Here is a 144179-nt window from a genome sequence, read left to right as displayed (position 1 = left end):
TGTGTGTCAGAACAAAGATGATTTGGACTAGTCCAACCTGAGACTACCACATCAGGTATTCCTCTTCTGTGCCCATGCTGGAGGACAGGGCTTGATTACAAGCTGTTATAATGATGCCAGAAAATGTTGGCTGATCTTTCAGCTTGGGAGCGGGTGAATGTGTCAAAGACCTGACAGGGCCCAGCACCGCGCGGTATGGCTAGTTTTTGTTGTGTGCGTGTTTGTGTACTGAGGAACATGTAACTTGTTTCCAGAAGAAAGTCACTTTCAATTTATTTAGGTTGGGGGCTTTCATCAAGCTAAGTGTTTCTTGGTGTAACAACGTCCCCAGGCTATTGCACACACAGCACATATAAGCCTGGGATATCAACCATTCAAAGCTGGCCTTAGTGGGAGTGACCATATAATTCTATAGGAGTGACCTTACTGAGCAAAGTATTTGTCATCGTCACTACTTAACAGTCATAAAGTCCAAATTATAGCTAAACCCTGCTAATTTCTACAATTTATTTTCTTAAAATTTGATTTTAAACCAAACCCTAACTAATGACGGCCAAGTTTGATGCGTTGGTCCACCAGAACCTTCCGCTCATTTGGGGCGGAAGTGTCTTGGAACGAGATTAGGTGTAATGTGACTACAGCATGCCACCCTTTATAAAGCACATGTTTATATCATATTCGACATAGCGGGTTATGTCACATTTGACATTGGTGATTATGTCACACAGTTATGCCACATTTATGAACCCTTTATAAAGCATGACATACGGTTATAGGGGCTTTGTAACACATTAATGTAGTTCTTTACGAAGGCATTATGAAGCCTTTATAAGCTGAATGTCATTTAAAGCCGGACCAAAAATACAGTACATTCTCAGTGAACCAGAAAGAGGCGGTTCCCACTAGACAGTATGTAGCACAACGTTACCCAGAGGATTCCATACTACCCCAGACACATGTACTGTATGATAAAATACATGACCCACTTCTGATTCTCACATTTCCACACTACCCTCTCGGTGCACTTTAAACTCTGTACAGTGTTTTGCTTTACATTTTAGTCATTTAGCAGACGCTCTTATCCAGAGCGACTTACATCAGCAATTTGGGTTAAGTGCCTTGCTTAAGGGCACATCGACAGATTTTTCACCTAGTCGGCTCGGGGTTTAGAACCAGCGACCTTTCGGTTACTGGCACAACGCTCTTACCCACTAAACTACCTGCAGCTTGACACATGGAAGCTGGAATTCATCCTCCTGTAAGCTCAATAGATACTGGACAGCCTCCAACACAGCCTCCAGTCGTTGTGATGTCTTAAGCTGTGAACAATTGCACTTGGTCTTTAATGCATGTCACAAGCTATCATCATTGTGTGAAGGGGTTCATTTTGGATAAGGGGGGCATGGGGGACAACATATTTGTATGGCTCTCTGCCCACCTTGACTGGGATTAGTTCTTAGCTCTTTACCATATGGAAGTATCTCAGTTGTAAAGCAAGCAATCTGACTGTTTTACTTGAAGTCTACAGTTTCAGTGATGTGCACATCTTTAAGATATCAGATTCAGAGAAACATGAATAAAATCACCACACATAGAGGAACCATCTGTTTATTCCAGGAAGGTTTCAGTGTATAAACCAAAGAAAGCATTTTGTCCCCCTGTGGCTTTGGTCTTAGCTTGTTTTTTGGACCTTGTGATGTACAGACTTGTTTGTAGAAATCTTTAGGGGGTATCAGAGTGAGCAAACAGCTGTACACAGAACGGATTGACTTCACAGAACACCAGCCAGCGAAATGGAAAGTGCATCAAAACCCACAAAGGGAAAACATAAATTTCTTCCTTATTTCAACACTCTAATGTCTTCCTTCCCTAGGCATTTGTCATTTGAAATTAATTTTAGTTATGAAATGTTTTCAATTTCATGGTGATGTTTGATTCCTCTAAATGTCTCAGATCATTATACAAAGTACTTCATTTTAGTTGATGCACTCGGCACGTGTTCCGTTATAAGTCAATCATTATTTATAGTAATGTAATCCTAATTGTATTGACAGTGTTGGAATACAACTATTTTGGGAGAAACATATTTGCAAAAAATTGCTTTCCAAAACACTTCAGCTTTTGGCAGTTTGAGTCTATAAAGAAACAACGATAGCAAGCATTTCCTCTCTGTGAATCAGACTTGGGTTCAAAAACGATTTGAAATATTTTCTACAACTTTAGCTGTGCTTGATTGAGCGTTACCTGTTGTAATTGAACCAATAGAAAAGTCACAAAATTGCAAACACAGCCCGCATGGCACTCCATGCAGGCTCAAGCAAATCTTCAAAGTATTTGAAAGATTACAAATAGTATTTGAACCCAGGTCGGCTCTGAAGTGATTTGAGGCGCCGTGTTTTACGGCAACCATCAACCTTTGACTGGCCGTATTGCGTGCTCCTCTCTGTCTATGCCAGAGCCTAGCATTAAACAGGAAACAGCATGACGAGGGTTCAGCTAGCACATGTTGAAAGGTCAACACACGGCTTCATAGCTTCACTCAGAGGCAGGACCTCTCACGGTGTCGTCATGGCGATTTAGACCACACATCCATTTTCATTTTTAGTAAACGGTTAGTTGGTGTAAAACAGGTAATAATCACTTGTTCTGTTGACATGAATTGTGACCGTTTGCCCACGATCTGACAGTGTTGCTTCATTGTTGCTTCACTGCCGTGCAGAAACTATGGATTGGACAGCTATGCTCATGTACTACATTCTGCCTCATCTGTTGCTCATATGTTGCACCCCATTGACAATGAACTGCCCCCCCCCCCCTTGTTTGAAATGAGGAACACATTAGAATTGGGAACATGTCAAAGACAGGAAAGATTACTGGGATATGAAAAAGCTGGAAGCGCTCTCTAACAAGCACAGTAACCCATTAAAACACCACTGGAGAATAGAGCTACCAGGAGGAGGCATATGATGAGATATGTGTGACAATGACAGCATTATCACGAAGGTTGAGTGGGGCAAATGAACTAGAGTCATTTCCTGGAAATCTTGAATGGTGATAAAGTCCATAAGCCTCACTCTGATTGCAGAGCTTCTACAGCGCAATTGCATGCATATTTTTTAGTGCAGGCAGTGAAAGAGAGACGTATAATAGTGCTTTCTCCATGGTGATTTAGGGATGTCAGAGGAGTGAAGCCCAGTGGGATGTGTATCCTTCGGCTTCACTACAGATCAGAGCTCCAGTCACCTTTAACTCTCCTTAGCAAACTAAGATTCTATCACCACAGCTAACAATGCCTTCCTTTATACTCTGTTGTATTGTATTGTGTTTTCTTGTTGTCAGAACATTTTGTATTTCTTCATGAGAATATCAAGACGTCTGGCAAAGATATTCATATTTTAGTTGTCGGGTCTGATGATCACATTAAACCAGAGATATGTTTTTCTTGTCACAAAGGACATCATTGTAACAAGTTTTGAGGGTATGAAATGGTTGCACTCCTATATTACCTTAAACTATTCCAACCTTTTATACAGAGGGGGAGGGGAGACAGAGGGGGTGGAGAGAGGGGGGAGACGGGGGGGAGAGAGGGGTGAGATGGGGGGAAGGCAGAGGGGGGAGGGGGAGAGAGAGGGGGGAACAGGGGGTGAGACGGGGCAGGGGGGAATCTAAGTCGGCAAGTAGCAAAGTTGATCTCATACTAATTATTCTAATAATATAGTACACACAGGGTATAATTTTAACTTGAGATCTGCACGCGTAATGACTGACTTTGGGAGATGTCAAGGCCATACAAAGTAATTTCATTGTTACTGTCAGAGTTAGAGTTCTCTTTGTATTTGTATTTATTATGGATCCCAATTAGCTGCTGCCAAGGCAGCATATTACGTGTGTGCCCTCAGGCCCCTATTCCACTACCACATATCTACAACACAAAATCCATGTGTACGTGTGTGTATAGTGAGTATGTTATCATGTATGTGTATGCATGTGTCTGCGCCTATGTTTGTGTTGCTTCACAGTCCCCGCTGTTCCATAAGGGGTATTTTTATCCGTTTTTTAAATCTGATTCTACTGCTTTCATCAGTTACCTGATGTGGAATAGAGTTCCATGTAGTCATGGTTCTATGTTGTACTGTGCGCCTCCCATAGTCTGTTCCGGACTTGGGGACTGTGAAGAGACCTCTGGTGGCATGTCTTGTGGGGTATGCATGGGTGTCTGAGCTGCATGCTAGTCGTTTAAACAGACAGATTGGTGCTTTCAACAGGTCAATACCTCTCACAGATACAAGTAGTGATGAAGGCAATCTCTCCTCCACTTTGAGCCAGGAGAGATTGACATGCATATTATTAATGTTTGCTCTCTGTGTACATCCAAGGGCCAGCCGTGCTGCCCTGTTTTGAGCCAATTGCAATTTTCCTAAGTCCCTCTTTGTGGCACCTGACCACATGACTGAACAGTAGTCCAGGTGCAACAAAACTAGAGCCTGTAGGACCTGCCTTGTTGATAGTGCTGTTAAGAAGGTAGAGCAGCTCTTTATTATGGACAGACTTCTCCCTATCTTAGCTACTGTTGTATCAATATGTTTTGATCATGACAGTTTACAATCCAGGGTTACTCCAAGCAGTTCAGTCACCTCAACTTGCTCAATTTCCACATTATTTATTACAATATTTAGTTGAGGTTTAGGCTTTGGTGAATGATTTGTCCCAAATACAATGCTTTTAGTTTTTGAAATATTTAGGACTAACTTATTCCTTGCCACCCATTCTGAAACTAACTGCAGCTCTTTGTTAAGTGTTGCAGTCATTTCAGTCACTGTAGTAGCTGACGTGTATAGTGTTGAGTCATCCACATACAGTGGATTTTTGTTGTTGTTATTCTGTCTCTCACTGTTCAAATAAACCTACCATTAAAATTATAGACTGAACATGTCTTTGTCAGTGGGCAAACATACAAATACTTTTTTCCCTCGCTGTACATAGACACACTGGCTTTACTCAAAGCCAGTGGCATGTTGTTAGTAACGATTGGAAAAAGTAAAGGGCCTAGACAGCTGCCCTGGGGAATTCCTGATTCTACCTGGATTATGTTGGAGAGGCATCCATAAAAAAACTCTGTGTTCTGTTAGACAGGTAACTCTTTATCCACAATATAGTACAATATAGTAGGGGGTGTAAAGCCATAACACATTCGTTTTTCCAGCAGCAGACTATGATCGATAATGTCAGAAGCCGCACTGAATTCTAACAAAACAGCCCATCTAATCTTTTATCATCAATTTCTCTCAGCCAATCATCAGTCCTTTGTGTAAGTGCTGTGCTTGTTGAATGTCCTTCCCTATAAGTGCGCTGAAAGTCTGTTGTCAATTTGTTTACTGTAAAATAGCATTGTAAAAGGTCAAACACCATTTTTTCCAAAACTTTACTAACAGTTGGTAACAGGTTGATTGGTCGGCTATTTGAGCAAGTAAAGCGGGCTTTACAATTCTTTGGTAGCGGAATGACTTATGCTTCCCTCCAGGCTTGAGGGCACACACTTTCTAGCAGGCTTAAATTGAAGTTATGGCAAATAGGAGTGGAAACATCATCCGCTATTACCCTCAGTCATTTTCCATCCAACTTGTCCCAGGTGGCTTGTCATGGTTGATAGACAACAATACATTTTTCACCTCTTCAACACTTCCTTTACGTAATACAAAATTACGATTCTTGTCTTTCATAATTTGGTCAGATATACATCGGTGTGTAGTACACTACCGGTCAAAAGCTTTAGAACGCCTACTCATTCAAGGGTTTTTCTTTATTTTAACTATTTTCTACATTGTAGAATAATAGTGAAGACATCAAAACTATGAAATAACACATATGGAATCGTGTAGTAACCCAAAAAAGTTTTAGCCTCTCAAGGATTGGACCCTTTTTTTCAATTTTTGCCGAAAATGACATAACCAAATATGACTGCCTGTAGCTCAGGACCTGAAGCAAGGATTTGCATATTCTTGATACCATTTGAAAGAAAACACTTTGAAGTTTGTGGAAATGTGAAATGAATGTAGGAGAATATAACACATTAGATCTGGTAAAAGATAATACAAACAAAAAAACATGGGTTTTCTATTTATTTTTTAGTTCCACCATCTTTGAAATGCAAGAAAAGCCACAATATACAGTGCCTTGCTATTTCGTTGCATTACAACCTGTAATTTAAACAGATTTTGATTTCATGTAATGGACATTCACAAAATAGTCATAATTGGTGAAGTGTAATGAAAAAAATACATTCTTTCAAACAATTCTAAAAAAAATAATAATGGAAAAGTGGTACGTGCATATGTATTCACCCCCTATGTTATAAACCCGAGCAATTTCCAAACGCCTGAAGGTACCATTTTATTTTATTTATTGAATACCTTTATTTAACTACGCAAGTCAGTTAAGAACAAATTCTTATTTACAATGACGGCTAAACCCGGACGACGCTGTGCCAATTGTGCGCCACCCTTTGGGACTCCCAATCACGTCCGGTTGTGATACAGCCTGGAATTGAACCAGGAGGTCTGTAGTGACGCCTCAAGCACTGCCTTAGAATGCAATTCAGGAGCTCATGTTCATCTGTACAAACAATATTACGCAAGTATAAACACCATGGGACCACGCAGCCGTCATACTGCTCAGGAAGGAGATGCATTCTGTCTCCTAGAGATGAACGTACTTTGGTGCGAAAAGTGCAAATCAATCCCAGAACAACAGCAAAGGACCTTGTGAAGATGCTGGAGGACACGGGTACAAAAGTATCTATACATGTATCCACAGTAAAACGAGTCCTATATCGACATAACCTGAAAGGCCACTCAGCAAGGAAGAAGCCACTGCTCCAAACCCGCCATAAAAAAGCCAGACTACGGTTTGCAACTGCACATGGGGACAAATATCGTACTTTTTTTAGAAATGTCCTCTGGTCTGATGAAAAAAAAGTAGAACTGTTTGGCTATAATGACCATCGTTATGTTCGGAGGAAAAAGGTGGTGGCTTGCAAGCCAAAGAACACCATCCCAACCGTGAAGCACGGGAGTGGCAGTATCATGCTGTGGGGGTGCTTTGCTGCAGGAGGGACTGGTGCACTTCACAAAATAGATGGCATCATGAGGAAGGAAAATTATGTGGATATATTGAAGCAACATCTCAAGACAAGTTAAAGCTTGGTCGCAAATGGATCTTCCAAATGGACAATGACCCCAAGCATACTTCCAAAGTTGTGGCAAAATGGCTTAAGGACAACAAAGTCAAGGTATTGGAGTGGCCATCACAAAGCCCTGACATCAATCCTATAGAAAATGTGTGGGCAGAACTGAAAAAGTATGTGCGAGCAAGGAGGCCTACGAACCTGACTCAGTTACACCAGCTCTGTCAGGGGGAATGGGCCAAAATTCATCCAACGTATTGTAGGTAGCTTGTGGAATGCTACCCAAAACGTTTGACACAAGTTAAACAATTTAAAGGCAATGCTACCAAATACTAATTGAGTGTATGTAAACTTCTGACCCACTGAGAACGTGATGAAAGAACTAAAAGGTGAAATAAATCATTCTCTCTACTATTATTCTGACATTACACGTTCTTAAAATAAAGTGGTGATCCTAACTGACCTAAGACAGGACATTTTTACTAGGATTAAATGTCAGGAATTGTGAAAAACGGAGTTTTAATGTATTTGGCTAAGGTGTATGTAAACTTCCGACTTCAACTGTACCTTCAGAGGTTAATGTACCAAACCAGTTGCAGTGACACGTTTTTTGTTGTTGTGCACTCTTCTCAAACAATAGCATGGTATTTTTTTCATTGTAATAGCTACTGTAAATTGGACAGTGCAGTTAGATTAAAAATAATTTAAGCTTTCTTCCCATATAAGACATGTCTATGTACTTACAACAGTCATGCTAATCACATTAGCACACATTAACTCAACCGTCCCGTATATGGGACATCGATCCCATAGAGGTTAAACAAATCAAAATATAGTTTATATTTGAGATTCTTCAAATAGCCGCCCTTTGTCTTGATGACAGCTTTGCACACTCTTGGCATTCTCTCAACCAGCTCATGAGGTAGTCATCTGGAATGCCTTTCAATTAACAGGTGTGTCTTCTTAAAAGTTAATTTGTGTAATTTCTTTCCTTCTTCATGCGTTTGAGCCAATCAGTTGTGTTGTGACAAGGTAGGGGGGGTATACAAAAGATAGCCCTATTTGGTGAAAGACCAAGTCCATATTACGGCAAGAACAGCTCAAATAAGCAAAGAGAAACGACAGTCCATCATTACTTTAAGACATGAAGGTCAGTCAATACGGAAAATCTCAAGAACTTTAGTTTCTTCAAGTGCATTTCCAAAAACCATCAAGCTCTATGATGAAACTGGCTCTCATGAGGACCGCCACAGGAATGGAAGACCCAGAGTTACCGCTGCTGCAGAGGATAAGTTCATTAGAGTTACCGGCCTCAGAAATTGCAGCCCAAATAAATGCTTCACAGAGTTCAAGTAACAGACAAAACTCAAACATCAGCTGTTCAGAGGAGACTGTGTGAATCAGGGCTTCATGGTCGAATTGCTGCAAAGAAACCACTACTAAAGGACACCTATAAGAAGAAAATACCTGCTTGGGCCAAGAAACACGAGCAATGGACATTAGACCTGTGGATATTTGTCCTTTGGTCTGGAGTCCAAATTGGAGATTTTTGGTTCCAACCGCCGTGTCTTTGTGAGACGCCGTGTGGGTGAACGGATGATCTCCACATGTGTAGTTCCCACCGTAAAGCATGGAGGAGGAGGTGTTATGGTGTGGTGGTGCTTTGCTGGTGACATTGTCTGTGATATATTTAGAATTCAAGGCACACTTAACCATCATGGCTACCACAGCATTCTGCAGCAATACGCCATCCCATCTGGTTTGGGTTAGTGGGGCTATCATTTGTTTTTCAACAGGACAATTACCCAACACACATCCAGGCTGTGTAAGGGCTATTTTACCAAGAAGGAGAGTGATGGAGTGCTGCATCAGATGACCTGGCCTCCACAATCCCCCGACCTCAACCAAATTGAGATGGTGTGGGATGAGTCGGACCGCAGAGTGAAGGAAAAGCAGCTAACAAGTGCTCAGCATATGTGGGAACTCCTTCAAGACTGTTGGAAAAGCATTACAGGTTAAGCTGGTTGAGAGAATGTCAAGAGTGTGCAAAGCGTGGCTATTTGAAGAAATATATTTTGATTTGTTTAACACTTTTTGGTTACTACATTATTCTATTTGTGTTATTTCATAGTTTTGATGTCTTCACTATTATTCTACAATGTAGAACACAGTAAAAATAAAGAAAAACCCTTTGAATGAGTAGGTGTTCTAAAACTTTTGACTGCTAGTGTAGTTGGCAAAATCTGTCAGTTTTGTTATGAATGAGCCATCTGATTCAAAGAATGATGGAGCTGAGTTTGCCTTTTTTCCCAAGATTTAATTGAAGGTGCTTCAAAGCTTTTTATTATCATTAATTATGTCATTGATCTTTGTTTCATAGTGTAGTTTCTTCTTCTTTTTATTCAGTTTAGTCACATGATTTTTTACTTTGGAGTACATTTGCCAATTGGTTGTGCAGCCAGACTTATTTGCCATCTCCTTTGCCTCATCCCTCTCAACCATACACTTTTTCAATTCCTCATCAATCCACAGGGATTTAACAGTTTTTACAATCATTTTCTTATTAGGTGCATGCTTATTAGTAACTGGGATAAGCAATTTCATAAATGTGTCAAGTGCAGCGTCTGGTTGCTCCTCATTACACACCACGGACCAACAAATATTCTATACATCAACAACATAGGAATCACTATAAAACGTATTGTATGACCTCTTATACACTATATTAGGCCCAGCCTTTGGAACTTTGGTTTTCCTAGATATGCTACTATATTGTGATCACTACGATGGATCTGGATACTCCTTTCAAGCTTAATTTCTGCAGCATTAGTAAAGATGTGATCAATACATCAAGACTCCAGACACCCGTCATAGACTGTTCTCTCTGCTACCGCACAGCAATCGGTACCGGAGCACCAAGTCTGGGACCAAAAGGCTCCTTAACAGCTTTTTTCCCCCAAGCCACTGCTGAACAGTTAATCAAATGGCTACCCAGAGTATTTGCACACACATGCACACACATACAAACACACACACACAAATAACACACACATGCATATTGACGCCGCACGCACACACACACACACACACACACAAACACACAGACACACACACAAAACACACACACACATACATATTGACGCCACACACTCGCACACACGCACACACACACACACACACACAAAACACACACACACATACACCCACACATTCACATTCCTTCACACTCTTCACATACGCTTCTGCTATGTTCTGTTTATTATCTATGCATAGTCACTATACCCCTACCTACATGTACAGTGAGGGAAAAAAGTATTTGATCCCCTGCTGATTTTGTAAGTTTGCCCACTGACAAAGACATGATCAGTCTATAATTTTAATGGTAGGTTTATTTGAACAGTGAGAGACAGAATAACAACAACAAAATCCAGAAAAATGCATGTAAAAAATATTATAAATTGATTTGCATTTTAATGAGGGAAATAAGTATTTGACCCCCTCTCAATCAGAAAGATTTCTGGCTCCCAGGTGTCTTTTATACAGGTAACGAGCTGAGATTAGGAGCACACTCTTAAGTGCTCCTAATCTCAGCTTGTTACCTGTATAAAAGACACCTGTCCACAGAAGCAATCAATCAATCAGATTCCAAACTCTCCACCATGGCCAAGACCAAAGAGCTCTCCAAGGATGTCAGGGACAAGATTGTAGACCTACACAAGGCTGGAATGGGCTACAAGACCATCGCCAAGCAGCTTGGTGAGAAGGTGACAACAGTTGGTGCGATTATTCGCAAATGGAAGAAACATAAAATAACTGTCAATCTCCCTCGGCCTGGGGCTCCATGCAAGATCTCACCTCGTGGAGTTGCAATGATCATGAGAACGGTGAGGAATCAGCCCAGAACTACACGGGAGGATCTTGTCAATGCTCTCAAGGCAGCTGGGACCATAGTCACCAAGAAAACTATTGGTAACACACTACGCCGTGAAGGACTGAAATCCTGCAGCGCCCGCAAGGTCCCCCTGCTCAAGAAAGCACATATACAGGCCCGTCTGAAGTTTGCCAATGAACATCTGAATGATTCAGAGGAGAACTGGGTGAAAGTGTTGTGGTCATATGAGACCAAAATCGAGCTCTTTGGCATCAACTCAACTCGCCGTGTTTGGATGAGGAGGAATGCTGCCTATGACCCCAAGAACACCATCCCCACCATCAAACATGGAGGTAGAAACATTATGCTTTGGGGGTGTTTTTCTGCTAAGGGGACAGGACAACTTCACTGCATCAAAGGGATGATGACGGGGCCATGTACCGTCAAATCTTGGGTGAGAACCTCCTTCCCTCAGCCAGGGCATTGAAAATGGGTCATGGATGGGTATTCCAGCATGACAATGACCCAAAACACACGGCCAAGGCAACAAAGGAGTGGCTCAAGAAGAAGCACATTAAGGTCCTGGAGTGGCCTAGCTTGTCTCCAGACCTTAATCCCATAGAAAATCTGTGGAGGGAGCTGAAGGTTTGAGTTGCCAAACGTCTGACTTGGAGAAGATCTGCAAAGAGGAGTGGGACAAAATCCCTCCTGAGATGTGTGCAAACCTGGTGGCCAACTACAAGAAACATCTGACCTCTGTTATTGCCAACAAGGGTTTTGCCACCAAGTACTAAGTCAAGTTTTGCAGAGGGGTCAAATACTTATTTCCCTCATTACAATGCAAATACATTTATAACATTTTTGACATGCATTTTTATGGATTTTTTTGTTGTTATTCTGTCTCTCACTGTTCAAATAAACCTACCATTAAAATTATAGACTGATCATGTCTTTGTCAGTGGGCAAACGTACAAAATCAGCAGGGGATCAAATACTTTTTTCCCTCACTGTACATATTCCCTCCATTACCTCGACTAACCCGTAACCCTGCACATTGACTCAGTACCGGCACCCCTTGTATATAGCCTCATTATTGTTATTTTATTGTTACTATTTCTCCACATTTTTCTTAGTTACTTTTTAAAACTCTGCATTGTTGGTTAAGGGCTCGTAAGTAAGCATTTCACTGTTGTATTCGGCTCATGTGACATTTTTAATTTTAATTTTATTTGATACTGTGGGAAGAAATAACTTTACAAGCCAGCAACACAAGGACCTCCTTCCTGTGTTGTTCTCCTTGCTCTTTTTTGGGTGGTTGTATTGCGATTGGCAGCGTTAGCGAATCTCCCATTAAGAATGCTATTTGTTAACCCGTCTTCAAAGTTGAAAACGCTTGAGTTGGTGACAGATGTTGTTTTTGTTTTCGCCCCCCCAACAAAAAAAAGCTTGAGTCAGTTTCCTGAGTTTTTCAAAAATGCTGGAAGGATGCATCCCCCTACCCATTTCCCCTCTGGCAGACCTTTTCTCTATCTACTACAGAGAATCACTTCCATACTATTCTTCTCTTCTCTTTCTATTTTTCTCTCTTTGGTCGTTGGGGCACAAGTCTGCTAGTCCATGATACTGCTTTCACTAAGGGGTTTGTTGACATAACAGACACAGCAAAGGCATTTAACAATTTTTGCTTGCAGAATTCAGTCTGTCCTCAGAGTTTAGGTGTCCTTGCATTTTTAAGTTCATTGCATTGCTAAAGCAATGTATCCTTTTTAGTTATAAAGGCCTTTGGGCACAGACAGGCTGCTCATCTGCCGTTGGGTGGAGTTAGCCTGGTTTGAGACGCATGCAGACTCAGACCGAGAGTGACCCCTCGGGCGCTACTTGCTCTCTGATGTTTTCTCACAGTTTTGTTTTCAGACCACTCCTGACTCATGAAAGAAGTAAGACTCCCATTCACAATAATTTGCATACAGGATGTGGCTATAGTTATTTTTTATTTTTTATTTTTTTTAGTTAACAAAAAATAATGCTTTGCAACAGAGTTAATACAGTTAATTTGAGAATGTTTTGAGCAACAACATTGAGAAACTAGAGTTCTACATCCCAACAATGGGAAATAAAGAAGGTTACATTTTCTAGGTAAAATGTAGTGTCTATGGAATTGTGATAACATTAAAAATAATTAATGTAAGAGCTTTTTGGCCTAAGACGCCATTAAATAATGTAATCAGGTGTGCTCCGTTTGACTCCATCGTGTGTGTAAAGGTTATATTTGCCAACTGTTCCAATTTATTTTCCTAAAATATCCCATCCGTGTCAGTGTTTCCAATGTGACTGGAAGCACCTGTAATGTCCTCCACAGCTTCCGAGGAAGCCACGTGAGACAGAGTGAGGAGATATTAATGACAAAGGACAGTAAAGACAACGGCCTCCTTCATATTTTGGAGATAGACGCTTCCTTTGGGAAATTTTCCAATACATTGAACATGCTGGGTCCAACTTCCTCCTGGAAAGTACTCGTTCTATTTTAGAACTATTTTAAATCATCAAAACAATGATATCATAGCTGTCAGGGAGGCCAAATTGTATTTTTGCTTGGATTAATTAGAAACGATTGTTATACATTGTAAGGACCACAAATCTACAACTTATGGTGAAAAAAATCTTTGCCCCACTGTTGACCTCCAAAGACAGTTTAATAATGGTCTGTCATCATCCTTATCCTTTAATATCTGAAATCAGTACTATGCAGTGCATTTGGAAAGTATTCAGACCCTTTGACGTTTTCCGCATTGTGTTATGTTACAGCCTTGTTCTAAAATTGATTAAATTGTTGTTTTTTTCTCACATCAATCTACACACAATACCCAATAACGACAAAGCAAAAACTGGATTTAGAAATGTTTTTAAAAAACTTCACAAAAATGAAATATCACATTTGCATAAGTATTCTGACCCCTTACTCAGTACTTTGTTGAAGCACCTTTGGCAGTGATTCTTGTGTATGACGAGCTTGGCACACCTGTATTTGGGGAGTTTCTCCCATTCTTCTCTGCAGATCCTCTCAAGCACTCTGGAGCAGGTTTTCATCAAGGATCTCCCTGTACTTTGCTCCGTTCATCTTTCCCTCAATCCTGAATAGTCTTCCTGTTCCTGCCACTGAAAAACACCCCCACAGCATGATGCTGCCACCACCATGCTTCACCGTAGGGATGGTGCCAGGTTTCCTCCAGATGTGACGCTTGCCATTCAGGTCAAAGAGTTCAATCTTGGTTTCATCAGACCACATAATCTTGTTTCTCATGGTCTGAGAGTCCTTTAGATGCCTTTTGTAAATACTTCTGTAAATAAGGTATTTCTGTTTTTCATTTTTAATACGATTCCCAGATGTCTGAACTGTCAAATCAAGAAGCAGTGATGCAGTAAAAGGTCATGAATATCACTGACTTTCAATAAATTCCCTGGAGGAAATAAGCAGGAAATAAGCAGGAAATTCGTAAGCCTCCAACCAGGATTTCTGGAAAACCAGGGAATTTATTGAATGTTCCCAGAATGTTTTAACTAGGATAACATCTGTGAGAAGTGAGCCCATGTATTAGTCATTCATAATAACAGAACATTCAGAGAACTTAGCTAAAATCATGGAGAACATTCAGAGAACATTCAGAAAACATAGCCAACTATCATGGACAACATTCTGAGAACATAGTCAAAGGTAACAAGTAACGTTCAGAAAATGTAGTAAAAAATCACAGATAACATTCAAAGAACATAGCCAAAGATCAGGAAGAACATTCCGAGAAATATTGAAGAACATTGGAGTGAATGTTGGAGAACAATGTTGGAGAACAATGTTGGAGAACAGAAATCATGGAGAACATTCAGAGAACCTATCAAAAGATAATGGAAAAACATTCTGAGAATGTAGCCAAAAATATCACAGAGAACATTCAGGGAACGTAGCCCGTGGGCAGAGAAGTGAAGGGCCTCTCTTGGTCAGCAGCCATCTTCTCTGGAGACTATTACAGAGGGCAATTTACATCTGTTTACACTCCCTCTAAAGCTGTATGGAAATCCCATTAAATGAACTGTGACTAGTTGAAATGTTGGACTCCCACACAATAAGTACTGTAGCGATTATGAGGAACAACGACAATGTAACTCCCCTGTGGGTTTCTAACCCAGTTCTCCTGTATGTGGACCTGATAACCACTGCTCTAATAAGGGTATTAATATCTTTGTATTATTATCTATAATTACCAAAGAAAACATAAAAAATTGGCCATGATATAGAAAACTCAGCCTTCAATCAAAATCGAATCAAATCAAAGTTTATTGGTCATGTACACAGATTTGACAGGTGTTATAGCAGGTGTAGCAAAGTGCTTATATTCTTAATAAGTAAATTAATCCCAATTCCTCAAGGTTTTCATTTCATTAATGCTATTGATATTGAATTGGCACTAGTTCAGTCCCCTGTCTCATTACATCAAATAACATTCTAATTATGAGAAGTGCGATCCTGCTGCTCTGTGGAATTATTATCCCCGCTCTGACAATATTTGCCGCCCTTCTCCTCCAACTTTATTCATCTAGAAATAGCTCTGGCCTACTAATGAGGCTCTTTCTGTCTCAGGCTTCATTTGGCACAGCACAAAGCCTCGGCTGACTATCCCCCGCAGGTTCACTAGACTGGACACGGAGCTTGATTCCAGATTCCAACCTCCTCTGTGTCATCCTCTTTAAGTGATTTCCGACACAAAATGCAAGAAGGCGTTCCATGCAAATCACAGATAACGAATTAAAAAAGGCAATCGCACATCTGAGCTATCTTGATGCAGGTGAATGACATAACTTAAAAGAACTGCTCTTGCTAGTATCACAGTTTTTTTTGTGACGCTTAAGTGTCGGCCCCAGATAAAGGAAATGAGACAAGGGGGCAAGATAAGGAAAGGAGACAATATAAGGAAAGGAGACAAAATAAGGAAAGGAGGCAATATAAGGAAAGGAGGCAATATAAGGAAAGGAGGCAATATAAGGAAAGGAGACAAGAGAAGGAAAGGAGGCAAGATAAGGAAAGGAGTCAATATAAGGGAAGGAGACGAGATAAGGAAAGGAGGTAAGATAAGGACAGGAGACAAGAGAAGGAGAGGAGGAAAGAGAAGGAAAGGAGACAAGAGAAGGAAAGGAGACAATATAAGGAAAGGAGGCAAGATAAGGAAAGAAGGAAAGCCTCTTCAAGACTTGCAATGCCCTGTCATGGACAATAACATCATTGAGGATAACATCATGGATGATAACATAATGGGTGGTGGTCATGGTGGAAAACATAATGGAGGATAACATCATGGGTGGTGGTCATGAAGGAAAACATAATGGAGGATAACATCATGCAAGATAACATCATGGGTGGTGGTCATGGTTGGAAAACATCATGGAGGAAAACATCATGAAAGATAACATCATGGGTGGTGGTCATGGAGGAAAACATTGTGGAGGATAACACCTTGGGTGGTGGTCATGGAGGAAAACATTATGGAGGATAACATCATGGGTGGTGGTCATGGAGGAAAACATTATGGAGGATAACATCATGGGTGGTGGTCATGGAGGAAAACATTATGGAGGATAACATCATGCAAGATAACATCATGGGTGGTGGTCATGGTTGGAAAACATCATGGAGGAAAACATCATGAAAGATAACATCATGGGTGGTGGTCATGGAGGAAAACATTGTGGAGGATAACACCTTGGGTGGTGGTCATGGAGGAAAACATTATGGAGGATAACATCATGGGTGGTGGTCATGGAGGAAAACATTGTGGAGGATAACACCTTGGGTGGTGGTCATGGAGGAAAACATTATGGAGGATAACATCATGGGTGGTGGTCATGGAGGAAAACATTATGGAGGATAACACCATGGAAGATAACACCATGAAGGATAACATCATTTGATGGTGGTGGTGGGGGTGTGGGGAGGTTCACTGAGGTCTTCCTCATAAGTCACCGAATCTGGACACATTGGCAGGCACGTTCACTCTCGCTGTGAAGAGGAAAAAAATGTGAAAACACAGACACTGACAGCGCAAGTGACACTGAACCCATCGTTGTTCTAAGGAAAGAAGGACAAATGGGAGCAGTGGTCGTTCCGTTCCAAATGGTCACAGACAGATTCATCTGGCCACATGCAGGAAGTTTCCATGGGCCTTCCCTCCACACACCACTGGGACGGCTAATTCCGGTTCACACAAATCCCCCCCCCCATCCCTCTTCCTTCCCCTCCATCAGTTGATGTGATTCTACAACAGGGAGGGAGTACACAGCAATTTCTTACTCCACAGGTCACTCTTCACTCAAACCCCTGTTGCGCTGTAGGATACTGTAAATATCTAACCCTTGGGGCAGATGTTGTGCAAATCCCTGAAACCTCCGGTCGCTCTCTGTTATGCACATTACCTTAGGGATGGCTTGGCAGCAATACTGAACTCCTGCTAAGGGAAAGGGGTTGTATGGTCCCCCTTTTAGGACAACCTCGGCTTCACGCGAGGCGAGGCTGATGGTATCCTAAAATGTACGCCGTAAACGAGAGACTGGAGTAAGCTCAGAATGACTCCCCACTCTGTAAACTTCGTATTTCCCCCCCTCTGCTCCTCCTTATCCTTCCTGCCCATCCCTTGTAAGTGTTAACTCCTTGAGGACACTGGGCAGTCTTCTTCACCCAGCCACCACACCCCTTGGTGTAAAGGATTCAGGAACACATTCACAGACAATGTTTGTCTAGTGAAAGCAATCTGGCCTCTCCACCTCGCCCTACCTTGCCTTTGTAGTCCTCAACTCATGTGTCCATTGCATTCACTGATAATAGCCCACAAAATGTAATCAGTGGTCGTGGTTTTCTGCTATCCAAGTGTTAGTTGGTGCATGTCACTCTAGGCATAGTTCAATTTAACATTTCAGATAAAGCTATGAGATATCTATTTTTTTTACTTTGGATTTCCACATACAGTCAATTGCAAATGTAATAATGGTAATAAAATGTTTTAGAAGACTACTGTGTTGCCTGCCTCTGGTTGGACCAGGCCTGAGAAATAACATGGCATCCAAAACTGCTCTTAAGGTTTGAGAGGTCAAGGTTCATCCTTGGGCCCACCACTGCCCCTTTATGAGGTTTGGCAGGCTCTCCACAACCATACAGGAAACAGTGTGCTCCCACATTCCACCCTTTCCCAGAGCCTAGGGCAGGGGTAGAACAATGGCAGGAAATAGAGAAAGATTACATTTTGTCCCTAGAGGTGGAACCTTCTTCGGAGGAACACCTCACTTTAACGGGCTGCCACTCAAATCAACCCCAGAATGGGAGGCAAATTAGAATGACCCAAAGCCAACATTGGATCAAATAGAGGAGCCTGTACTAAACACTTCCAGTGTGCTCCTTTTCTCCACTCCTTCATTGACGCAGATTTAAAAAGATGGAAAGCAATAAGGAGGATGCCTTCCAGGAATATGTTTTCACCTGTCCAAGGGCTAGATGAATCCATATACAGAATATGCAGTGTGTACCGTGAATGAAGTCTCTGCGAACGGGGGAACATTGCCTTTAAATTTAAATTGTGCTATAGCGAGGATCATTAAAATGCTAATCAATTTATAACATTTTTGACATGCGTTTTTCTGGATTTTTTTGTTGTTTATCTGTCTCTCACTGTTCAAATAAACCTACCATTAAAATTATAGACTGATCATTTCTTTGTCAGCGGGCAAACGTACAAAATCAGCAGGGGATCAAATACTTTTTTTCCTCACTGTATATGGGGGATTGGAAATTTAGCAGACAATTATATTGATGGAAGCCACAATAATCCCCCCGCCCCCATCTAAAAATAAATACAGAAGGGGAACGGATTTGAAGGCAACTTTGACCACTTCTCCATTCATCTGATAAAGCTTTAGTGTCAGAACAACACCCAGGACCATGGCCTGCCTACTACAGACGTAGGATCTTAATTTGATCAATCTTTTGTTGCTGAGCAAAGTTTGTAATTTCCTCTGTCAAAATGTTAGACTTAATTTAATTAATTAATTTAATTAATTAATTTTAATTTTAGTCATTTAGCAGACACTCTTATCCAGAGCGACTTACAGTTGCCCTAAAACAAAACAAAATCTATCAACCCCTACAAAAATGTCCATTAATTATAATCCACATAATAATTCACATTTCCTGTTACTGCAGGATTATTTTCCTGCTGTAACGAACTGGCTCAAATTAATTGTATTAATTGACGTGTTTTCTGACTTTATTGTAAAATGGAAAAATGTCTGCTGACTCAGATCAAGTTTATTTCAGTGTCAGCATATTGCACCCGGAAAAGACATACAATGTGTACTGGGTAGATTAGGTCCATTGTTATAAGAAATATGATTATTATTGTCTTCTCTTTCAACCAAAGTTTAGACAAACATGCAGTGGTGGAAAAAGTACCCAATTGTCATACTTGAGTAAAAGTAAAGATACTTTAATAGAAAATGAAAGTCACCCAGTACAATACTACTTGAGTAAAAGTCTAAAAGTATTTGGTTTTAAAATATACTTAAGTATCAAAAGTAAATGTAATTGATAAAATGTACTTAAGTATCAAAAGTAAAAGTAAAAGTATAAATCATTTCAAATTCCTTATATTAAGCAAACCAGATGGCACCATTTTCTTGTCTTTTAAATTTACGGACAGCCAGGTGCACACTCCAACACTCAGACATAATTTACAAATGAAGCATTTGTGTTTAGTGAGTCCACCAGATCCGAGGCAGTAGGGATCACCAGGGATGCTCTCTTGATAAGTGTGTGAATTTGACGATTTTCCTGTCCTGCTAAGCATTCAAGTACTTTTGGGGGTCAGGGAAAATGTATTTAGGAAAAAGTACATAATTTTTTTTAGGAATGTAGTGAAGTAAAAGTAAAAGTTGTCAAAAATATAAATAGTGAAGGAAAGTACAGATACCCCAAAAAACGACTTAAGTAGTACTTTAAAGTATTTTTACTTAAGTACTTTAGACTACTGCAAACATGTATCCAATGGAGCTGCCAAGGAGAGGGTTGATGTCATCACATGCTGTAATTGGATGAGTGTGAATTTATTGCCCCGTGAATCCTTGCGGCATGATGATTCCGACACTTCCTGCAGAGCCACCCAAAGCAGGTCGCCACAGCAACCAGAATTCCTAGTTCTTGACTCACCGTGTCACTTTTCAACACCCCTTCCTATCGCCAAGATCTCAATCCATTTGTTCCCTAGAGTCCTAGGACTTCAATTGTGGTTAACTGGCTTATTAGCACCAGTTTCAAGAAATATTTTTTAAGAAAAGCGGCAGACGCTACTTACTATAACTTATTATAATTTATTATATGCGGTCTGGTGAGGATTGCAGAGATAGTGGCTGAGGTTTTTGCAACTGCACAACATTTGGCAGCCGTACAAGGGCTGGGTTCATCTTTCATATGGATGCTCTAGTCAGTAGAGGAACCAGAGGTCACAAACTTGATGTACATTGAATGCCTTGGGAGCTTCAAATCAAATCAATAGTTTCTGTTTGCTGAACTAGATGTCACTGTTGATAGTAGTTTGTTGGCATGCCACTGCTTTGCAGCATGGAACTTTGACACTGAGTGGGCGTCGCTACAATGAAAACTGAGTGGTAAATATATTGCATTTAATGGGTTCGACAGATGTTTTATCAGTCCTTTGACAGTGCAAACCAATCTCGTTTGGACAGTGCTATAGAGATGCTATGACAAAAGGTCAAATAATATATTACTGTTTTTAGCTGCTTTCTATGTTCTTTTACAACGGTACTTACGTCAAATATGATCAATGTTATGTTTATGGATACATTTAATAAGTTACCCTTTTCCACCAAGCGTATTGGGAATATAGCACTAGGATGGCCCTGGGACTCAAGTGAATTGCTGAGCCACACACAAATTCTACTCTCCATTAGCAGGAGTCTTGGTAACGGTAACCAAAGAAACCCTGTCAGTTGGCACCATTTAAAAAGCTTGGCAGGGGACTGTGCTTCACGGAATGTGTAATTCAACTCTTGGGATATATCCTCCGTTGTGATGATGCACATCCCACAGGCTGCTGGATTGGATCTTCGTCGCTTTCTTCCCCCCTCGTGCATTCTGTTGACCTTGCATGTCAGTGATGTGTGGTTTTTGGCAGCCTTCACAGTGAGTTCCAGCGAAGTAAGGGATCTAGCTCTCTCAGTGGATGCTGACACCAATGTAGGATCGGTGTCATATTCAACGCTCATCATCATACTAAAGCATGATTGTAATTTTCAACAAATTGAAAAGTTTAATTAAAGACTCAAACTTTTTATTTAAAACTGACAGTTTTATAATGCAGTAATAAAAATGATGATAGGTATATATTGACAATATGACATAATAAACATAATTTTATGTATTTTTAACATCCTTTTATAATGTGTTAATATTACTATAATCTGATGCATCCATAATCTGATGCATCCATCAATCATATCTTTATATAAATAGAGCTGTAACTATGCAGGAGCTATATTCAGTTTTATAAATAACCTCCAGTATATCCTCTATCTTTGGCAATGGCCAGGGTTTAGCCAACACACAGACACAGATCCACAAAAGGTAAATTATACAAAATACTTGTGCTCTAAAAATACACCAAATGTTTCAGTGATTTAGTTTCAGTTAAAAGGCCAGAAAAAAAAACAAAAAAGTGTTTGAACCTTTCTCCAGATACGTACGCATTCAATTTCACAGGAGGCTGCTGAGGGGAGAACGGCTCATAATAATGGCCGGAACGGAGCAAATGGAATGGCATCAATCACCTGGAAACCATGTGTTTGGTGTATTTGATACCATTCCACTGATTCCACTCCAGTCATCACCACAAGCCCGTCCTCCCCAATTAAGGAGCCACCAGCCTCCTGTGTTCAACTTGCATAAGGGTAGGTGGGGGTGAGCTATTTCTGAAACACACTTCTAAATGTGGGCGACATGACCAGTCAATTTGATCCAACCGCATTAGTTTAAACATTATTCTACGCTACTTGTGCAGTTTGAAGTGGATTGGTAGGCCAGGTTAGTCATTGTTACCTTGACTCATTCCCATGTGTAATGCAGTCAGTATCACACTGGTGAATAAAGTACACAGAACCATTAGGCATTTCTAGAGAAGCTCTTCAATAAATAACACTGCTTCCCAAAAATATAGTATTGTCAATTATACCGACCATTCTTTGTAGAAATACTATTTATGCTGTACTAGGAAATTATTGATGTTTTCATTGTACGAGTGACTGCTTTAATTTAGACATATTCATAAAATGTGTGAATAGCAGCAAGGTTAACAATGATCTGTTGAAATCTGTTGAGAGATGCTTATACAATATTTCTAGTATTTATTTCCTTAACAATAGGGCACCAGCTGGGGAGCCAGTCAACAAACCAACAACACTGACCCAACATTAGAACCTGGAAACAACGTCACAACATGACTAGACTGCAACATTCTCATATCTTTAAAGACTTGGAACCTGGAAACAACGTCACATCATGACTAGACTGCAACATTCTCATAGCCTTGAGGATCCAACAAATCCAGAATCATTCCTTGAAATCCACAGCTGAGGCACTACCATTTTATGTTCATCTCTATCTCTCTGGAATTTTCAAGGAAGTGTTTCACAATCACATGTAATACTAGTTAATGAGAGCCATACAAATGTTCCTACTGGGAAGACGATTCGATGAGCACCATCTGACCTTTGGAATATCCTGTGGGACAGTTAAAAGGGGAACTGACATTTAATTTAATAAATGTTCCTTGTTTAAGCTTGGTAAGTACCTGTTGGAATATCCTGTGGGACAGTTAAAAGAAGGTGAAACATAAACATTTTCCTAGTGGAGAAGATGATTCGATGCGCACCACCATCTGACCTTTGGAATATCCTGTGGGACAGTTAAAAGGTGAACTGACATTTAATTTACTACATTTTCATTGTTTAAGACTGGTAGGTCTCTCCTCAAGCTTGGTATGTCTATCCTCAAGCTTGGTAAGTCTGTCCACAAGTCTTGGAAGGTCTCTCCTCAAGCTTGGTAGGTCTGTCCACAAGCTTGGTAGGTCTCTCCTCAAGCTTGGTAGGTCTCTCCTCAAGCTTGGTATGTCTCTCCACAAGCTTGGTAAGTATGTCCTCAAGCTTGGTATGTCTGTCCACAGGCTTGGTAGGTCTGTCCCCAAGCTTGCTAGGTCTCTCCTCAAGCTTGGTAGGTCTCTCCTCAAGCTTGGTAGGTCTGTCCACAAGCTTGGTAGGTCTGTCCACAAGCTTGGTAGGTCTCTCCTCAAACTTAGTAGATCTGTCCTCAAACTTGGTAGGTTCTCCTCAAGCTTGGTAAGTATGTCCTCAAGCTTGGTATGTCTGTCCACAGGCTTGGTAGGTCTGTTCCCAAGCTTGCTAGGTCTCTCCTCAAGCTTGGTAGGTCTCTCCTCAAGCTTGGTAGGTCTGTCCACAAGCTTGGTAGGTCTGTCCACAAGCTTGGTAGGTCTCTCCTCAAACTTGGTAGATCTGTCCTCAAACTTGGTAGGTTCTCCTCAAGCTTGGTAGGTCTCTTATCAAGCTTGCTAGGTCTCTCCTCAAGCTTGGTAGGTCTCTCCTCAAGCTTGGTAGGTCTGTCCACAAGCTTGGTAGGTCTGTCCACAAGCTTGGTAGGTCTCTCCTCAAACTTGGTAGATCTGTCCTCAAACTTGGTAGGTTCTCCTCAAGCTTGGTAGGTCTCTTATCAAGCTTGGTAGGTCTCTCCTCAAGCTTGGTAAGTATGTCCTCAAGCTTGGTAAGTATGTCCTCAAGCACGGTAAGTCTGTCTTCAAGCTTGGTAAGTCTGTCTTCAGGCATGGTAGGTCTCTCCTCAAGCTTGGTAGGTCTCTCCTCAAGCTTGGTAGGTCACTCCCCATGCTTGGTAGGTCTGTCATCAAGCTTGGTGGGTCTTTCCACAAGCTTAGTAAGTCTATGAGGACAAACAGCTGCAGTCTCAATTTGCTCCGTGATCCCCATTAATTTGATGTTTGCATCTTAATGGCCTTCATTGCCAAGCTAAGGGCAGAAGAGCAAGGAAACATTTGTAAATAATTCCTGCCTTGTTTAAGGAGCGCTCTTATCTAAACACATGCAGGAGATTGAATATTAGACCCATTTATTTTTGTTGGCGTGTCCATGGGAACATACAGCACCCTTAGTTGAATAAATGTCAACTCAAGGATCTCCTTGTTGGTTTATAAACAGAATTCAAACCAACTTTATCCAAGCAATGATTTGATTAATGAAGGATTTTTTAATTTGCATTGTCATGCCAAGTTTAAACTACAGTTCTTCAAAGCACTGCGCTAGTTTCTCTTCACAGTAGAATAGAGAAGGAAGTGTCATTTAAACCACTTCTGATTGATTTGGGATTGACATTCAAGTTTGAATTGGTTTTCTTAGAGTAATCGGTGCAAACGGTGCCACTATACATTCCAAGGGGGTCAGACGATGACAGATTTAACTTAAGCAAATCTTTACTTGTCTTTGTGAAACTTGACAAATAAACAATGCTCTCTGACTCTTCGTGAGATACTATACCTTGTCCTGATACAGTAAGGACCTGATGGCACTCCCATACAGGCACAAACGTCTGTGCAGGTGAGCTTTGAAAGACCTAACATACCCAGGGAGAAGAAGTCACACATTGATGTATGATTCGCTGACAGATGCGAAGTGGGATTATCCAGATATTCCGATAGATTCCTGACACAGAAGCGCGGACATGCAAATTATTGTTTGGAAAAGACTGACGCAAAAAATGGAACAAGACCCGTTGGTGTCAAGCTCAATGAGCTCTTTGATTTCCTCAGGGAGTTATATACTACTGAGTCAGTAACTCTGTACCGTGAAGTAGGATGACCTAGTTGATAGTTGATGGGGATTTCAATATTTGTATCATCTCTGTTGCTTAACACGAAAGCGTTCACAGTAGTTTTTTCTCACACTGAAATGTGCTTGGTCAATTTAAACTCTACCAGGAGTTAGTCCTTGCTTTTGGCTTAAGATCATCTTTCACTTCAGCTCATGTCTAAGTCAACAACTTACATTCATTGGCTGTCTCAATGATCCTTTCCTTTCAGAGGATAAATAAATAAATAAAATATGGACATACACAAAATAGCCCAAATTGGTGAAGTGAAATGAAAGAAATACCTTCTTTCAAACAATTCTAAAAAATAAATAATGGAAAAGTGGTACGTGCATATATATTCACCCCCTTTGCTATGAAGCCCCTAAATGAGATCTGCTGCAACCAATTACCTTCAGAAGTCACATAATTAGTTAAATAAAGTCCACCTGTGTGCAATCTAAGTGTGATCTCAGTATATATACACCTGTTCTGAAAGGCCCCAGAGTCTGCAACACCACTAAGCAAGGGGCACCACCAAGCAAGCAGCACCATGAAGACCAAGGAGCTCTCCAAACAGGTCAGGGACAAAGTTTTGGAGAAGTACAGATCAGGGTTGGGTTACAAAAAAAATATCTGCGCACTATTAAATCCATTATTAAAAAATTGAAAGAATATGGCACCACAACAAACCTGCAACGAGAGGTCTGCCCACCAAAACTCACGGACAACGCAAGGAGGGCATTCATCAGAGAGGCAACAAAGACACCAAAGATAGCCCTGAAGGAGCTGCAAAGCTCCACAGCGGAGATTGGAGTATCTGTCCATAGGACCACTTTAAGCCGTGCACGCCACAGAGCTGAGCTTTATGGAAGAGTGTCCCGAAAAAAGTCATTGCTTAAAGACAAAAATAAGCAAACATGTTTGGTGTTCGCCAAAAGGCATGTGGGAGACTCCCCAAACATATGGAAGAAGGTATTCTGGTCAGATAAGATTAAAATTGAGCTTTTTGGCCATCAAGGAAAATGTCTGGCGCAAACCCAACACCTCTTATCACACTCATCGGCAGGGACTGGGAAACTGGTCAGAATTGAAGGAATGATGGATGGCCCTAAATACAGGGAGATTCTTGAGGGAAACCTGTTTCAGTCTTTCAGAGATTTGAGACTGGGTTCACCTTCTAGCAGGACAATTACCCTAAGCATACTGCTAAAGCAACACTCGAGTGGTTTAAGGAGAAACATTTAAATGTCTTGGAATGGCCTAGTCAAACAGACCTCAATCCAATTGAGAATCTGTGGTATGACTTAAAGATTGCTGTACACCAGCGGAACCCATCCAACTTGAAGGAGCTGGAGCAGTTTTGCCTTGAAGAATGGGCAAAAACCCCAGTGGCTAGATGTGCCAAACTTATTGAGACATACCCCAAGAGACTTGCAGCTGTAATTGCTTCAAAAGGTGGCTCTACAAAGTATTGACTTTGGGGGGGTGAATAGTTATACACGCTCAAGTTTTCAGTTTTTTTGTCTTATTTCTTTTTGTTTCACAATAAAAAAGATTTTGCATCTTCAAAGTGGTAGGCATGTTGTGTAAATCAAATTATACAAACCCCACAAAAATCCATTTTAATTCCAGGTTGTAAGGCAACAAAATAGGAAAAATGCCAAGGGGGGGTGAATACTTTTGCAAGGCACTGTACAGCTCTGGTTACCCACACACGAGAGCTATGTCCTGACTTCTATTCTCACCTTCCGTTAACGGGGCCTCCGTTACGATACACCTGTCTTCACTCACCAGGCTCTAAAGACCATTCAGGCTGACGCAAGTTGGCCGCTGCTTCGGGAACTTCTCTTCATTGGATCTCTGTGGTTTAACTGTGTAGCTCAGTTGGTAGAGCATGGCGCTTGCAACGCCAGCGTTGAGGGTTTGATTCCCACGGTGGGCCAGTATGAAAAAATGTAAAATGTGTGCAGGTCAAACACACTGGTTGTGGGACACAGAACTACTGTGATTGTTGGGCTTCCACGTCTAATCCTCAGATATTTAATCTCCATTCTCTTTCTTTTGAGAGGACAAACTTGCAGCGTGTTGTTTGTCTGCCAAAGCCATTAGAGAAGAAATACTGTTGATTGCTCAGTCTAACTAGGCTCCGTCCTCCAGAGCATGCTCACAAAGATAATGCTCACAAAGATAATGCTCACAAAGGTAATGCTCACAAAGGTAATGCTCACAAAGATAATGCTCACAAAGGTAATGCTCACAAAGGTAATGCTCACAAAGGTAATGCTCACAAAGGTAATGCTCTTATTTGTGTTTTTATTTATTCATGCTGCTGTTTAGACCTCTGGGGATGAGGGAAGAGCATCCAGGGCTGACCTTGTCATTACAATGTTTACACTTATGCCAGGGGATGAATCCGACACTGTTCAATTTAGTGAACTGTGTCTGGGTGAATATGGCGTTATAGTGTTTCAGGCAGATTACACACTAAAGCACAACACTTGTGATATGACAACACTCGTGCATTGTTAATGTAATGAATTTATGTCAGGTAGATAAGTGTACATGTTCAGTAAGTTCTATAATACTGCATGATTTACTGTCCAGAGAAGGCTAGCAATACAATATGTGTCCTGAACACTGATTCAGATAACATACAGGGTTAGCATAGCTGCTCTGTGAAATGACAAACAAGCAGCCCATTGCCTTGGTCACATTACACCAAGGCCCCCTTGGGTGTTTCCCAAGGCACGGAAAAACAGATCTGACCAATCCAATCCTTCCTCGCAGCTGTGACCCCTACAAAGGAACAGACGGGGGTGACGACTGAACACCCTCTCAAATATCAGCACCTGTCCCTGTTGTGTTTCTAGGGGGGAGTAACGAGAGAGAGAGAGAGGAGAGTCCTACTCTTCTCAGAAAACCGAGGTCAACCAACTCCACGTGACGGCCCCCCTCATATTCAGACCTCGTTACCCCTCTAACCTCAATTACAAATTACACCTCGGTTCCTTCCAGTTCCTCTGCTGCCAATGACTGGAACGAACTGCAAAAATCTCTGAAGCTGGAGACTCTTATCTCCCTCACTAACTTTAAGCATCAGTTGTCAGAGCACCTTACCGATCACTGCACCTGTACACAGCCCATCTGTAATTAGCCCACCCAACTACCTCATCCCCATATTGTTATTTATTTTGCTAATTTTCACCCCAGTATCTCTATTTGCACATCATCTCTTGCACATCTATCATTCCAGTGTTAATAATAAATTGTAATTATTTTGCACTATGGCCTATTTATTGCCTTACCTCCATAACTTACTACATTTGCACACACTGTATATAGATTTTCTGTTGTGTTATTGACTGTACGTTTTGTTTATTCCATATGTAACTCTGTGTTGTTGTTGTTTTTATCGCACTGCTTTGCTTTATCTTGGCCAGGTCGCAGTTGTAAATGAGAACTTGTTCTCAACTGGTTTACCTGGTTAAATAAAGGTTAAATAAAAAGGTTGAGCAGGGGTTTGTTTCAGTGTAAATCCTACTGCTATGTTATCTCCAGTAACAGTCTAAAGATTCAGTGGAATGAAGCAGGAAGAAGAAGTGACCAGTATTCCTAAGTGGAAACTCTGTTCTTCAAATCCCCCATGTACCCTTTAACCTCTCTGACGTTCCAAAATGCATATTAGTACTGTATGTCCTTTCCCACTTTCTTCCAAACTATTTGAAGTATCATGTAGTTACTAAGAGTTTATGTCCAAATTAGTCAACTCCCAAAAAAACAACACATCCTAAGAAACTGTGAATTATCTCAAAATCTTACAAAACTTTAATGTGAACTTCCAAAAGTTGGTACGCTAATCTTAACATCTCAACCGTGCTTCCATAATGGCTAGATCAGCAATCAAAATAGTCCAATCATTAGTCTAACCGTCCCTAAAGTCCAGCTGCACTCAAGCCACCTCTTGTTGTTCTTGATCAAAAAACTATGTGTGTACTTTGCAGATAACCATTTCCAAATTCCGCAAATAAACAGACGTTTATCTCCAGAAAAAAGTTGGCTCAGTTCCTAAGGATACTTTGGAGCTATCAGCACGAGCCTCTGTAATTGTTTTTATTGAACAGAGACCCTTCCTTTGCCCCATTTCCTCTGCTATCATAGGGAGGGGGGTGATTAGATAGGAAATACACACAAGTTGGCGCCTTCCCATCCTGCCTTGGAGCTCGCAAGAGCCTGAGCGGGTCAGGATCTTCGTAAATCGCAGCATGAAAACAAACCCAAGGTTTGTCCTTTGTGTTCAACTGTCCATGCAAGGACTTCAGAACAATAGATATTCACATATTTGACAAAGCACAATAAGGAAAAGATCCACTTCTGGGGTTTTAAAGCCGTCCTGCTTATGGAGAGTGTCAAAAGTGATTGATGGCACTTTTCTGGACTATTTTCGCCACTCTTCAATAGATGATGTCATCCTGAGGCTCAGGAGGGTTAGAACGCTCTCTGCTATCCTCACTTAGGTGGTGGCCAGACTATAAACACTGGGTTTTCCTGGCACCACTGTGATGGTTTTGCCCGATTGTTGATGGAGGACACCGGCGGTTGGTTTTCTCATGAAGTCACGTGTTTGGTTTGGCCAATCGTCAACAGGTTAAAGTCTGTCAGGCCAAAGTATATAGGAAAGTCAGTCTATCATTAACTACTAATCAAACCCCCTACACATAAACAGGTTATACCTAGTTAGATCATATCCCACCTGACTTGTAACCAGCCATCCTGTTTCCTGTATGGAGTTTTCATTTCTAAATCTTTACAAATCCATTATGAGTAATAAAAGAAACTGACCTTTCACTTTTTTCAGCAAGGTCTCTAAAGTGTGCAATCATCATGTCAAGCCTCCCATGCCCTACAGACATGGTGGCAGGTTGCCTAGCGGTTAAAAGCGTTGGGCCAGTAACCAAAAGGTCGCTGGTTTGAATCCCTAAGCCGACTAGGTGAAAAATCTGTCCTTGAGCAAGGCACTTAACCCTAATTGCTCCTGTTAGTCACTATGATTAATCACTAAAATGTACTCTGAACAAAAATATAAACGCAACGTGAAGGTGTCATGAGCTGAGGTAAAAGATCCTAGAAATATTCCATACGCACAAAAAGCTTATTTCTCTCTAATTTTGTGCACACATTTGTTTACATCCCTGTTAGTGAGCATTTCACCTTTACCAAGATAATACATCCACCTGACAGGTGTGTCATATCAAGAAGCTGATTAAACAGCATGATCATTACACAGGTGCACCTTGTGCTGGGGACAATAAAAGGCACTCAACACAATGCCACTGATGTCTCAAGTTTTGATTGAGCGTGCAATTGGCCTGCTGATTGTAGGAATGTCCACCAGAGCTATTGCCAGAGAATGTAATGTTAATTTATCTACCATAAACTGCCTCCAACATCATTTTAGAAAATTTGGCAGTTCCTCCAACTGGCCTCACAACCGCAGACCACGTGTGGGCGAGTGGTTTGCTGATGTCAACATTGTGAACAGAGTGCCCCATGGTGGCGGTGGGGTTATGGTTTGGGGAGGCATAAGCTACGGACAAAAAACACAATTGCATTTTAAATGCACAATAGAAATTTAAATGCACAAAGATACCGTGACGAGATCCTGAGACCCATTGTCGTGCCATTCATCTGCCGCCATCACCTCATGTTTCAGCATGATAATAAACGGCACCATGTCGCAAGGATCTGTACACAATTCCTGGAAGCTGAAAATGTCCCAGTTCTTCCAAGCCCTGCAAATCACCAGACATGTCACCCATTGAGCATGTTTGGGATGCTCTGGATCGACGTGTACGACAGCGTGTTCCAGTTCCCGCCAATATCCAGCAACTTCACACAGCCATTAAAGAAGAGTGGTACAACATTCCACAGGCCACAATCAACAGCCTGACCAACTCTATGTGAAGGAGATCTGTCGCGTTGCATGAGGCAAATGATGGTCACACAAGATACTGACTGGTTTTCTGATCCACGCCCCTACCTTTTTTTTAAAGGTATCTGTGACCAACAGATGCATATATGTCTTCCCAGTCATGTGAAATCCATAGATTAGGGCCTAATGAATTTATTTCAATTTACTGATTTCCTTATATGAACTGTAACTCAGTAAAATCTTTGAAATTGTTGCATGTTGAGTTTATATATATTTTTTGTCTACATGGATTCCCCATTGACTACTGTGGATGTATGTATATTCAAGAATAAACCAAACAATCTGTCAACACCATTCCCTCTTGTCCCGTGGTCTCCCAAGACCCCAAATATACTCTTAATCCTGGGAGATATTTAGCAGACATGTCAGTTGTACCAGAAAGGCCAGAGAAAGCTCCACAGACATTTCTTTCTTGGCACTCTGCCACTCCTCTGGATGTCCCTTTTTTCCCCTTTCTCCCTCCCACACCAGCCTTCAATGCTCGTTAGGAAGCCATGGTAGAATCAGAGCGCTGATCCGTGAGGGGAGAACCGGCGTTCTCTGACACATTTCACTAGCACTCATAGCGGGATGAGAACAGCCTTCTGGAGCCCACTGAGAACAATGGGAAGTCGGACGGAAGGAGAGGCGGCATTTTGTCATTTGGGTGCATTGGGTGTACAGTGGGGGAAAAAAGTATTTAGTCAGCCACCAATTGTGCAACGTCTCCCACTTAAAAAGATGAGAGAGGCCTGTAATTTTCATCATAGGTACACGTCAACTATGACAGACAAAATGAGAGAAAAAAATCCAGAAAATCACATTGTAGGATTTTTAATGAATTTATTTGCAAATTATGGTGGAAAATAAGTATTTGGTCAATAACAAAAGTTTCTCAATACTTTGTTATATATCCTTTGTTGGCAATGACACAGGTCAAACGTTTTCTTTAAGTCTTCACAAGGTTTTCACACACTGTTGCTGGTATTCTGGCCCATTCCTCCATGCAGATCTCCTCTAGAGCAATGATGTTTTGGGGCTGTCGCTGGGCAATACAGACTTTCAACTCCCTCCAAAGATTTTCTATGGGGTTGAGATCTGGAGACTGGCTAGGCCACTCCAGGACCTTGAAATGCTTCTTACGAAGCCACTCCTTCGTTGCCCGGGCGGTGTGTTTGGGATCATTGTCATGCTGAAAGACCTAGCCACGTTTCATCTTCAATGCCCTTGCTGATGGAAGGAGGTTTTCACTCAAAATTTCACGATACATGGCCCCATTCATTCTTTCCTTTACACGGATCAGTCGTCCTGGTCCCTTTGCAGAAAAACTGCCCCAAAGCATGATGTTTCCACCCCCATGCTTCACAGTAGGTATGGTGTTCTTTGGATGCAACTCAGCATTCTTTGTCCTCCAAACACGACGAGTTGAGTTTTACCAAAAAGTTCTATTTTGGTTTCATCTGACCATATGACATTCTCCCAATCCTCTTCTGGATAATCCAAATGCACTCTAGCAAACTTCAGACGGGCCTGGACATGTACTGGCTTAAGCAGGGGGACACGTCTGGCACTGCAGGATTTGAGTCCCTGGCGGCGTAGTGTGTTACTGATGGTAGGCTTTGTTACTTTGGTCCCAGCTCTCTGCAGGTCATTCACTAGGTCCCCCCCCGTGTGGTTCTGGGATTTTTGCTCACCGTTCTTGTGATCATTTTGACCCCACGGGGTGAGATCTTGCGTGGAGCCCCAGATCTAGGGAGATTATCAGTGGTCTTGTATGTCTTCCATTTCCTAATAATTGCTCCCACAGTTGATTTCTTCAAACCAAGCTGCTTACCTATTGCAGATTCAGTCTTCCCAGCCTGGTGCAGGTCTACAATTTTGTTTCTGGTGTCCTTTGACAGCTATTTGGTCTTGGCCATAGTGGAGTTTGGAGTGTGACTGTTTGAGGTTGTGGACAGGTGTCTTTTATACTGATAACAAGTTCAAACAGGTGCCATTAATACAGGTAACGAGTGGAGGACAGAGGAGCCTCTTAAAGAAGAAGTTACAGGTCTGTGAGAGCCAGAAATCTTGCTTGTTTGTAGGTGACCAAATACTTATTTTCCACCATGATTTGCAAATAAATTCATTAAAAATCCTACAATGTGATTTTCTGGATTTTTTCTCTCTCAATTTGTCTGTCATAGTTGACGTATACCTATGATGAAAATTACAGGCCTCTCTCATCTTTTTAAGTGGGAGAACTTGCACAATTGGTGGCTGACTAAATACTTTTTTTCCCCACTGTATGTGCTTTGTTGCCTGTTTTACAGCATTTCGGTTATTAGTGACAATAACGTAAAAGGTTAATATCTTTCCCTTTAACGCATTTTGAACATGTGTCAATCAAAAGCTACTTCGTGCATTACGTGACAGCGTTCCCCAGGATGTTGATAAAGACCTGACGATGGGTCTCAACTCATTTCTTGAGGTTGCTGCTAAAGATTGGGCTGTTGTAGGACACACATCATTTTGTTCTTAATGAATTCTGTCTTGTAAGAGAACAATTCTTGACATTTCATGACACAGAAAAGTGGGAACCTCTCATGTACGTAGGTAGAGCAAACATGAAGCAAATGTAACTTCTATTTTCATCCCACTGAATTCAGAGTTAAACAAAAAATACTGGCAATTATTTAACTGTAAAATGATTTGTAGGTACCTATGAGGTTTTGAAGGGCAGGGACTCATCTAGGCTGAGTCTGCAGTTATGGTTTGTGTAATGCGTGTTACCTTCACATTTTGAAGCTAAGTGCAGGTGACAGTGGTCCAAAGCAACCTCGTCCTGTTTTATCCAACCATCGGTGTGGCAGGCCATGGTATATTCAGGTCATTCTGCAGGAAGACAAGTTGGCATCAGCAGCATTAGACCGGCATGAAAGCGTTCTCTCACAGGCAATATACTGTAGAACTGGACTCAAAAGAGATGGGTTTCTTTTCTCTTTATGCAGACTTTTAAAATAAAAGGTCGAAAAACCTACATTTGTGGACTGGTGTGAGCGCATTACGTAGTGTTGCATAATGCCTGAATATCCCCTCCCACGCGAAAACCTCGCAAAGGGTCATTTGAAATTCGAGACGTCAACTGCAGCTAGTCGTGGCCAATCATGCATCAGTAACCTAGCTGTACAGTGTACAGAGTTATAATTGGATAACGTGTGATATTGAAAGGGATTATTTAGCCATTTTTGTAGAATAACTCTGAGGTACAGCAGTAGCATATCTGGGTTAAAATACTATTTAAATCCTTTGAAATAGTTTTAGCGATTGCTTTAGCCTGCCCATCCGGGTAGCCAGAGGGTTTGCAGTTTTGTGACTATTCTATTTCTTCCATTGTGCCTGTCATGCTCAATCCAGCCCAGCTGGATTCTGCTCTTTTTTTCTCAACACTTTTTTGTTGTTTTATTCTACTTTTTTATTAAAAATAAATGCACTGTTGGTTAAGGGCTGTAAGTAAGCATTTCACTGTACTGTCTGCACCTGTTGTATTCGGCGCATGTGGCCAATAAAATTTGATTTGATTTGATTTGATTTGATTTGATTTGTAGTATTTGAAATTATTTCAAATAGTATTTGAACCCAGATCTGGGTAGGAGAGTGTTGAACTGTTGAACCCCTTAGAGAACTATTATGTAACGAAGAGAGCAGTACATATTCTAGCAGAGTGACCTGGCATTAGATGTCCACTCTGATCAAAGCTGAGTTCCGTTTTTATTCGTCTTGGGTGAATTCACCATAATTCCATGTGACTGTATGTTCCATACTACTTGAATGGAAGAGCTATTCTTCTTGCCACCTGTGTTGTAGATTCTCTCTCACCCCCTTCAAAGGGCTTTGTAAAGTGAATCTCACAACCTCTCTCTCACACACACACAGACACACTCACACAGACACACACACACATACACTCACACACACATACACACATACACTCACAGACACACACACACACACACACACACACACACAGCTTCATTGTGGTGAATTTTCAGGACTTTTTGGGGAGTAAACATGTATTCCCATTCAAAATCCTATTTTCTCTAAACCTAAACCTAACCCTTAACCAAACATTAACCCTAACCTTAACCTCAAACCCCTAACCCTAAATTTAAACATAAACCTAACTCCTAACCATAACCCTAGACTTAACCCTAACCTTAACCATAACCTTAACCTTAACTCCAAACCTAATCCTTAACCCCAAACCTTAACCCCAAACCTAATCCTTAACCTCAAACCTAATCCTTAAACCTAAAATAGCATGTTTTCTTACCTAAAGTAGTCAAGAGATTCTGGTTCTGATGAGGTACACACACACACACACACAGTGAAGTGTAATTGAACATAACATTGATTATCATTCAGGTTTTGTATTGCCAGTGCTTTGCTTTAAACTTCTGTACTATGAACAAGAGAGTAAAATGGATGCCATCATTGATGCCTGCTCAGTCATTCTTAAAAATTCCAATTATTTCTGGATGCATGACATGACTTATATTTTCTGCTTTGTCTTTCCTGGCCACTCTTGATTGTTTACACCTGAGGCGTGGAAAGAGGGATCACAAACAAGGAAACGGCTTGGCTGGAACTTACATTGATGACACTCAGAGGTGTAAAGTCCTTAAGTAAAAATATTTGAAAGTACTACTTATGTCGTTTTTTGGGGTATCTGGGCTTTAATTTACTAAGACGTACCTTGGCACACCCGATTAGACTACAATCACCCCATTAAAAGGTAGGCTGGACACAACATTTTTAACAATGTTTTTTTCTGAAATAACTTGTTCATTGCATCCACAATGGAGCCCAATTTCATAATATTACCATATGTCCCAGCTGCTTGCCGTAGTTTTGAAGTAATTGTGAAAAAACAGGCCTTGTTTTAGGGCATTTTTCAACCTGCCAGCTCCTATTAGTTCTATTGAGCACCGTGCACCAACTCGCCTTCCGAACGTTCCTTTACAATTGTGTACTTTTTCCACCAGTGATGACACTGTTTCCGAAAAACAAATAAGTAAAAGATGTGACCCAGAAATAAGGTCATGGGAACCATTTAGTTACTCATAGGTTTTATTGTCATGGTATGTTACGATGATTATATGCCTTTTGTCCCTAGGGAGTTGCAAGAGTGTTCCGATGTGGTTCATTTCTTGAGGAAGTGGAGTAGTGAATCCATTTAGCTTAACTAATAGTCTTAATGGCCACCCACAGGATGAGAATACTACATGGACTGTTTGAATTCACTAGACTTCCATTTGGGATTGTATTCAGATCACAAAATGTAAATACCAGGACATACCAGGCCAATTTCAGTTTTATAAAGTACTGTATTGGATTGGTTACTGTGATGCGTAAATGCTTTAAATCTACCTATTGTCTTTGGCACAATCCAATACTGAGAAAGTGCAGTGTAACAAGTATAACTCATAAAACAGTCAATTACACATATGGAGGCAATTTACAACATCAGTTTATTAATCAAAACAGTCCTCTACAGGTTTACTAAGCGCTTCATTTGATTCCCTATCCTTCACCTATGCTGCGTTGGAGAGTTAGACAAGTCCCTTTTTACAGTAACTATAAAGAAGAGTTCTGATTGAGAGAATGACGCATGCCCATGTCGTTGAAGCCCCCACAACGCCTCTAGTTACAATAAAACATATGGTGAAACAATAGCATGTGGGCAGTTGGCAAGGCACATGTCCTCCATTTCTCAAGTGCTCTCAGTTTGTGACATAACCCCCCTTAAAAAATGGCTAACCACTAACTGTTGATGGAGAGAGTGGGATGCTATTATGCTACTATACATCTCCATTGCTTAAAGAAAAAAAATAAGCAAACACATTTGGTGTTCGCCAAAAGGCATGTGGGAGACTCCCCAAACATTTGGAAGAAGGTACTCTGGTCAGATGAGACTAAAATTGAGCTTTTTGGCCATCAAGGAAAACGTTATGTCTGGCGCAAACCCAACACCTCTCCTTACCCCGAGAACACAATCCCCACAGTGAAGCATGGTGGTGGCAGCATCGTGCTATGGGGATGTTTTTCATTGGCAGGGACTGGGAAACTGGTCAGAATTGAAGGAATGATTGATGGCGCTAAATACAGGGAAATTCTTGAGGGAAACCTGTTTCAGTCTTCCAGAGATTTGAGACTGGGACGAAGGTTCACCTTCCAGCAGGACAATGACTCTAATCATACTGCTAAAGCAACACTCGAGTGGTTTAAGGGGAAACATTTAAATGTCTTGGAATGGCCTAGTCAAAGCCCAGACCTCAATCCAATTGAGAATCTGCGGTATGACTTAAAGATTGTTGTACACCAGCGGAACCCATCCAATTTGAGGGAGCTGGAGCAGTTTTGCCTTGAAGAATGGGCAAAAATCCCAGTGGCTAGATGTGCCAAGCTTATAGAGACATACCCCAAGAGACTTGCAGCTGTAATTGCTGCAAAAGGTGGCTCTACAAAGTATTGACTTTGGGAGAGTGAATAGTTATGCACGATCAAGTTTTCTGTTTTTTTGTCTTATTTCTTGTTTGTTTCACAATAAAACATATTTTGCATCTTCAAAGTGGTAGGCATTTTGTGTAAATGAAATGATACAAACCCCCCCAAAAATCAATTTTAATTCCAGGTTGTAAGGCAACAAAATAGGAAAAATGCCAAGGGGGTGAATACTTTCGCAAGCCACTGTATTAATGAAACACAAACAATTTTTGTGAAAAATGTGGCTAGTTGTGCAGTCATTGTACACCTTTTTCAATATCTAACTGTTGCTGTAGCAAACTGAAGTGATCAAAACAGGGAATAGCTATTCCTTATGAGAAAAAAAAAACCTCTCTCTTCTCAAACAAAATGACATTATGTGACTTTCCTATCAAAATGAGACAATTCATTTATATATTATATATTGTGTGTTGAAATAAAGAATATCAAAAAGTGATTTGCTAGTAATGTATGATTGTCTGATATACATGCAGAAAAAAATCTGAGAGAAAAATTGATTTTACACAAATATATATTTTCACATCCAAAGAATAAAACACATACAAATGAAATTCATACAGTAGAGTGGAGTCAGGGTGTGTAGACTTCCAAAGAATATATATATATATATATATATATATATATATATATATATATATATATATATATATATATATATATAGTACAGTTGTAACATACAATACAGACATTGTACTTGAAAATACTTTGTAGCAAGTGCTACTTCAAATATCAAAGTCGTCCAATATGAAAACAGCTTTGAATACAGTTTTAAGATCAGATTTAAGTCCTTTAGTGAGAAACTGTCCTGCAGTCCGTGTCACATTCTGACAAATGTTACGAAACAGGATGCATTGAATTCACTGCCATAAGTACAGCTAGCTAATACGCAAATGTATCTGAGAGTTGGTACCGACGTGTCTTCTGGTCCCCATGTCACACTATACACATGCTTCTGCAGTGTCATGGTGTTCATTTAGTTACCAATGGTCACTGTATGATTATGAATTAATAATGTTCCAGTGGTAGATGCTTGTTCCTCTTCCTACAAACTCAAAACGGATGGCAAAAACAACTCCAAAGAAATTACAGATGCAATTCAGGCATCATTCACTCTCCATCGGAGTGCACAGGCAAAATGGAGGAGTGGCTTTGGTTGTACCCTTGTGCAAAGCTAACAGAAAGGGCCCAGAGACCATTCGTTTAAATGACCGACCGATGGGTAAGGCCCATATGCTAATGATCATGCTTCCTCTAAAATCAACAAAAGCATCATAATGGTACAAACAAAAAACAAACCCCCTGACAACCTTCCACACACTGCTACATAAGACAGCTGCTTCATATTTCAATGCCTCGCATACACTCATAAATACTGTGTTAATATACACTGTATATACACTAAGCATTCACATCCCCCCCCCCACAAGATTTACAACATATTTACATCAACTGATTGTGATTCGGTTCTAGCATTTGGATGAAAACATTATTTTAAAAAGTTGTGAAATCCAAATGAATGATCCCAGGAGGAAGTTATGTGGAATATATGAACATACTGAATAAAGTGTTGTATAAGTATCACTGAGGGGAATGTAAGGTTAATCCTATATATCATTATTCCATAGATTTAAAACAGTGCCAGAACCAAACTTCATCATTGAAGTAACATTCAGTTGTACAGGACATATATTGGCATGAATTATAATAATTGATCATTGTAAAGCATGTAACTTTTCACAAGTTATTAACCACCAAAAAGTGACTGTACTGTATCTTTGTGTCAGGGTTTCAGTTAGCCAGTAATAGCCGGCTTTTGGCCATTAAAAAAATTGAAAAGCCAATAAATAAAATTGGCACCTGCCACTTGCCCAGGCTTTATCTGAACTGATAATATCATCATTTGGATTGTCAAACCTCCTTTTGACTTGTACAGTCATGTTGAAAGGACTGCCTAATATTTAAATGCGTTAAGACAAATGATCAGAATATATACATTTGGCTTCCTCTGAAAAGTGGAAAAGCAGCTTAGAACATGGATCCTTGAAAAATAGTGATTCTCACGAGGCAGATAAAACGATTAAGTGCCCATTTAAACATGTTAATCGAAGGTAGCAAGATTAGTTTTTTTCAGTGTGTATAATTATTCTATTGTTTATCCCTTCTTTGGGGGGGTGCTTATGCAGCAAATATTGGGAGGACAGTTCAGTTCTCCAACCTCGCCCTGTGACAGTAACCCAGTAACCATAGTAACAAACTGCAGCCCCCCCCCCTTCCCTCCCCTCCATTCCCAAACACGCTGCAGCCCCCCCCACTCCTCCCCTCATTCCCAAACACGCTGCAGCGCCCCCCCACCACTCCTCCCCTCATTCCCAAACACGATGCAGCCCCCCCCACTCCTCCCCTCATTCCCGAACATGATGCAGCCCCCCCTCCATTGCCAAACACGCTGCATCACCCCCCACACTCCTCCCCTCATTCCCAAACATGATGCAGCCCCCCCTCCATTCCCAAACACGCTGCAGCCCCCCTCCATTGCCAAACACGCTGTAGTCCCCCACCCCCCCTTCCCCCTCCTTTCCCAAATACACAGCAGAGTTATCCTTTCCTCAGGCGAACGGGTTCTCCGACTTTAAGACAGAGGTCTCGATGTCAAGGCAGCCCCCCTTGCCATTCAAGTGTTCTGTGTTGCTGTCGATGCTGTAGCAACCCTGGACTTCGGAGATGGACGAGGCTGTGTATGAGGCGGACCGCATGGCATCCGAGTGGGTGAAGGTGCTCCCGAACTGGATACGGTACTGGTTCCAATGTCTCCTCAGAACCCCTTGCACCTGCCAAGACACAATGTGGACCATAAAATTCAGTATACAGAAAATAAATGAATAGCATTAGCAATGAACTACTTTCATGAATGACTAACAATGAATGAACCCTAATTGCAAGACCATCCATGTATCTTCATACAGTATTTGCCTGGCCATCTTCCAGTCATTCACAAAATGACCATATTGACCCTTGACCTCTCCATGTGTTCTGTGAAGCATGGCTGTGAAAGGAGGTAAAGGGCAAATCAAACCCAATCCAAACCCAACTAACTACGTTGGTAGAAAACCCTCTCCAGCACTGCTGATACCACTCTGTGGACTGTCCCTTGACTGTCTCTGGATGCCTGCCAATGCTTTCATGATCTTTAGTCTGGGAGAATCCTCTCCAGAGGCTCCCATGCTCCCATGCAATGCTCTGGAAGGTCAACTTCCCCAGATACATCCCCAGGTCAACTCCCCGGGAGGGTTTGCAAATAGGAGGTGTCCTAACCTCGACTTATACACACAGGGTGCAGATGACAAGGAGGTACAGGGGAGGAGATGGTTACAAAATTCCTGAAACAGTCCCAAAATGCCCACTGAATAAGCTGGCAAGGGAATCATCCAACCTAGAATTCTTTATCTGGGATTTCAGAAAACCTGATGGACATGATTGTGGGTCAGAAACATACCTCTCCGTTGAAGAAGCAGAAGATGGTGGCCACCAGCAGCCCCTGAGAATAAACGAAACAAAGTAGCCCAGTCAGGTGATAAACACATCATCACTTCCCGAGGAGAATGTCTCAAGCTCTCAAACACCCAAAACTGTTGATGCATTCGGCAGAATGCTGATTTTGCCACTTTCATGCTTTTTGGCAGAGACAGAGACAGAGACAGAGACAGAGACAGAGAGAGAGAGAGAGAGAGAGAGAGAGAGAGACACAGAGACAGAAACAGAGAGAGAGAGTGTCGTTGTGTTGTATGATTTATTGAGCTGATTCAGCCTGGCCCCAGAATGCTCCGACTGCACCTCCCCATCATGAGCTGCAGCATTCAATCCTCCCCTCACAGACAATGACTTATGTTTTCCTTCCAGCCAGTCTTCCACAGGCCATGGGATAAAGATGCAGGAGCTGAAGGGCATCGACCTGGTCTTCATAAATACTCACAAGCCAATAATAGGGAACACAGTGAGAGACGGCGGCTTCAGACGACTGCGTTTGATGCACTTATAGACAGTCACTCTGGACGAGAACATCTGTCAAATGACTATGTACAACACACATATACAGTGCCTTCAGAAAGTATTCATACCCCTTTACTTTTTCCACATTTTGTTGTGTTACATCATGAATGAAAGTGAAATGTCTTGAGTTAATAAGTATTCAACCCCTTTGTTTTGGCAAGCCTAAATAAATTCAGGAGTAAAAATGTGCTTAACAAGTCACATAATAAGTTGCATGGACTCTGTGTGCAAAAATAGTGTTTAACATGATTTTTGAGTGAGTATCTCATATCTGTACTTCACACATACAGATAATTGTAAGTTCCCTCAATCGAGCAGTGCATTTCAAACACAGATTCTACCACAAAGACCAGGGAGGTTTTCCAATGCCTCGCAAAGGGCACCTACTGGTAGATGAGTCAAAATAAAAAAAGCAGACATTGAATATCCCTTTGAGCATGGTGAAGTTATTAAATACACTTTGGAGGGTGTATCAATACACCAGTCACTACAAAGATACAGGCGTCCTTCTTAACTTAGTTGCCGGAGAGGAATGAAACAGCTCAGGGATTTCACCATGAGGCCAATGATGACTTTAAAACAGTTACAGCATTTAACGTCTGTGAGAAAACTGAGGATGGATCGACAACATTGTAGGTACTCCACAATACTGACAGAGTGAAAAGAAGGAAGCCTGTACATAATAAAACTATTACAAAACATGCATCCTGTTTGCAATAAGGCACTAAAGTAAAACTGCAAAAAATGTGGCAAAGAAATTAACTTGATGTTCTGAATACAAAGCGTTATGTTTGGGGCAAATGCAACACAACACATCACTGAGTACCACTTTTCATATGTTCAAGCATGGTGGTGGCTGCATCATGTTATGGTTATGCTCGTCATCGACAAGGACTAGGGAGTTTGCTTAGGATAAAAATAAATGGAATAGAGCTAAGCACAGGCAAAATCCTAGTGGAAGACCTGGTTCAGTCTGCTTTCCAACAGACACTGGGAGACAAATTCACCTTTCCAAATATACACTGGAGTTGCTTACCAAAATGACATTGAATGTTCCTGAGTGGCCGAGTTACAGTTTTGACTTAAATCGGCTTGAAGATCAATTTCAAGACTTGAAAAATGCTGTCTAGCAATGACCAACAACCAACTTGACAGAGCTTGAAGAATTCTAAAAAGTAATGTGCAAATATTATACAATCCAGGTTTGCAAAGCTCTTAAAGACTTACCCAGAAAGACTCACAGTTGTAATCGCTGCCAATGGTGATTCTAACATGTATTGACTCAGGGGAGTAAATACTTATGTAAATTAGATATTTCTGTATTTTATTTTCAATAAATGTACAACAATTTCAAAAACAAATATCACTTTGTCATTATGGGGTATTGATGTGTAGATGGGTAAAAAAATATATACACTACATGACCAAAAGTATGTGGGCACCTGGTCGTCGAACATCTAATTTCAAAATCATGGGCATTAATATGCCCCCCTTTGCTGCTATAACAGCCTCCAGGATTCTGGGAAGGCTTTCCACTTGATGTTGGAACATTGCTGCGGGGACTTGCTTCCATTCAGCCACAAGCGCATTAGTGAGGTCGGGCACTGATGTTGGACGACTAGACCTGGCTTGCGGTCGGCATTCCAATTCATCCCACAGATGTTTGATGGGGTTGAGGTCAGGGCTCTGTGCAGGCCATTCAAGTTCTTCCACACCGATCTCGACAAACCATTTCTGTATAGACCTCGCTTTGTGCACGGGGACATTGTCATGCTGAAACAGGAAAGGGCCTTCCCCAAATTGTTGCCACAAAGTTGGAAGAACAGAATTGTCTAGTATGTCATTGTACGCTGTAGCGTTAAGATTTCCCTTCACTGGAACTAAGGGGCCTGAACCATGAAAAACAGCCCCAGACCATTATTACCCCTCCACCAAACTTTACAGTTGGCACTATGCATTGGGGCAGGCAGTGGACATTTGACGAACTGACTTGTTGGAAAGGTGGCATCCTATGACGGTGCCACAATGAAAGTCACTGAGCCAATGTTTGTCTATGGAGAATGCATGGCTGTGTGCTCGATTTTATACACCTGTCAGCAACGGGTGTGGCTGAAATAGCCAAATCCACAAATTTGAAGGGGTGTCCACATACGTTTGTATATATAGTGTATATATTTAATAAATGTTTAAATCAGGCTGAAACACAACAAAATGTGGAATAAGTCAAGGGGTATGAATACTTTCTGAAGGCACTGTACACGGAAACTCATCCTAACCTCAGTTGGAAACATGGAAGATATATTACTGTCAGCCTAGAAATGTATCATTTCATAGTCGTAACTGAGCAGAGAATTGACAGTATTACCTGGTAATGCATTAAGATGTGCATGATGTAGTCGTAGATCTCAGAGGAGACCCGGCCCTCTGGTTTGTAGGGCAACAGGACGTACTGGATGCCCAGGAGAGGTACCAGAATCAGGGTGGCGCGCACCGCCTTCATGTAGAGGCTGGATTCAGCCTGGTGGGTCACCTTCAGCTTGGTGATCAGGACACGCACAATGTTCAACAGGAAGAACAGGTTCACCTTGAAGGAGAAAGAGAGAGAAAAAAGGACAGATTAGTCGGAATAATATCAGCAGTCTAGAGGACATGCTTATCCAAAGGACCTGCAATCACCATACAGGAACAATATAAGAAATACTGTTCACGACTGTTAGCAACAGTGTGTTCACTTCTTGATGTTGGAAAATTGTGCATTATGGGTCATTCTTAAGTTTCGGAAGAAAGAAAAAACAATGTCGAGAGCGGATTCACATAATCACCATTACAATTCTCGTATTGACCAAACAAGGAGAAAACATCAAGTCGAATCAAATGTATTTATAAAGCACTTTTTTACATCAGCAGATGTGCTTTTACAGATGTGCTTTTACAGAAATCCATCCTAAAACCCCAAACAGCAAGCAATGCAGATGTAGAAGCACGGTGGCTAGGAAAAACTCCCTAGAATGGCTGGAACCTAGGAAGAAAGCTAGAGAGGAACCAGACTCTGAGGGGTGGCCAGTCTTCTTTTGGCTGTGCAAGAGATTATAGGAGTACATGGCAATTATTAAGGCCAGATTGTTCTTCAAGATGTTCAAACGTTCATAGATGACCAGCAGGGTCAAATAATAATCACAGTGGTTGTAGAGGGTGCAACAGGTCAGCACCTCAGGAGTAAATGTCAGTTGGCTTTTCATAGCTGAGTGTTCAGAGGTTGAGACAGCGGGTGCGGTAGAGAGAGAGAGAGAGAGAGAGAGAGAGAGAGAGGGAGGGAGGGAGGGAGGGAGGGAGGGAGAGAGAGAGGGTCGAAAACAGCAAGTCCGGGACAAGGTAGCACGTCCGGGGAACAGGTCAGGGTTCCATAGCCGCAGGCAGAACAGTTGAAACTGGGGCAGCAGCACGACGAGGTAGCATATCGTGCAGAATTCCTCAAAATAAAGAAACATCAGCACATCTGATAAGACGATGCAGCCGTGTACCAGATCCTCGGATAATAATTGCAAACCACAAGAGGATGCTTGATTGGCCGGTTTCCACAAGAGGATGCTTGATTGGCCGGTTTCCTTTGAAGGGCGACCAGTGGTTTTTTATCAGATTATTCCTAAAATGCCACAGACATGCTGTTCTGCCAAATGACTCATGGGCGGGTCAGTCCACAGAGGGACCAATAATTGAGGCCAAACTGCAGGTTAATTAAAGCGATAGTTCTGTGAAATTACTTACGTAGATATTACTTGGCCAATTGAACAAAACTAAAGTGTGAATTTCAGTCTCTCCTTGTCCATAGGCTGCTTTCAAGGTAAGGAAACTAAATATGTAATTTCACTGAACTATCCCTTTAAAATCAAAACAACATTCTTGTACACTGCACCAACTTTTTATCCAAGTTTGCACTCAAGAGTCACCAGAATATAGCTTTAATTTGCATGAACCTAACTGTATTACAGACTTACCAACAGAGCAGCGCAGATTGGCCCATGGATGATGTAGAGGAGTGAAGTGTTGGAGCTTATCCAACAGCTGTAGGAGGGGGAGAGACACATTAGCATTCAGGGTCTGCCACCTTCTTTTATGGTTGAAATTCGATTTAAAAGGAGCTGCTTACAGGAAAAAGATTCATAAAAAATTCAATTGAAAGCGCTAAGACTGTGCCGGCAGCATTTTAATAGGCAATCGATACAGGGTAGGGAACACGGTTAGCTGTAATAGAAACTAATGACAAGAAACAGGCATTATGCTGTATGAATAGCCTGTAGTTTACGGAATGATCAATTCAATGAAAACAATTAAGGGAAAAAGCGTTGAAAGTAACTCACTTGTCATTGTAGTAGTAACTGCGAGCGATCGCATGTATAGATGCTGGAATCAGAGGAAAGCCTGAAAAACAACAACAGACATCCATTGTTAGTGACAAACAATGCTACTTCCATGAAATAACGTTAAACTTCACTTCAAAATATGATGTTAATCCCAAAACCTACCCCAGCCGAGAAGATAGTACCACATCCCCCAATACCTACCCCAGCCGGGAAGATAGTACCACATCCCCCAATACCTACCCCAGCCGGGAAGATAGTACCACATCCCCCAATACCTACCCCAGCCGAGAAGATAGTACCACATCAAGTGCTGTTTCTCAGCAAACACAGCAACAACGATGAGGGTGTGCAGGTATATCCCTTCACAGAGCATCCAGAAGTAGTTGCAGCCAAACAGATAAAGATGGATGAACTGGGAGACTTTACAGCTTGTCTGGAAAAGAGAACATAGGGCGAAAATTAGGGCTTGAAATTGCAAGGGACCTCACGATATACGATATTATCACCATACTTATCTATTATACCGATACGATATCTATTGCGATTCGATACTGTGATTTTATTGCGATTTGATGTTCCAAACATATTACTCATAAAGTCTGCTGCAGAGAGACAAGAGAGAGCATGAGAAAATGAGTTTTGATCAGTCATGGAAATAAAAGTGCTGAAAACATGCTGGCTTACGATCTAAAAAGAAGATGAGAACAAGCTATAGTATGAAAAATAGCGGAGTTTTGACGCAGGTACAGCTGACTAGCGCTAGCTAATGCTAACTACTGTAGCAACAACAAAAAAAGCGAAAATAAGTACTATCATCTGACTATTTTTGTATTTGTATATATTATGGATCCTGGGGTCCAGCAAAATTAAGGCAGTTTATACAATTTTAAAAACATTACAATACATTCATAGATTTCACAACACACTGTGTGCCCTCAGGCCCCTACTCCACCACTACCACATATCTACAGTACGAAATCCATGTGTACGTGTGTGTATAGTGCGTATGTTATCGTGTTTGTGTATGCATGTGTCTGTGCCTATGTTTGTGTTGCTTCACAGTCCCCGCTGTTCCATAAGGTGTTTTTGTATCTGTTTTTTTAAATCTAATTTTACTGCTTGCATCAGTTACTTGATGTGGAATAGAGTTCCATGTAGTGCTGAAGTCAATCTCTCCTCCACTTTGAGCCAGGAGAGATTCACATGCATATTATTAATATTAGTTCTCTGTGTACATCGAAGGGCCAGCTGTGCTGCCCTGTTCTGAGCCAATTGCAATTTTCCTAAATCCTTTTTTGTGGCACCTGACCACACGACTGAACAGTAGTCCAGGTGCGACAAACTAGGGCCTGTAAGACCTGCCTTGCTGATAGTGCTGTTAAGAAGGTAGAGCAGCGCTTTATTATGGACATACTTCTCCCCATCTTAGCTACTGTTGTATCAATATGTTTTGACCATGACAGTTTATCCAGGGTTACTCCAAGCAGTTTAGTCACTTCAACTTGCTCAATTTCCACATTATTTATTTAGTTGAGGTTTAGGGTTTAGTGAATGATTTGTCCCATATGCAATGCTTTTAGTTTTAGAAATATTTAGGACTAACTTATTCCTTGCCACCCACTCTGAAATTAACTGCAACTCTTTGTTAAGTGTTGCAGTCATTTCAGTCGCTGTAGTAGCTGACATGTATTCTGTTGAGTCATCCACATACATAGACACTCTGGCTTTATTCAAAGCCAGTGGCATGTCATTAGTAAAAAAAAAAATTACGGATGGGCCTAGACAGCTGCCCTGGGGAATTCCTGATTTTACCTGGATTATGTTGGAGAGAAATCCATTAAAGAACACCCTCTGAGTTCTGTTAGAAAGGTAACTCTTTATCCACAATATAGCAGGGGGTGTAAAGCCATAACACATACACTACCAGTCAAAAGTTTGGACACACCTATTCATTCAAGGGTTCTTCTTTATTTGTAGTATTTTTTACATTGTAGAATAATAGTGAAGACATCAAAACTATGAAATAACACATATGGAATCATGTAGTAACCAAAAAAGTGTTAAATAAATCAAAATATATTTTAAATATGAGATTCTTCAAGATGGACTGTTGTTTCGCTTTGCTTATTTGAGCTGTTCTTGCTATCGTCTGTATAACCCCCCTACCTTGTCACAACACAACTGATTGGCTCGAACACATTAAGAAGGAAAGAAATTCCACAAATTAACTTTTAAGAAGGCACACCTGTTAATTGAAATGCATTCCAGGAGACTACTTCATGAAGCTGGTTGCCAAGAGTTTGCAAAGCTGTCATCAAGGCAAAGGGTGACTATTTGAATCTCAAATGTAAAATATATTTTGATTTGTTGAACATTTTTTTGGTTACTACATGATTCCATATGTGTTATTTCATAGTTTCGATGTCTTCACTATTATTCTACAATGTAGAAAATAGTAAAAATAAAGAAAAACCCTAGAATGAGTAGGTGTGTCCAATCTTTTGACTGGTACTGTAAGTTTTTCCAGCAGCAGACTATGATCGATAATGTCAAAAGCCAGTAAAGGGGGCTTTACTATTCTTAGGTAGCGGAATGACTTTTGCTTCCCTCCAAACCTGGGGGCACGTACATTCCAGTAGGCTTAAATTGAAAATAAGGCAAATAGATGTGGCAATATCGTCCGCTATTATCCTCAGTAATTTTCCATCCAAGTTGTCGGACCCTGGTGGCTTATCATTGTTGATAGACAACAATAATGTGTTCACCTCTTCCACACTCACTTTACAGAATTCAAAATTACAATGCTTGTCTTTCATAATTTGGTCAGTTATAATTGGATGTGTAGTGTCAGCGTTTCTTGCTGGCATGTCAAACCTAAGTTTGCTAATCTTGCCAATGAAAAAACATTAAAGTAGTTGGCAATATCAGTTGGTTTTGTGATGAATGTGCCATCTAATTCAATGAATGATGGAGCTGAGTTTGCCTAATTTCCCAACATTTAATAATTTGGATCCACAGCATGCAGTGTTTCTGGGCTAACTCTTTGAATATCTATAAATGCAGCAGCAAATTAGCAGTGTGTGTCCTGCCATTACATTGGTGTGTGGCTGTATAATATATATTACATAGTATAATACAGATATACTATTATTTATATACAAACACATGTTATCTATCCGTCCACCCATCCACCCATCCACCCATCCATCCACCCACCCACCCACCCATCCATCCATCCATCCATCCATTCATCCACCCATCCACCCATCCATCCATCCATCCATAAACGTACAGGGTTTCTTTGTACCAGCTCCTGGTTATTCGCCACAGCGGTCAGCCAGATGATGGTGATGACCGAGTTCAAAACAAAGGAGAAGAAGAGGTTTTTGTGGAGAGTGATCCTTTGGCAACTTAAACTCCTACACGAAAGGGGAAAAGGAGTAGAAGTTGTCATTGTGGAGTTAAAAACAGAAACACAAGGGGAAAAGGAGTAGACGTTGTCATTGTGGAGTTAAAAACAGAAACACAAGGGGAAAAGTCATTTGTATCAACTATCTGTGAATAAAAACAGACCGAGGAACAAAGCCTTTGAGTATTTAATTATTTATATAGTTTGGTTAATTTACACTCACTTGAAATTGAAAAATATTCCCAGGGAAATGAATAGGGCTATCAGTGACAATCCGTGGCCAATGAGGGCCAAGTAGAATAAATTCATGGCAGTCTGGAAGAGAGTAGACATGATAAGCCTCATATTAACCTAGCATATTATGTGTTCTGAATTCACTAACACCCCTATTTCACTACATAACGCATTGAATAATCAATATATAAACTGCCCTTGTTAGTTATAGTCAAACAGCCCTGAAAATCACAGAGCAGAGAGCTCACAGCCTTAGTCAAATACTATCTCCACATGTTTTTTCAATTGCTTAATGTCCATTCAATCGAATTAGCAATCTGGAAGTTTCTCTAGAAGGGCAAAATAATATGCAGCAAGCAATTATTTTTGAATTACTAGAACATCCATTTGATATTCTTTTGACATTGCACTGTAAATATTGTTTAATTGAGAAGATGAATAGAAATACATATGTTTCGGACAGTGACATACCATTATGCCTTCGTTTGTGTGCTCGTTGCATCGTGTGTAGTTAGTCCACGTTCGGTTGCTGTCGGGATGCAGAAACCAGTGTGCGTTCTCACTGCAGATTTTTGTCACCATTTCTGTAGAGCATTACATCAAAAATGTAAGAGATGTAACTCTAACCACATCAGATACAGGCTTCAAAATGCAGAGATCTGAAGTTCATCTTCAAAACAGCTCCCTTTTCTGTTTTTTTTTTAATCGACAGAGGCAACAAGTAATCTTTCCTCGCAGTAATATAATTTGCAAGCGCCTTTAAAGCAGTATAGTTTCTGAAGCCTCTGGGATAACTGAATAAACTGAAAAGTTTAATATAAAAATAAAAAATAAAGGCATTTGATACAAAATTAGGGGATTCAAAATGACCAAACCAGCCCAGAAGGAGGAAGGATTGCTGTGTTTGACTCAAACCCAGTGTTTCTCAATGTTGATCCTGGATGACCCACTGTATGTTGGATTTCACTACCAATGATGTCACTCCATTTGACTAGGGGTGTAGAACTCCAGTCCTGGAGAGCTACATGGCGTGCAGGCTTTTATTCCAGCCCAGCACTAATACACCAGATGAAACTGGTCGTGATCCCGACTGATGAACATCAAATCAAATCAAATGTTATTTGTCCACAGTCCTTGGTAGCGGGCCGCGTCGGTTTAGCTTGTCCGGAAGCAAGACCTCGGTGTCCGAGACGTGGCTGGTTTTCCGTTTGTAGTCCGTGATTGTCTGTAGACCCTGCCACATCCGTCTCGTGTCTGAGCCGTTGAATTGCGACTCCACTTTGTCTCTATACTGACGTTTTGCCTGTTTGATTGCATTGCGGAGTGAATAACTACACTGTTTGTATTCGGCCATATTCCCAGTCACCTTCAAGGGAACCAATGAACTGGAACACCTTGAATCTGCTATTTTAGAATGATTCCAAGACAGAACATAACACATGTGAAATAGCTGGAACAATTTAAAGTTACATTTTTTTTACATTTAATTCAGCAGTTTTTAAATTGGAGTTATAGGTTGAAATGAAAACCTGCATACAAGGTGGGTCCCCACTCCCCAGGAACTCTAGCCCATGTCGGTGGCCACATGGTGGGCGTTCGGGGGGCTCACCTGAGGGGTCAAAGTCCTGGAAGTAGTCAGGGCAGTGCTGTTCTGAAGTGAAGCCTGCCTCTGTGTCGTCCCAGCACAGCCACCCATCCCAGGTCCGGTTACACACTGGCCCTGCAGCATAGAAACCATCAGAGTTCAAATAAAGCAACTGTTCAAATAAAGCAGGAGCACTGAGAGGTCACTGACACTGTCTGCAACAAGAATCAACACTGTGGTTAATTGAAGCAGGTCACGTCAATCAATACACAGTTGAAATCAATATGTGATGTAAGTAAATATGTTGTTTGTTGACATCACACTCAGTAGTTATTGGAGACACCTGCTGATATATCATGTTGCTAATGCTAACGTCTTTATTTATTTTCGCCTCCATATCAATTTTTGTACATTACTAACGAATGAACAACTGTTGATTCTGCCAATGCTCCTAATTGTATGGTGGCAATGAGACATTACTGTGGAGAACCCAGATATTGAAACATCCCACATCCATATCAGACTGAATTCTAAATATAGAACTGCTTCCTGACTCTGTCTTCCATCCACCATAAAAGTCCAGTTGACTAAAATCTATTTGAGGAAAAAACATTGAATCAGAAAGGAATATAAATTCCCTTTCTTGGGTTTAAATTTTGAATATCAGCCAGGATGTGTTTTTACCCATGCCTGTCTCACTTTGTACTTTGCTTCTCTTTCCTCTAGTAGTCGGGTGTTTCAGACTTTGATTTGACAACAGGGGTGGGATGTGTGTTTTAAAGCTTTGGATTTAAATTGACAATCCTCTGGCATGTGTTGACAATAATGCACTTCCCCAAATATCTCCAAATATTTTGGTTCGATAAATCAGCTCAGTGAAGATTATGTTTAGTCTTTAAAACGTTTTGGTATTACACCTCTAGGGCTCCCCTAAAAATAAGAGTGACTGAACACAGCTAACACTTTAAGTCTGTTCTGTCAGATGCTCCCTCTCTCTCCTGAAGCCCCTGCTGCTCTCCCCTCCTCACCCCTCCTCACCCCTCCTCACCCCCTCACCACCACACACACTCTCAGACAGACACCCTAGAGCCCCATCTTCCTGTGTGATAGGATTGCTAATTAGCCAAGACGCCAAAGGCGAACATCCCCTAGCTGATTGCCGGTGTGACTGCAATGCTAATCCGACACAACGCTAGTGGACTCCCATCCAAATGAGAGGTTTACAGCAACTTGCGTAAATTACACCAAATGACTGCAGCACTGATATATTGGCATTCCTCTCAGTCCCTCAGTCCCTCAGGCTTGCTTAAGATGAATTGTCTCCTCACCTGTCGACTGGCTAACGTTAATGGTCTGGATACAAATAGACTGGTGAGATGATCACACCTTGTTAGCCATTGACTACACAAAACAGAAGCTTTTCTTTCTTCTCTCTATCAAAGAGCTCCTCGTTGGACATCAGGTGGTCAACTCGAGGGCTTGTGTTACATGAATCGATCCCACTTAGGATTCAAACTCATGCATGAGCACAAGCACTCACTAATCAAGTCATCCTACCTAATGGGCTGAAGATAAAGCCAATAACCATCTTTTTTTTACCGTTAGGCAAATACATATTTTTATGTCAATGTAGTGCCTTGCAAAAGTATTCATCCCCCTTGGCATATTTCCTATTTTGTTGCATTACAACCTGTAATTTAAATGGATTTATTTTTGGATTTCATGTAATGGACCTACACAAAATAGTCCAAATTGGTGAAGTGGAATTAAATAAATAACTTGTTTAAAAAAATTATAATAAATAAATAAAATAAAAGTGGTGCGTGCATATGTATTCACACCCTTTGCTATGAAGCCCCTAAATAAGATCTGGTGCAACCAATTACCTTCAGAAGTCACATAATTAGTTAAATAAAGTCCACCTGTGTGAAATCTAAGTGTCACATGATCTGTCATATGATCTCAGTATATATACACCTGTTCTGAAAGGACCCAGAGACTGCAACACCACTAAGCAAGGGACACCGCCAAGCAAGTGGCACCATGAAGACCAAGGAGCTCTCCAAACAGGTCAGGGACAAAGTTGTGGAGAAGTACAGATCAGGGTTGGGTTATAAAAAAAATATCAGAAACTTTGAACATCCCACGGAGCACCATTAAATCCATTATTAAAAAATTGAAAGAATATGGCACCACAACAAACCTGCCAAGAGAGGGCCGCCCACCAAAACTCACGGACCAGGCAAGGAGGGCATTAATCAGAGAAGCAACAAAGACACCAAAGATAACCCTGAAGGAGCTGCAAAGCTCCACAGCGGAGATTGGAGTATCTGTCCATAGGACCACTTTAAGCCGTACACTCCACAGAGCTGAGCTTTACAGAAGAGTGGCCAGAAAAAAGCCATTGCTTAAAGAAAAAAATAAGCAAACACATTTGGTGTTCGCCAAAAGGCATGTGGGAGATTCCCCAAACATATGGAAGAAGGTACTCTGGTCAGATGGGACTAAAATTTAGCTTTGGCCATCAAGGAAAACGCTATGTCTGGCGCAAACCCAACACCTCTCATCACCCCGAGAACACCATCCCCACAGTGAAGCATGGTGGTGGCAGCATCATGCTGTGGGGATGTTTTTCATTGGCAGGGACTGGGAAACTGGTCAGAATTGAAGGAATGATGGATGGCGCTAAATACAGGGAAATTCTTGAGGGAAACATGTTTTGAGAGATTTGAGACTGGGACGGAGGTTCACCTTCCAGCAGGACAATGACTCTAATCATACTGCTAAAGCAACACTCGAGTGGTTTAAGGGGAAACGTAAATGTCTTGGAATGGCCTAGTCAAAGCCCAGACCTCAATCCAATTGAGAATCTGTGGTATGGCTTAAAGATTGCTGTACACCAGCAGAACCCATCTAACTTGAAGGAGCTGGAGCAGTTTTGCCTTGAAGAATGGGCAAAAATCCTAGTGGCTAGATGTGCCAAGCTTATGGAGACATACCCCAAGAGACTTGCAGCTGTAATTGCTGCAAAAGGTGGCTCTATAAAGTATTGACTTTGGGGGGGTGAACAGTTATGCATGCTGAAGTTCTGTTTTTCTGTCTTATTTCTTGTTTGTTTCACAAGAAAATATATTTTGCATTTTCAAAGTGGTAGGCATGTTGTGTAAATCAAATGAAACAAACCCCCCAAAAAATCCATTTTAATTCCAGGTTGTAAGGCAACAAAATAGGAAAAATGCCAAGGGGGGTAAATACTTTCGCAAGCCACTGTAGCATCCCAATTTTGCTACAAGACAACTTTGCCCTTTATGGGATTCTGAGGCTCACTCCCCCCCACACACACATAATAATTCACCATGACCCACTTTGCCAATGACATGGGTGCCTGAAAACATGTCATCCATTTCTGTTTTTATTAACCTATTTTGTTGTGGTCGTTATCCTTCATGATTTTCTGGTAGCACTCGAACTGGGCTGTCACAATCTTGTTCCTGGTGACTCCTATGTCGTGGTAGACATTGAGCTGTAGGTGATTCTGGGTACTGTTCACCTCTGGGCTAGCCGCAACTAAGATCTGCAAGGAAGAGAACCCATTTCATCACATACCATACCATGACACATAGCATCACAAACCATACCATACCATACCATACCATACCATACCATACCATTACGCATAGCATCACATACCATACCATACCATAACATAGCATAACACATAGCATCACATGACATAATTAATACAGAATAATCAAGGGAGCAGTATCAAGTTAAGCGCAACAAATCATATAAAGCTTAAGTGAAATTCATCAACATTCCTTTAGAACTCTAGCTGATTACTTTAGAACTCTCGCTGCAGTCTTTTGCTAAACATAACACAGGAATGACCTTATTCATATTTTATAGCAGTCATCTAAAGCTAAATTAACGGGAGGGTTTATAGTTTGTCATCTCCATCATTAGTTTGTTGAGTCTTTTGGCTGTAAACAAATAGCTACACAACACAGTACATTTAGGATATGTGTCTGCAGCCAGGTTTGTCCCTGCTGCATTCTATATTTGAACTCCACAGGGACTGATTCAAACGGGACGCTCAGTCACCATATTCTTATTTAGGAAACAGGAAGGGACTATAATGTAGAGCGAAGCGACTCCCTTCAAATCCATAGAAAATTTAAGTTAATGGTGTACATAGAAATGTCAAACCCCCCAATGTGAACCCAAAGACTATGGGGCAACTTTAAATTGCAAAATCTTCTCACAAAGGCCTTTACAAAATGTCATGCCAAAATACTGAAATTGTCGGGACTGGGTGGGCAGAAAATCAACTTCTTCCATATTGCGGAATCATTAGGTGCACCATCAATGAATGCCAAACTAAAAAGCCAAAGCAAGGATACACTGCTTTGTATTCAATGGCTGTTTTCCTGATATTTCTGTTCTTTTTACATTGTAGAATAATAGTGAAGACATCAAAACTATGAAATAACACATATGGAATCATGTAGTAACCAAAAAAGTGTTAAACAAATCAAAATATATTTTATTTTTGAGATTCTTCAAATAGCCACACTTTGCCTTGATGACAGCTTTGCACACTCTTGGCTTTCCCTCAACCAGCTTCATGAGGTAGCCCCTTGGAATACATTTCAATTAACTGATGATTTGGACCGCACAGTGAAGGAAAGCAGCCAACTCCTTCAAGACTGTTAGAAAAGCATTCCACATGAAGCTGGTTGAGAGAATGCCAAGAGTGTGAAAAGCTGTCATCAAGGCAAAGGGTGGTTACTTTGAAGAATCTTAAATATAAAACATATTTTCATTTGTTTAACACTTTTTTGGTTACCACATGATTCCATATTTTGACTGGTACTGTATATTCTATTATATTGACCACTTGCCAATCTTACATGCACCTTATTGATTATTCATCAATATAAACGGTCATTCACCAAAGTTATTTAGATTTTCTGCATAAAGAAATCACTAGAGTGAAAAAGGATATATACACCAATTAATGCACCCAACAAACTGTGGTGTTCTATTACTGAGCAGAGTATTAAAATGGCACATATGTTATACAGTGTATGAACCCCACCAGTGACACAGTAGACATGAAAATAGCATTTCCCTGCACAATATGGTCCTGCACTTATGGGTGTGTGTGTGTGTGTGTGTGTGTGTGTGCGCGCGCGTGCGTGCGTGCGTGCACGTGTGCGTGTGTGTGTGACAGAGAGAGCGGCAGATAGAGATATACAGTAAAGAGAGAAAAAGAGAGGGTAAGGGAAGTTAATTCTTGCCTTAGTGGGAGTACCCAGTAGGAGACAGATGACCATCCAACAGCACCCAAAACAATCCATCTTCTTTTTTGCCATTTCAAACGATCCACTCTTTAATGACTATCGATCTGTTGGAAGGAAAACATAGCCATTGAAACAGAAACACAGACACACAGTAAATGTAAATGTCATTACACCATTAACTGTTCTTAGTAAGAAGAGGGTTGGACAGGGTTTCTCTGTTTTTTTCAGGTTTTCGCTCTGAAAATAACAACTCTTTAATAGAAAAACAACACAATTGGATGTTCTAAGTCCACAACAATGCTTAAACCACATCACGAGACCAATTTTGAGGTCTGGAACAAAATCGTAGAAATGTTGAATTCTGGGTGTAGTCACAGTTTAATGCAAATGCGCACCACCCAGAGACCGTTGTTTGTTTAGCTGCGTTTCTGTAGCGTTCATTTGATTGCAGAGTTTGCAAAACAAATAGCCACTGGATTGATGTAAATAATCATGATATCATTCTACCAGGTAGGCATAGGCCTACCTTTGTAGTTAACATTTAATTGAGAAGGTTTTTGGCAAAGCCTTTCCATCTACCAGCAGACGTTATCATTAGCATTATCACTAACGGCTACAAAGTGACATACAGCACACAGACAAGGGCGGCAGGTAGCCTAACTGTTAAGAGCGTTGGGCCAGTAATCAAAAGGTCACTGGTTCAAATCCCCGAGCCAGCAAGGTGGAAAGAATCTGCCTTTCGGCCCTCGAGTAAGGCAGTTAACCTCCAACAACTGATCCCTGGGTGCAGATGTTGATTAAGGCAGCTCACTGATTCAGAGAGGTTGGGTTAAATGTGGAAGATACATTTCAGTTGAATGCATTCAGTTGTGCAACTGACTAGGTATCCCCCTGTGCTGTTTCAGGAAAACATGATTTCCTACTAAGTTGAATTCTATCCTAGTTCTCTCCCTCAGCCCATAATTATATCCTGTTTCTCTATCTGGTTATCTCAGCCCATAACTCTTGTGCGCTCTTAAAGGGGCATGCATCCATTTAACATGAACATCACAGCAATCATCTCCATCACTCGTTCCCTCCAATATAAACACATACACCCATTTGCTCTCTACTTTAAATCCAACGGAACTCTCAAAGGAAGTGAGCGCTCTTGTCCGCCCCCTCCTCAGATTATTTCCAACCACGGACATCACATGGGCTCCGTAGTGCAGCTGTGGGCAGTGCTGTGCCATCACCATTACTTAAGGCAACAGAGCATGCACATGCACTCCAGTTCAGTTCTTATTGGCCTGGAGGATGAGCAGAGGGCACTGGGGAGAGTGAAGAAACACCTGATCTCTAATATGTTCAAACTTTATTGACTTGGAGGCATATTTCTTGTACAACTGCCATTTTCTCATCTTGGTGTAGTCCTGATGTATTGAAAACATATACAGTAAAAAGCGTTTGCTAGTCCACACAATCTTTGAGAAAAGTATTTATATTGCTCTGTTCGTATTTTGAAATTCTCATAGAGAATTTGCATAAAAATTACATTTTGATATTCCCAATGCATAGTGGACACAACTCTTTGTCAGGTGGATCAGAACAGTCTCTTGGACGTTATTGTATACGAATCACGATTTAGAAGCATCGCCCTGACACTTTGGACAGGAAAGCTTACAGATTGTCCCTTTAATGTGAGTGTTGTGGAACTTGTCAGGAAAGAGCCACAAAAGACTATGCATTTAAAACAGTGTGGTAACAGTTTGAGGTTGCAGCATGGCTGGTGCATAGTTTATCAGACAAAATTCAAATGTGCACATGCCCCTCAGGTCGAACAAATTTGCTTTTCAAAATCGAGGGAAGATGAGGGAATTTCATTGTTAAACAAATGTGGTTGCCGTATTGGCCTAGACAAGACTAAATTTCTGCACAAACGTCATTTAGCAGACGCTCTTATCCAGAGCGACTTACAGTAGTGAGTGCAATACATTTTCATATTTGTTCATACTGGTCTAGCACTTACAAGCAATAATCCAGCTGATAAACGAGACATGCAGGCATGTTTGCAGAGTCAGAGTTCAATGCGATGTATCGGCTGAACATTGACATCATTGCAGTAATGTTGCTATTTGGATAGCTGTTAGCCGGAACAGACACAACTTTTGAGACAGCAGTGAAGAGCATTCCTGACACACAAGCCTCCACTGTGTATTCAACTGTTATAACATACTATGTTAGCTAAATATGTCTGTTTATGGGAGGGGAGCTGTGCTACTTGAGTGGTAGGGTTAAGCTGTGCTACTTGAGTGGTAGGGTTAAGCTGTGCTACTTGAGTGGTAGGGTTAAGCTGTGCTACTTGAGTGGTTAAGAACTACCCTTATTGGCCTAAAGGAGTAGGACATTTTTATCCTTCAAGTTGCTAATTCAATTAAACTGGAATGCAATTGAGCCAGGAGAATAAGAAATACAACTGAGAGAAAAACATTGCTGTTTGTATTCAAGAACATCCAGCCTGGATATCACAAAAATGGGGTAAAAAATTACAACAACAAAATAAAGATTAAAAAAAGAACATCCAGCCAACAATTCAATGTCATTTTTCACAACACGGTTAGTAACCCCTACCTTTCTAAATAGACTCGGTGTGCACAGAAAGAATAATAACTTTTTAGAGAATGCACAACACACTAATATATCAAGGCCTACAGATGTGGTATCTTAATTTGATTACCCTATTGCAGGAAAACTTTCGCAGGTTGACCTTTATTGTCATGCGTCTTGTCGTTGAGGCAGAACCGAGCGATTAGCCCCTTAGATAGGCCAGCCGCAAAGTCAAAAATTGGCCATAGGGCCTATTGTAAAAATGTATGAAAACAAAGATGAGCTTTTTGGTCTTATTTTAACGTTAGGGTTAGGCATTCATTTTGCAGTCTGGTTAAGGTTAGGGTTAAGCATTGTGTAAAATCAGATTGTATGACTTTGTGGCTGTGCCAGATAGTGACCACTCCGCAGAGCTGCTTCCAGAACAAGATTCATGACGAAAAATGCTAACCTGCAGAACTTTCCTGCTATGTAGGAAATGTAAAATGTATAGTGTATTTGAGCTTTAAAAAGGATTCTGAAGTTTCTCATTTCCACTTTGAAATTTAATGAAAAAATGTATCAACCCCTACAAAAATGTCCAATAATTATAATCCACCTAATTATTCAGATTTCCAGTTGCTGCAGTATTATTTTCCTGCTGTAGCAAACTGGCTCAAATTAAGATCCTCCATCATACCTCTGCCTCAGAGCCCAACAAACATGAACATGGGTAACTTCACGTTGTCCTGCGCTATGCTATCTATTCTAGAGACCCTAGATCCAGGCCAGGGGTATGAATGCCTGCATCCCAAATGTGCTTGGAATTAAAAAGCCATTACACCAGGGAAATACTGGGACTGGGTTTGTAAAACATTATGGCAACGTACAAATTGGAAACAGACAGGAAACTATCAGCTGCACTGTCACACACTAATGGTCCTCGTTGCCAAATACCCCAGCTGTATTGGAGTGGCTGACTCCAGCCTTTTACAAAACTGAGACTACAGTCAAGGATGGATCTGTCCAATGACAACATAGGCTTAAAATATATTACAGAATTCATCCATGGTTTATTTGCATAGGATTTAGATATGCAGTGCTACTTCATGATACACATCCCAGTGGGTAAAACTTGGCTAAACTGATTTTAAAATGACGTAAACTAGTTTTGCCCACCGGGGTATCGACTGAGAAGTTTGTAGAAATGTGTTATCTAATCAGCACACCGGCTTAAGATACCAAGAGAGAAAAACTTAGACAATATCTGCAAAAGCCATTTCCATTTCATTGTTGTTGTAATGTTGGAAAAACATGTTTTCACTTTGTCATTATGGGGTATAGTGTGTAGATGGGTGAGAACATATATATATGTAATCCATTTTGAATTCAGGCTGTAACACAACACAATGTAGCTCTGTAGCTCTGATATTTGGGTAAGACAAGAGAAGAACCAAGGGCTCATTAAATAGGGTGAAATGTTCATTGCAGATACAATTCTATTGTAATATAACGAAACAATAAAATATAATTTCATGGTGTGGAGTAGCCAACCATGTCCTCTTCATCCACTACATCTTTACCTACAGCAGGGATGTTTTCTCCGTCTGAAACGCGGCCCACAGTGAAGGGCCTCGGCTTGGTTATTTATCTATTTATTTATGTATGGCTTCTACAGTACGTACATCAGAGTAGTAGGCCAGGGAAGAGGTTAGTCACAGGGCCTTTGTCATGAAACAACCGTATTTCTTCAGAGAGTTCCCTGGGAAATATGCAGAACAGCTGTGCGTTCTCGCCCGTCGCTGCAAGCGAACAAACCAACGAGCCAGCGAGCAAGTAGCCTTCGCATTTATCAACTCCATTGTCCGTCAATATGGTTGTGTGTTGTAAACATCCTACAGGATGTTTGCTCCCCATCCTTTCCAAGTTCCTCTGAATGGCATTTAGAAAAGCCATTTATTTGACTATTTAGAGAACGCTCAAACATTGCGCTCTTTTTCTCACAATCTGAGCCGCTGCCATTACATTTATCAGTCAATAGCACACCAAACGTAGAACAATCGCAAGGAAACATACATAAAGATTGGCCAGATAGAATGCTTACATAATTTCCATCACTGTTTAAGAAATTAAAATAGTAAAATGGCAACTGGAGCGCCTAGATAAGAGCTGTGTGTGTACCTAAGAACAAAAACAGTCTGCTGGCAAAATATTGTTCGTTGTTTATCTTTCTTTGTAAAGGCAGTATTCAGCAAAGGTGGGTGTATTTTCTGCTTTACATATTTCTAAATGACTTCACGATTCACACGTTTGAACATTGAGTTCAACAAGTGTGTAGGAACGATCCTTGGGGAGAGAGGGAGGAGGTTTGTCCCATTTCTTAAAGGTCAGTGCTGCAGTCAACATGCAGCTTTAAAACATTAAACTAGTGGCAGATGTCACATGGTAACTAGGGGAGGACTGACGGGCTTCTGGCTGCTTTTAGGTCTGGAATAACCCAGAGTAGCCCAGAGTAAACCTACTCCTGGGCATTGTATTTATAAAGTGCCTCAGAGAAGGAGTGCAGATTTAGGATCAGGCCATCCCAGTTCATTCATTACAATCTAAAAGGCAAAACTGAACCGAGAACAGCACTGCTACTCTGAAATACATTATGAATACGGGGCCAGGACAACAACAAACAACATACTCATTGGAGAAGCTCAATGGAGAGTCAGGTTATCAGTTATCGGCTATCAGGTTTCCCTTCACTGTAGTACAAAGAGAAGTGGCACCGCATGGACTTTGATGAAAAGTTCTCTTCATTTTCTCTTATAGTGTGCAGGTGAATGACGTACGGCACTCTTTCCTACACGAGATTCAAGGCAACAGGTGGTTGAGTGCACAGGCACTATCAGCTGTGACCATGAAACACTTTTGTAGGGACCCGACATAAGGATTGCATGTGGTGGATGATGTGTTTGAATGAATTTGAATCCAGCTTTATGGAGAGCATTTAATATTATCCAGCTGGGCTGTCTTTATTTGCATATGCATATGCTGCTTTCAAGACCTGCTAAGAAGCCCTGTGTTAATGTCAAGGGAATGTATTCGGCGAAACACCGTTCAAAGCAAATGGTTTATTAGACCCATCTGTATGTCGTAATTCAATATATTGAACTCTCTGTCTAGCACATATGGGGAACTTGGGTTGCAAAAGGATAGCAAATTAGCAATCGTTGGTTCCTAGAATGTCTCTTGATGGGTAACGACCTTTGGTTTCTAGTGACCAAAGATCAGTACCCTACAAGTAAACATTTATTAATTGGTCCTGTTTTCTGCATTGTCACATTTCAGGAACCTACCAGAGGGGATTGGAACCTATTTGTGTATGTTGAAATATGACTAAATGAGAGCCTGGTGAGTAATATATAATAATTTATAAAAAATATAATATAGTATAATGATATTATATATATATATATATATATATATATATATATATATATATATATATATATATATATATATATATATATATATATATACTACCAGTCAAAGGTTTGGACACACCTAACCATTCAAGGGATTTCTTTATTTTTACTATTTAAATACATTTAAATTGTAGAATAATAGTGAATAAATCACAACTATGAAATAACACCCAAAAAGTGTTAAACAAATCAAAATATATTTTATATTTGAGAATCTTCAACTAGCCACCCTTTGCCTTGATGACAGCTTTGCACACTCTTGGCATTCTCTCAACCAGCTTCACCTGGAATGCTTTTCCAACAGTTTTGAAGGAGTTCCCACATATGCTGAGCTCTTGTTGGCTGCTTTTCCTTCACTCTGCGGTCTGACTCATCCCAAACCATCTCAATTGTGTTGAGGTCGGGTGATTGTGGAGGCCAGGTCATCTGATGCAGCCCTCCATCACTCTCCTTCTTGGTAAAATAGCCCTTACACAGCCTGGATGTGTGTTGGGTCATTGTCCTGTTGAAAAACAAATGATAGTCCCACTAAGCCCAAACCAGATAGGATGGCGTATCACTGTAGAATGCTGTGGCAGCCATGCTGGTTAAGTGTGCCTTGAATTCTAAATAAATCACAGACAGTCACACCATAACACCTCCTCCTCAATGCTTTACGTTGGGAACTAGACATGCGGAGATCATCCGTTCACCCACACCGACACAAAGACACAGCGGTTGGAACCAAAAATCTCCAATTGGTTTCCTTTAGTAGTGGTTTCTTTGCAGCAATTCGACCATGAAGGCCTGATTCACGCAGTCTCCTCTGAACAGTTGATGTTGAGATGTGTCTGTTACTTGAACTCTGTGAAGCATTTATTTGGGCTGCAATTTCTGAGGCTGGTAACTAATGAACTTATCATCTGCAGCAGAGTTAACTCTGGGTCTTCCATTCCTGTCGCGGTCCTCATGAGAGCCAGTCTCCTCATAGCGCTTTATATAGCGCTTATATATATATATATATATATATATATATATATATATGTAACAACCAACCCAGAAGCAGAAGACCAAACAAGAAAATGTTCTGTCATGTTCTCAGAACCTTCTAGGAACATTATTGGAACGTCTTCTGGGCTGTGCACTAACTCTGTGGCATCAGACTCTCTGGGTCCCTACCATATGATCATGGACGTTCCTGACCTCACATCTCAGGCGGCATCCATGTTAGCAGGACAGAACGGACGTAGCTCGTCATGTTGGCTCCCAGTTCGCCTTGGGCACTACCGGATGTCAGGGAAAACAACAAGAAACCAGACAGGAAGGAGCCGCTTTACAAGTGGACATGCAAGGACCCAAACGTGTTAGACATGAGTGTTATGTTTAAACAACCATCATATAGGAAGGACATCGCCTAAACTAGCTCATCTGACCCACTTGTGGAAAACAGCAGATAAACACAGGGGCATGCAGTATAAAGCAGACACTCGTGTTGGGGCAAGAGAAGAGGCTTCATATTGGCACTGCAAGCGGGAATAAAGGAGCTTATGCCCGCTTTCCTCCTCACCCAGATGCCAAGCCTTTGTCTCTTCCCACACCGGCCTGCAGATGGTTTGCCAACCCTCCCAAAGCTTTGCATGCACACTCAAGAATCTACCCACCATTGTGTTACTCACTAGGGGCTAACTAAGACAAGGCCAGCGAAGGCATTCCGAACATTTGTTGAGAAGGAGGAAGTCTCAAGGAGGTATCCCTGGTGCTAAATGACTATTGGACACACAATGGTAGAGCATGCGGTTAGTAAGGGGCAGCAGGTAGCTTAGTGGGTAAGAGCGTTGTGCCAGTAACCGGAAGGTCGCTGGTTCTAATCCCAGAGCCGACTAGGTGAAAAATCTGTTGATGTGCCCTTAAGCAAGGCACTTAACCCTAATTGCTCTGGATAAGAGTGTCTGCTAAATGACTAAAATGTAAGGTAGCATTACAAAACATAGCAAAACATTATTTTTGCCTTCATTAAATATACTTGCCAAATCACAAGTGACCTTCGAAGGTTATAACTAGAGAGATGTTTTAAATTTTGATGAGATTAAAGTGCAAACGTATCAAGTGCCATGTAATGTACCTTGCTGAAGTATCAGGAAGGTGCCAAGAGCAAAATGAGGCACAGGACAGTCAGGACAGTAAGGACAGTAAAGACAGTTAGGACAGTTAGGACAGTCAGGACAGTAAGGACAGTCAGGACAGTTAGGACAGTCAGGACAGTCAGGACAGTTAGGACAGTCAGGACAGTAAGGACAGTTAGGACAGTTAGGACAGTCAGGACAGTAAGGACAGTTAGGACAGTTAGGACAGTCAGGACAGTCAGGACAGTCAGGACAGTCAGGACAGTCAGGACAGTTAGGACAGTTAGGACAGTCAGGACAGTTAGGACAGTTAGGAGAGTCAGGACAGTAAGGACAGTTAGGACAGTTAGGACAGTCAGGACAGTCAGGACAGTCAGGACAGTCAGGACAGTTAGGACAGTTAGGACAGTCAGGACAGTCAGGACAGTAAGGACAGTCAGGACAGTCAGGACAGTAAGGACAGTTAGGACAGTTAGGACAGTCAGGACAGTAAAGACAGTTAGGACAGTCAGGATGGTTAGGACAGTCAAGACAGTAATAACAGTCAGGACAATAAAGACAGTCAGGAAGGTTAGGACATTCGGGACAGTAAGGACAGCCTTAGATTTAAAACAACGTAATATGACAGAGCCTGACATCCTGTATTTCAACCATATAGACAAAGTTGACATGTTGCCCTTGTGTCTTGGTAGACTAAACTAAGTTAAATTTTCTGCCAACCTACACATGTACTGCCTTGGAGAAGACAATCTTAAATTGCTCAAGCAACAACAGTAACTCTCTTTCTTAATGAATGAATAATACATTTATAAAAATACAGAAATGTCTGCCTGAAAACAAGATACAACCCTTATTTGTACCACTTTGGTTTGCTGCCTACAATGTCATGTCATCCTTGAACAAAGCAATGTGTAATCATCTTATTTGTTTACAAGGCAAATAGGAAAAACAAGGTGAAAATCCAAAACAAGGGGAAAAACCAAAGAAAAAAAAACACATACACACACATGCATGACACTTGCACTACATAAAACCCACACACACACACACACACACACACACACACACACACACACAGAGGACACTCATGGGAAAGAATACAGTTTCAAAGGTTTGCTATGTTGCACAGAGGAGAAAAAACATTTTAGTCATTTAGCAGACGCTCTTATCCAGAGCAACTTACAGTTAGTGAGTGCATACATTTTCATACTGGCCCCCCGTGGAAACGAACCCACAAACCTGGCGTTGCAAGCGCCATGCTCTACCAACTGAGCTACAGGGGACAGCTGTAAAAATACAGGGGTATACATACAACAAGGACGAGCAGCACCTGTAGAGTTAATAACAGGGGTATGATTTCAATGTCGTCTTGAGTTACGGTATATGCTAGTTTAAATAGCCTAACCTGCATAGCATTAGCCTACCTCTTTTTAAAGTTAAAGAAACCTGAAGCAGAAGCCTGTAGGAAACTATAGCTATAGCTATACTTGGACCACATTTGAACAGGTCGTTTGATGCTCACATGTAGTCAAGTGCAGTGGGTAAATATGCCGTGCAGTGTTGTATCTAGTGATTACACTGACATTCATCCCCTAGGGGGTTTCAGGATATACGCCACTGTGGAAAAGTTGTTTGTTTACCTTTATGATCTGAACTCTATCTTCTTATCTGTGGTTTGCTTACTTCCACAAGACATAAATTACATACTGGGCCTTTAGTCCTTTATCAGAGCTCCTAATGGGATACCATTACATAATTGGCATTTAGTCCTTTATCAGAGCTCCTAATGGGATACCATTACATACTGGGAATGTAGTCCTTTATCAGAGCTCCTAATGGGATACCATTACATACTGGGCCTTTAGTCCTTTATCAGAGCTCCTAATGGGATACCATTACATACTGGGCATTTAGTTATTTATCAGAGCTTCTAATGGGATACCATTACATACTGGGCATTTAGTCCTTTATCAGAGCTCCTAATGGGATACCATTACATACTGGGCATTTAGTTCTTTATCAGAGCTCCTAATGGGATACCATTACATACTGGGCATTTAGTCCTTTATCAGAGCTCCTAATGGGATACCATTACATACTGGGCCTTTAGTCCTTTATCAGAGCTCCTAATGGGATACCATTACATACTGGGCATTTAGCCCTTTATCAGAGCTTATAATGGGATACCATTACATACTGGGCATTTAGTCCTTTATCAGAGCTCATAATGGGATACCATTACATACTGGGCATTTAGCCCTTTATCAGAGCTTATAATGGGATAGCATTACATACTGGGCATTTAGTCCTTTATCAGAGCTCATAATGGGATACCATTACATACTGGGAATTTAGTCCTTAATCAGAGCTCATAATGGGATACCATTACATACTGGGCATTTAGTCCTTTATCAGAGGTTCTAATGGGATACCATTACATACTGGGCCTTTAGTCCTTTATCAGAGCTTCTAATGTGATATCATTACATACTGGGCATTTAGTCCTTTATCAGAGCTCCTAATGGGATACCATTACATACTGGGCATTTAGCCCTTTATCAGAGCTTATAATGGGATCCCATTACATACTGGGCATTTAGTCCTTTATCAGAGCTCCTAATGGGATACCATTACATACTGGGCATTTAGTCCTTTATCAGAGCTCCTAATGGGATACCATTACATACTGGGCATTTAGTCCTTTATCAGAGCTCCTAATGGGATACCATTACATACTGGGCATTTAGTCCTTTATCAGAGCTCCTAATGGGATACCATTACATACTGGGCATTTAGTCCTTTTTTCAGAGCTTCTAATGGGATACCATTACATACTGGGCATTTAGTCCTTCATCAGAGCTTATAATGGGATACCATTACATACTGGGCATTTAGTCCTTTATCAGAGCTTCTAATGGGATACCATTACATAATGGGCATTTAGTCCTTTATCAGAGCTTATAATGGGATACCATTACATACTGGACATTTAGTCCTTTATCAGAGCTTCTAATGGGATACCATTACATACTGGGCATTTAGTCCTTTATCAGAGCTTATATGGGATACCATTACATACTGGGCATTTAGTTCTTTATCAGAGCTTCTAATGGGATACCATTACATACTGGGCCTTTAGTCCTTTATCAGAGCTTATAATGGGATACCATTACATACTGGGCATTTAGTCCTTTATCAGAGCTCATAATGGGATACCATTACATACTGGGCATTTAGTTCTTCATCAGAGCTCCTAATGGGATACCATTACATACTGGGCATTTAGTCCTTTATCAGAGCTCCTAATGGGATACCATTACATACTGGGCATTTAGTCCTTTATCAGAGCTTCTAATGGGATACCATTACATACTGGGCATTTAGTTCTTTATCAGAGCTTATAATGGGATACCATTACATACTGGGCCTTTAGTCCTTTATCAGAGCTTATAATGGGACACCATTACATACTGGGCATTTAGTCCTTTATCAGAGCTCATAATGGGATACCATTACATACTGGGCATTTAGTTCTTTATCAGAGCTCCTAATGGGATACCATTACATACTGGGCCTTTAGTCCTTTATCAGAGCTCCTAATGGGATACCATTACATACTGGGCATTTAGTCCTTTATCAGAGCTTATACGGGATACCATTCCCCGAAGTTGGTATCCCTCTGGGAAATATAATCCATCTTGGAAATATACAGTTATTATATTATTCTATTATAAACAAATAAAGAAAAGGCCAGTGGGGATTGGACCGTTCAACCCACTGGGCCTTTAGTCCATCTAAATTTAACCATGTCACTCCATCCATCCATCCCACTTCCTGAGACCAGTCTACAAACAACCATCCACAGGCTCACATCTCTATTCTACGCCAAGAAAAGGGGATTTCAAGACTACCAAAGGAACACAGAAGGGTATGAGGGCTCAGAGTAGAAGTTGGCCTGGTTGAGGACCTACCGATCTAGGATGAGGTTACCCTTCCCAAATCTTCCCATAATCATTATAGACTGAGAGTAAAACGGTTTAACTGCAACTATAATGGATAAAGGGCAACTGGTGGGTCTTTTTTAGTAGCCCATCTATTGCCTTATTCACACTGTAGGGCAGACCCGAACCGTACTGTCCAGCCCAGAACCGCTCCTCCTGTCCAGCCCAGTTTAGCTCCTCCTGTCCAGCCCAGTACCGCTCCACCTGTCCAGCCCAGTTTAGCTCCTCCTGTCTAGCCCAGTACCGCTCCTCCTGTCCAGCCCAGTACCGCTCCTCTTGTCCAGCTCAGTACCGCTCCTCCTGTCCAGCCCAGTTTAGCTCCTCCTGTTCAGCACAGTACCGCTCCTCCTGTCCAGCCCAGTACCGCTCCTCCTGTCCAGCTCAGTACAGCTCCTCCTGTCCAGCCCAGTTTGGCTCCTCCTGTCCAGCCCTGTACCGCTCCTCCTGTCCAGCTCATTACCGCTCCTCCTGTCCAGCTCAGTTTGGCTCATCCTGTCCAGCTCAGTACCACTCCTCCTGTCCAGGTCACTGTGGCTCCTCCTGTCCAGCCCAGTACCGCTCCTCCTGTCCAGCTCAGTACCGCTCCTCCTGTCCAGATCAGTACTGCTCCTCCTGTCCAGCCCAGTACCGCTCCTCCTGTCCAGCTCAGTACCGCTCCTCCTGTCCAGATCAGTACTGCTCCTCTTGTCCAGCCCAGTACCACTCCTCCTGTCCAGCTCAGTACCGTTCCTCCTGTCCAGATCAGTACCGCTCCTCCTGTCCAGCCCAGTACCACTCCTCCTGTCCAGCTCAGTACCACTCCTCCTGTCCAGCTCAGTACCGCTCCTCCTGTCCAGATCAGTACCGCTCCTCCTGTCCAGCCCAGTATTGTGAAAGCGATATTAGTCTCTCACTAATCTTAGTCTTTCTGACAGATCCAGCCCTGATCTCTATGGAAGATAGTTTCCAGTGAACTCGGCCTGGATGTGAAAGGTTCCCAACAGGCCTGACAGTGACCAAAATAACCCTGGGTGCTGGATCAACTTCAACTCTGTTTTAAGACGACCCAGAGGCCAAATAATCCGCCCCCATGCGCACGCCATAGGCCCTAAACCTGAGCTCTAGAACCACTCCCCTCACAGGTGATACACCCATGTAGGCTATTGTTACTGTACCATCAGTATGTTACCACGTCAACATGGAAAGAACAACAGGTATGTTACCGTGTCAACGTGGAAAGAACAACACATGGAAAGTATGTAAATACAGCCATGGAAATGGGATACATATACAGGCAGGTACCCTAGCGGTTAAGAGTGTTGGGCAAGGAACCGAAAGGTTTCTGGTTCAAATCCCCGAGCCGACTAGGTAAAAATCTGTTGATGTGCCATTGAGCAAGGCACTTAAACCTAATTGCTCCTGTAAATGTCTATGTACAAAGGATAATAGTATTGCGTAAGCAAGGTTAAAATCAACTTATTGTGACGCACAAATATTAAAACCACAGCATTGACATATGAGTTGGAGGAGAGCTATTGGAGATCATAAAAAACAAGATCACGTTATTTTAAATACAGTATGTACTATGCAGACACAATCTATCTCTCTTAATGCACAGGATTTAATGGAAATGATAGGGCATACTAACTCCACTGGATGGAGAAGATACGCATACTAACTCCACTGGATGGAGAAGATACGCATACTAACTCCCAGGGATCCTTTCTCACTCTCCGTGCCCTATCAGAAGCCACCTCCTCTATATTCATGGAGAATTAGTCCCAGCCTCTAAATCAGGAGGGTCGTGTCAGCCTCTGACAGTTTATTTAGCACGTATCAACACAGAATGCCCCTGGAAATGGCCACTGTCCTCATCCTTCACAAGGCACTTAATCTCAGATAGACATTAGCCTAGCAGTCACACGCAAGCATAGAACACGCTGTCTAAAGGGCTTGACTGCTGCAATAACACGCGCTACGTCCAGTCAACATGACTGGGCTGTCAGTGAAACATACATAGTTATAATCAACAACATAATGACAATAATTTGGTGGTTGCTTATATTTGTCTTATTCCACACATGTACAAGTGTGTATTAATACGCATGTGTGAGTTGGAAATATGTTTTTTTGCATTTCGCAACTCCCCGAGACACCCTCGGAGAGTGGGGTCACGGCCCTGCCATTATCAACAGCGACCCTGGAGCAATTAGGGTTAAGGGCCTTGCTCAAGTCATTAACTAAAAGAATCCTCTGTAATATGTGTGTGTGTGTGTGTGTGTGTGTGTGTGCGTGCGTGTGTGGGGGGGTCTTTTTAACATCATTGGGTTTTGACTCCGAATTAAATACATGGACTAGAGGGAGGTTTGAGAGAGTGATGCATATCAGCATCAATGTAGTTCAGTGTAATGTAATATCCGAGACCCGGGGAGAGAGGTAAAGATATGACGTGTGTCGAGGTTGTTGTTTAGACAGGGGATTTCAATAATGGCCCTGATGCACTTGAATGAGACAGGATATGAGATGGTAGTGCTATTAGCCTGCTCTCAGATTAATGACTAAACCAAGGTCTGGTGAGATAGAGAGAGAGAGAGAGAGAGAGAGAGAGCGTGAGAGAGAGCGCGCGAGAGAGAGAGAGAGAGAGAGAGAGAGAGAGAGAGAGAGAGAGAGAGAGAGAGAGAGAGAGAGAGAGAGAGAGAGAGAGAGAGAGAGAAGCTCTCTATGTCAGACAACCAGGGGCCTCCAGCATGATAAAAGCGTCACAATGCATTTGTGTTTGTGCGTCCCGACTTCAAAACATGGAAGATGGCTGAGCAGCATACCCTCCTGCCCCCGTAACTATTCCCCAGGTCGTTGCTGTAAATGAGAATGTGTTCTCAGTCAACTTACCTGGTAAAATCAAATAAAAAAACATAATCTATCTGCTCCCTGGGGAGAGGGAGATAACCTGGATACACCTTCTTGGGTGAGTGCAGGCTGTCGTAGACTGTGTGGCAGCTGTCGGCTAAGATAATGTTTAGATATCGGAAAGGTAATGGGAGAGTTGTGTTGAGAATTCACTCTCAATTCATTGAGAGATCTACTTCGCAGACAAAACTTTGAACAACATCCGATTTGAAGGTAGCTCTTGGGAGAATCAAATTTGTCTTGGAAGAAGGGTATTTATTTTGTTTATTCCCCCCATGTTGTGGATGGTTTGCACACTTTTTCATAACATTGTGAGCAGTGAGTTCATATTCACACATATGGTATTTTGGTATTTTATTAGGATCCCCATTAGCTGTTGCAAAAGCAGCATCTACTCTTCCTGGGGTCCAAACAAAACACGAAACATGACATAATACAGAACATGAATAGACAAGAACAGCTCAAGGACAGAACTACATCAACATGTAATGTGAATCCCTAGACAGACGATAACGGCTGAGCTTAACTGATCTGAAATACAGAAAAACAGACACATTTTCCATCTTCAACATGTTCTCCTTGTTGACTCTTCTGGATGCCTCAGCCTAGGCATACTCTGTGCCATGTAGATGACTGAGCTTCTCGAGGCATTGTCACCAAGTCACGCAGGCACCTTTGCTACACTAACATTTAATATCCCATTTGGAGTCAGCCTGCAACACCCACTCCATAGGACTGCTCGGGGGGAGGAATCCAAATCCAATGCTTTACAGTTCAACACAAATACTCCCCACACAAAAAAATGTCTGGGTTCCTTTCACTATATGAGCTCATATATTTACTGTGAACACTTGGCCATTGAGGATTTTGAGAGAAAATCCTTGTAGACTTATTAGACACGCCTGCTTCCCATTGGGTATTCAGTCAGTTCGAAAAAACACTCTCCTGCTATCCTATATCTCCAGGCCACACGGTGTATCGGCCATCTTTTCCTCAGCATTTAAATGGAACACATACAAACCATGAAGGATTTCATAAATGTTGAGCGAAGCAATAATATTTTGCTTCATATCAGGGGGGGTTTCATGGCGGTGGGTTATTGTGGACGTTAAATATGTAATTCGACTCGTGAGAATGTGAGTTAAAAGGGTGCAAACTATGGATGTTAAGGGCGCAGAGGAGAAATAATGGTGTCAGCAAAATGCATCTGGAAAGGTTTTAAAATGTCTAAATGGTCCCGATGGACTTGAATGTTCTATAGTACTTGGTTTGTACATCTAGGGAGTAATATCTCTACCTTTCTCATCGCATCATAGCCAAATGTGATCATAACCATCATCATCATCCTCACCATCATCATCATCATCATATTCATCATGTTCTTCCCTCTAGCTGCCCCAAAACATTTCATCATTTCCAATCGGTGGCTTACATAACCATGCAGATGACACCAGTGTTGGGGTATACCACATGACTGAGGAGAGCGGGCATATTTACACTACAATGCTGTCAGTAGAAATCAGTTCAACTGGATGTGCCATGACATGTAAAAAGGCACCATGCTTATTCTTTCATGTCTGTTTTTTTAAAATAATGTTTTTATTAATATAGTGCTGCTTCAAACCTATCGGTTTCTGTGAAAAAAAAAACATTTTCTTTGAATCTGAAGACAGTAACAAGATGGCTATCTGTGATACAATAATTATCATTCTTTAAACTCAATGTTCAGGCCAAAAATAATAACTATCCAGTCAACTCATTGTCAAACAGTAATATGACATATGTAAACTTGTAGAATGCCCAGGGAATCCTTTTTGTTTTGCACTAACATGGTCATCATGGTAATGTATGATTTATAGGTTACCTACCCACCACATCAGTGCCCTAACATGTAAATGTGGGTAGCCTAACACTTAGGTTCCATTGTATCCTAAAGTTTGGAAAGGTTATATAAGGTTGTAAAAACGCATCACTGGATGGGGGCTGAGAGTTAATAAAAATGTAATATTGCAGGTGTTGTCTTCCTTATAAACATGTTATGTAGCATGTTGCAGCACAAACTTACTTATAGGCTACCTTGCATTTGTTTTATTTTCCAATCCTTTCAAACCCTTTCAAATGAAAACCCTTGTCAAAAATCAAACAAATCGGTGAAACACTAACCTAAATTACTGATTAAGTATGCATAGGCTTTTACCAATGATTGTATGATGACTCCCTGTCAGCTATATATATATATAGCCTCGTTATTGACACAATTGGGGGTCTTCTTCTTCCATATGCTACCACCTCGCCAATATTCTAATTTCTCCATGGAATTATGCAAAATAGTGCAAATTATCTGCGGTGCGCAATTGTTTTTGGAGGACTACAAGGAATAGGCTATTGCTATCCCTGTTGACAGTGCTATCCAGGTAGCTTTAAAAAGCCAGTTTCAGCTCTACATTTACCCGACAGAAATGCAGCTCATTACAACTGACTCTTTCCGATTATCATGATCTTGAATTTGATATTTATAGGCTATTGATTTAAGAAAACGAAAAAGAAAGCACATATGCATCGATAAAACTGGAAAAATAAAATAGTAATCCTCAACCAGATCGTAAATATGGCCATTATTAATACGCTATTCGAATGGTTCTTACCTGATGCGAATAGTTCACAATCCAATGCCAACGCGATTTAGAAAGTCACATAAACCGACCAATCACTCCAGCGACAGCTTTTACTTGCCCAAACGCAACCTCCGCAGCAATGGTAGTGAACCAAACCCAAAGGGTTTCAACACTCAATGCATAAAGTGTCGGACTGGAGCCGCTGTCAGCTTGTGGGAGGCATTCACATTAGCCTACTTCCTGTTACATCACGAATTAATCTACAACTCTTCAGGAGAACACACCAAGTTTTTATCAATCACGAGCAATGGACGCAGACGGCAAGATATATACGAGGGATTGGCAACTTTGATAGGGGTGGGGGACACAAAACATCTGAACTCATCATGGGGGGCCGCAGTGGCTCGCGCATCTGCATACGCACATCCATACCCACACATGTAGTCAGAGCCGGCCCTAGCCTTCTGCGGCCCTAAGCGAAATTTTGTGTCACCCACCTTGCATTTTAATGTCTTTGAAAATTGATCCGCGGGCCTTCAAAAGTGGGTCCCCACCAGTTGCCCATCCCTGATAAGACCTATCCACGAGGAACGCAGAAATGGCCGAATGCCGACATTAAATGCTTTTAAAAATTAAAGGTAGCATGTTGACCACATTCGTTGGTGAGTGCTCTGCATTGTTTCAACTATTCCATCAGCAAAGTTTGATCCAATGCATTGGCTGTAAACATTGGGCCTGGTTCTAAATGAGAGCAACATTCCCGCCATTTGATGTCTTCTCATATGGAAGAAGCAAGTGCTGTCACTTGTCACACTTCTCAATAAGTCTACCTGCATATAGGCCTATGCATAACAAACCTGTGTGTGTTCATCTCATTATTAGACTTGGTTTATCCCATAGGCTTTATCATAAGTAGGTAAACTGACTGACATACAGGTAACTGCCCAAATCATTGAAACACTTGACTAAATGAGGGATACAAAGTATATTGAAAGCAGGTGCTTCCACACAGGTGTGGTTCCTGATTTAATTAAGCAATTAACATCCCATCATGCTTAGGGTCTTATGTAAAAAATGCTGGGTAGGCCATACTTTTGGCCATTATTTTGGCTACCATTGCTATGCCCCCATAGGATGACAACGCCCCCATCCACAGGGCACGAGTGTTCACTGAATGGTTTGATGAGCATGAAAACGATGTAAGCCATATGCCATGGCCGTCTCAGTCACCAGACCCTATTCAACACTTATGGGAGATTCTGGAGTGCGCCTGAAACAGCGTTTTCCACCACCATCAACAAAACACCAAATTATGGTATTTCTCGTGGAAGAATGGTGTTGCATCCCTTCAATAGAGTTGCAGACACTATAATCTATGCCAAGGAGTATTGAAGCTGTTCTGGCTCGTGGTGGCCCAACGCCCTACTAAGACACTTTATGTTGGTGTTTCCTTTATTTTGCCAGTTACCTGGATGAGATGTACCGTATGTATACTGTAGCAACAGCTATGTACCTGTGTTCTGATTCTCTATTGTTGTGTGGTTATCAGGGCACGTTTATCCGTTTATTTTTGGGTTTGGCGGGGTTCAGCATGCCAGTCCCCCTGCCGTCTACCAATCAAGGGAACGCCTGGAATGTGTCAGTGCCAGGCGCCCTTGTGGTTGGTGGAACAGCGGTAGCCCCGATATGTTCATTACAAGACAAGAACAGCACAGTACAGTAATTAGCCTAATCCTCCTTGTTTGGTTATTATGTCCATACATCAGTGACACACAGGCTGGGCACTACGTGTCTGTTAAATTCTCTTTTCATTTCCCGACAGTGAGTTGAATACCTGTTATTGTTATAACGGATTTATTTGGCGTAGGCTACGGCCAGATAGTAGCCTGTTGTCACGATCGTCTGACGAATGAGTAGACCAAAGCGCAGCGCGTTGAGCGAACATGACTTTATTTAATTAAAGCCTAACACGAAAACCACAAAACAAATGACGATCGTAAAGTCCACAGTGACAATGACTGTACAGGAACAAAAACCCACAAACACAAGGTGAAAACACACAGTTTAAATATGGCTCCCAATCAGAGATAACGAGCCGACAGCTGACACTCGTTACCACTGATTGGGAGTCACACGACCAAACAAGGAAACAACCACATAGACAACCCAACCAAACAGAACACAACGAAACGAACACACCCTGGCTCAACATACAAAGTCCCGGAGCCAGAGCGTGACAGTACCCCCCCCTAAAGGCGCGGACTGCGACCGCGCCTCAAAAACCCCAAACAGGGGAGGGCTGGGTGGGCATTACTCCTCGGAGGCGGCTCCGGCTCGGGCTTGACCACCACCCTTCTTCAATCCCCCCGTAGCGCCCCCGGTCCGATCTGACCCAGCTGGTAGGATCTGGACTGACGACGCGCACCCCTGGCTTGGCGCGTGAGGCAGGAACGGACCGGACCTGGCCGACGATACGCACCCTAGGCTTGATGCGTGGATTCGGAACGGGCCTCACCAGGCTGACGACTCGCCTCCCTGGCTTGGTGCGAGTAGCAGGAATGGGCTGGATCAGGCTGACGGCTCGCACCCTTTGCTTGGTGCGAGTAGCAGGGACGAGCTGAACCAGGCTGACGACTCGCACCCTTGGCTTGGTGCGAGTAGCAGGAACGGGCTGAACCAGGCTGACGACTCGCACCCTTGGCTTGGTGCGAGTAGCAGGAACGGGCTGGACCAGGCCGACGACTCGTACCCCTGGCTTGGTGCGAGTAGCAGGAACGGGCTGAACCAGGCTGACGACTCGCACCCTTGGCTTGGTGCGAGTAGCAGGAACAGGCTGGATCCGGCTGACGACTCGCACCCTTGGCTTGGTGCGAGTAGCAGGAACAGGCCGGGCTGGGCTGGCGACGCACACCGTAGGCTCTGTGCGTGGAGCAGGAACAGGCCGGGCTGGGCTGACGACGCACACCGTAGGTTTTGTGCGTGGAGCAGGAACAGGCCGGGCTGGGCTGGCGACGCACCCCGTAGGCTTTGTGCGTAGAGCAGGAACAGGCCGGGCTGGGCTGGCGACGCACACCGTAGGTTTTGTGCGTGGAGCAGGAACAGGCCGGGCTGGGCTGGCGACGCACACCGTAGGCTTTGTGCGTAGAGCAGGAACAGGCCGGGCTGGGCTGGCGACGCACACCGTAGGTTTTGTGCGTGGAGCAGGGACCGGCTGGGCTGGGCTGACGACGCACACCGTGGGTCTGGTGCGTGGAGCAGGGACAGGCCGAGCTGGGCTGACGACGCACACCGTGGGCCTGGTGCGTGGAGCAGGGACCGGCTGGGCTGGGCTGACGACGCACACCGTGGGCCTGGTGCGTGAAGCAGGGACAGGACGAGCTGGGCTGACGACGCACACCGTGGGCCTGGTGCGTGGAGCAGGGACCGGCTGGGCTGGGCTGACGACGCACACCGTGGGCCTGGTGCGGGAAGCAGGGACAGGACGAGCTGGGCTGACGACGCACACCGTAGGCCTGGTGCGTGGAGCAGGGACCAGCTGGGCTGGGCTGACGACGCACACCGTAGGCTTAGTGCGTAGAGCAGGGACAGGCCGGGCTGGGCTGGCGACGCGCACCATTAACTTAGTGCGTAGAGCAGGGACAGGCCGGGCTGGGCTGGCGACGCGCACCATTAACTTAGTGCGTGGAGCAGGAACAGGCCGGGCTGGGCTGGCGACGCACCCCGTAGGCTTTGTGCGTAGAGCAGGAACAGGCCGGGCTGGGCTGGCGACGCACATCGTAGGTTTTGTGCGTGGAGCAGGAACAGGCCGGGCTGGGCTGGCGACGCGCACCGTCCATTTGGTGCGAGGGGTCGTAACAGGCCGGACCGTACTGGGGACACACACCACTGGCTCTACCCCGGGAACTGGAACGGGCCGGACCGGACTGGTAATACACCCCAGTACCACTCGCCGTGCCTCTACATCTCCTTTCCCTACTTTGACCAGTAGCCCCCGTAACCTGGTGGCCTTTTGAATTCGCCCCTTCTCTGCCTCCGTCAGCCCCGTCGTCCATGCCCTGTGCCCCCCCCTAAAAATTTCTTGGGGGTGCCTCTCGTCCCTCCGACGCTGCTCCCACATCCAGGCTGCCGATTCCTGGACACGCTGCTTGGTCCTTTGATGGTGGGTTTTTCTGTCACGATCGTCTGACGAATGAGTAGACCAAAGCGCAGCGCGTTGAGCGAACATGACTTTATTTAATTAAAGCCTAACACGAAAACCACAAAACAAATGACGATCGTAAAGTCCACAGTGACAATGACTGTACAGGAACAAAAACCCACAAACACAAGGTGAAAACACACAGTTTAAATATGGCTCCCAATCAGAGATAACGAGCCGACAGCTGACACTCGTTACCACTGATTGGGAGTCACACGACCAAACAAGGAAACAACCACATAGACAACCCAACCAAACAGAACACAACGAAACGAACACACCCTGGCTCAACATACAAAGTCCCGGAGCCAGAGCGTGACACCTGTGTGAGTTCTGGGTCAATAAACAGTTCAATTCGAGAACAGTTTTGGACATTATCTCATTTATGATCTATCGAGGTCATTACATATTATCATAACAAATCTAAATGTAGGCTATGATTGCAGAGAAATTCCAGACAAACCAATAGGTAATTTGTCCATTTGCGGTCATATATCATTCAAGTGAAAGCCATATGGAAACGTTAGCCTATCATGATAATACAACACTGCCCCCCTGTGTCTAAAAGATGCACTTATCAGAGTAGTCAATTCCAATAGCCTGCATATTGCAATATGAAAGGGGACTTGGAACAGAATGCACAAAAATGCAATGTTGATGACTATGCCAAATGAAATGTAGTCTCCAATGGGTTGATTGCTGATATTGTTGATATGTTGTTTTCACCTGGGTTTAAAAAAAATGCAATGTTTTTTTTTTTTATGGTAAGACATTACTCACATGAAGGGGTAAAATAATTAAACAGATAATGTACAGTAATTGATACAGATAATGTGTTTTATTGTATGATATTACATGTGCAGTGCAGTACTTTTGGGTTTATGAATGTTCATAATTTGTCAATTAAACAACTTGTCTGTTGTCCTTAGGAAAAAAAATACAATTATATACCTGTGTTTGGTATGTGACAGTAAAAACAAAAGTATGAAATGGTGATATTACAAAACAAATCTTCTTACAAAAGGGTTAAAAGGTTACAATAAGCGATACAATATTACACAATAGGTCAAAACAAGCCTTTTATACAACTGCCGTAAGACCACAAGAACATACCAAAGTCAAATAAGAATGATATAAATAAAGATGAATGAAAAAGTAGTGTGTGTAGGAATGGTTTAATACGAAGCCTTTATTCAGACAGATCGAAATAAGATGTTGGTGTTCTTTTTCTTTATACGAATGACCTTCCCTTTGTGATGATGATCTGAAAATGGAACAAAATGGCACAAATTAGTCATTTTTAACACTTATCCATGGCACTAGTCTAGAAATGAACATTGCATAATGTAAATGTTAATTAGCAAAAACACTGTTAATTCAATGTGCGGCAGGTAGCTTAGTGGTTAAGAGCGTTGTGCCAGTAACCGGAAGGGTGCTGGTTCTAATCCCCAAGCTGACTAGGTGAAAAATATGTCGATGTGCCCTTGAGCAAGGCACTTAATCCTGTAAATCGCTCTGCTAAATGACTAAAAATAAATAAATGAAAGACCTACGGGTGGAACAAAAGTACTGTACGGACACACCTATTTCAAATAATACAACTTTGAATCAGGTGTGTTAATGCTGGGCTGGAACAAAAACCTGCAAACCCAGGTACCTCTATAGGGCTGGTGTTGGAGATAACTTGGATCTTACCTGGCTTCATACACATCTTCATGCAGCGTCTCTTGAGGACAAAGTTGTTCTTGTTGCCCCCGCAGCCACTGTAGCGCAACGACTGACATCTCTTTGCCTTGGGGTTGTACACATATCTCCTCTGAGTTCTCTCCTCTCCGTCACACGTTGTGCCCTTGTCAATGGGACTGAGACAGAAGTCCGGAGGATTGAAGTCTGAAAGAAACGCACAGAGGCAATTGTAAGATGAAATGACGTGCTAATAACACAAGTCATGGTGTACAACAATGACTCCATCGTACCAAAGGCAACTTTTATTAGTATGTACAGTGTAAGTGTCTAGGCTACATCTGCAGTGGAGTTCTGATAGAACATACTTTCCTAAAAGCCTGGATGTGAGGTTAATGGAAATCTACTGTTACAGTGACTACTAGACTCTGATGCTTCTACTATTACTTTGTACATGTACCATTTCAAAGGAAACCTCAAGCATCAAACTGTGGGAAAAAAAAATCAACAAAATGTCAGCCTTGGGGTAAGGGAGTGCTAAAGATCTCTTATATCACTTCACTGGAATTACAACCACGTATACAGAGACACTACTTAACTGGATTCACTGACCTGGGTGGAATTCTGTAACATGAATCATTTTAACATTTACATTTTTAGTCATTTAGCAGACGCTCTTATCCAGAGCGACTTACAGTTAGTGAGTGCATACATTATTTATTTATTTTTTTCATACTGGCCCCCCGTGGGAATCGAACCCACAAACCTGGCATTGCAAACGCCATGAGCTACATCCCTGCCGGCCATTCCCTCCCCTACCCTGGACGACGCTGGGCCAATTGTGCGCCGCTCCATGGGTCTCCCGGTCGCGGCCGGCTACGACAGATCCAGGATCTCTAGTGGCACAGCTAGCACTGCGATGCAGTTCCTTAGACATAACTACTTGTCTGTGACTGAGAGATGGCCAAAGACTCCCTGTGCCCCTTTGTACTGCGTTGTGACCTCTGTACCCAGACAGTGGTGTTTCTGAGCACTAACTCTCTCCTCATACCTTGTACACTCCCATTCTAATAGCAGTGAATCAGTGTCACATGGAAGGAGGAGAAGGGAGGAGGTATTGTGGGCGCTATGCTGCCTTTATACGTTGTAGTGTTTACCAGCAGCTAAACTATTTCTGAGATAGCGCATGTAAATGTACTGTCTCTCTCTCTTACCTAGCTATTGTAGTTGCTGTAGTACACATGACAAATGACTGCACTCCTGGATTCCTGTGCTCAAAGCGCCTCACTGTATTAGTAGTTGTGATACTGTAGGTAACTTAAAGGGAGATACATCACGCCACCACGAGGGGCTGCCAAGAGATTGTAGCAATACAATAGTGTTCCCAGCATTGACAGATCCACAGGGTTACATGGTGTGTCATTTCCACTATCTCGATACAACTTTTCCCTCAGCCTTTTCTTCCCTCAGAATTCTCTAAAAAAACAGCTGACATGATATCAGCCCTTTCACTTTAGTGTATGTGGTTCATGGTCTTCAGAGATCCCACAACCCCACTTTCCTGGCCCTGCCAAGCAGAAGGGCTGACTGGCATGCTGGGGAAATAAAAAGCTGCTTGGGCAAACAGTGTAATGTGCTGACGCTGTGTACAGTATCATGAAAAAGTAGGCCTACAGGCAAATTTAATGCTCAAATGAAACAATGACTTTGTCTGATTATTGAAACATTACATCAATATATGGTTATGTTTATAGACATCCATTTTATTAAATCAGATTAGGCCTACCTGAGATATTTTTGGTGCTACTGCATAATTAATTAGATTTTTTAATCTATTACTAGAGCTATCATTTGTTGAATAAATAAAGATTATACAAACATGAACTCAAAATACATAAACATTGGTGTCTTACCAGTTACTTTGAGAGGCTGTACCCTGGGCTGGCTAGTGGGTTCTGGGACGGTGACCTCCAATTTAGGGACCACATCCAATTTAAGGGCCACAGTGGCGTTTTCTGCCATGAAACCAAAGCATAGTTAGAGTTTACTTCCATAATAAGTTACAGCATGTAACAGAAATGTACTATAATACAAACAGTGTACTACAGTCGTGGTCAAACGTTTTGAGGATGACACAAATATTAATTTTCACAAAGTCTGCTGCCTCAGTTTTTATGATGGCAATTTGCATATACTCCAGAATGTTATGAAGAGTGATCAGATGAATTGCAATTAATTGCAAAGTCCCTCTTTGCCATGAAAATGAACTTAATCCACATTTCCACTGCATTTCAGCTCTGCCACAAAAGGACCAGCTGACATCATGTCAGTGGTTATCTCGTTAACACAGGTGAGAGTGTTGACGAGGACAAGGCTGGAGATCACTCTGTCATGCTGATTGAGTTAGAATAACAGACTGGAAGCTTTAAAAGGATGGTGGTGCTTGAAACCATTGTTCTTCCTCTGTTAACCATGGTTACCTGCAAGGAAACACGTGCCGTCATCATTGATTTGCACAAAAAGGGCTTCACAGACAAAGATATTGCTGCTAGTAAGATTGCATCTAAATCAACCATTTATCGGATCATCAAGAACTTCAAGGAGAGAGGTTCAATTGTTGTGAAGAATACTTCAGGGTGCCCAAGAAAGTCCAGCAAGCGCCAGGACCGTTTGCTAAAGTTGATTCAGCTGCGGGATCGGGGCACCACCAGTGCAGAGCTTGCTCAGGAATGGCAACAGGCAGGTGTGAGTGCATCTGCACGCACAGTGAGGTGAAGACTTTTGGAGGATGGGCTGGTGTCAAGAAGGGCAGCGAGGAAGCCACTTCTCTCCAGGAAAAACATCAGGGACAGACTGATATTCTGCAAAAGGTACAGGGATTGGACTGTTGAGGACTGGGGTAAAGTCATTTTCTCTGATGAATCCCCTTTCCGATTGTTTGGGGCATCTGTAAAAAAGCTTGTCCGGAGAGGACAAGGTGAGCGGTACCATCAGTCTTGTGTCATGCCAACAGTAAAGCATCCTGAGACCATTCATGTGTGGGGTTGCTTCTCAGCCAAGGGAGTGGGCTCATTCACAATTTTGCCTAAGAACACAGCCATGAATAAAGAATGGTAACAACACATCCTCCGAGAGCAACTTCTCCCAACCATCCAAGAACAGTTTGGTGACGAACAATGCCTTTTCCAGCATGATGGAGCACCTTGCCATAAGGCAAAAGTGATAACTAAGTGGCTCGGGGAACAAAACATCTACATTTTGGGTCCATGGCCAGGAAACTCCCCAGATCTTAATCCCAGTGAGAACATGTGGTCAATCCTCAAGAGGCGGGTGGACAAACAAAAACCCACAAATTCTGACAAACTCCGAGCATTGATTATGCAAGAATGGGCTGCCATCAGTCAGGATGTGGCCCAGAAGTTAATTGATAGCATGCCAGGGCGGATTGCAGAGGTCTTGAAAAAGAAGGGTCAACACTGCAAATATTGACTCTTTGCATAAACTTAATGTAATTGTCAATAAAAGCCTTTGACACTTATGGAATGCTTGTAATTATACTTCAGTATACCATAGTAACATCTGAAAAAAATATCTGAAAACACTGAAGCAGCAAACTTTGTGAAGACCAATACTTGTGTCATTCTCAAAACTTTTGACCACGACTGTACTCTGTTATTAAAACCTGTTCACCAAGGAAGTAGCATTATAATATTAACATACAGCATAGAGAAGTTATTACACCTACAGACTCAGAATTGATGAAGATAAATTGGTATTGATATTTTTTGGGACAAATGCTGTCAATGAATGTAAGCAAATTTGAAATCAGGCCTATGTCTAAAATAATTGAATATGCTCAAAAGGCAAAAAAAAATATCTTCATGCAAAATGAAGGTGAAGCATGACTTGATGGTCGGAAAAAAAAATCCATCAACAAGATAATTTTCCAGTAAGTGCAATATCCACAGGGCAACTGCACTGAAATGACTTATCTCCTATTTGCACTGCAGCAAAAAAGTTAGTATTTGGCCTTTCAAAGAGGTATGACTATCTAAGAACCCACAGCAAACTTTTCAGCCATCAGATTAGTAATATACTGCCCTAGCACATTCACGTTAGTCATTTAGCAGACTCTCTTATCCAGAGCGACTTAGTTAGTGCGTTCATCTTAAGATAGCTAGGTGAGACAACCACATATCACAGGCATAGAAAGTACATTTTTCCTCAATAAAGTCCAGCAAAGTCAGTGCTAGTAAGGAAAGGTGGGTTGGTCCCTTTCGGACTACCTGGGTTCTGGCATCTGGCCTGGCACTCTTTCATACTCTTGAAGTTGTTGGCGTTGCCGAAGCAGCCTCCGTAGTAGAAGTGCTTGCACTCCTGGCTCTGGCTGTCAAAGAGGTAACGCGTCACCAGACCTCGACACGGCCCCGGAGCCTCCTCCAGGTGACAGGGACTCTTGTCAACTAGAGACAGACGGAGGTAGATGGAGAGAGAGAGAGAGGGCCGAGTGAGAGAGAGAGATAACATTATTGAGATACTGACAAGAGGAGAACATTATTGAGATACTGAAAAGAGGAGAACATTATTGAGATACTGAAAAGAGGAGAAATGGGTACTAGCTACTGAGTCATTTGAAAAGTTGACAGCCGGAAATGTTGAAAAGTACAGTATGGGAAATGGGCTTCCTGTTCCCCGAAGTCAAATACAATCTACACTACGCTGCAGTCTACCCTTGGATCCCAGTACATTGACTTCCAGGCAAATAGTGAATAATAGAAAAAAAGAGGTGGCACTAAGACTGGAGTGCTAGAACAGAAAATACAGAAAATATGATGAGAGGGGGAGGGAGGTGTAAAGAGAGCGGGAGAGAGAGAGAAGACATACTCAGGCATGGAGGAAGATTATTTGATTTGATTTGAGATAGAGGGTCGACTGCTGACACAGTTAGCCATGAATGGACAGGCAGTGACATGGACATAGTGAGATGTGGAGAGAGAGATGACGTGACAAGAGAGAGAGAGAGAGCGAGAGAGAGAGAGCGAGAGAGAGAGAGAGAGAGAGAGAGAGAGAGAGAGAGAGAGAGAGAGAGAGAGAGAGAGAGAGAGAAATAGAGAAAGAGAGAGAGAGAGAGAGAGAAAGGACATTTGAAGTAATAAAAAGACACCACGTTACATTCAAATCAAATCAAATCAAATTGTATTTGCCACATGCGCCGAATACAACAGGTATTCACCTTACAGTGAAATGCTTACTTACAAGCCCTTAAGAGCAGCAGTAAAATAACAGTAGGGAGGCTATATACAGGGGGTACCGGTACAAAGTCAATGTGCGGGGGCACAGGTTAGTCGAGGTAATTGCGGTAATATGTACATGTGGGTAGAGGTAAAGTGACTATGCATAGATAATGCAAATAGTCTGGGCAGCCATTTGATTAGCTGTTCAGGAGTCTTATGGCTTGGGGTAGAAGCTGTTAAAAATACTTTTGGACCTAGACTTGGCGCTCCGGTACCGCTTGCCTTGCGGTAGCAGAGAGAACAGTCTATGACTGGGGTGGCTGGAGTCTTTGGCAATTTTTAGGACCTTCCTCTGACATCGCCTGGTATAGAGGTCCTGGATGGCAGGAAGCTTGGCACCAGTGATGTACTGGGCCGTACGCACTGCCCTCTGTAGTGCCTTGTGGTCGGAGGCCGAGTAGTTGCCATACTAGGCGGTGATGCAACCAGTCAGTATGCGCTCGATGCTGCAGCTGTAGAACTTTTGGAGGATCTGAGGACCCATGCCAAATATTTTCAGTCTCCTTAGGGGGAATAGATTTTGTCGTGCCCTCTTCACGACTGTCTTGGTGTGTTTGTACCATGATAGTTTGTTGGTTATGTGGACACCAAGGAACTTGAAGCTCTCAACCTGCTCCACTACAGCCCTGTCGATGAGAATGGGGGCGTGCTCGGTCCTCCTTTTTCTGTAGTCCACAATCATCTCCTTTGTCTTGATCACGTTGAGGGAGAGGTTGTTATCTTGGCACTACACGGCCAGGTCTCTGACCTCCTCCCTATAGGCTGTCTCATGGTTGTCGGTGAACATTGAGGAGGAATGTAGGGGGAAGAGGCAGAAATAAGATGAGTTGAGCACATCACTGGAACCATAGTCAAGTGCCGATGAAGCATGGGGTAAGCACTATGCAGTAGGCAGATAGGGTATGGGTATCATCCTCTTCATCACGGCAGGTAGATTTACCTCTGATGTCTAAACAAATATCCAACAACAACCTGTCACTGTCTGAGCAATACAAGGAGGTAAGCAGGAGAAGTTATGACTGGACTATAAAGTGTGAACTTCCCATGTATTTTGTATAGAAGCGGGCTAGTCAAAGCCTTTCCCAGTACAACATACTGTACATATCCGTTATCAAATTATGTGACAGGTGAACTCATATTCCATTGCATTTGCTAGATGTCCTGAAACCTTTGAAGGGCTTGCAAGTTTCACCGTTTTCTATCAAAGGCGACAAACAAGGGTGCCCTTCAAACGTGGAATGAATATTTGATACACCATCCAACAACCGTTAATTAAACAATTAAAACATAATTTGTTCAGGTACAGTACTTTTCCAAAGTTTGCACTTGTGGAGTCCTCGCTGACTTCCCTTGAACAATAGACCTGGACGCGTGCCACATAGATGTCATCCAGGGGGTTGGGTGGTTGATTAGATTTTTACCCCATCTATAGGACATATCCCACAGCTGAAATGACTAGCCCAGGGCAAAGCCCCAGTAGATAAAAGTCACTTCATATTCTGATACTTTATGGCTGTGATATTGCATTTACTTATTATTACTTAATTAATTAAAAATATTTCATCATCGGGCGAGACACCCCAAAAATGAAGAGGTCATTAATATGTAAATGCTGTAATTAAAGCAGTACTAATCCCTCAGCCTCTCTGAGTTCTCCCAGATGAATAGAGGTCTAGAAGAGTCTGTCTGAGATAAACTAACAACTGAGTCAGTGTCATCCCCAAATATGTTGTGAATAATTATCCTACTGTTTATCCATTTATCACCAAATATCAAGTCCTTTTTAATTTCTAAACATTGCTTTACCTGACTGTGTAAAAGCATGTCAGAAAGAATGACATTTACTTTAACAGTAACACAACAAGAGAGCATACTTTTTTCCCTTTGTGCTTGAGTGACCCAGCCCGTTGAATAATTCAAAACAGGGATTCAACCGAAAGGCATCTAAGGTGGAAAAAGCTATCTGTGTTTTGGTGGTGAATTAATGGTGACCCATCAGAATAATAATATGTCCCTCTGTCTTTCAAGGGTATGGCTGCTGTCCAACATGACATACTCACTGGAATATGTCAGGAGTTGTCCAACACACTAATGCACTGTTCTTATACACTACAGGTCAAACATTTTAGAACACATTTACATTTTAGTCATTTAGCAGACGCTCTTATTCAGAGCAACTTACAGTTAGTGAGTGCATACATTTTTCATACTGGCCCCCCCTTGGGAATCGAACCCACAACCCTGGCGTTGCAAGCACCATGCTCTACCAACTGAGCTACAGGAGGGCTACTCATTCAGGGGTATTTCTTTATTTTTGCTATTTTCTATATTGTAGAATAATAGTGAAGACATCAAAACTATGAAATAAAAAATATGGAATCATGTAGTAACCAAAAAAGTGTTAAACAAATATTTTGACTGGTATATTTGAGATTCTTCAAATAGCCACCCTTTGCCTTGATGACAGCTTTGCACACTCTTGGCATTCTCTCAACCAGCTTCATGAGGTAGTCACCTGGAATGCATTTCAATTAACAGGTGTACCTTCTAAAAAAGTTAATTTGTGGTATTTCGTTCCTTCTTAATGTGTTTGAGCCAATCAGTTCTGATGTGACAAGGTAGGGGGGGTATACAGAAGATAATAATAATATGCCATTTAGCAGACGCTTTTATCCAAAGCGACTTACAGTCATGCGTGCATACATTTTTGTGTATGGGTGGTCCTGGGGATCGAACCCACTACCTTGGCGTTACAAGCGCCATGCTCTACCAGCTGAGCTACAGAGGCCTATTTGGTAAAAGACCAAGTCCATTTTATGGCAATAACAGTTCAAATAAGCAAAGAGAAACAACAGTCCATTACTTTAAGACATGAAGGTCAGTCAATACGGAAAATTTCAAGAACTTTGAAAGTTTCTTCAAGTGCAGTCGCAAAAAACATCAAGCGCTATGATGAAACTGGCTCTCATGAGGACCGCCACAGGAATGGAAGACCCAGAGTTACCTCTGCTGCAGTGGATAAGTTAATTAGAGTTACCAGCCTCAGAAATTGCAGCCCAAATTTTTAGATTTTTGGTTCCAACCCCAGTGTCTTTGTGAGGTGCTTTGTGTATTTCCCACCATAAAGCATGGAGGAGGACGTGTTATGGTGTGGGGGTGCTTTGCTGGTGACACTGTCTGTGATTTATTAAGATTTCAAGGCACACTTAACCAGCATGGCTACCACAGCATTCTGCAGCGATACGCCATCCCATCTAGTTTGGGCTTAGTGGGACTATAATTTGTTTTTCAACAGGACTATGACCCAACACACCTCCAGGCTGTGTCAGGGCTATTTTACCAAGAAGGAGAGTGATGGAGTGCTGCATCAGATGACCTGGCCTCCACAATCCCCCGACCTCAACCAAATTGAGATGGTTTGGGATGAGTCGGACTGCAGAGTGAAGGAAAAGCAGCCAACAAGTGCTCAGCATATGTGGGAACTCCTTCAAGACTGTTTGAAAAGTATTCCAGGTGAAATTGATTGAGAGAATGCCAAGAGTGTGCAAAGCTGTCATCAAGGCAAAGGATGGCTATTTGAAGAATCTCAAATATAAAATATATTTTGATTTGTTTAACACTTTTTTGGTTACTACATGATTCCATATGTGTTATTTCATAGTTTTGATGTCGTCACTATTATTCTACAAAAATAAAGAAAAACCCTTGAATGAGTAGGTGTGTCCAAACTTTTGACTGGTAGTGTATATAGAAAAGTATGTGGACACCCCTTCAAATTAGTGGATTCGCCTATTTCAGCCACACCCGTTGCTGACAGGTGTATAAAATCAAGCACACGGCCATGCAATCTCCATAGACAAACACTGGCAGTAGAATGGCCTTACTGAAGAGCTCAGTGACTTTCAGCATGGCACCATCATACGATACCACCTTTCCAACAAGTCAGTTCGTAAAATTTCTGCCCTTCTAGAGGTTTCCGTGGCAGAGCAGCCGCACACAAGCCTAAGATCACCATGCGCAATGCCAAGCGCCAAGCTTGCCGCCATTGGACGCTGGAGCAGTGGAAACGCGTTCTTTGGAGTGATGAATCACGTTTCACCATCTGGCAGTCCGGCGAACTAATCTGGGTTTGCGGATGCCAGCAGAATGCTACCTGCCCGAATGCATAGTGCCAACTGTAAAGTTTAGTGGAGGAGGAATAATGGTCTGGGGCTGTTCTTCATGGTTCGGTAGGGAAACCGTAATGCTACAGCATACAATGACATTCTAGATGATTCTGTGCTTCCAACTTGGTGGCAACAGTTTGGGGAAGGCCCTTTCCTGTTTTAGCATGACAATGCCCCCGAGCACAAAGCGAGGCCCATACATTTACATTACATTTTAGTCATTTAGCAGACGCTCTTATCCAGAGCGACTTACAGTTAGTGAATACATATATATTTATTTATTTTTATACTGGCCCCCCGTGGGAATCAAACCCACAACCCTGGCATTGCAAACACCATGCTCTATCAACTGAGCTACATCCCTGCCGGCCATTCCCTCCCCTACCCTGGACAACGCTGGGCCAATTGTGCGCTGGGCTGCGACAGAGCCTGGATTCGAACCAGGATCTAGTGGCACAGTTAGCACTGCGATGCAGTGCCTTAGACCACTGCGCCACTCAGGAAATACAGAAATGGTTTGTTGTGATCGGTGTGGAAGAACTTGACTGGCCTGCACAGAGCTCTGAACTCAACCTCATCAAGCACCTTTGGGATAATTGGAACGGCGACTGCAAGCCAGGCCTAGTCGCCCAACATCAGTGCCCGACCTCACTAATACTCGTGGCTGAATGGAATCAAATCCCCACAGCAATGTTCCAACATCTAGTGGAAAGCCTTCCCAGAAGAGTGGAGGCTGTTATAGCAGCAAAGGGGGCACCAACTCCATATTAATACCCATGATTTTAGAATGAGATGTTCAAGGATCAGGTGTCCACATACTTTTGGTCATGTAGTGTAGCTTTCACCTGGATTCACCTGGTCAGTCTATGTCATGGAAAGAGCAGGTGTTCTTAATGTTTTGTACACTCAGTAGTATGTATACTGTGTATATATATATATATATATATATATATATATATATATATATGTAATCAGAGGAGGCTGGTGGGAGGAGCTATAGGATGACGGGCTCATTGTACTGGCTGGAATGGAATGAATGGAACGGATTGAAACGTCACGGTCTACCTGGACTGAGTCACAAAGGACAATACTTCTGGTATCCTTCCCTCCTCCCTTCCTTGAAGTAACCATTGATCTGACATGACATAAATGGTGAAAGCGATGCGGTGGAAAGTCATGACAGATCCGTGAGGAAAGGAGGGAGGCAGGACGGTTACGTTTCAAGACTACTCCTATTGTGCCATTGAATTTTCTTACATAGGCATTAAAAACGAATGGCCACTAGATGGAGCCATTAATATTCCAATGTATCCCAGAACAGGGCCTCAGCTTCATCAGGACTTACTGATAGAGAGGATCTCCTTTAAAAGAGGAATTAAAGAGTTTTATAAAGCTAGAAATAAAACTGGGTTAATTAAGCCTCGACACTGAGACCCTCTGACGCGTCGGCACTCCCATACTCGCATTGACCACAGATGCCCCCTCGTCTGAAGAGGCCTCTCGGGAGACGATGCCACACAAATGTAACTAGAGGACTGCAGGCAGGTGAATAGTGGCCGACGATTTATATGCCATTTATGCAGCAATGTCAAAAAGGTTACGGTTGTTTACAGTTGGCAGGATAAGCTTTGACGAGACTTCCACATGACACGGCTATAGCAATTAGAGGTCTAAACTGGCAGAGCTGAATAACGTGTACGTTGGAAATTCCAGGAGCGAGTGACATAATGGGATCTCTAAGCTACAGTTAGAGCTGTTATCTACAGAGTGTCCCATGATCTAGCCAGACCCCATTCTTCTAAACTCTCATATTGTTCAGCCTGTCAGTTTCAGTTTGGAGTGGGAGGGAGTTTATTTAATATTTCCTGTTACACATTCATAGTGAAGCTAAAGCATGGAGCTGAGGTCAGAGCAAGGACCTGGAGTGGCTCTCTGCTTGTGATTGGTAGGGGGTTGGGGTACCAGAGGGGGAGGAGGGCAGAGGACCTCTGTGACACATAATGCCCTGACACAGAAGGGGTAATTTTTACATTTTAGTCATTTAGCAGACACTCTTATCCAGAGCGACTTACAGTTAGTGAGTGCATACATTTTCATACTGGCCCCCTGTGGGAATCAAACCCACAACCCTGGTGTTGCAAACACCATGCTCTACCAACTGAGCTACAGGGGACTAGAGATATGGTCCTCTGTAGCCAGGGAGCTGTAAACCAACCAAACGAGCCGGGGGATTCGCTGAGTAATTCCATTATTCTTTGTCCTCTTTGGCACATTAAGAAAACAACCATTAAAAAAAAAATGGCAGGCGCTCTTATCCAGAGCAATTGGGGTTAAGTGCCTTGCTCAAGGGCACATCGACAGATTTTTCACCTAGTTGGCTCGGGGATTAGAACAAGCGACCTTTCGGGTACTGGCACAACACTCTTAACCACTAAAGCTACCTGCCGCACCAACAATGCCTTGCCACAGGCTTGGAACAGTGTGTGACTTAGACCTTGAGCCTACTTATTGAGAGTGAATGAGGTGAGTTTTTCTCATGAAACGCTTTGAACACCTGCAGAAGTGTTGCGTAACTCTATTACCATCATCATTGTCATCATCCATTGTCTGAATTTACAGAAATTGGTGGAGAGCAGACAGATTGATTAGGTAAAAGGTAAATGAGTTGTCGTTGCTCAAATGCTGTTAACTATTTGTTTTAAATGTTCCTTTTAAGACTTTGAGAGAGAAATATGTTCCTTGAGAATTTCTGTTTATGACAACAGTCTTCGTATTGTTCACATTCAGAACATGCAGGTGTTGAGAGAATTGAAGTAAATGTCCCAATATCTGATGTGTTTCATGTGTCCTTGACTGTTGACTCCTACATAGACATTATTTTAATCTCGAGGTTTGGTATAGAAACATATTTTGACATTGTCTCTTGACACAATGGCTTTGGATACTACTTACATATTTCAGTGGAACAGTGATGTTAGCCCTGACCTCACAGACCCCATTTCACTTTTCTACTTTTCTTTTACGCATGATTCATTCCAACATGACTGGTGTCGTCGGCGTGTTGAATACAACAACAATGAATCACAATAAAAGTGTTGCCGGCCCGGCAGGATGCAAATTCACCCACAATTCCCTTGTACATCAACTGAATAATGCACACAATGATACAACGTTGTACCACAATGACATTGAGAAATTATTTTAAGAAACCAGTGTTTCTAGCTACAGACAAAGTAGAGTATCACACGTGGTTTCTCTACTGTGATATCCACAGCATAATTCATATTGATCCGACGTCTATGAATATTGCTTCTATCTCATTTCAATAACACCCAAGGTTTAGGTAACACTCAAAATGAATTGCAGGAATGTATGTATGCACGCACGCACACACACACACACACACACACACACACGCACACGCACGCACGCACGCACACGCACGCACATGCACGCACACACATGCACACACACACACACACACACACACAAACACGCTTTGATCCTATGCACATATTACAGTGTGGATTGAAACAGCTAACTTAGTTTTCTGTAATTTAGCCAACTTTGATGTCACTTTTAACTCGCCCAGACACTACCCATGTACTACATAATATTATTAAGAGATAACAGCCCAATTGTGTCTACAATGAGAATGAGCCTGGATGCCAGTCTGTTTCACATAGCCAAACAGCCAACAGTGCCATTGTCCCAGGCTTGACAATAGATTTGGCTGATAGTTTGACAGAGAACCGTCCAAACTTTCTCGGAATGGAACGTCCAAACTTTTCTCGGAATGGCACTGGGAATGTGTTTGGGAGAGAATGTTTGGTCTGATAATCTTATCAAAGTGAAAACAACAATAGCATTCCACCCAAATCCATAAAGCATTAAAACTGTATTGCTAAGTTGAACATATGATAATATAATAATAATACGGCATTTAGCAGACGCTTTTATCCAAAGCAATTTACAGTCATGTGTGCATACAATTTGACGTATGGGTGGTCCCAGGGATCAAACCCACTACCCTGGCGTTACAAGCGCCATGCTCTACCAGCTGAGCTACAGAGGACCACGTGATAGGACACTGGGAACTCCCTACTATTATTCAATAAAACCTGCATGCCAAACCAACTACGTCGATGACCTCATCGTGTTTATTGGCTCAAAAACAGTGAGTACGTTTGATTCGATAATAAACTGATTATGACATTAGTTATGTAAACACTTTACTCTGCTTATCTTAATCAGCGTGAGGTCATAATTGAAGTCAGAATATGCTGATTAAAACACCTGGTTTTCTGAGCAATCTTTAGATTTATTAGAACATGTAAACAACTTAATCGGCGTTCCAGCGGTGTGTTTGATCTGAGCATGTGCCAGTACCGGTAGTGCAAGTGCTTCCCTGTTATGCGTGAGTGAACAGAGTTTGGAAAAATTTAAAGTATGTTTAAAAATAGTTTTCACATACAAACTTTAAATGTCCGAACTCAGAATCAAATAGTCTTTGCAAAAAGAACATGGTAGAACGTTTATTTTGATTGGTGATTTTCTGTAGCCTGATTTCAAATGTGTCCATGTAAACAGGATTATTAGGGAAATTGTTCTTCTTGCAAAGCAGGTAAACATTTTAATCAAACTATTATATTAATCTTACTATCCACAATAATCACATTATTGTATGCATTTAACCATACTCAGTGTCCAATCTATTTTTATATATTGGTAATATGGCAGATATTTGTTTTGAAAAGGACGGAAACCAACAACATAGTAACCAGGGAATTAGTTGACCAGGGAACATCTTATCATTCCTAGTAAAGGAAATATAATCTACAAAAGGTACATTTCCTGGAGAACATGTGTGTGCTTGCTTCAGCTGAATAAATACAATAAAATATCAAGTGTCTTTCTGAATATACAGAATGATAAATGGTACACAAATTAGAAAAGAAAATCACACATCAACAGAGGCACATTTTTACATTTGACCTGCAAAGAAATCAGAGAAAGGGTCCAACAACTCACCAGAGACCAGGCACATTCCCTCACACGCCTCCAAGGTCTCAAAATTGTTGCCGTTGCCTCTGCAACCGCCAAACTGGAAGGCCTCACAGCGGCCCGTGTCAATGTCGAAGTAGAAACGCTCCTTTAATGCCTTGCATGGCCCTTCGTCCTTCTTCAGGGCGCACGACTGGTGGAAAATGAAGAGCTCAGGCTGGGCTCCATCTGCTATGGAGAGAAGAAAGCCAAAGTTAGCATACTGCCATGCACAGATTGACAGAATTCATGGACATGCTCTGGTGTAATTTAGGTCTTTAACCCGAGGCTTTGGACTAGGTACAGTGACGGAAAAAAGTATTTGATCCCCTGCTGATTTTGTACGTTTGCCCACTGACAAAGACATGATCAGTCTATAATTTTAATGGTAGGTTTATTTGAACAGTGAGAGCCAGAATAACAACAACAAAATCCAGAAAAACGCATGTCAAAAATGTTATAAATTGATTTGCATTTTAATGAGGGAAATACGTTTTTGACCCCTCTGCAAAACATGACTTAGTACTTGGTGGCAAAACTCTTGTTGGCAATCACAGAGGTCAGACGTTTCTTGTAGTTGGCCACCAGGTTTGCACACATCTCAGGAGGGATTTTGTCCCACTCCTCTTTGCAGATCTTCTCCAAGTCATTAAGGTTTCGAGGCTGACGTTTGGCAACTCGAACCTTCAGCTCCCTCCACAGATTTTAAATGGGATTAAGGTCTGGAGACTGGCTAGGCCACTCCAGGACCTTAATGTGCTTCTTATTGAGCCACTCCTTTGTTGCCTTGGCCGTGTGTTTTGGGTCATTGTCATGCTGGAATACCCGTCCACGACCGATTTTCAATGCCCTGGCTGAGGGAAGGAGGTTATCACCCAAGTTGTCCTGTCCCCTTAACAGAAAAACACCCCCAAAGCATAATGTTTCCACCTCCATGTTGACGGTGGGGATGGTGTTCTTGGGGTCATAGGCAGCATTCCTCCTCCTCCAAACACGGCGAGTTGAGTTGATGCCAAAGAGCTCGATTTTGGTCTCATCTGACCACAACACTTTCACCCAGTTCTCCTCTGAATCATTCATATGTTCATTGGCAAACTTTAGACGGGCCTGTATATGGCCAACACCAGAGAGCTGTGTAAGGACATCAGGGATAAAATTGTAGACCTGCACAAGGCTGGGATGGGCTACAGGACAATAGGCAAGCAGCTTGGTGAGAAGGCAACAACTGTTGGCGCAATTATTAGAAAATGGAAGAAGTTCAAGATGACGGTCAATCACACTCGGTCTGGGGCTCCATGCAAGATCTCACCTCGTGGGGCATCAATGATCATGAGGAAGGTGAGGGATCAGCCCAGAACTACACGGCAGGACCTGGTCAATGACCTGAAGAGAGCTGAGACCACAGTCTCAAAGAAAACCATTAGTAACACACTATGCCGTCATGGATTAAAATCCTGCAGCGCACACAAGGTCCCCCTGCTCAAGCCAGCGCATGTCCAGGCCCGTCTGAAGTTTGCCAATGACCATCTGGATGATCCAGAGGAGGAATGGGAGAAGGTCATGTGGTCTGATGAGACAAAAATAGAGCTTTTTGGTCTAAACTCCACTCGCCGTGTTTGGAGGAAGAAGGATGAGTACAACCCCAAGAACACCATCCCAACCGTGAAGCATGGAGGTGGAAACATAATTCTTTGGGGATGCTTTTCTGCAAAGGGGACAGGACGACTGCACCGTATTGAGGGGAGGATGGATGGGGCCATGTATCGCGAGATCTTGGCCAACAACCTCCTTCCCTCAGAAAGAGCATTGAAGATGGGTCGTGGCTGGGTCTTCCAGCATGACAACGACCCGAAACACACAGCCAGGGCAACTAAGGAGTGGCTCCGTAAGAAGCATCTCAAGGTCCAGAAGTGGCCTAGCCAGTCTCCAGACCTGAACCCAATAGAAAATCTTTGGAGGGAGCTGAAAGTCCGTATTGCCCAGCGACAGCCCCGAAACCTGGAGGATCTGGAGAAGGTCTGTATGGAGGAGTGGGCCAAAATCCCTGCTGCAGTGTGTGCAAACCTGGTCAAGACCTACAGGAAACGTATGATCTCTGTAATTGCAAACAAAGGTTTCTGTACCAAATATTAAGTTCTGCTTTTCTGATGTATCAAATACTTATGTCATGCAATAAAATGCATATTAATTACTTCAAAATCATACAATGTGATTTTCTGGATTTTTGTTTTAGATTCCGTCTCTCACAGTTGAAGTGTACCTATGATAAAAATTACAGACCTCTACATGCTTTGTAAGTAGGAAAACCTGCAAAATCGGCAGTGTATCAAATACTTGTTCTCCCCACTGTATGTGAAGATGTATGATTAAGGTGGGAGGGGGGCTCAATAGGCCAGTCTGGGTGACGCGGGGCATTAGACAAGGATGCCCTCTATCAGGGCAGTTATATACACTAGCCATTGAGCCTTTTTTGGGCCTGCTACGAAGGAGACTGCAGGGAGTGTGCTGGACAGGCATAGCAGTGTCAGCGTATGCAGATTACGTTTCTGTGATGGTCAGGGATGGTCAGGATATGCAGGCACTAGAGACTAGTCTGAAGGTGTACGAGGGAGCTTCGTCAGCTAAGGAGAACTGGGGCAAGAGCAAAGCTCTGTTATGTGGGGAATGGGGGGATAGGGCCCCTCTGCTTCCAGGGGGTTTGCAGTGGAGTTGTGAAGGGCTTAACATTTTGGGGGTGTACTTGGGCTCGGAGAGGTGAGTCAGGAAGAACTGGGAGGGGCTGTCACAGGCAGTGGTGTCAAGACTGGCCAGGTGGAGGTGGCTCCTGTCCCAAGTGTCATATAGAGGGAGGGTGCTGATAATCAACAACCTGGTGGCATCTTCCCTGTGGTATACACTGGCTGTCCTCAACCCCCCCGCCGGTCTGCTCGCAGACCTGCAACGCAAACTGGTGGATTTTTTCTGATCGGGCCATCACTGGCTGAGGGCGACAGTGTTGTATATGTCCGTAAATGAAGGAGGACAGGGCCTGGTGGAACTGGAGAGCAGGGTGGCTGCATTCCGACCAAAGGTGGCGCAGAGACTGCTGTACCATACTGATGTCGGCTGGAGGGAGCCAGCATGCGCGCTGCTGAGGAGAGCTGGCGGATTAGGGTTGGACCGGCAGCTATTCCTCATGAGGCTGGAGGGGCTGAGTACAGCAGGTCTCTCTGATTTTTACACTGCGGTGCTGAGGGCCTGGCAGCTACTAAGGGGGTGTGGAGCCTGGGCTATGGGTGTGGGAGGAGCCTATCTTCCACAACCCAGCCATCCTTTTGAGATCGGTTCAGTCGGCCACCCTGAAGAGGCGACTGATGGCAGCGGGATTACTAAGGCTGGGTGACCTGCGATTGCTGGGAGAGGAGGGGTGGAAAACCCCAGAAGTCCTAGCACAACAAACAGGACTAAGATCTCTTAGGCTGCTGGAGAGATTCCTGGGGGAAGTCCAGGAGGCACTGTCTGAGCTGGTAAAGGGGGTGTTTGAGCGACCAAAGGGGGAGGGGCCACCAATGTTTCCGCCACTGCACTTGACGGCAGAGACTGGGGACTGGCAAGGGGGTCTGGAGAACTTGTTAGATTTTAACACTCCGAGCCTGGGGGAGTTTGAAGGGGTGGGAGGTAAAGCCCTCTACAACCTCTGTATTAAGGTAAGGAACATCAGGAGCCTAACAGGAGTGAATGCACATCAGTGGCAGGGAGTATGTGGGGCGGAGACTATGGTGGGTTTTAGATGGAGGGGGCTCTACAAACTCCCAGTACCAAAGAGGTCAGGGGACCTCCAGTGGAGGGTTTTACATGGAGCCCTGGCCACAAACAGCTGGGTGACACGGGTTGAACCGGGAGTCGGACAGGGGTGTCCTTTCTGTGTCATGAGTGAAACTGTGATTCATGTGTTTTCTGTGTGTGCCAGGTTAATGCCTTTAATGTCTGTGTGAGAGGTTGGGGGTGGAGTTTACTGTCAGGATGTTTATAATGGGGTACAGGTATTCAAAGAAGGAAAATGCTAAATGTGTGTTGTTGAATTTTCTCTTTGCTCAGGCAAAGTTAGCTATTTGGATAACAAGGAGGAACAGGGTCAAAGGTGGGGGGATAACAGACCCTTTACTATTATTTAATGGGATGGTCTCTGCGCGCCTTAGGGTGGAATTTGAGTTCTATAAAATGATAAAAAGTGTGGAGATGTTTCAAGAGATATGGTGTGTTGGGGGGGCTGTCTGTATAGCTGGCGAAGATGGTCTGGATATACGGTTGTCTCTCTCTCTCTCTCTCTCTCTCTCTCTCTCTCTCTCTCTCTCTCTCTCTCACTCTCTCACTCTCTCACTCTCTCTCACTCTCTCTCTCTCTCTCTCTCAACAGTGTTGCAACAATGTGCAAATAGTCCCCTTCCTGTTGTGTTCTGGCCAGTCTGGGTCTGGAGTCAGCTTGCTGTGAATGTCCCGTCCCTTCAGATCACACTGTGAGGAGCATAATCACTGTCTGAGGAGAGCTGGGGCTCTGCAGATGGTGGGATGGGGGGGTTGAGTGACAGCTTCCTTCCCAGTGGGTGGATCACTGAACCTTCAACATCCTGATCTTTCTGATCTGCCAAGTGGGGCTGGGTTTTCCTTTTTCCACACTGTAGATCAGGTTAGTTGGTTCCTCTGGTTATGCTGTAGATAGTTACTTACAGTATGTAGTATGTGATACATATTGTTAACTTGATGTGTACCTTTTATCATATACAGCTGCATATACAATGATATAAACAACCGCAATGTGACAATCAAGATCGATAACAGTCTATTTTTATATCTAATCATGGTCACAGTAATTCGGTGTGTGACGCTTTGTTGGCATACCAGCTCAGTTGGTAGAGCATGGCGTTTGCAACGCCAGGGTTGTGGGTTCACTTCCCACGGGGGGCCAGTATGAAAAAAAAAAAAAATTATGCACTCACTAACTGGATAAGAGCGTCTGCTAAATGACTAAAATGTAAATGTAACCTCACAACTATTAAATGCTGCGGGATTCCCTGCCGTATGGCATCCTCAGTACTTCCAGCCCAGCAACACCTCCAGACTGCCCAGGCTCCACCATGCTGCCCAGACCCCAGCCAGCCCACAGCAGGACAGCCGTCTTTACAAATACCCTCTCGCCTGCCAGCCTGCCGCTGGGCTTACGGCAGTTTGCTTTTGCAGGGGAGATTAAATGTTTTCTGAGCATGGCTCCAGATATTTGTATTTACAACCCTCTCTGTCTGCCCATGCAGGGGTAATTACAGACAGGCAATCCACATGATGCCTCCGTCTCTGTACCACTAGGGGTTCTTTGTGAACATGTATCTGTGCTTAGCCTCCCTTAAGAGGGTAATAATGTTCAGATTGTTTGTCTTTCCCTCAAAACCCACACCACTCTGAGAGCAGCAGCAGTCATTTCGCTGTTCAGTCCTAAGATGTATGAACAGACAAGGAAAAAGTGACTGCTCATCTGTTCCACTGAACTTGTTTTAAGTGGGCACTGGGAAAACAGCTTGTTTTATTGGAAGATGTGTAATAAGCCTGGAGTAAAGAGAAAACAGGATGTTCCTATTGATTTTTTCTGCCGGAATCACTGAATCACTGGACCTTTAACTCCGGATTCATCGCTACCAGCTAGCTGCAACAAAATGGACGCTGTGGTCTGGCTAATCATCCTGAGCTAGGCCCATCTCCCGGCTATCTACCTCTCTGTCAACCGGACGGGACCACCTAGTGTTGACACGGAGCCCCGCCGATCCTACACGACTGGTCTGCCGACGAAATCGTCTGATGTGGTTACGACGTCGACCACGAAGATTCCATCTGCTAGCCCCGGCCCGCTAGCACACGCTAGCCGTGGCCTCTTACTCGCTAGTGCTTTAGCAGCCTCCGAACTATCCTATTGCTGTTCACCGGACCTTATGATAACTCAGCTATACAGCTGATGTCTGCTGGACTGTTCCTTTTACGGTACTACATCCTGTTTATGTTTAGCCTCAGCCCAAACATGGTTAGCTTATTGTTGTTTCGGTTATTTCTAATTGTACTATTTCACTGTAGATCCCCCAGCCCAGCTAAACCTGCCTTAGATAGCTCCTTTGTCCCACCCCCATACACGCGGAGACCGACTCAATTGGTGCCTCCAGTGATGCTATCTCTTTCATTGTTACCCAACGCTTAGGTTTACCTCCACTTTACTCATATCCTTCCATATCCTTGTCTGTACATAATGCCCTGAATCTTTTCTACAACACCCGGAAATCTGCCCCCTTTATTCTATGTACCCAACGCACTAGAAGACCAGTTCTTAAAGCCTTTAGCCGTATCCTTATTCTAGTCCTCCTCTGTTCCTCTGGTGATGTAGAGGCTAACCCAGGCCCTGCAGCCCTCAGTATCACTCCTACTCCCCAGGCGCTATCATTTGCTGACTTCTGTAATCATAAAAGTCTTGGTTTCTTGCACGTAAATATCAGAAGTCTACTTCCTAAGTTTGAGTTATTCACTGCGTTAGCACACTCCGCCAACCCTGATGTTCTAGCAGTGTCTGAATCCTGGCTCAGGAAGGCCACCAAAAATTCTGAAATGTCCATCCCCAACTATAACATTTTCTGTCTAGATAGAACTGCCAAAGGGGGTGGAGTTGCAATCTACTGTAGAGATAGCCTGCAGAGCTCTATCATACTATCCAGGTCTGTGCCCAAACAGTTGGAGCTTCTACTTCTAAAAATCCACCTTTCCAGAAATAAGTCTCTCACTGTTGCCGCTTGCTACAGACCCCCATCAGCCCCCAGCTGTGCCCTGGACACCATATGTGAATTGATTGCCCCCCATTTATCCTCAGAGTTCGTACTGATTGGTGACCTAAATTGGGATATGCTTAATACCCCGGCCATCCTACAATCCAAACTAGATGCCCTCAATCTCACGCAAATTATCAACGAACCTACCAGGTACAACCCTAAATCCGTAAACATGGGTACCCTCATAGATATCATCCTGACTAACATACCCTCTAAATACACCTCAGCTGTCTTCAACCAGGATCTCAGCGATCACTGCCTTATTGCCTGCGTCCGTAACGGGTCCGCGGTCAAACGACCACCCCTCATCACTGTCAAACGCTCCCTAAAACACTTTAGCGAGCAGGCCTTCCTAATTGACCTAGCCCAGGTATCCTGGATGGATATAGATCTCATTCCGTCAGTAGAGGATGCCTGGTTGTTCCTTAAAAGTAATTTCCTCTCAATCTTAAATAAACATGCCCCATTCAAAAAATACAGAACTAAGAACCGATATAGCCCCTGGTTCTCCTCAGACTTGACTGCCCTTGACCAGCACAAAAACATCCTGTGGCGTACTGCATTAGCATCAAATAGCCCCCGCGATATGCAACTTTTCAGGGAAGTTAGGAACCAATATACACAAGCAGTCAGGAAAGCAAAGGCTAACTTTTTCAAACAGAAATTTACATCCTGTAGCACTAACTCCAAAAAGTTTTGGGACACTGTAAAGTCCATGGAGAATAAGCGCACTTCCTCCCAGTTGCCCACTGCACTGAGGCTAGGAAACACTATCACCACCGATAAATCTACAATAATCGAGAATTTCAACAAGCATTTTGCTACGGCTGGCCATGCTTTCCATCTGGCTACCACTACCCCGGCCACCAACTCTGCACCCTCCGCTGCAACTTGCCCATGCCCCCCCCGCTTCTCCTTCACACAAATTCAGACAGCTGATGTTCTGAAAGAGCTGCAAAATCTGGACCCCTACAAATCAGCTGGGCTAGACAATCTGGACCCTTTCTTTCTAAAACTAGCCGCCGAAATTGTCGCAACCCCTATTACTAGTCTGTTCAACCTCTCTTTCATAACGTCTGAGATCCCCAGAGATTGGAAAGCTGCCGCGGTCATCCCCCTCTTCAAAGGGGGTGACACTCTAGATCCAAACTGCTACAGACCTATATCCATCCTGCCCTGCCTTTCGAAAGTATTTGAAAGCCAAGTTAACAAACAGATCACCGACCATTTCGAATACCACCGTACCTTCTCCGCTATGCAATCCGGTTTCCGAGCTGGTCATGGGTGCACTTCAGCCACGCTCAAGGTCCTAAACTATATTATAACCGCGATTGATAATAGACAGTACTGTGCAGCCGTCTTCATCGACCTGGCCAAGGCTTTCGACTCTGTCAACCACCGCATTCTTATTGGCAGACTAAATAGCCTTGGTTTCTCAAATGACTGCCTCGCCTGGTTCACCAACTACTTCTCAGATAGAGTTCAGTGTGTCAAATCGGAGGGCCTGTTGTCTGGACCTATGGCAGTCTCTATGGGGGTGCCACAGGGTTCAATTCTTGGGCCGACACTTTTCTCCGTGTATATCAATGATGTCGCTCTTGCTGCTGGTGACTCTCAGATCCACCTCTACGCAGACGACACCATTTTCTATACATCTGGCCCTTCATTGGACACTGTGTTAACAAACCTCCAAACGAGCTTCAATGCCATACAACACTCCTTCAGTAGCCTCCAACTGCTCTTAAACACTAGTAAAACTAAATGCATGCTTTTCAATCGAACGCTGCTGGTACCCGCCCACCCGACTAGAATCACCACTCTCGACGGGTCTGACCTAGAGTATGTGGACAACTACAAATACCTAGGTGTCTGGTTAGACTGTAAACTCTCCTTCCAGACTCACATAAAGAATCTCCAATCCAAAGTTAAATCTAGAATCTGCTTCCTATTTCGCAACAAAGCCTCCTTCACTCATGCTGCCAAACATGCCCTCGTAAAACTGACTATCCTACCGATCCTTGACTTCGGCGATGTCATTTACAAAATAGCCTCCAACACTCTACTCAGCAAATTGGATGTAGTCTATCACAGTGCCATCCGTTTTGTCTCCAAAGCCCCATACACTACCCACCACTATGACCTGTACGCTCTTGTTGGCTGGTCCGCACTACATGTTCGTCGTCAAACCCACTGGCTCCAGGCCATCTATAAATCACTGCTAGGCAAATCCCCGCCTTATCTTAGCTCATTGGTCACCATAGCAGCACCCACCCGTAGTCTGCGCTCCAGCAGGTATATCTCACTGGTCATTCCCAAAGCCAACACCTCCTTTGGCCGCAATTCCTTCCAGTTCTCTGCTGCCAATGACTGGAACGAATTGCAAAAATCTCTGAAGCTGGAGACTCTTATCTCCCTCACTAACTTTAAGCATCAGTTGTCAGAGCACCTTACCGATCACTGCACCTGTACACGGCCCATCTGAAATTAGCCCACCCAACTACCTCATCGCTATATTGTTATTTATTTTGCTCTTTTGCACCCCAGTATCTCTATTTGCACATAATCTCTTGCACATCTAGCATTCCAGTGTTAATACTATTGTAATTATTTTGCACTATAGCCTATTTATTGCCTTACCTCCATAACTTGCTATATTTGCACACACTGTATATGTATTTTCTGTTGTATTTTTGACTTTATGTTTTATTACCCCATATGTAACTCTGTGTTGTTTTTATCGCACTGCTTTGCTTTATCTTGGCCAGGTCGCAGTTGTAAATGAGAACTTGTTCTCAACTGGCTTACCTGGTTAAATAAAGGTGAAATAAAAAAAAAAAAATAAATAAAAGGATGATCTTTGAACTTGAAAAAAAGTTAGCCTTGGTGCACAGTAACTGTAAACAAGTTCATGTGTAATATATATAACTATTCATTGTAAAAAAAAAAAACTAAAAAAAATTGGAAGTGAAACTTGCATAAAAAAAATGTTTTAAGTCCACTTCTCATTCCTCCCCTTCCAAACCTCTCCAAAAGTTATTCTGCATCTCAAGAATGGACCAATGAGTTGGAGCTATTTATATTAGTCTTTCCAAAATACATCAACAAAAGCCTGGTCGAGGCCAACCAAAAGATCAGCGTTTTCAGGTCACTCCCAAAATATGTACTGTAGAGCCTGGCACGAAACATACTGACACATTTTGGGAGCTTAAAATTTCCTCTGGCAGCTGCTTTTTTTTTTGGGCCCCGCTGACAAGTTCTGCTTCACCAAGACTCAGCCTCCACACACCTCAATTTGGATAATGGGCTGAATTACTCAACGCTGGTGGTGTGCCAAGCTTTTCGGTAATGCAGAGTACGGGCAGGTTGCCCCAAGTAGAGGCTCATTCAGGGCTTGTTTAGAGGAATGTCAAGGGGAAGGCAGCAAACATAATTCAATATCAACAATGTGAGGGCATACCATATTATAATCCCATGATAGGTTGAATAAGATAAAATTGCATTGGCTTACAGTAGGTTTGTCCAAGTGATTGTTCCAACTAGTTCCAAGTCCAAGTTAGTCACCGTTATCAAAACAATAAATTGTGTGGATGAAGACGTGAGTCTTACTGTAATGTCAAGAAGTTACACTACCGTTCAAAAGGTTGGGGTCACTTAGAAATGTCCTTGTTTTCGAAAGACAAGCCATTTTATTGTCCATTAAAATAACATTAGAGTGTCTAGTTTGAGAAACAGCCGCTTCACAGGTCCTCAACTGGCAGCTTCATTAAATAGTACACGCAAAACACCAGTCTCAACGTCAACAGTGAAGAGGCGACTCCAGGATGCTGACCTTCTAGGCAGAGTTGCAAAGAAAAAGCCAGACGGCCCATCTTAATCTTTTATTTTTATTGGCCAGTCTGAGATATGGCTTTTTCTTTGCAACTCTGTTTAGAAGGTCAGCATCCCGGAGTCGCCTCTTCACTGTTGACGTTGAGACTGGTGTTTTGCGGGTACTATTTAATGAAGCTGCCAGTTGAACACCTGTGAAGCGTCTGTTTCTCAAACTAGACACTCTAATGTATTTGTCCTCTTGCTCAGTTGTGCACCGGGGCCTCCCACTCCTCTTTCTATTCTGGTTAGAGCCAGTTTGCTCTGTTCTGTGAAGGGGGTAGTACACAGCGTTGTACGAGATCTTCAGTTTCTTGGCAATTTCTCGCATGGAATAGCCTTAATTTCTCAGAACAACAATAGACTGAAGAGTTTCAGAAGAAAGTTATTTGTTTCTGGCCATTTGGAGCCTGTAATCAAACCCACAATTGCTGATGCTCCAGATCAAATCAAATCAAATCAAATTGTATTTGTGCCGAATACAACAGGTGTAGAAATTACCGTGAAATGCTTACTTACAGCCCTTAACCAACAATGCATTTATTTTTTTATAAAAAAGTAAAATAAAACAACAACAACAAAAAAGTGTTGAGAAAAAAAGAGCAGAAGTAAAATAAAATAACAGTAGGGAGGCTATATACAGGGGGGTACCGGTGCAGAGTCAATGTGCGGGGGCACCGGCTAGTTGTGGTAGTTGAAGTAATATGTACATGTGGGTAGAGTTAAAGTGACTATGCATAAATAATTAGTAACAGAGTAGCAGCAGCGTAAAAACATGGGGACGGGGTGGGGTAGGGGGCCAGTGCAAATAGTCCAGGTAGACATGATTAGCTGTTCAGGAGTCTTATGGCTTGGGGGTAGAAGCTGTTGAGAAGCCTTTTGGACCTAGACTTGGCGCTCCGGTACCGCTTGCCGTGCGGTAGCAGTGAGAACAGTCTATGACTAGGGTGGCTGGAGTCTTTGTCAATTTTGAGGGCCTTCCTCTGATACTCAACTAGTCTCATGAAGGCCAGTTTTATTGCTTCTTTAATCAGCACAACCGTTTTCAGCTGTGCTAACATAATTACAAAAGGGTTTTCTAATGATCAATTAGCCTTTTAAAATGATAAAGTTGGATTAGCAAACACAACGTGCCATTGGATGGTTGCTAATAATGGGCCTCTGTACGCCTATGTAGATATTCCATTAAAAATCAGCCGTTTCCAGCTACAATAGCCATTTACAACATTAACAATGTCTACACTGTATTTCTGATCAATTTTATGTTATTTTAATGGACAATAAAAATGCTTTTCTTTCGAAAACAAGGACATTTCTAAGTGACCCCAAACTTTTGAACGGTAGTGTAGGTCTTCAAATAGTAACACGAGTCAGCGATTACGTCGCCCTTATGACAGAGGGTTCAAGTGAACTGTCACCACAATTTATTTACGTGACCAAATGTTGCGAGAGACGTTTTCACCCGAGTCATCAGGTAGGCAGAGTTGGGTGTGATCACTGTAACGGGAGTTTATAAAGTAAAGGGCACATCATCCTTGGCTGTGCAAACAAAGCCTACAAAAGTGTCAGTGTTAATCACAGCGTGGCCTTAAGGGCAGTGGACAAAAGAGCGGACTGTGACTCGTCGCCAAACAAAAGGCTGGGTTCAAATCTGTCAAGTCAGCTGATATGGACCAGCGCAACAGGCCACGTCACTTCCAATGAAAGATTAATTCCCAAGATTTAAGAGTTTAGTGATGCTTTCCCTGTAATATTGAGAGAGAGTGAGAGAGAGAGAGAGTCTGAGAGTCTCACTGAGTCTGAGTGTAGTCTGAGTGTAATGTTTACTGTTAATATTTATTGTTTATTTCACTTTTGTTTACTATCTACTTCACTTGCTTTGGCAATGTTAACACACGTTTCCCATGCCAATAAAGCCCTTAAATTGAATTGAATTGAATTGAGAGAGAGAGAGAGAGAGAGAGAGAGAGAGAGAGAGAGGGAGAGAGAGGGAAAGAGAGAGTAGAGAGAGAGAGAGAGAGAGAGAGAGGAGAGAGAGAGAGAAGAGAGAGCGAGAGAGACAGAGAGGGAGAGAGAGAGAGAGAGAGAGAGAGAGGAACATAAATAAATTGGTGACCACCATTTAACTATGAATCAGAATATTAGAAAAGGAGGATGACAGAATGAAACCGGGAGATTGATACATAATGGTGATGACAGAACATGAGTCATTCCTCCTTGAGACAATCTCTCACACAAATTAAAGAATACATTTCAGAGGAGACTAATGATGACCTCATAATTGCAAGCATCCTGTGGTTGCTATAGAAAAAATCTCACTTCACATTAGAGATCAAAGACGCCACAAGCACTTCCAAACCAGATGCAAAAACCAGATCCAAGGAATCTGGGTAAAGTGTGTTTTCTACATGGAGTACACCGTTACCACTTCTACACCGAACAAAAACATGAACGAAACTTGCAACAACTTCAAAGATTTTACTGAGTTACAGTTCATACAAGGAAATCAGTCAATTTAAATAAATGCATTAGTCATATCTATGGATTTCACATGACTGGAAATACAGATATGCATCTGTTGGTCACAGATACCTTTTAAAAAAAGGTAAGGGCGTGGATCAGAAAACCAGTCAGTATCTTGTGTGACCACCATTTGCTTCATGCAACGCGACATATCTCCTTCGAATAGAGTTGATCAGGCTGTTGATTGCGGCCTGTGGAATGTTGTCCCGCTCTGCGTGTCTGTACGCTGAAAGATAACAAACGAGCGAGACAAGAAAATCCTCCATGCGTTAATACCCCAGCAAATGTGCCATGGTGGTTCTGACATTTCGCCAGTCCAGGATTCAACAAACCAAATAATCCAACAGAGAGTAGGGACCTTCATATCTTCCTGAGGTAAAGTAGCTGATTGAGGCAGCTGGCTCTTTAACTGAGGCTGGGAAATGGCCTAACATATGGCAGTAGTTGATGTGGACGTAAGTTAAGCATAAGTTCTGTAGGGCTGCGAGGGGGGAAATCAAAGCACCATATGGCATCCCCAGAAACCCCCCTGACAAGAGGCAGAGAGAGTTATTTGTGGCATCGCTGGCAAGGACGACCAGTGAGTCACCCAAAGGAAGGGACATCGATGACACCAGTCGATGAGTATGTTGTGTGGAAAATCAATATGCTACATTCGAAAGGCCATTGATAGGGCATATCGAAATCCTTGGTCACCCATCATTATGTCACTGCAAATGACAGAGATAAGGGAAATGTGTTTGCACACAGGGCTTTTTATACATAACGCAGAGCACTTAAGCTTAGCATAGTTACCATACTAATTATTTATACACCGTACTTAATGGATCACTTTCTTTTCATAACAATATTTAATTGGAATATGTGACCGGATTCTGTATCATAGGCGTTTTATGCTATTTCCTACATCCCAGTAGGGCTGTTTGAAAAATGGTAATTATAATAATCATAATATATATATATATACAGTGGGGAGAACAAGTATTTGATACACTGCCGATTTTGCAGGTTTTCCTACTTACAAAGCATGTAGAGGTCTGTAATTTGTATCATAGGTACACTTCAACTGTAAGAGACGGAATCTAAAACAAAAATCCAGAAAATCACATTGTATGATTTTTAAGTAATTCATTTGCATTTTATTGCATGACATAAGTATTTGATCACCTACCAACCAGTAAGAATTCCAGCTCTCACAGACCTGTTCGTTTTTCTTTAAGAAGCCCTCCTGTTCTCCACTCATTACCTCTATTAACTGCACCTGTTTGAACTCGTTACCTGTATAAAAGACCTGTCCACACACTCAATCAAACAGACTCCAACCTCTCCACAATGGCCAAGAACAGAGAGCTGTGTAAGGACATCAGGGATACAATTGTAGACCTGCACAAGGCTGGGATGGGCAACAGGACAATAGGCAAGCAGCTTGGTGAGAAGGCAACAACTGTTGCCGCAATTATTAGAAAATGGAAGAAGTTCAAGATGACTGTCAATCACCCTCGGTCTGGGGCTCCATGCAAGATCTCACCTCGTGGGGCATCAATGATCATGAGGAAGGTGAGGAATCAGCCCAGAACTACATGGCAGGACCTGGTCAATGACCTGAAGAGAGCTGGGACCTCAGTCTCAAAGAAAACCATTAGTAACACACTACGCCGTCATGGATTAAAATCCTGCAGCGCACACAAAGTCCCCCTGCTCAAGCCAGCGCATGTCCAGGCCCGTCTGAAGTTTGCCAATGACCATCTGGATGATCCAGAGGAGGAATGGGAGAAGGTCATGTGGTCTGATGAGACAAAAATAGAGCTTTTTGGTCTAAACTCCACTCGCCGTGTTTGGAGGAAGAAGAAGGATGAGTACAACCCCAAGAACACCATCCCAACCATGAAGCATGGAGGTGGAAACAGCATTCTTTGGGGAGGCTTTTTCTGCAAAGGGGACAGGACGACTGCACCGTATTGAGGGGAGGATGGATGGGGCCATGTATCGCGAGATCTTGGCCAACAACCTCCTTCCCTCAGTAAGAGCATTGAAGATGGGTCGTGGCTGGGTCATCCAGCATGACAACGACCCGAAACACACAGCCAGGGTAACTAAGGAGTGGCTCCGTAAGAAGCATCTCAAGGTCCTGGAGTGGCCTAGCCAGTCTCCAGACCTGAACCCAATAGAAAATCTTTGGAGGGAGCTGAAAGTCCGTATTGCCCAGCGACAGCCCCGAAACCTGAAGGATCTGGAGAAGGTCTGTACGGAGGAGTGGGCCAAAATCCCTGCTGCAGTGTGTGCAAACCTGGTCAAGACCTACAGGAAACGTATGATCTCTGTAATTGCAAACAAAGGTTTCTCTACCAAATATTAAGTTCTGCTTTTCTGATGTATCAAATACTTATGTCATGCAATAAAATGTAAATGAACTACTTAAAAATCATACAATGTGATTTTCTGGATTTTTGATAAAAATTATAGACCTCTACATGCTTTGTAAGTAGGAAAACCTGCAAAATCGGCAGTGTATCAAATACTTGTTCTCCCCACTGTATATATATATATATATATATATATATATATATATATATATATATATCAGTACCAGTCAAAAGTTTGGACACACCTACTCATTCCAGGGTTTTTCTTTATTTTTTATATTTTCTACATTGTAGAATAATAGTGAAGACATCAAAACTATGAAATAACACATATGGAATCATGTAGTAACCAAAAAAGTGTGAAACAAATCAAAATAGATTTTAGATTATTCAAAGTAGCCACCCTTTGCAAAGTAGCCACCCATAATATGGTATTTTACCCTTGGCATTCTCTCAACCAGCTTCATGAGGTAGTCACCTGGAACGCATTTCAATTAACAGGTGTGCCTTGTTAAAAGTTAATATAATGCGTTTGAGCCAATCAGTTGTGTTGTGACAAGGTAGGGTTGGTATACAGAAGATAGCCCTATTTGGAAAAAGAGCAAGTCCATATTTTGGGTGGCTACTTTGAAGAATCTCAAATATAAAATATATTTTGATTTGTTTAACACTTTTTTGGTTACTACATGATTCCATATGTGTTATTTCATAGTTTGATATCCTCACTATTATTCTACAATGTAGAAAATAGTAAAATATTAAGAAAAACCCTGGAATTAGTAGGTGTGTCCAAACTTCTGACTGGTACTGTATATACATTTTTGGGTTGCAGAAATGCCTTCTTGAACAGGTGAACTTTAATTTGCCTTAATTACAAACTTGTTTGGATCTGTAAATATGAATGAATATATTATGTGTGTGGGGAAAATCATTATTGGTTTCATGGTGGTATTGTTGTGGCGATCAGAGTTGTGTTTTCACAAAACAAGCGAGAACACAAAGCTTGTATATGCACAAAGCAGACCTTGAACAATTAACAAAAAGGTATCCCCTCTGCCAAGTTAGTCTGACAGGGACTATCCTGGTGTTTATTTCTTAAAAAGGTCTCCCCTCTGCCAATGTCACGATCGTTGTAAGAAGCAGACCAAGGCGCAGCGTGATAGGCGTACATCTTTTAATGAGTACTTTACACCAACAACAAAACAACAAAACGATACGTGAAGTCTAAAGGTTCACCAACACAAACCTATACAGAACAAGATCCCACAATTAACTAGTTCCAACAGGCTGCCTAAGTATGGTTCCCAATCAGAGACAACGAGAATTAGCTGCCTCTGATTGGGAACCACCCTGGCCAACATAGATCCACACGATCTAGAACATAAACCTAGAAAACTAAACATAGAAACTAACACCCTGGCTCAACATTAAAGAGTACCCAGAGCCAGGGCGTGACAGCCTATCCTGGGATCTCTACATTTTAACAGTAAGTCTTTTAGCGGCTGGCTCTGCTAGCACGTCACAGGAAAAAGTCATTGAATGATTTAAACCTTTTTTTATCACTGCACAGTAAACCCTTTGATTATTTCCTAAAAATATGCTAAATAGACATACATAAGCTATTTAGCCTGAGTTACAAAAGGGAACATTTACATGAAGCTGAAACAAGTTGACAAGTGGCCTGTAGTAAACGAATAAGACAGCTCAAATATCACTAAAGTAAGCCAATGTTTACTTGAGGCTGCTATGATGTTATAGAGCTGCTTTTGGACTGAGCTATCTGAGGTACAAGTACAAAGCAAACACTTCAGATGCACCTGAAATATCATTTATCATACAGGACAGAGAGTTTCAAGGACACAAGAGGACGCAGTCCACTATCCATATGTGAATGTTTTCCACCTACCAACTCAAGTCCTTCCTTGAAGAGGATGTGATTATACTGTAGAATCAATTGAATAGATACCCAGAGAGAGAGCTTAGTCTCATGTCACGCTCAGACGATCCACACTGTAGATGTGCTTGATAAAATGGGAAGATCAATATGTTTTTATTTTCTGCAACACAGGTTATCAACGTTCAGACGATACAAAGGGATAAAGGGAATCCTCTTATCTTGGCAGCAGTAAACTGAACTCAAGAGTTACATTCAATACTATTCCTTAGAGGGATTAACACTGCAGCATCCAAAATCAGAGCACATAATTGTTTTCCAATAAAAACACATATGAATTGTGAAACTGAATGGAATTTCATAATCAGTCCAATTTGTCCAGCTTCAGCTCCAGAAGGCCCAAATGGAATTGTCATTGTTATTTAAAGTACTGACAACATTTTATTGCTTGGTGTTACCATATTGCAAGTACAGCAAACACACACTTCCAAAAGGGCCTCTGCACTCCATCACAATGTGAGTCTATTTACTGTTACTGAGGTCCCCACAGGGGTGATTAGCAGAATCCTATCTGACAATATAGCATGCCCTTTCCCTTTCGCTTTCCTTACCCACTACCCATGCCTTTCGCTTTCCTTACCCACTACCCATGCCTTTCGCTTTCCTTACCCACTACCCATGCCTTTCGCTTTCCTCACCCACTACCCATGCCTTTCGCTTTCCTTACCCACTACCCATGCCTTTCGCTTTCCTTACCCACTACCCATGCCTTTCGCTTTCCTCACCCACTACCCATGCCTTTCGCTTTCCTTACCCACTACCCATGCCTTTCGCTTTCCTCACCCACTACCCATGCCTTTCGCTTTCCTTACCCACTACCCATGCCTTTCGCTTTCCTTACCCACTACCCATGCCTTTCGCTTTCCTCACCCACAACCCATGCCTTTCGCTTTCCTTACCCACTACCCATGCCTTTCGCTTTCCTTACCCACTACCCATGCCTTTCGCTTTCCTTACCCACTACCCATGCCTTTCGCTTTCCTTACCCACTACCCATGCCTTTCGCTTTCCTCACCCACTACCCATGCCTTTCGCTTTCCTCACCCACTTCCCATGCCTTTCGCTTTCCTCACCCACTACCCATGCCTTTCGCTTTCCTTACCCACTACCCATGCCTTTCGCTTTCCTTACCCACTACCCATGCCTTTCAGTTGCTAAATATTGAAAGACATGTTTGAACAGTGGAAAATAGTGTATTTCTTTAGGGTAGATTTAGATTCCTTTTCTGTGTCAAAGACACAGACAGTCCTCATCCCGACCTCCAGTATGTTTTCCTATTAGACTATTCCCCAAGGACTAGACAATCTAACAAATGAATGTCAGTTTCCTCTCTGTGACTATGGTTTCCTCATCAATGACGCTCTAGGACGAGGGTGGGCGAGGAGGGAGAGGCAAATTCATTGAGCAGTAAGCAGTAAGTGTGACCAGAAGTTCTAAAGGTGTAGGTTCTAAATGTGTTCTAAAGGTGTAGGTTCTGAAGCTTTAGTCAGATCCACTACTGAATGGCCAGGCCTTCCATTATTACTAAAGGAAGTGGGGGGAGGAAATGAAATATAAAAGCAGGACGAGAGATACAACCTATCAAACCGTCTCAAACTAAAGGTTGACTACGCCAAGCCACTGACATAACATAGATTTTGATCTCAAAGAGTACAAGCTCTTATTGCAAATCCTTTCACTATTCCCAACACTTGCCCTAACACAGAGAACATCAAGGAACCTCTACCACTCCCACCCCATTATAAGAAAACAAATGAAAAGCACTTTACACAGTATTGCTCACTCTGTTCAGACCTCTTGTGAAAGGCAAGTGTCGACTCAGACCAACCAGGCCTCTTTTCCGCACCTTTCGTACACTCTCTGGTTTCAGCTGTTGTGCATTTGAGCTTAGCACAACATTTCACAACATCTTGTTATGACTTCCCCCTACATCGTTACGTGAGAGTTCTGATCTGTTATCTCATCAAATGTATTGTAGGCTTAGCAGAACGATTGCATGGTAGGTACTTAAAAGGCATGTGTCTGAACATACAGCGTCTCTCTCTATCCCTGAATCTTCAGAACACTGGACCTGGTATTTTCATGAGACTTCTCTTCTCATCATGTGGACTGTTATTCTATACAGCATGTCAGGGTGACATTTTGGGGCTAGAGCATTGGGCCAGAAAGGTCGCTGGTTCGAAATCCCAGAGCTGACAAGGTGAAAACCTGTCGCTGTGCCCTTGAGCAAGGCACTTAACCCCAATTGTTCCAGGGGCGCTGGACAATGGCGACCCTGGCCGTGACCCCACTCCCTGCGGTCACAATGGCGACCCTGGCCGTGACCCCACTCCCTGCGGTCACAATGGCGACCCTGGCCGTGACCCCACTCCCTGCGGTCACAATGGCGACCCTGGCCGTGACCGCACTCCCTGCGGTCACAATGGCGACCCTGGCCGTGACCCCACTCCCTGCGGTCACAATGGCGACCCTGGCCGTGACCCCACTCCCTGCGGTCATCTCAGGGGGAGTTGGGATATACAAAAAATATATATATATTTTATTATTATTATTATTATTTTGACAACGGAAAAACTCTGAAGAGGTTGTGAAAAATCTACCATATCAATTCATATAGGCCTATTTAGGCAAGTCATTTGAATCAAAACAAATTTGGAATACAGCAGATTGGGGTTGCATCACACCTTCATAGATTATCACTGACTTTTAATTGGGGTTGCATCACACCTTCATAGATTATCACTGGTTTTTAATTGGGGTTGCATCACACCTTCAGTGGAAGATCCTAGCCAATCAAAGGAAAACATATGACCTCATAGAGAAAAAAGAGTGGGAAAATCCAGCTCACAGACCACCTTTCTAGCTCCACAGTCTTCTCAAACATGTCTTAAACCACTTCAGTAGGGTTTTCATTTTGTTTCCAAGTCTTCCAGTAACTCAAGCCACATGTCTGATGGAGCCTGTATCATGTAGAGACCATTGTTTCCTGACCTCAGCCCTGAATCATCTGCTAGTCAGACAGGAAGAACCACCATAAGCCTATCAGCTCACAGACGCTCAGTGAAATCCTGATCAGCCTACACACTCCACATACTGTACACTCCCCCAAAAAGTTTCAGAACAAGGAAAAATATATCCCTATCAACTCAGACATGCACCAGCCTGTACTGACTCATAGGAAGAGGCATGACACATGGGGGGGTATTAGATGGTTTAATACAAAGCGATAAGTGACATCATACAGTATGTTACTCCTGGCAACTGCAATAAAATGTGTCATTTGGCCCTTTGTTCAGTTTGCCCAAGGTGCATCCTATTTCTATCAATGTTTAACTCCTACAATATGCACAAACCCTTGTCTTAATGATTTTTGAATGACAGCATTTACATGTATAATGCTACAGTATCATACTGACCTGGAAAGTATTGGAAGCTCCTATGAGATACAAACTTTTAATTTGAGTTTGAAAAATGGGACGCAGTATCTCTTTTCTAGCTTGACCAACTTTGTATTGCGGGTGAGGGGAAAGGCTGATAGCTAGCTAGTCAGGGGCTGATGGAAGGAATGGGCAGGGAGTAGGTATTGCTTCTCCAGATATAGCATTGCAAGTTGAAGCACACCAATTTCTCCAAGTGACAGTGGACAGGACATAGGGATTAACCTGTGGCTGATGCTCCAGCCCAAGTACATTTGTCATCTCGACGCTGTGTCATGCATTAGTGCACAGCCATTTTCTCACATGCTCCACTGTTTGTCACTGTATCCTCATGCAGTGCCAGAGCCTGTCTGGAAGTGGCGAAACTGCACTTCATGTGTGCAACTGAACTGAATCCCAAGAGAATAAATGTATCTTTCCAGCAGAGACGTAAACATCTAGCTGAGTAACTGTATCGCTCTGATGAAGTTAAAGCTGAATATGTAGGCTACGACAATGTTTTACACCGAATATGTATTATTTTGTTCACTCTGACTGGCATGCACAAAGTGAACATTGAGGCTATGACATGAATAGGAAGCGAAGGAAAGTGAAAGTAAATAACATACTTATTCTTCAAGGTTCTTAGATGGGAGACTTGACCGATATATATAGATAAAGCAAATTTCTGTCACGTTATGGTATCTCTTGTGCAATTGATTTAACTGGGAAATGTTGTCACTCTCCGCATAGTACCAGAGCCTACACCCTGTTTTCCTGCACTTTCCTGGTTTACTATTCAGATTTTGTTCTCAATTTGTATCATTCTGGTTGCAAAAGTAAAATGACTTAACCTGTTAAAATCAATCCACCTGACATAATCTACAGTACGTATGACTTTCGGTTAACCATCTCATTCCAGTTTGAAATTAAGAAAGCTGATAAACGGCCTCCTGAGTGGTGCAGCGGTCTAAGGCACTGCGTCGCAGTGCTTGAGGTGTCACTACAGACCCAGGTTCGATCCCGGGCTGTATCATAACCGGCCGTGACCGGGAGTCACATAGTGCGGCGCAAAATTGGCCCAGCGTCGTCCGGGTTATGGGAGGGTTTGGCCAAGGGCCTTTACTTTGCTCAACGCTCTCTAGCGACTCCTTGTGGCGGGCCCGGGCGCCTGCAGGCTGACCTCGGTCATCAGTTGAACTGTGTTTCCTCTGACACATTGGTGCGGCTGGCTTCCGTGTTAAGTAGCGCGTTTAGGCGGGTCATGTGTTTCAGAGGACGCATGACTTCGCCTCTCCCGAGCCCGTTGGGGAGTTGCAGCGATGAGACAAGATCGCAATTGGACGTCACAAAAAAGGGGGTAAATACAAATAAATAAAAACAATTGTTGATAAATGGAGAGAACATGTGCAGGTGGAAACAAAATAACAGAATGCGATTGCGACATAGGGCTGGGCGATCATATCACAATATTTTTGACGTTATTTTATGTTTTTGAATAACAAAAGTTCTAAATATGCTTTATGAGTAGTTCATGACCTTAGGGTGCCAACACATAAGTTATAAGTGATTTCAATGGGGCTTTCTCCACTTATACTGTTCAATCCAACTCCAAACAACAATAATTTTCATAATTTTCATAAATTTCTGCATTTTCTGCTCTTTTATTAACATTTTCACACTGTGCCACGCAGCATGAAATGGGCAAAAAAATAATTGGTGAACTGTTAGAATCATGGACATATAATGATTATTCTAATTCTACAGTTGGAATATAGTGGGCAGCACCTTCAATATAGTATTGTTTGGCATGACAACAAATGAATAAAACCACGGAGGAATTATTGTCAGTGTATGAATGAAAGTGTTGGTGAACCTAATGTCTTACTTCATGTAGCTAGCTAGCTGGCCAACATAGTCGTGCTTCACCTATTCCTCTCTGATAAGATACCGTTGCACAAACATGCTTATCTAGGCCTACACCGGCAGTGGTACCAGGCAGTATTAGCTAGCTAGCTACGTTTGCTCCGACTCTTAGTACATTTAGCAAACTAGCTAGCCAGCTAACTAGCGATTAGCATTAGCGGCTAACACTGATTATTTTAGCAAAACCTTCCTAAGAAAAGAGAAACTAGCAGACAGTAGTTTGCACACAGTAAGATCCACAAACTAATAGTGTATAGAACACTTGTGGAAAGCAGCATGTCACCAACATTGTTGCATCCATCTGACCATGCAGAGTGAATGGCAAGAAAGTGCTTGTGACTCTGTGGTCGAGCAACTGCTCTCTCCTTGAGTGACAGGGGGCAGGGCTTGATGTGGTTAGCGTCATGAAGCAGCAGGCAGTGTTGTAGAGTACTTAGGTAAAAATACTTTAAAGTACTACTTAAGTAATTTTTTGGGGGGTATCTGTACTTTCCTTTACTATTTATATTTTTTGACAACTTTTACTTTTACTTCACTACATTCCTAAAGAAAAGAATGTACTTTTTACTCCATACATTTTCCCTGACACCCAAAAGTACCTGTTACATTTTGAATGCTTAGCAGGACAGGAAAATGGTCCAATTCCCACACTTATCAAGAGAACATCCATGGTCATCTCTACTGCCTCTGATCTGATGGACTCACTAAACACAAATGCTTCATTTGTAAATGTGACTAGTTTCAGGAAACTAGGCGTATGTCGCAAGTCACTACTTCACAAGAGAGCCATTTGAACATAAACATGTATTTTTCATCAAAATGTGTTTTTTTTTTGGCAGAAATGCCTTCTGGAACATGTGAACTTTCATGTGCCTTAATAACAAACGTGTAAGCCATCTGTAAATACGAATGACATTGTTAAATTACGTAAATGTACTCTTGATAAGTGTGTGAATTCTGCCGTTTGATTGCAAATATGCGGAAGGAGTCGAAAAGAGAACACACAGAAGGCTGTTGTATAAAACACCTGTCTCCGGATTACATCTTCAAACTAAGGGCAACCATGGCATCCGTGACAGAGAGGGAGAAGCGTTCATCCATGTATACCTGTAAGAGAGTCTAGCTAGCTACATTTTAAGATATTATACATTTTGAACTTTGTCAGAAAGTCATTTTCATTGCAAGTTAAAGCGTACTGTTAGCTAGCTAGCTAACGTTAGCTGGCTGGCTCGCTAGCTAACGTTACGTGTATGATCTGTGTAGTAATATTATTCGTATCGCAGAGGCATTTGCATTGCTAGTTATAGCCTAATGTTAGCTAGCTAACATTGAATCTAGTTGGTTAGCTACCTGCAGATTCATGCAGGGTAGTAACGTTATGAGTTGGGATTATGGTTCTTTGTTTAGCTAGCTAGCTAGCTACATGTCTAAACAAAAGACTCCACTATGCAAGGTACCATTTTACTGTACCGTTTACACCTTCTGTATCCTGTGCATGTGACAAATCAACTTTGATTTTATTTGATATAGTGTGTGTTTACCAGAGACGGTAATGTGAAGAACAACATGACTTGCACCAAAGTCAAATTAGGATATAACGTTAGGCCAATGAGACAGTGTCCAAGTTCTAAAATTCTGTGGTAGAATGTCCTGCTTTTATTTCATCATACTCACAACCATAAGCTATTTTATGTAATTAGCTTGCCATTAACTTGTAAATAATAATCTTGTTGTGAGTTTATTTTCCTGTAATAATGAATAGAAATTAACTAAAGTTAAGACGTTGTCAGCTATATGATGTGGTCATTATTTGAACTGGCTAGCCAGCTAACTTAACATTAGCAAGCTAGAAACAAACCAAAACAATGTTTAGAAAGTTGCCTGGTTTGCTAGATTTACATATAGTAAATTAATTTCCAAACTGATGGGTTTATTGGTGTTAAAATACATCAGTAATGCTATTTTGGACCACCAGGCCGCTGATGTCATGCATGTAAATCCTTAAAGAGATGGGTGGGGCTAAGGCTTAAGAGGGTGTGAACGATGCTGAATGGGCGTAGACAAAGAAGCTCTCCAGTACATGTAACAAAACATTCAAGGGCCATTTTCTCAAAAGTGGGGTTACAAGTTTATCAACTTTCAAAGCAGAATTAATTTCCCATTGTTCCTCAACTGTAATGTATGATATACCATTTTCTAGTAGAGCGTCTACTTTTACTCAATGTAAAAAACACCATTTCAAATTTTGCTACATAAAACCAGTGTGCTGGCTATCCAAAAAAAAAGAAGAACAAAAATGATAATCTGGTTTGCTTGATATAAGGAATTTGAAAGGATTTATACTTGTACTTTTGATACTTGTATGAAAATGCATGCACTCACTAACTGTAAGTCGCTCTGGATAAGAGCGTCTGCTAAATGACTAAAATGTAAAATGTAATTACATTTGATGTTGATACTTAAGTATATTTCAAACCAAATACTTTTAGACTTTTACTCAAGTAGTATTTTACCGGGTGACTTTCACTTTTACTTGAAAGTCTGACAAGTATGTATGACAAATGGGTACTTTTCCACCACTGGCAGCAGGAGGCGAGTGAGAGAGATGACTTAAGTAGAAAAAGGAGTAAACTACACTGAACCAAAATAGAAACGCAACATGCAACAATTTCAAAGATTTTACTAAGTTACAGTTCATACAAGGAAATATGTGACCGACCGCCTTGATTCGGTCTTATGTAGCAAAATTTGAAATTGTGTTTTTTAAAATTGGATAAAAGCAGAGACACAGAGCTACAAATTGGTATATCATACACTGCATTTAAGGGAACAATGGGAAAGTAATTCTGCTTTGAAAGTTGATAAACTTGTAATCTCACTTTTGAGAAAATGGCCTTTGAATGTTTTGGTACCTACTGAAGAGCTCTTCTTTATCTACACCCATTCAGCATCGTTCACACCCTCTTAAGCTTTAGCCCCACCCATCTCGTTTCGCTCTACAGCGCACACTTGACGCTCTGGCCGATGAGTAGGGTTGAAATGGTTACTTGCATAGTGGAGTCTTTCGTTAAGACATTGAACCTAGCTAGGTAAACAACGTGTCAAATCATACACGTAACGTTAGCTTGCTAGCTAAACAATGAACCATAATCCCAACTCATGACTTTACTAGCCTGCATGAATCTGCAGGTAGCTAACGAACCAGGTTCAATGTTAGCAAGCAAATGGCTCTGAGATACGAATAATAAGAGCATACACGTAACATTTGCTAGCTAGCTAACAGTACACTTTAACTTGAAATGAAACAACTTTCTGTCAAAATTAGAAACATGTAATATCTGAAAATGTAGCTAACTAGACTATCTTAACCGTATACATCATGCATGATGGACGCGTCTCCCTGTCACGGATGCCATGGTTGCCCTTAGTTTGAAGATGTATTCCGGAGACAGGTGTTTTCTCCATCTTGTTAGCTATCATAATCTAATTCCACTGATTTCAAAACTCGATCCTCCAGAAGTGGAGATCAACACTTATACAGCTCCACTGCACGATAAATTTTTTTAAAAAGCCGCGTTAGACAGGATTACCTACACATACTGACCAGCTCAAATAGACAGAAGCATGCTATATGGCAGACCAATCTGAACTCCTCTCTCGGCATGTCCAGCCCACTCATTATCTCAGCCAATCATGGCTAGTGGGAAGGTTGCTGTCCTTTTCTGTGGCTTAACCAACTAGGCTTGTAATTTAACAATTTTATTTGTATTTACAGATGGCATACAAGTTTGTTATTAAGGCACAAAAACGCATTTTGAGAAAAAGATAAAAAGTTTACTCTCAAATGGCTCTCCTGTGAAGTAGTGACCCACAACATACGCCTAGTTTCCTGAAACGAGTCACATATGTTAATTGAAATAAATGCATTAGGAACTAATCTATAGATTTCACATGACTGGGAATACAGATCCGCATCTGTTGGTCACAGACACCTTTAAAAAAAGGTAGGGCGTGGATCAGAAAACATGTCAGTATCTGGTGTGACCACCATTAGCCTCATGCAGCCTCATCTCCTTCGCATAGAGTTGATCAGGCTGTTGATTGTGGCCTGTGGAATGTTTTCCCACTTCTTCAATGGCTGTGCGAAGTTGCTGGATAATGGCGGGAACTGGAACGCATCGAACCAGAGCATCCCAAACATGCTCAATGGGTGACATGTCTGGTGAGTTTGCAGGCCATGGAAGAACTGGGACATTTTCAGCTTCCAGGAATTGTGTACAGATCCTTGCGACATGGGGCCATGCATTATCATGTTGAAACATGAGGTGATGGCGGTGGATGAATGGCATGACAATGAACCTCAGGCCACTGTATCTCTGTGCATTGAAATTTCCATCGATGAAATGCAATTATGTTCGTTGTCTGTAGCTTATGCCTGCCCATACCATAGCCCCACCACTCTGTTCACAACATTGACATCAGCAAACCGCTCGCCTCCACAACGCCATACACGTGGTCTGCGGTTGAGAGGCCAGTTGGACGTACTGCCAAATTCTCTAAAACGACGTGGTAGAGAAATGAACATTCAATTATCTGGCAACAGCTCTGGTGGACATTTGGTGGACTTGCCAACTGCACATTTTAGAGTGGACTTTTATTGTCTCCAGCACAAGGTGCACCTGTGTAACGATCATGCTGTTTAATCAGCTTCTTGATATGCCACACCTGTCAGGTGGATGGATTATCTTGGCAAAGGAGAAATGCTCACTAACAGGGATGTAAACCACTTTGTGCACACAATTTGAGAGAAATAAGCTTTTTGTGCATATGGAAAATGTCTGGGATATTTTATTTCAGCTCATGAAACATGGGACCAACACTTTACATGTTGTTTTTGTTCAGTGTATAAAAACTGACATTATACATGCCGGAGTTGCGTATCACATTTAACAAACCAAACATTGATGTAAAAAGTAAAAACTCAAACCGGTCCGTACATCACTATCGGTATATAGTAAAATACGGTATACTGCCCAGCCCTACTGCAACACAGTAAGTATTAGTACAATTATCTTTCTCAAATCTTGAGGGAAGGTACTGAAATTGCCTCAATGTTCAATGTTCAAGCGCCAAGTTCAGCTGCATTAATATTTCAATGTGCCTTTACGAACACCAATCTATTTTGAAAACACCTTTATTAAACGTTTATGACAATAACAACCCTGTTTGGATCAGTTAATCTTGCGTTTATCTGATGGATGCAGATATGCTGCTTTCAGAGCTGCCTGGCAGAGAAGACAGGTAAAATGTCCAATGGACGGTAAGCCAGCATATTGATTGATGTAGTTAAGCAGGTCTTATAAGCTTGTACCAGATGGCTCCCTGCCAAAACAAACCCAAATAGAATGCTGCAGCTTAAAGGCCCAGCGCAGTCAAAATTCTGTTTTTCCTCTGATTTATTTAAGTGATAATGCCAGAGAAGCCGGCGTTTGGAGGATATATTGGCACACACAGGTGCCAATATATCCTCCAAACTCCGGCTTTGAGGGCATTATCACTTTTATACAACGGGTTACCAACATATTCAAATAATGATTGACATATTTTCATTAAAAACTTTATTTTCATTAATTTATTCATACTATTTCATCTTTCCATGAGATATAGTCCCGACACAAATCTAGGGTTGGTAGAGACACGACCCAGTCGTTCAGTCTTTTTTGTTCGGTATCTATGGACGTGACACAGTCGTTCGTTCTAAATGTTCCATTGCTATACTGGCTGGCAATGTTCTTATCCCTTGCTTGCTAGCTAGCCAACTACAGCTAATTTACAGTCACGTCAAAAAGTGCAGCCAGACGAAAAGCAAAGTAGCTGCATTTGCATTTGTTTAAGCTGTTTTCTAGTGACATTTATTTGGATACATCCATAACAATATGCTGATGAGGCGCGATTTCGCATGGCATAGAAAATGTGCTCACTCGCCAGGACACTGTTGTTCAGAGGAGCTAGCCAACAACACAGCTACAGTAACATAATCACTTCAAACTGAAGCTGGAAAGACTGCAAACTAGCTGCGTTTCGTTTGACCTTTTTTCAATTGACCTTTTTTTGTATATATCCATAGAAATGATGCCAGCTGAATCATGATTTTGACTGGCTGAGAAACGCTGCCTGCCTGTCTGTCTCATCCCGACTCCCGACACGTTCATGACTATGGGACAGCTGGAGATCGAATTTGAATATCGAAACAATGAAGCAAGGTTTATACAAATCTCCGCTGTTGAAAACTAAATGTTAGTCTAAAAGAAATGTGAGATCTTGTCTAGATGCTTTTTATAGTGGAGATCAAGTTTATAAGTTGCTTGGCTGGGCTGATGAGACAACGGATTGCGCAGTCAGATGGAACAGAGTAAATAGGCATTTTAACGTCATAGATTTAGCCGGTGGCAACTTGTGGAACAGACACTGGCTGGAATATGCGGTAAATTGGTGAATAGACGAATAACAAAAAGACTTCCAAACCTCTGCCAATAACAGCTAGTTTTCAGTTTTCCCCGCCCCACTCAGACCACTCCCAGACAGTCCTAGCAAAATTCTTGGTTGAAAAGCTATTTTTGCCCATTTTAATTTAAATCTATTACAGTATTATTGTTACCCAGAAATGATTTGATATTGATATAAAAATGGCTGCATTGGGCCTTTAAATTGCCTGCAGGTGGGATTTTTGATCAATTGAAATGGACACTGTCCCATTAAAAACGTTTAGGGCCGAACACTGACTAAGTATTGAAATCATTACACATTTTCACAGGTGGAACCCAAAGGGCTGCCGCTCTTTTACAGAACTAAGCACGTGGTCTAGCAACCTACCTCACAAACTCACAACAATACACTAAAACAGAGTTACAGTAGACTTTCCTGAAGTCAAACTCCTTAATATAAAAGCTAAAAGCTCATTAAAAAATGGCGCATGCTAAGCAATTTCCTTTTGCATATGGCCTGGGGTTTTAGGTCGGTTGCGGTCGTGTTTTTGTTGTGTGTCTGAGTAAATAGCCCGTTTTTTTTATTTTCCTATCACACTTTTCATCCTTCTACAAAATATACTTTCCTGCAACCCGCCTCACTCAATGTGGAACGGATTCTATTATTGACTTACCTTTTATCTCCAGTTGAAACTAGCTAGCCAGCTAACTACTTGCTATTAGCCACCGTTAGCGGTTTTCACCCAGAACATCGGATTTTCTGCCGGAATAACTGAATCACTGGACATTAACACCGGATCGTAACTAGCTAGCCGCAACCGAATGGATGTTGCTGTCTGGCTAATCACCACTGCCCCCGAAGCAAGCACCAGTTAGCCTTGAGCTAGCCTCAAGCCAGGCCCATATCCCGGCTATCTACCTCTCTGTCTACCGGACGGGAGTAGCCAGCTAACTAGCTACTTGCTATTAGCCACCGTTAGCGGTTTTTCACCATTATCCGTGGCCTGCACTACCTACCAGCCAGCTCTAGCCTGGACTATTATCGGCCAGTCTGCACTGTCTGCACAGCGCGTTATCGACCCAGAACATTTAGTTGTTTTCACTGAATCACTGGACCTTTAACACTGGATCATCGCAACTAGCTAGCTGTAACCAAATGGACGTTGTTGTTGGCTAATCAGCCTTGAGCTAGCCTTGAGCCAGGCCCATCTCCCGGCTATCTACCTCTCTGTCAACCGGACGGGACCTCCTAGTGATGACACGGAGCCCCGCCGATCCAACACGACTGGTCTGTCGACGAAATCGTCTGATGTGGTTACAACAGGCTTCCCGTTACGACGTCGACCACGAAGATCCATCTGCTAGCCAAGGCCCGCTAGCACACGCTAGCCGTGGCCTCTTGCTCGCCAATGCTATAGCAGCCCCCGAACTACCTCCGAACTCTCCTTTTGCTGTTCACCGGACCTTATGATAACTCAGCTATACAGCTGATGCCTGCTGGACTGTTCCTTTATACGGTACCGCATCCTGTTTATGTTTAGCCTCAGCCCAAACTTTGTCGCCATTACCAGCTGTTGTCTTAGCTCTCTCGAATAACACCTGTGATTGTTTTATGCCTCTCTCCCATGTCAATATGCCTTGCTTATTGCTGTTTTGGTTATTTCTTATTGTACTATTTCACTGTAGATCCCCCAGCCCAGCTCAACCTGCCAAAGATAGCTCCTTTGTCCCACCCCCCATACACGCGGAGACCGACTCAATCGGTGCCTCCAGTGATGCTATCTCTTTCATCGTTACCCAACGCTTAGGTTTACCTCCACTGTACTCATATCCTTCCATATCCTTGTCTGTACATAATGCCCTGAATCTATTCTACAACGCCCGGAAATCTGCCCCTTTTTTTCTCTGTACCCAACGCACTAGAAGACCAGTACTTAAAGCCTTTAGCCGTATCCTTATTATACTCCTCCTCTGTTCCTCTGGTGATGTAGAGGTTAACCCAGGCCCTGTAGCCCCCAGTATCACTCCTACTCCCCAGGCGTTATCATTTGTTGACTTCTGTAACCGTAAAAGCCTTGGTTTCTTACACGTTAACATCCGAAGCCTCCTCCTTAAGTTTGAGTTATTCACTGCGTTAGCACACTCCGCCAACCCTGATGTTCTAGCAGTGTCTGAATCCTGGCTTAGGAAGGCCACCAAAAATTCAGAAATGTCCATCCCCAACTACAAAATGTTCTGTCTCGATAGAAAATTACACATTTTAAACTCTTAAACTCGATAGAAAATTACACATCTGAACTCTTAAAGGGAGTGCTCCTAATCTCAGCTTGTTACCTGTATAAAATACACCTGTCCACAGAAGCAATCAATCAATCAGATTCCAAACTCTCCACCATTGCCAAGACCAAAGTGCTCTCCAAGGATGTCAGGGACAAGATTGTAGACCTACACAAGGCTGGAATGGGCTACAAGACCATCGCCAAGCTGCTTGGTGAGAAGATGACAACAGTTGGTGCGATTATTTGCAAATGGAAGAAACACAAAATAACTGTCAATCTCCCTCGGCCTGGGGCTCCATGCAAGATCTCACCTCGTGGAGTTGCAATGATCATGAGAACGGTGAGGAATCAGCCCAGAACTACACGGGAGGATCTTGTCAATGATCTCAAGGCAGCTGGGACCATAGTCACCAAGAAAACAATTGGTAACACACTACGCCGTGAAGGACTGAAATCCTACAGCGCCCGCAAGGTCCCCCTGCTCAAGAAAGCACATATACAGGCCCGTCTGAAGTTTGCCAATGAACATCTGAATGATTCAGAGGAGAACTGGGTGAAAGTGTTGTGGTCAGATGAGACCAAAATCGAGCTCTTTGGCATCAACTCAACTCGCCGTGTTTGGAGGAGGAGGAATGCTGCCTATGATCCCAAGAACACCATCCCCACCGTCAAACATGGAGGTAGAAACATTATACTTTGGGGGTGTTTTTCTGCTAAGGGGACAGGACAACTTCACTGCATCAAAGGGACGATGGACGGGGCCATGTACCGTCAAATCTTGGGTGAGAACCTCCTTCCCTCAGCCAGGGCATTGAAAATGGGTCATGGATGGGTATTCCAGCATGACAATGACCCAAAACACACGGCCAAGGCAACAAAGGAGTGGCTCAATAAGAAGCACATTAAGGTCCTGGATTGGCCTAGCCAGTCTCCGGACCTTAATCCCATAGAAAATCTGTGGAGAGAGCTGAAGGTTCGAGTTGCCAAACGTCAGCCTCAAAACCTTAATGACTTGGAGAAGATCTGCAAAGTGGAGTGGAACAAAATCCCTCCTGAGATGTGTGCAAACCTGGTGGCCAACTACAAGAAACGTCTGACCTCTGTGATTGCCAACAAGGGTTTTGCCACCAAGTACTAAGTCATGTTTTGCAGAGGGGTCAAACACTTATTTCCCAGATTAAAATGCAAATCAATTTATAACATTTTTGACATGCGTTTTTCTGGATTTTGTTGTTGTTATTCTTTCTCTCACTGTTCAAATAAACCTACCATTAAAATTATAGACTGATCATGTCTTTGTCAGTGGGCAAACATACAAAATCAGCAGGGGATCAAATACTGTTTTCCCTCACTGTATATCCATCCTGCCCTTCAAAAGTTTTTGAAAGCCAAGTTAACAAACAGATCACCGACCATTTTGAATCCCACCGTACCTTCTCCACTATGCAATCTGGTTTCCGAGCTGGTCATGGGTGCACCTCAGCCACGCTCAAGGTCCTAAACGATATTAAAACCGCGATCGATAAAAGACAGTACTGCGCAGCCGTCTTCATCGACCTGGCCAAGGCTTTCGAATCTGTTAACCACCGCATTCTTATTGGCAGACTAAATAGCCTTGGTTTCTCTAATGACTGCCTCGCCTGGTTCACCAACTACTTATCAGATAGAGTTCAATGTGTCAAATCGGAAGGCCTGTTGTCTGGACCTCTTGCCGTCTCTATGGGGGTGCCACAGGGTTTAATTCTCGGACCGACTCTATTCTCTGTGTATATCAATGATGTCGCTCTTGCTGCTGGTGACGCTCGGATCCACCTCTATGCGGACGACACCATTTTGTATACATCTGGCCCTTCATTGGACACTGTGTTAACAAACCTCCAAACGAGCTTCAACGCCATACAACACTCCTTCCGTAGCCTCCAACTGCTCTTAAACACTAGTAAAACTAAATGCATGCTCTTCAACCGAACGCTGCTTGCATCCGCCCACCCGACTAGAATTACTACTCTCGGCGGGTCTGACCTAGAGTATGTGGACAACTACAAATACCTAGGTGTCTGGTTAGACTGTAAACTCTCCTTCCAGACTCACATTAAGCATCTCCAATCAAAAGTTAGATCTAGAATCGGCTTCCTATTTCGCAACAAAGCCTCCTTCATTCATGCTGCCAAACATGCCCTTGTAAAACTGACTATCCTACCGATCCTTGACTTCGGCGATGTAATTTACAAAATAGCCTCCAACACTCTACTCAGCAAATTGGATGTAGTCTATCACAGTGCCATCCGTTTTCTCACCAAAGCCCCATATACTACCTACCATTGTGACCTGTACGCTCTTGTTGGCTGGCCCTCACTACATATTCGTCGCCAAACCCACTGGCTCCAGGTCATCTATAAATCACTGCTAGGCAAATCCCTGTCTTATCTTAGCTCACTGGTCACCATAGCAACACCCACCCATAGTCTGCGCTCCAGCAGGTATATCTCACTGGTCATCCCCAAAGCCAACACTTCCTTTGGCAGCCATTCCTTCCAGTTCTCTGCTGCCAATGACTGGAACGAACTGCAAAAATCTCTGAAGCTGGAGACTCTTATCTCCCTCACTAACTTTAAGCATCAGTTGTCAGAGCACCTTACCGATCACTGCACCTGTACACAGCCCATCTGAAATTAGCCCACCCAACTACCTCATCCTCATATTGTTATTTATTTTTGCTCATTTGCACCCCAGTATCTCTATTTGCACATCATCTTTTGCACATCTATTATTCAAGTGTTAATACGAAATTGTAACTATTTTCCACTATGGCCTATTTATTGCCTTACCTCCATAACTTACTACATTCACACACACTGTATATAGATTTTCTATTGTGTTATTGACTGTACGTTTTGTTTATTTCTTATGTAACTCTGTGTTGTTGTTGTTTTTTATCGCACTGCTTTGCTTTATCTTGGCCAGGTCGCAGTTGTAAATGAGAACTTGTTCTCAACTGGCTTACCTGGTTAAATAAAGGTGAAATAAAATAAATAAAATAAATAAAATAAATAAAATAAATAAAATAAATAAAATAAATAAATAAAAACACTGATTGAACAGCAAACATTACATTTTCCCACAATGCTGACTGTTTATGTTGTTCTCCTTAACCAGATGATTAGAGAGGCCTTAAGATCCATTTCACCGTTGATACTAATGTTGCGCTTGTAAAAGGGCAGGAAATTATTCTCCTGTTTTTCCTCTAATATACTGAACAAAAATATCAATGCAACATGTAACAATTTTAAAGAATTGTCTGAGTTACAGTTCAAATAAGGAAATCAGTAAATTGAAATAAATTCATTAGGCCCTAATCTATGGATTTCACATGAATGGGCAGGTGGTGCAGCCATGGGTGGGCCTGGGAGAGCATAGGCCCACCCACTGGGGAGCCAGGCCCAGCCAATCAGAATGAGTTTGTTATTATTACAGACAGACATTTCTGGGATCTTTTATTTCAGCTTGTGAAACATGGGACCAACACTTAACATGTTGCGTTTATATTTTTGTTCAGTGTACTTCCAAATGATATGCAATTAGTGAAATGACAATGTCCTTCCGTCCAAAAACCTGTTTTGCTACAGAAAGCAAACGCTGCTTATGGGCACTCAAGCATATTGTATAGTCTGAGGTCATGGTTGTGATATACAGGCCCATTGCTTGTGTATGTCATTGTGTAAATCATTACAAGTTAATAATGAACATAAAGATTTTTAACATGCAAACAGTCAATAAACTTGTTAAAGACCAATCTTATAGGGGCTAAATGTACATACCAGCTTGAATTCAGTGTTTGGATAAAACAATACATATTTTACAGATGTGGGATTTTAATTTGAGCCAGTTTGCTACAGCTGGAAAATAATCCTACAGTAACAGGAAATGTGAATTATTATGTGGATTATAATTCATGGCCATTTTTGCAGGAGTTCATACATTTTTCGTAAGGTAAAATCAAGTCTGACATTTCTAAATGGAAATTACAAACTTCAGAAGCCTTTTTAAACCTCAAATACACTACAAGTTTTAAATGTCCTGCATTGCAGGAAAGTTCTCCTGCAACAGTGTGATCAAATTAAGATCCTACATCTGTAGCAGTCATATCACGGCTGTGGCCCAGATGTAGGCCATATCCAAGTGATGTTTCCATTACTCAAGGTAGCACATATTACATTAAAACACATACAGCAATAAGTGGTAATAAAATGGCAATAGTACAGTAACAAGTTATATCCCAGTGAAATAATAATATGAGGGGATTTCAATTATATTGCAGACTATTGAACTTGATATGTCTTCTACAGAACCTCAATGACAGGCCATTCAGCATACATGGCCAGGCTTGCCCTACAGTATATTTTGTAACATCCTTTTTCTGCGTCATATTGTAACACTAGCCATATGAAAAGTCCCCCAATTGGTCCCTGATATTAGCCTACTCATCACGCCACCTTAACAACCTTTGAGACTATTGCAACACGGCATAAGGAACTCCCAGCATGCTGCTCTGACCAGGGTATGAACTATGTGCCATCTGGACTTTGACCCAGACGCCAAAGTGATGTTTCACATCCGCAAGAATCTAATTGGGACTAAGGGTGTCCAAAATGACAATGAGTTATACATGGTGATAAGACTTGTTAACCCCTCAAGCTCCCGACTGGGGTCATTTTGACCACAGAGGAATATTTGTCAATTCGGTCTTTTGAAATTGTGTTTTTTACTTTGGATAAAAGTAGAGACACAGAGCTAGAAAATAGTATATCATACATTGCAGTTGAGGAACAATGGGAAAGTAATTCTGCTTTGAAAGTTGATAAACTTGTAACCCCACTTTGGAGAAAATGGTCCTTGAATGTTTTGGTACACCTACTGGAGAGCGCTTCTTTGTCTACACCCATTCAGCATCGTTCACACCCCTCTTAGCCCTACCCATCTCTTTAAAGATTCGCATGTGAGGCCATGTGGTAAACATACGCTATATCAAATAAAATTGTTTAAATAAATATTTTATCATTATTAGATGACGCTTACTCGACACACTTGTCTAAATTGATGGGTCATGTGAAGGAAATGCTATAACCACCCCCCAGCAACATCTAGCTAAATGGATGGGTCACTATTGTCTAGACATGTACACATGATCATGAAATACAATAGATGGCTGTAATCATCCCCAGACACACCTGGTTAACTTGATGGGTCATGTAATCAATGTTTTGTTTAGACATGTAGTCTTTTGTCTTTAGACATGTATCTAGCTAGCTAAACAATGAACTGGCATAATCCCAACTCATACTACTACCAATGCAAACACTGTCATAGCTGTAGTATGAATTTGCAGGTAGCTAAAGCAAACAAACTAGTGCGAGGGTAGTGCGTACGGCCCAGTACATCACTGGGGCAAAGCTTCCTGCCATCCAGGACCTCTATACCAGGCGGTGTCAGAGGAAGGCCCTCAAAATTGTCAAAGACTCCAGCCACCCTAGTCATAGACTGTTCTCTCTGCTACCGCACGGCAAGCGGTACCGGAGTGCCAAGTCTATGTCCAAAAGACTTCTCAACAGCTTCTACCCCCAAGCCATAAGACTCCTGAACAGCTAATCATGGCTACCCGGACTATTTGCACTGCCCCCCACCCCATCCTTTTTACGCTGCTGCTACTCTGTTAAGTATTTATGCATAGTCACTTTAACTCTACCCACATGTACATATTACCTCAACTACCTCAACTAGCCGGTGCCCCCGCACATTGACTCTGCAACGGTACCCCCCTGTATATATAGCCTCCCTACTGTCACTTTATTTTACTTCTGCTCTTTTTTTTCTCAACACTTTTTTTGTTGTTGTTTTATTTTTACTTTTTTTGTTTAAAATAAATGCACTGTTGGTTAAGGGCTGTAAGTAAGCATTTCACTGTAATGTCTGCACCTGTTGTATTCGGCGCATGTGACCAATAAAATTTGATTTGATTTGATTTGAACTAGGTTCAATGTTAGCTAGCTAACATTAGGCTATAACTATAAATGCAAATAGATTTCTGATTCAAATAACATTACTACACAGATCATACACATAAAGTTAGCTAGCGAGCCAGCAAGCTAAAGTTTGCTAGCTAACTAACAGTATGCTTTAAACTTGCAATAAAAACAACTTTCTGAGAAAATGTTAAACGTATATCTGAAAATGTAGCTAGACTCTTACCCGTATCCATGGATGAATGATTCACAGCAGACTGGAACCATTTCACTCCGTTTTGTTTGTAGCTACATCTCGTTTGGCCAGCGTTGTGACAAGTCACTCCGGTTCACACTGACCATGGTGTATGCAGAAAGTAGCCCATTACTTTTTCCAATTTATCTATCGATAGTGCCTGCTAAATTCAGGGCATCAATGTTGTTGAGAAAACTAGCAAAACTTTTGTAGTTCTCGATGGCTAACGCTATATCTTACAAAAACGGCGCGGTCAACACATACTGAACAGATCACGTTATAGACAGAAGCATGCTACATGGCAGATCAATCCAAGCTCATCTCCTGGCATGTCCAGCCCACCCATTATCTCAGCCAATCATGGCTAGTGGGAAGGTTCCTGTCTTTTTCCGTGGTTAAACCAGCTATGCTCATAATCTAACAATTTTATTCTAACAAGTTTGTTATTAAGGCACATGAAAGTTCACATGTTCCAGAAGACATTTATACCAAAAAAACGAAAAATGTTTGCATTCAAATGCCGCTCCTGTGAAGTAGTGACGTGTGACATACGCCTAGTTTCCTGAAACGAGTCACATTTTTTATCATAGCCCAAAGGTGGTGTATTCAAATCTTCACATTTTTCATGACTTTGTCAATCAACTTATTCTCAACAAATCTAAATCATTGTTTAGTGTTTCTGTATCAATATGGACTTTTAAAAAATGCAAGTCTGTTGAGTCATTTTCATCCCAGACATAACCAGTTAGTCATAAACAGTTCTGCCAAAAACAGTTAGTAATTTGATCAATCTGACCTTTATTTGAATTTAAGTTTCTCTGGAGACATAATAACAAGATATCCATACCACCAGAGGGTGGATGGGGACCTGTATCAGATCATTTACAGAGACATACTGTGGCTCCTCATGTATGATTGTACTTTTCTATACCACATATCGTATGACTGTGTACAAAACCAAAATTACCTATGTTTTGTGAATATACAAATCTGCCAATAGTATAAATACTTAATAATACTGCAATACAGAATTCAGATACGCTCTGAATCTAAATAGAGAGCCGTATTGGTGTGTATTCTCAGAAAAGTAGTTATTCTAGGGCAAATCTAAAAAAAATATTTATTTGAATCCAGATTTCTCTGGGGTCATTATATAAGGGGCAGTGCAGTAAACTTGATTTTCCAGATTTTCCCCCCTGATATTTCCACACTATCAGGTCGAAATAACACTCTGAAACTGTGAAAATGATGATAATGCCCTTTTTTTGTAAGCGCTGTCTGAAAAAAATCCTGGAATTTCAGCCTGCTCAGGTGTGATGGAGATTTTGGCTCAGATCATGTCAAAATCTGATCTGGGGTAAGGGGGAGGACTCTATCAGGGCTGTGTAAGTAAATATCTTCAAATTTGTTTCCTAACGCCCACATGATCAGACTGAGCATTTCAATGGCCAAAAGAGGCTCAGGGAAATAAATGATAAAAAATAGATTTTGGAGTTATTTTCATTAAATAAACACAAAGATTGATTTGTTAGACATAAAGTGATTATTAAAAATACAAATAAAAAGACTGCATGGGGCTTTAAGTTATACATATCATCAGAAGGTGGAGGTGGACCTGTTTCAGTGATTTAGACCAGACTGATCACCTGCAGAGATGGAGCACCTTATGTACTTCCCTGTGGTCATAACTGGTTATAACTGGTTATAACTGGTTATGGCCGTATACAAAATCAAAATGACCATACATTTACATTTTAGTCATTTAGCAGACGCTCTTATCCAGAGCAACTTACAGGAGCAATTAGGGTTAAGTGCCTTGCTCAAGGGCACAATGACAGATTTTTCACCTAGTCGGCTCGGGGATTAGAACCAGCGACCTTTCGGTTACTGGCACAACGCTCTTAACCACTAAGCTACCTGCCGCCCCATAGATCAAATGAAATCAAATTGTATTTGTCACATGTGCCGAATACAAGCCCTTAACCAACAATGCAGTTTTAAGAAAAATAAGTGTTAAGTGAACAATAGATCAGTAAAAAATAAAAACAGTAAAATAACAATAAAAATAACAGTAGCGAGGCTATATACAGGGGGTACCGGTACAGAGTCAATGTGCGGGGGCACCGGTTAGTCGAGGTAATTGAGGTAATATGTACATGTAGGTATAGTTAAAGTGACTATGCATAGATAATAAACAGAGAGTAGCAGCAGCGTAAAATATGGGGTGGGGGGGACAATGCAAATAGTCCGGTTAGCCATTTGATTAGCCGTTCAGGAGTCTTATGGCTTGGGGGTAGAAGCTGTTTAGAAGCCCCTTGGACTTAGACTTGGCGCTCCGGTACTGCTGGCCGTGCGGTAGCAGAGAGAACAGTCTATGACTAGGGTGGCTGGAGTCATTGACAATTTTGAGGGCCTTCCTCTGACACCGCCTGGTATAGAGGTCCTGGATGGCAGGAAGCTTGACACCAGTGATGTACTGGGCCGTACGCACTACCCTCTGTAGTGCCTTGCGGTCGGAGGCCGAGTAGTTGCCATACCAGGCAGTGATGCAACCAGTCAGGATGCTCTCGATGGTGCAGCTGTAGAACCTTTTGAGGATCTGAGGACCCATGCCAAATCTTTTCAGTCTCCTGAGGGGGATTAGGCTTTGTCGTGCCCTCTTCATGACTGTCTTGGTGTGTTTGGACCATGATAGTTTGTTGGTGATGTGGACACCAAGGAACTTGAAGCTCTCAACCTGCTTCACTACAGCCCCGTCGATGAGAATGGGGGCGTGCTCGGTCCTTCTATTCCTGTAGTCCACAATCATCTCTTTTGTCTTGATCACGTTGAGGGAGAGGTTGTTATCCTGGCAAAACATGGCCAGGTCTCTGACCTCCTCCCTATAGGCTGTCTCATCATTGTCGGTATATTCTTAGTTGAAGTCGAAGCTGCTCATAAAAGTCTGTCAGTGGTATGAATACTGCCTGATGACTTAAACTGAATTATTCCGCTGCTCTATGCTCGCTACATACTTCAGTCTGAGATGGCCATCATTGAAGTCGTTTGTGGTGACGTCAAAATGAGGGGTGTTGTACAAAACAAAGTCATCAGGCGATTGGATCATCTCTAACCAATTAGAGTATCCAATGACGAATTTTCAAAACGCGGCTTTACCCACATGTGTTCTGGCTCTGGCTCAACCCATCGGTTTCTGGAACCAATCAGAATATTTAGGATGTGTTTGCGATCTAGAAATCATTGGGTAGGTACTCAGATCCAGACTCATTGCAGAGAAGAAACTAACGTCTGTGGGCGTGGCGTAGCGTTTGGCCGGTGCTAGGAGTTTGGGTAGCCAGGCAAATTAATACATGGTATGAAAAATGTATTGCACTCACTAACTGTAAGTCGCTCTGGATAAGAGCGTCTGCTAAATGACTAAAACGTCAAATGTAAACTGTAACACAGAAACCAGCTACCCTCTGTACAAGTAGTGCTGAATTGCTGTGTATTCTCCAAAAATATTAATATTCTACTGAAAATGTGATATAAATACCAGAATTCCTATAATATCCTCCGACATGATATATGTGCAACTTGTTATGATATTTTGGGTGCTATACCATTTGGTTTTCAGTGACTTAGAAGATTTGCTTTTCAAAGCATCCTGCCATAGCCCCAACGACTCCCATTGTTTCACTAACAGCGATGCTAATGCTGACTTGGCTGTAGGGTGAGTCAATTAAGAAAATCAAACCATATTTTTTGGTCAATGTCTCTCAGGGTCACTTTTTTGAAGTGAATTGAATGACTTTTTGTCAATCAAATTAAGAATATTTCTAAATGTTGTGTACTGTCCCTGTAATGGCAGCCTTTTTACCACATAAAGATGACAAAACATATACATTTAAACCAAATGATACTCGAATCAAATGATGGTAAATCTGCTTTATAGTACTTATGTGGATTGTAGTTTGGGAAAAAAGCTGCACATTACATTAAGGAATGCACATTTTGCTCAAATAGACAGACTGTTTTTCTCCAGATAACATTAATGACATGTCTAATGATATTTTGATGAGAATGAAGTTGATATTTTGCTTTGATTGTTGTTTTCCCAATAGTTTCTTCTAGGGGTCAAAATGACCCCAGTTGGTAATCGATGTATGAAAATATGTTGGTAGCTTGAGGGTTAAAAACGTGGTTTGAAAAATGGCCTAAAGCTTGGAAAGAGGTTGCTTACTAGGTCTTTTAAAAAGTAAATGAGAATGCGCAGCATTGGTAAACGGAAAAGGGAAATCAAATGACTTAGTCCTTAGGCTATGTAGTTAACAAGTGGCAGGCTATATGGACAACTAACCATAATTAAAATATGACTATACATAATAATAGCATAATTTTAAGTGGGACGGTTAATAGTTGTCCACATAGAATTGTATGGAATTTTACACGTGTCCGTCAGCCACATCTGCGCACAAACACCCCTATGATTTAACTATTAACAAGGGTTAAGCCCCTTACGAAAAAAGATTGCAGTCAGAGTGCAGTTTAACTGTAGTACAATGCAGTATAACTGCAGTTAAAGTGCAGTCTAACTGCAGTACGCTGCAAATACTGCGTCCAAAATAACACTGTTTTTTTTTACCATAGTAATTTTGAAATGTAACTGCAGTTACAGTTCGGTATAGTTCAACTGCAGTTCAATTCTGCAATTACTGCGTCCAAAATACCACAGTCGACTGCAGTTACTGCACTTTTACTGAAGTTTCAAAACGGAAATATTTTTTTGTAAGGTTTTGTGTCAACATAACCGAACTAAAGCTGAGAGAACTGAAACGTGAAAGTAGCATAACTCCGTTTTCCGTTTATCAATTTTAGGGATGTCACGCGCCATCATTTGATATTGAATTGGCGAAATCCAAATACTCACGGGCTTCTTGACACATGAAGTCTATTCGTGGGAAACAACTACACAGCTGCAGATCGTTGCATGCCAAGTCCGACTCGAACTCATGGACACACAATGGAGAAAATGATGTATCAACAAGTAAGAATACTTCACTTACCGATTCCAGAGTCCGAATCACAAGATCCCAATAAAGCGGAATTAAGTAAAACAATGCATGGAATCCACCAGCTATACATTGCAGGCATGTCAGCGGTCGGAGAAGTTGACTACAGTAAAGCTGTTGTGAAAACTTCATGAACTTTTGTTTAAGAGACTGATGATGGTAACTGATCACCCACGCATTTCCGGTTAGTAATAGACTGGCTATATTACTCTCCTCGATGATGAGCTGGACACAAACTATTAAAACTGTTTATATAACATTTTTCGAAATGAATATTACATAACTATATTTCTAGTTTCATTATCATTATTGGTTGGACCAGGTCTCTCTTGAAAATGAGATTTTATCTCAATAAAACCAGGATAAATAAAGTTTAAATAAATATAAAACATTTTTTTAAATATATATCACTTTCGTTATTCACTCCTAAGCCTACCTACTATATGGATGATAGTGGGGTGTTGCATTTGTGTATGAATATATACACTAATAATATGAATAGATTGTGTTCACACTTGGTCTACATTTCATTACATACTGGAGGCTACTGTGACCGTACAAAGGTACTATTACCTTGCCATGACGCATTGAAAGTAGCCTACAAATGCCTCAGTGTGATTTCGTTTTTATGTTATTGGAATGATTAGCTGTCATTGCATGTTATTCTTCTCCCTATAACACTTTTCTTTTCTTTTGTTTACCAAAATCAGGTATTATACATTAGAAAGAAAACCTGTTGATGATTGTAAAGGTATTATAATTGTTGATATTCCATATGTAAAGTTGTATCCTTTAATATTTGGCCTTCTTTGGAAACCAAAGGAACTTCTCTCTTCATAACTTGGGATGTGATGAACAGTGGCTATGCCCTCCGGTCACATCTTGTCAGCTCTCTTTACACCTTAATCTCCCACTATTCATTCCACTGCAATGAAATATTCACATCTGAAGCACATTACTTGTTCAGCTTTTGGCAGAAACTCCATCAAAGTGTCTATCTCATTCAGGGAACATGTACATTGCTGGTAGTCTTTGGGGACACCTCAGATAAAAGGTGAATCCTAGCTTGTATTGAACATCTGGGCTCTATCTGAGAAATTTGATTTGTTGTAGGATTTGGATTAAGCTGAAGGGAAACCAGCCTGTATCACTTGCACAAAATATAACGATTTTGTGAATTCTAACCTGATCAAACAATGAAATTGCTGTATGATAGCTGATACAGGTGTAAGCTAGGCCTTCACGGGGTATGTTGCAGTGAGGAGGCATACAAGGATGGTACAACATCTTTCTGCTCAAGGTGAGGGCTTTTATTTGCAAGTGAAGAATAAATAGGGGCCAAACTTCTTTAGCCTACAATATTGACAAAATAACAAACTGGAGCAAATGAACAAGTCACAAGGTGTGGCGGCCTATGTATATTTGTAAACAACAGCTGGTGTATGATATCTAAGGAAGTCTCAAGGTTTTGCTCGCCTGAGGTAGAGTATCTCAAGATAAGCTGTAGACCACACTATCTACCAAGAGAGTTTTCATCTATATTCTTCGTAGCTGTCTATTTTTACATTTACATTTACATCATTTAGCAGACGCTCTTATCCAGAGCGACTTACAAATTGGTGCATTCAACTTATGATTGCCAGTGGGACAACTACTTTATTTTATTTTTTATTTTTTTTATGGTGGGGGGGGGGGGTAGAAGGATTACTTTATACTATTCCAGGTATTCCTTAAAGAGGTAGGGTTTCAAGTGTCTCCGGAAGATGGCGCAGTGGTAGCTGTGCCACTAGAGATCCTGGTTTGAATCCAGGCTCTGTCGTAGCTGGCCGCGACCGGGAGACCCATGGGGCGGCGCACAATTGGCCCAGCGTCGTCCAGGTTAGGGGAGGGAATGGCCGGCAGGGATGTAACTCAGTTGGTAGAGCATGGCGTTTGCAACGCCTGGGTTGTGGGTTCGATTCCCACGGGGGGCCAGTATGTAAATAATATATGCACTCACTAACTGTAAGTCGCTCTGGATAAGAGCGTCTGCTAAATGACGTAAATGTAAAAATGTGGTCAGTGACTCCGCTGTCGTGGGGGAGCTTGTTCCACTATTGGGGTGCCAGAGCAGCAAATAGCTTTGACTGGGCTGAGCAGGAACTGTGCTTCTGTAGAGGTAGGGGAGCTAGCAGGCCAGAGGTGGATGAACGCAGTGCCCTCGTTTGGGTGTAGGGTCACCACAAACCGATGCTGGGACTAAGACCGCACTCAATTAACTGTATACGGACATAAGCAAACAAGAAAACGCTAATCCAGAGGCGACGCTCCTAGTGGTCCCCACAGTGACTATACGTACATACCCCAACCAGAAGCCATGGATTACAGGCAACATCTGAACTGAGCTAAAGGGTAGAGCTGCCGCTTTCAAGGAGCGGGACTCTAACCCGGAAGCTTATAAGAAATCCCGCTATGCCCTCCGAATAAACCATCAAACAGGCAAAGCGTAAATACAGGACCAAGATCGAATCGTACTACACCGGCTCCGACGCTCGTCGGATGTGGCAGGGCTTGAAAACTATTACAGACTACAAAGGGAAGCACAGCCACGAGCTGCCCAGTGACACGAGCCTACCAGACTAGTTAAATGACTTCTATGCTCACTTTGAGGCAAGTAACACTGAAACATTCATGAGAGCATCAGCTGTTCTGGACAACTGTGTGATCACTCACGCTCTCTGTAGCCGATGTGAGTAAGACCTTTAAACAGGTCAACATTCACAAGGCCGCAGGGCCAGATGGATTACCAGGACGTGTACTCCGAGCATGCGCTGACCAACTGGCAAGTGTTATCACTGACATTTTCTGTAATACCAACATGTTTCAAGCAGACCACCATAGTCCCTGTGCCCAAGAACACTAAGGTAACCTGCCTAAATGACTACCGACCCGTAGAACTCACATCTGTAGCCATGAAGTGCTTTGAAAGGCTGGTCATGGCTCACATCAACACTATTATCCCAGAAACCCTAGACCCACTCCAATTTGCGTACCGCCCCAACAGATCCACAGATGATGCAATCTCTGTTGCGCTCCACACTGCCCTTTCCCACCTGGACAAAAGGAACACCTATGTGAGAATGCTATTCATTGACTACAGCTCAGCGTTCAATACCATAGTGCCCTCAAAGCTCATCACTAAGCTAAGGACCCTGGGACTAAACACCTCCCTCTCCAATTGGATCCTGGACCTCCTGACGGGCCGCCCCCAGGTGGTAAGGGTAGGTAATAACACATCCGCCACGCTGATCCTCAACAAGGGGTCACCTCAGGGGTGCGTGCTCAGTCCCCTTCTGTACTCCCTGTTCACTCATGACTGCATGGCCAGGCACGACTCCAACACCATTCATTTGTTTGCTGATGACACAACAGTGGTAGGGCTGATCACCGACAACGATGAGACAGCCTATAGAGAGGAGGTCAGAGACCTGGCTGTGTGGTGCCAGGACAACAACCTCTCCCTCAACGTGATCAAGAGAAAGGAGATGATTGTGGACTACAGAAAAAGGAGGACCGAGCACGCCCCCATTCTCATCGACAGGGCTGTAGTGGAGCAGGTTGAGAGCTTCAAGTTCCTTGGTGTCCACATCACCAACAAACTAACATGGTACAAGCACACCAAGACAGTCGTGAAGAGGGCACGACAAAATCTATTCCCCCTAAGGAAACTGAAAAGATTTGGCATGGGTCCTCAGATCCTCAAAAGGTTCTACAGCTGCACCATCGAGAGCATCCTGACTGGTTGCATCACTGCCTGGTATGGCAACTGCTCAGCCTCCGACCGCAAGGCACTACAGAGGGTAGTGCGTACGGCCCAGTACATCACTGGGTCCAAGCTTCCTGCCATCTAGGTCCAAGAGGCGCCAAGTCTAGGTCCAAGAGGCTTCTAAACAGCTTCTACCCCCAAGCCATAAAACTCCTGAACATCTAATCAAATGGCCACCCAGACAAATGGCTACACTCCCCCCCCACCCCACCCCCTTTTACGCAGCTGCTACTAACTCTACCTACATGTACATATTACCTCAATTACCTCAACTAACCAGTGCCCCCACACATTGACTCGGTGCCGGTACCCCCTGTATATAGCCTCGCTACTGTTATTTTTACTGCTGCTCTTTAATTATTTATTACTTTTATTTTGTATTATTTTATATTGTATTTTTCTGTGCGATTTTTTTTGGTAGTCTTTCTTAAAACTCCATTGTTGGTTAAGGGCTTGTAAGTAAGCATTTCACTGTAAGGTCTACACCTGTTGTATTCGGCGCATGTGACAAATACAATTTGATTTGATTTGATTTGATTCGGTAAATAGCTGAAGCATTGGGCTTAAGAAATATAACCACTCTCAAATTCATAGACAGAGCTATGGATGCAAGGTCTGACCATCCATGATATCAATATTATAGTTATAACCATGTTTTGAGGCTATATAGTGTTTGTTTACATTTACTTTGTTGATAAACAGTAATACAAGCTTCTATTTGGGGATCTGATGGAGTACAACAGTTGAACTAAGCTGATGAAGCATTTATAAGTTATATTCTTCAAGAATCAATGGCTACATATCGTACATGTATACATCCAAAAATGTATTTAGCGACTGCTGATTGGCCCTTTCTGAACCCATGATCAGCTGCAACACCAAGACTACCCAGATGAATATCAAATCAAATCAAATGTTATTTACCACATGCGCCGAACACAACAGCTGTAGACCTTACAGTGAAATGCTTACTTACAAGCCCTTAACCAACAATGCAGTTTTAAGTAAAAAAATTGATGAGTAAATAATAAAAATAAAAAATTAATTAAAGAGCAGCAGTAAAATAAAATAACAGTAGGGTGGGTACCGGTACAGGGTAAATGTGCGGGGGCACAGGTTAGTCGAGGTAATTGAGGTAATATGTACATAACACTACCATTATTATTACGAGGTTGAGAGGAAAAGTAGTGAAGGACTGCCTTCTCTAACCTAAAACAGTGCTGTTATTAGAAATAATTAAAATGCCCCCCACTACCCCCGCTATACTCCCATATAGGTTAGCACAATTCATTCTTTATTTTGCATGGGCACTCCCCTCCAGATGTGTTTGAAATGGACTCCCTAGGATTTGTGCTCGCTGTCAGCACACACAGAGAGCAGGAAATACGACTGGGCAGAGCAGTCTTTCACCTTGAGGCGAAACACAAATGGCTGTTGCTTGGAAACAGAAGAGGAATCCAATTCCATCATTCATTATGAACTATGTGGTATCCTCGCCAATACTGCTCACTGATATAACTCAGCCAGCCAGGTCACGTTCAATTAGCCCCTAGCCCCGAGAACTGAGCAGATGTATCAAACATCCAACAGTCCTTGGAAGGAGACCTTCACGGTCATCTTAGATCAAGAGTGAAGCCATCAAGGATCTTCTTCTAAGCTCTAACGGAAAAGGTAAACTTTTATAACATGTCAGGTTGGATTTTTGAGTGATCTGTTTTCATTCACTGTGGTAGTCAGCTAGCCCATACGAGATCATTCATTACCCATCTATCAACTTAACTTGAGAAATTAGAAAAGTTGCCACAAAATCTTCTGTCTCCATGTTGCTCAACAGTTCTGAGCCACAACAGTGACATAATGGTGGGAACAAAAGTTATTTTCTTGTAGTGAAATGGGTTACTGTATCAAGATAAGGGTTGGGAATAATGCATTATTATTTTAGGGGAAAGAAATGCGTCTTGATATGAAGAACATTGGTAATGTAATGTCTAATTTATGACTTATTTTAGACCAATACCTGGACTCAGTTGTTCGATGCTCTGTATCATTCCATTTTGAATTCTGTCATTATTAGTCATGACACTGTAGTCAATTTACCATCAAGCATTCTGACAACAGTCCATCTTGAGGCAATCATATTCTTATAGACGGGTAAGCTGACAACGTCACGAAAACAATGCGCATGATTCAATGGGGTAGAAGTCCGTGTGTTGTTGTGATTCTGGATGGCCAGATGGCTAGCAACAATGACAAGAAGCTGCCATGTGGGGAATCGTAGGTGTCTCGTTTCAGCAAATGTTATCTTGTTCTTGATACAATGTCTTGTTTTGAGATGTTTTGACTGTTGTCACGTCTATGCTAATATGGCTAAAATTCACTAGCTAGCAAACCAACAACTGTAAAGATGTATTTGAGAGACATAAAGTTCTCATTGTGCAAATGTATTTATGTTTTCAATAAACATTGGAGACAAAATATAGTTTGCATGTTGTTAACAAAATAAGCCAACCCCTTCTGTTTTGTCCCATAGTTGTGTATGCGTAGATTTTGTTGCTAAACAACCAACCCGTCTATACGGAGGCAATTTAGCAAAATGGGAAAAAAGTAATTGCGAACATGGTCTGTAAAGGTCTATCCATCTTATAGTAGGACATCAAACTGGTGCTTCACTCTACACAGACCCAACACCAGCCCCAACAGACAGAGATAGCAGATGGGCTGTCCGATCAAGTTTCCCTCGAATCCATCCATGAAAATGTAAGGTGGCAGCTTGAGCATTCCTGCTGTTATTTCGGTTCAACCTTAGCTAAAGCAAGGAGAATCTAACCATTACTGTAGAGTGGAAACTCGTGGTTTTCAGCAGACAGGTAGAATTGTCAGCGCCATAAAAAAGAAAAGTAGAAAAGTAACCT

General features: G+C 42.3%; 2 protein-coding genes across 4 annotated transcripts; both read right to left on the bottom strand.

Annotated features, from left to right (window-relative positions):
- Positions 1-40114: 40114 nt before the first annotated feature.
- LOC121536482 (calcitonin gene-related peptide type 1 receptor) lies at positions 40115-74451 on the bottom strand. Its single transcript, XM_045206751.1, has 13 exons — positions 74155-74451; positions 56480-56586; positions 54600-54753; positions 51204-51314; positions 50066-50178; positions 49584-49675; positions 49244-49370; positions 46231-46384; positions 45949-46009; positions 45586-45652; positions 43956-44174; positions 41037-41078; positions 40115-40371 (listed from the first exon to the last, which is right to left on the bottom strand). Exons 2-13 carry the CDS (start codon positions 56552-56554, stop codon positions 40150-40152), a joined length of 1437 nt encoding a protein of 478 aa, XP_045062686.1. The 5' UTR covers positions 56555-56586; positions 74155-74451; the 3' UTR covers positions 40115-40149.
- Positions 74452-79141: 4690 nt separating this feature from the next.
- tfpia (tissue factor pathway inhibitor a) lies at positions 79142-137648 on the bottom strand. 3 transcript variants are annotated; one of them, XM_041843784.2, is made up of 6 exons: positions 137457-137648; positions 94497-94697; positions 84292-84468; positions 81919-82020; positions 80018-80212; positions 79142-79586 (listed from the first exon to the last, which is right to left on the bottom strand). In XM_041843784.2, exons 1-6 carry the CDS (start codon positions 137542-137544, stop codon positions 79516-79518), a joined length of 834 nt encoding a protein of 277 aa, XP_041699718.2. In that variant the 5' UTR covers positions 137545-137648; the 3' UTR covers positions 79142-79515. The 3 variants fall into 3 exon arrangements, with proteins under 3 accessions (XP_041699718.2, XP_041699717.2, XP_041699720.2); XM_041843783.2 differs by having other exon boundaries at positions 94497-94700; positions 137457-137647; XM_041843786.2 differs by lacking the exon at positions 137457-137648 and adding an exon at positions 137321-137351.
- Positions 137649-144179: the final 6531 nt, after the last annotated feature.

The sequence above is a fragment of the Coregonus clupeaformis genome, chromosome 23 (assembly GCF_020615455.1).
Source record: "Coregonus clupeaformis isolate EN_2021a chromosome 23, ASM2061545v1, whole genome shotgun sequence".
Taxonomy (NCBI): Eukaryota; Metazoa; Chordata; class Actinopteri; order Salmoniformes; family Salmonidae; genus Coregonus; species Coregonus clupeaformis.
This window is presented reverse-complemented; position numbering and strand designations above follow the sequence as displayed.

Bases quoted from the DNA above. Each gene is read 5' to 3' on its own strand.
- LOC121536482 (XM_045206751.1), bottom strand. From the start codon at position 56,554: ATGGCAAAAAAGAAGATGGATTGTTTTGGGTGCTGTTGGATGGTCATC. The intron at 49,371-49,583 runs GTGAGTGTAAAT...CCTTTCGTGTAG, and splicing joins GGAATATTTTTCAATTTCAA to GAGTTTAAGTTGCCAAAGGA. The intron at 46,010-46,230 runs GTAGGTATTGGG...GTTGTTTTTCAG, and splicing joins GTACTATCTTCTCGGCTGGG to GCTTTCCTCTGATTCCAGCA.
- tfpia (XM_041843783.2), bottom strand. From the start codon at position 137,544: ATGCCTGCAATGTATAGCTGGTGGATTCCATGCATTGTTTTACTTAAT. The intron at 82,021-84,291 runs GTAGTCCGAAAG...GTTTCATGGCAG, and splicing joins GGCCAGATGCCAGAACCCAG to AAAACGCCACTGTGGCCCTT. The intron at 80,213-81,918 runs GTAAGACACCAA...CGTTTCTTTCAG, and splicing joins ACAGCCTCTCAAAGTAACTG to ACTTCAATCCTCCGGACTTC.